Source organism: Dipteris shenzhenensis, chromosome 6 (genome assembly GCF_047967505.1).
Source record: "Dipteris shenzhenensis isolate YYH24624 ecotype China chromosome 6, Dip_SZ_1.0, whole genome shotgun sequence".
Lineage (NCBI taxonomy): Eukaryota > Viridiplantae > Streptophyta > Polypodiopsida > Gleicheniales > Dipteridaceae > Dipteris > Dipteris shenzhenensis.
The window spans coordinates 2,992,668-3,114,563 of NC_141601.1; the positions used below are offsets into that span (position 1 = coordinate 2,992,668).

Below are 121,896 nucleotides of genomic sequence, written 5' to 3' on the forward strand. Positions count from 1 at the left end.
CCGTCTGAACCTGCCCAGAGGAAGTTTCATACCAACTGTCGGAGCTGCCCAATGCATCCTCTGTGAAAGCACCAACAAGAGGCAATATACCAGGCAGTGGCAAGAAGGACCTAGTTTGCCACTAAGGTGCGACCTGCGGGGGAAAGTTTGGCCGAGCTCCAATAGAGAAGCTTGCACCGAACACTCTCAAAGATCGGGGCAATCTACTACTCTACTGTGATGTCAATACCCACTTGGCATCCGAGGTATCTCGCTGTTTGGCCCCACGGTATCAATCTAAAGCCAAAGTCACTCCCCCACTCACGGATCTCCTGTATCTCCTCAAAGCCCATGAAGAAGCCTATGGATTTCATCCAGTTGATCTATGCCCCCAAGGCCTCACAATAGATAACCAAGGTGCCTCTGACTCTCTCTAGACTCGTTGTGGTACCCTCAACATACCCAGAGCCTCCGCTACAAACAAGAAGAGGAAGGGAGCTAGTGGGCAACCCTAGCGGACTGAGCGAGAGAGAGGAAAGGCCTCGCCTGTGTGTCCTTTGATAATCATTTGACTAGAGCTCCCTGTATATGGCACTGAGACTCCTCTGACCCATAGTCTAAGAAACCCAATCTCCTCATAGTGCCCTTGAGGAAAGACCACTCCACCCTATCATAGGCCTTCTCGAAGTCCAAGAGAAGGATGGCCAGTGGCTGTGACTCCTCCCTGGACCAATCCACTACCTCCCAGAACATGAAGATGTTGTCCAGGATGCTGCGCTCCCAGTCTATGTGTCATGGATGATGTCGGTAAGATTAGGCCGTAACCGCAAACTCAAGACCTTGGCGAGGATCTTGTATGCAATATCAAGTAGAGTGATCGGCCTCCATTATCGGATATCTGACCTATCTCCCCTTTTGGGATAACAAATCCACCTTCTGCACAGGGACTGAGGGAGAAGGCCTGTGTCGAAAATCTCCTAGCAAGCTAAACAGAAAGGGGTGGAGATAATCTCTCAGAAGTTTCGGAAGAAGGCCAGAGTTAAGCCATCCTCCCATGGGCATTTTTGGGTCGTGAGAGCCTTGAGGGCTTCCCAAAGCTCCTCATCTGTGAAAGGCTACTGTATAAGTCCTGTGAGACTACTGTCAAAATGTGATCCCAAACTAGCTCTCGAGCCACAAGACCAGTTGTGGTCATCCTCTCTGTCTGAAAGAGCTGGCTATAAAAGCTGATGGTGATGTTAAGAATCTCCCACGGTCAATGTGCATGATGACATGCGAGTCTCGGAGATGCTCTAGTTGTGTGCCAATGATCGGGGCCCAATGGTATGAAAGAGCTGCTTCGTCATCCCTCTCTCCCTCTACTGTACCCATCGGGTGTGGGAGGAATGGTAGGAGAACTCAACCCGCCACAGCTCTGTGTCTTGAAGCTTGAGATGAGCGCTCTCCAATCTATCACTAAGCCACTGAGACACTAGGTCCTGCTCCCTGAGCCTCTCGATGGAGGTGAGGTCTCTCCTCAAAGCCCACTCATGCTCCTGAAGGGTCCTCCTCCACCTGAGGGCATGAGCCTGCAGCTCCACACTGCTCCTCTGAATTGCATCGGCAACTGACGCAGCCCATCGGTGCCATCTCTGAGTGCTCCCAGATCTCTACCATAACCTGCTGAATCTGCTCGTCCTGTAAGAGTTCCTTTAGAATGCGACCCCCCTTTGGGGGAGACCTCGGCGGGGCTGATCCAAGTGAAGTACCACTGGAGATTGGTCAGACATCATGGTGCCTGTCAGAATCCTGGTAGCGCCGCCTCTCAATGCCCAATCCCCAACATAGAATTGATATAATCTCTCGAGTAATCCATTGTGTCTCCTCTGTCCAAAGGAGAAGAGAAGGCCGCCAGGAGTCTTGCTGAACTCTAGCTCTCTCCATGGGTCTCTGCCCCACTGATCATGAAAATGAACTACTCCCAGGTACTACGCTCTGCTGCTGGCATCTCAAAGAACGAAGCACCACCTTGCTTGTCTTCCCCAAACTCCAGGTTGTTGGAAGTGTCCAACAACAATCTAGGAGTCAACATCTGGAAGACACTCTGACAGCCTCCTCCAAAAGGCCGGGCGGCGATGTCTACACGCTAGGGCATACACATTCAAGATTCCAATCCTGGACTCTCTCGTCTGAACTCCCATCCAAATTGCTCGTCCTGGAATGAACTCGCCCTGATCGTAGACCTCTCGAGCCAAGCTCTATGAGATTGAGATGCATACCCCTCCGCTTCGTCCTACTGTGGGAGACCACACCTTTGGACCTCTCCCTGGAAGAAGGTGATGGTGTCGTCTATGTCTACTCTGCTGAAAACATGTACTCCTAAATCATAAGGATGTCCACTACTCGCCCTACCACTATCCTCTGCAACTCTTGTCAGAGCATCAAGTACTTCGGTTGGCTACAAACACGATCGTGGAGCCCGTGTATGTTCCAACTCACCATGGTCCAACTCATAAGGACGGGGGAGTCCAGACAAGGCTCTCCTGTGGGTGGGTACTTGTTTTAGAAATATTGACGTGTGATTTCGCCGGGGGTTTGGAGGGCGAGTAGTTAGTTTGACCTGCTCACAGAGGTAGTGGCCAGCATCATGCAACGCAAGGGGAAGGTGACACCGGTCAAGAAAATCAAGAGACTTTTAGAGGACGCGCTAATAAAATGTAAGATTCATGAGGTGACAACAGACACCGCCACAAATTTAGATGTGCCACCGAAGAAACACCAAGGAGCGGACGACTTGAGCCCGATTCATGATATGAAGGTAACCCTTAACACTTTGGCACATATGAAATGGTTGGATAAATGTGAATTTATTTGGATTTGCATGTCTGCCATGGCAATGGTGGAAGGAAAACTCAATGGCATCTGTCGAGTTCGATTTACTTAGGAAGATAGGGGGTGAAATCACTATGGGGGTGAGAGTTACACCTGAATTGGTTGGGAAAGTGTTTGATCTATCATTCTACAATGGAGAGATACCGACTGAGAAGTGCTCCAAGGAGATTATGATTGCTGAATTTGGTCAACCATATTCATCTAAGAATTGTTACATGATCAACAAGGTCAAGGAGCTAGCTCTTTTTCTTCTTGTCAAATTTTTTGAAATGCATTTCCATTGCATTATTTGCATCACAAGCACATTCAAATGAAGTGATTAAATCCTTTTTGGTAGGAAGAATGACCATTCACATCAATAATCATGAGAAACCTAAAGTAACATGTAAGGTTGCAAATAAATACCAAAATTTTATTTTGACACATCTTTTTACAAAATTGTATTTCATTGATTCCAAAATTTTGGTAACATTGGTTATAATAATATACAACTCAGGATTTTCTCAACTATGAATCACTTCTGATTCGCAGCAGCAAGAGCAATATCTTTGTCCATAATGGTCACTCTCTTTGCATGTGTGCAACACAAGTTAGCATCTTCCATAACTGTGATTAGATATACCTTTGCATCCTCTTGCAATGCCACCAATGTAATAGTTTGAATTGCATCATCCATATATTCTTGCAAAATCTCCTTCACCAAATGGTTAAAAGGAGCTCTAGGCATAAGCAATTCTAGATTCTTCTAATACTTCTTTATTTTCCAAGAATTCCCTCCTCCCTGGTTTCATTCAATAGTATCTTTTGCCACCTTCACTGTCGGCACGTCCACCACCACCAACGCCGTGACCACTAGGACGACAACCACCTCTTCGAGTCATTTTCTCTTGTGAGTTCTTTGGCTAGAGCTACTCCTATGGGCAAGCTTGAACCTATTGTGGGTCGTTGGGTTGGTGGACCTACTTGTAGGGGTCTCCTCCAGAGTGTATTTCCTCCCACCACATGCCTCTCATATAGAATGTCATTAACAAGTCCATGCTATGGTCATTCTCAGGGTGGTTGGGGTTTGAGTTTCCTCTACTCCACTCTTTGGAATCTTTTCTATTCTTGTTCCTATTTTCATTGCTCCATTTCTAAATCATCAGCAAACCTCATCTTTGATTGCATAGCATACTCCCGCTTGTGCTAAACTTCGCACATCATAGCCTCTCTGGAGCAAGAAGGCTACCACAATTAGTAAGCATCACATAGCTTGCCCCTGGAATAATTCTATTAGGAAGTCTAGACATTTTAGTTGATCTTCTCAAGGGAATTTTAGCTTGCTGTCTCGCCTACATATCAGCTACATTTGGCTCATCGTTTTGGTGCATGGACAGCTTGCTATCTATCAACGTATGCTGGTGGATTCACATCTTGGAAAGTGATTCTCCTCATTTCCACACCCCTCATGAGTGTGTTATGCATCTTCTTCTTATTGAACACCACATCATGGCTTCATATGCTCTTCTTTGCTTTTGGATCCCAAAGATGATAGCCCATACCTCTTCTTTCCCCTAGACAACTTGAGTTGGATTCCATTGGCCTTATTCACAAACTTTGGGCATGGGATCTCTCCACCTTAATGGAGTAAAATAATGCACACACTATTTTGCAACAGGAGGGAAACACTAACTAGTATAGTGCCCACACTTATATACAATTATGAATAGGACATTAGATTATATAAGGTATGACACTTTGTATTTATCTCCTTTGGCCTCGAGTTTATTTGAGAAATTAAAGCATTGTGTAAGGGGATGGAGACTGTATGCACTCAAATATCATAAAGTCTTGGGCATCAATCCCAAGTGTGCATATTAGTAACAGAACCTAATCACCTCTAATAACTCATTACCATACACTAGCACTCTACTAAGCATGCAAGCCCGATGAGACTGGTAATTTACTGCACTCATGGTAATCGTGCATGCAAGCCCGGTGGTGGTAACTAGCAGGTGAGTAATTGTGGGCCACTGCAGTGGTTGGTAATTAATTGCCATCCTGGTAGAATCTTAGCTGCCACCACATACATGGCTGGTAATCTTAGATGCTGCCATCTCTAATCACTCATTACCATGCAAGGTAGTACTGCCACCTTGAATTAATCAAAATTTGAGCCAACCACTGTGGTGGCTCTCACCTTGACAGTTCCTTGTAGTCAGGCTACAAACTTAGGCCTCAACTATTCCATTCCCTTCACTATTTTGTCTTCTATCTGTCCCGACCATTTCTTTCTCCCTTACACTCAGACTACAAATTTAAGCCTCCACTATTCAATTTCCTTCACTATTTCATCTTCTATCCCTCTTGACTATTTCTATCTCCCTTGCACTCTTCCTACAACATCTATCCCCTCTTGTAATGGACCCTGCATAGTCCGAGCTCCTCACACAATCTTTCCTCCCCCTTTGCAACATAGTGCAAGAGCCACTCCTCCCCTGATCTTGAAATCATGACATCTGGGAGCTCCTCACTCGCTCTTCAAAAGCCCAATTTAGATGCTCTCAACAACTTTGCTACGTTGCTACAGGATGTGAAAGTGAAGGAGGGACAAATAGTCTATCAAGGTCAAAAGATTACCATCATTGAAAGCATGATTGAAAATGCACTAGGCATTTCTGGAGGCAATTTGCAAGCACACATCTTTGAGAATCAGTAGAAGAGATAGGAATTTGTAGATGTATACCTTAACGCTCAAATTAGTAAAGATGGTGGAGTTAAGAATTCTAGCTTGCCAACAGACCTCCAAGATGTGATGAAGAAGACAATGCACTTCTTTCCTGATACGAGAGGAACCGTGTAAGTTTTGGCAGGTTCAAGCAGTAGTAGAGCAACTGAAAGGACGTGTTTTATTTTTCTCAAGGGTGATCTCCAAGAGCGTGATAACCAACCTAAAGAATTGCATGGATGGCAAATCCCAATTGTCATCTCAGTCTGCTGGATTTGCAATGCACCTGATGGCATCTAGCCTCAAAGGGAATTTTTTAGCAATATGATAAGAAGATGTCTCAAAAGTTGACTTTTCTACAAGAGAAAACCATCGATGCAGAAAAGGCAGTGCAACTTGAGAAAATTCTCAAGGAGGGTGAAGAAGCCAAGGTATAGGAGGCAGAAGCAAGGGCCTTATAGGCATGAGAGCAAGCTGAGGTCGTTGCAAAAATGGTCGACATGAAAAGGCATAGAAGAGAAGAAGCAGAGAAGCTCATCAAGGAGATCTGAGATAGGCTTTGAAGAAGTTAGAAGTGATGGGGACATTGTGGACCAAGAGCTAGCAATGATGCAAAAGGAGCTTAAAGATCAGAGAGCCGAAAAAGAGGGGCTTTACAAATGGCTTTGCAACATGCAAAATGCATTGAACCTTAAAAAAGACCAAATGATGGAGGAGCTAAAAAGAATGAATGTAGAAACCAAAGCGGTGATACAGGATCTATGAGAGAGCTTCAAGGCCAAGAAGGATGGGGTAGAGAGCAGTCGAGGTGAAGAAGACAATGAGGCAGCTCTCCAAGCCAAGAAGGATGCAGAGAGGAGCCACGATGGAGCAAGTTGCAATAGTCACAGTGGGGGTTGTTTTTTCAAAACACTGTTGGAAGTTCAAAGAGTAAGCTACAAGACCCTGCAATAAGATTACCATAGGGTTGTGCACGTGCTTGCAAATAAATGTTGGTTGAAGTAAGCATTTCGGGAAAAAATTGATGCACTTGAAGATGGAGCAAAATTCTGGATCGCAAAGCTACTAGATTAAAGTTTGAAAAAGTTATCATGGCTCGATGATTGTTGATTGCATCTTTTAAGATTTTCATATAGTGACAAACACATTCCTTGAAAATGATTGTCTCAAGGTGGGGTAACTGAGTAGAGCAAATGGGTCAGATTGAACAAATCTTTGTAGAACACCTCAATAGCATACTATGCAAAAACACTAGCATAACCTTTGCAAAAAGCATTGGAAAGGAGAGTCTTTGTTTTTTGAAGCATGAATTGAATATAGCCATGTCCCAATTTGCATTCACGAAAGCATTGGAAAGGAGAGTCTTTGTTTTGTTTAGCACAATTGATACGAGCAGTGAATCCAAGATCGAAGAATTTATTGCCGAGCAGCTAAGTAGATGTATGTATTAAAGATATTGGCCCCAACAATGTCATTCAATTGATTACTAATAATGCCAAGAATTTTCAAAAGGTTGAAAAATTAATAAATCATAGATATTGGTGTATTCGGGCACTGCCATGCTCATACCACTGCCTTGACCTTGTCTTGGAGGATTGGTACAAAACAATTGAGCCCCAGTTTTTCAAAGTCACTGTGGATGAGGCTCGAAAGGTGGTGTTATACTTTCTCAACCTTCATGGTGTTTTGGAAAGGAGAATCTATGTTTTGTTTACCTTCAATAGATAGCCATGTCTCGATTTGCATTCATGGTGTTCTCATTCATCATCATTGTGTTTCTTTGGCTAAAGTCCAACCATGCTCTATGGCTAGCACAAGCTTTCCACTAGTATACCTAATGGACAATCATTTTACAAATAATGAATACATCATTGTTACATAACAAAAGTACAAAATTGTGGCCAACTATACCAGGCTAACTACCTGTAGCCTACAACGATTATGCCCAAACAAGATAGTAGTACCAACTATATAACACTGAGTTACTCTAATAGACATAGACCCACTAGGGAGTCTTTCTTCTCAACCACTTTCCTCATGTCAGCGAGGACCACTTTAATAATCCCCAATAGTGCAAGAATAGCGCACTCTCCTAGAACACCAATGCCATGCCGCACTTGAAGACCATGTGGAGATTTAAGAAAAGCCACTTAACAGGTGGAAAAAATGCTAAGGTCATTCATATAGGCAATCGCCTTGCTTGGCAAATGGATTCCTAAGATGTTTCTCTGTAGTGCTCCATGGGGGGAGGAGTGCTATAAGTGGTTTCTTCATAATGCAAAAGGCAAAAAAGTTGGCACTTAGAAAGAAATATCTTGGTATGAGCGCTTATGCTCTTGGTTTTGGGTTAAAATTGGGATCATAGTTTGTAATATCATACGTACGTGCAAGGTCAGCTGTGTCACTTTGATCGCCTAGTTTGCTTCACTTATTCACTATGGGATTCACACTACCTACCAAGAATATATAATTTAAACGTTAATTACTTTTTAGGTGGCCAAGTAAATATGTCAACTACATATTGATCGAGAACCATGCACAGAATAACAAGAGCCATTCATCATTTTAACACAGACATTAATTTGCAGGACAAGGGAGATAAATAGCCTAGAGCTTAGTAAAAAGCTTCCCCCGGTTAGTTTATTGTGTGATGTAGTATGAAGCTTTCTTTGGATATAAGTCACTATTAGGCATCTATGAAATTTTGGGACTATTTCATATGAACATATCTATGAAAACTAGAGAAGGAAGAACATGTGAAATCATGAAAATGCATTAGAGCATGTAGATTTTTGGCCCAAATTACATATGCTTATTGCTTTAAGAAGTGTGGTATTTGATGAATAAAAATAGGGGAAGTCACATTAAAACTGACAGAGAACATTGTTATCACAAGACGTGATGCTTGTTACGAGGTTACGAGGGGCGAAACTTTTCACCATAGCCCAGAAAGATGCATTTCCTAGACTTAGGATCTAGCTTCTTTCGAAGCTCTTTTGGCACATGTGCACATGCCTCACACTTAAATATACGTAAATGAGAGTAAGAGGGCTTCTTGCCACCACTCAATGCCTCTTTACGAATACCACCATCCAAACTCTTACTGGGTGATCTATTGATCACATGCACTACAATCTTCATTGCCTCGGTCTAAAAACCACCAAAAAGACTTGCATTGGAAAGCATACATTGCAACCTTTCCTCAATGGTGCGATTCATTAGTTTTGCAGTTGGATTTTGCTCTCGAATACGAAGGGACATGAGCTCCCTTTGGATTCCATGTGTATCATACAAATGCTGAAAGTCATGAGAGAGATACTCTCCACCATTGTCAGTCCGTAGGCCATTAAGCATTCTACCTTATGGATTTTCAACCAAATCCCACCATCAGTGAAATACATGGAACACATTGCTCTTCTACGAGCTATAGCATCAGCCCATACTTTCCTAGTTGCATCATCAATGAATTTCACATAGTATTAGCCCTACCTAATGACCGTATAGGCATGGGACCACATACATCTGAATGCACTAGATCAAGCTTTTCAAGATCTTTCTTTCCCCTTCTTTTATGATCTGATTTAGTCTACTTCCCATAGAGACAGTGCTCACAAAATTCAAAGTCAAAAAAACTCAAATGCGGTATGTAATCCAAATGGCATAAGAGTTTCATTCCATTCTGGCTCACGTGTCCCAACCTACAATGCCACAAAGAAGTACTTGGCTACTTGGTTATTGTAACAACATGATCAGACACCCCTAATACATGTAAGGGATACACAAAGTCCCATGCTTGGCACCCTTGGCCAAAACCATAGAGCCCTTCTGAATTTTCCAACTTTGGAAACCAAATGTGGTTTGAAAACTAGTATTATCTAGCTGCCCCACTAAAATAAGACTCTTGGTCAACTTAGGCACATGTCTCACATTTATTGTATACGACCCAAACAATAAAAACAACCTAGGATATATCAAAATAGAGCTCCCATGGGCAACCCACAGGCAGTAGGAGACTCCACGCAACAAGTACATGCAAAGATAACCCTTCCTAGGCTAGATGGAAACAAGCAAGAAATAAGCTATGGGAAGCAGGCAACGGGCTAAAAATCATTGCTGCAGTAAGAAAAATGCGATTCCTTCCTCCCTTTTGAAGCCACAAGCAAGTGGAAGCTCTCCCACAAGCTTCCACAGTAGTAGGGAAGCAAAGGGTGGCAAGAAGGCAAGGAACGATAGCTTTGATACCAATTGAGAGTGCTCTCAATGGAAGCAGAATGGAAGAGGTGAGAGAGAGGGAGAGCCACACAAGGTTTTGGTGGATGCAAAACACCCTAATCTTCTATTTCATCCATATATATATGTGTTTGAGTATTGTACATACCTGTGTTAAGGTACAATGGCCTTTAACCCCCACAGTTGACCCAAAATATTGTGCACAATGAGCTTCAATATACACATACAACCTTAAGACCAAATGGATACTATCATACAAGAGTAATTCTCAAGTGTAGTGCTATCACCCAAGCATCAAAGGGACCTAGCCATCACCAAGACCAATGGAGGAGTGTTTGGTCATGGTCTATTTCTCACCATACTTGCCTTTTACGAAGAGAAACTAGGAAAGGAGAGGACACATGTGAGGAAGAGTGATATCACCACCACATTCAATCCTTAATATATAGTGAATTAAATTATATGGATTTTTCATGGCTCACAATATCATAATTTTAATGTATATTATTTTATGTCTAAACACTGTCAATCTATTCAAGGATAAACTAACAAAGGCATATTGGCTAGTTTATTGATGGTAGTAGACATAGTAAAAGCCTTAGAAATTGGACTCAAATGTTTAGTGCATCATCAAAGTCCATCATAGCCTTGTTAGTATTGGAAACATCAAATTTTTTCAAAGAAAATAATTGATTTTGCAAAGTTTACTAAGTTTACACAATTTTTGGAAGTTGTATTTAAGGAGGATTGCCAAGAGTAGGGGGGTCGAGTTGAGTGAAATGGGGCATGCGACTATACATGTACTAACCTATCTTTGACTTTACTTTTGTAGATCCTATTCCATTGGATGATATAAGGGTCAATCGTCCATGTATCTTATGTGAGCCATAGGATGTAGGGGAGGTGAATGTAGCTCCAACTAAAGGATTGTGACTGACAACCCCTTCTTCAAATGATTATCAAGGTGAAGCAATGACTATAGGGTGACATGATACCTCAGGATTTGAAAGAGCCTCATATTTCATATGCTAAAAAAATCTAGAGATTACTAGATGGTAGTTTTTTTGAGGTCTTAGATGAAGTGGGCTTGAACTGCTTCAAGTTGATATCTAATGTAAGGCTCACATTATAGGTCATAGGAGGTGGAAGGACATATGTAAGAAGCATGTAGTTGTTTGTGAGGTTACTTTGGAAAAGTCCAATCAAATTGGCAAGAGTGAACACATTCTTTAGAGGATAGATCCCCTCTTATGAGGATATTGCAAAGTTCTTGGAATTCTGAGTGCAAACTTCTTATTCAAGCATATGATACTATAGTCAAGCCTGAGTGAGCTAGACTAGCAAAAGGAGGGGTGTATCTATTCTTCACAGGACTGCTATCACTTGTGGTTTCATTTTCATGTTTTGATGTTTTAGTCACCCAGATTTATGTTGTTGCTCATTGTAGCATAGGTTTTAAAGTGTAGCACAGGTTGTGTATAGTCATATTCTAGTGAGAGGTATAGGTTAATTAGGTTTGATGGAGGTTCTTAGATCCATATGGTTTAGCAAGATTTTTGGGGTGGAGAAAGGGTTCCAAGGTTGAGGAGTGGAGAGCTAGTATCCATCATGAATTGATGGGGTTAAGGGTTGGGGAGGAGTAAACAAGCCTTAGCCTCAAGGGTGAAAAGGAGGAGGATGGGATATTGCAAGGTTGTAGCATGCTATCACACGTTGATGGTGTTTAGGGAGCATGGACACAAGGAGATTAAGCACATTAACAAAAAAGTGAACTAAACATTATAAATCAAATAGTGAGAGTTTCTTTGCATTTACAGATACTATAAAGGACCCATGTGATACTAGGATAGTCCAAGAGCTAATAATATTCCAAGAGTCCAAGGGTGGTAGTCAAAGAGCCCATGGTAGTTTGAGCATCCAAGGATGGTAGTCAAAGACCTTGTGATAGTTCTTGAGTTAGCAAAATCTAAGCATCCAAGGGTGGTAAGTGCTATGGCATAATATTGATCAAATAATTATGTGATCGAATAAATAGCCAAAGAAGTATTTACATCACAAATTTGCTATGTACTACACATATTTAGAAAGAGGGAGAGGGTGATTTCTCATGCATTGTTGTGTCTATAGGTGCACTTTATGTGTGTGCATGCTTGCCTTCATGTGTTTTTGTGCATCTATGTGCACAATCGTGTGTGTTTTTGCACATGCTTGCTTATATAAGGGGACACCCCTTGCCTATGTGTATGTGGGGTGGTACACAGATGCATGTGCATTTGTGTGCTTGTATATGTCCATGTTTGTGCACATGCACATGCACCCTATGCCTATGTATGCATGTGTATGTGCATGTCCGTGAGTGCATATGCACATGCATTTGTGTGCATGTGTGTGCATTCACACTTGCATATGTGTTTATGTCTATGCATCTATCTACATGTGCGACAATGTGCATGTTTGTGCACACATTCATGTATGTGTACGGGTATATGTGTGTGTGTATGTTTGATTTAATAATCCCATTAGTAAATGAACTAGACAATTAATTGGATCATTTGGATAATTACAAAAATTTGCATATGAGAAAGGGATTGACATATTTGAGAAAACCAAATTGAAGTAAATTTTTGACTATATTGCAACCAACAAATTAGTAGGGACCCTAGCTAAAGGCATCATAACTCTACCACCATTGGCCAAAGGGTGAGAAACTATGGCTAATAGATAAGAATTGAGCTTGCAAAGCTCAGCACAAAATTGGTTACAAAAGTGTTGAATATGTCGGGTAGTCCAGGCTCCGAGGTTAGAGTCCACTTACCTACCACCATCCAAATAAATCATATGTTAAAGCAATATAGCTTAATTTGGGTAGACAGCACAAACTTTGAGATCTTAGAGATAAAAGAGTTACAATTTCACAGTTAAAAGAGTGTAATGATTAAACCACCTTTTCATATCAAAATCTACAAAGGGGGTTAGTCCACACCCTTAAATGAGAAATTAGGATCATTTCTTTAAATCCCAAGGAGGGTAGTCCACACCTTAAGAGAGGTAAAAAAGGAAGGGTAGTACTACCACACCCCTAACAGAGAGGTTAAAAAGCATCCAAGGAGGGTAGTCCACACCCTTTAAAAACTAACTTTTTTTGGAAAAATAAATCACTGGGACAAAATAAGATGATTAAATGAATCATGCAACTGATATGCATAGGGGAAAATATAAGTTAGTTAAATGTATACTAAGAAAATCTAATCTCCTAAGAAAATTTAAGAGGAATTAAAAAAGAAAGAAAAGTGCTCTTTTGGCCATAGAGTGAGAGAGAATCAAATAAATTGAAAGTATAAATTCCTTAAATATGGGACTAAAGAGAGAAAGAGGAAATTGAATATATAAATAAATAAATAAGTGTGTATGTGCATGTGCATGTGCGTGTTGGGTGTGTGTGTGTGTGTGTGTGTGTGTGTGGGTGTGTATCCAAATGTAGCATAGAAAAAACAAATACCTAAAGAAAAGAGGAAAAAGTTACAATGGTTAGGAATAAGTTTTAACTATGAGTAGTATCTACAATAGATTTCAAAATATGAATAAATTATGAAAAGATATAAGAAGGTATAAGGCTCGTATAAGGATACATAACTTCTTAAAGAACACAAATACTAGCCACATATGTATAAACACACAACCCCATTAAACATGAGCTACATAAAAGTATAAATAAAAACACAACATCAATAATCAAGGGCGAGACAAAATTCCTGTTAACAATGAACCAAATTTAAAATTGTATTTATTAGTATAACCAAATGTAAATATAAACATTTCTAAGTGGTAAGGAAGGAGTGGAGTATAAGAGTGCATGCAAGGAATAGGTGAAAGGTTGAAGTAACCGTGGCATAACATAGTGCTAGTCATTGAGGAGTGAGACTTAGTCTATGCCATGCAAAAGCAATATCTATTAGAAAGATGACAACATCTCATAGCCACAAAGGAATCAGGTGGTGAACAAAGAGGTAGAGGTAAAAGGAAGGGTGGTTGAGTCTAAAAGAAGTGCTGGCCATCGAGCAACAAATCAAGATGGCCAAGAGCAAGCTTGTAATGTCAAGTCAAGGACCTCTGGTGTTGACTATAGGGTTTGTGAGAAGGGATAAAGATGCAGCTTCTCCTCTCCCCTCTTCTTATTTTGTCATGTTACACATGGCCACCTTACCTTTTGCATGGCATTCTTGTTATTTTCTTATCTTATGGGTTCGTCAATATGAAGGCTCTTCACCTCGACCCCTTCCTATTGGCTATCGATCTTCCATTGGTTGTATATGTGCAACTTCTTTTGTCACCTTCATCTTTCTCGCCTTTGTCCCTCTCCATAGGCTTGCCTCCCTTCTCCTCTTGGCAAGTATGCCTCTTGGTCATGCTTCTCTTAGGGTCATACCTACTTATTTCCTCTAGTGATTCCTTGTCTAACTTCATTACTCTACCTCGGAGCTTCCTCCACCACTGTCTCAACTCCTACATAAGCTCTCTCTTACCTACAAGCAGCCTTTCCTTTGGAGTATCTGCCCCAATATTGGGTCCCAAATGTATTTAGACATATTCCCCTCAAATTTTTTAGAAGATAGGAAAGAGCAAGGATTGATCATTCCATGGGAACCTTAGTTGAGTACTCTCTCATCCTACAGTGGACGGTTTCTTCTCTCAGTGTGGATGGAACTCAATAGTTGAGAGTCTGAGCATGGGGGTGTCGATGCTACCACAACTTTTTTGCCAAGGTCTCTTGCTCACTCTTTGCTTGGACCTATTGTGCAGCTTCTCACTCTTTATTGGTGTACCTCCTCCCCCTCCTTCATGTCATCTTAGAGCCTCCCTTATGGGTGCTTCAACCTCTCAAGTTTGGCTCCCCACCTGCCTATTCTCTCTTGCAACATTTCCCTTCATCCTTGTGGGTTTTGTTCATCTTTACCTCCATGCTTATGTACCTTACTTGCTTACCTTTGTGTTTTCCCACCTTCTCCTTGGTGGCTCCACATTTATAGGTCACATCGCCTTCCCTCTCAGGATTTCTTCTCGTACATCCACTCTTGGCTTAGACTTGTTACATAGTCTACACCCATATTCCATGGTGGCTCACTTCATCAATTCTACCTTACACTCAACAGCTGAAGATAAAGGCTAATGAGAACTTCAAAAAGTACGAGAAGCTCAAAAGAATGGCAAATGGGCATATATCATAAAGGCATTGCAATTATTAAATATTTCAAATTGGCCAAGACGTAGATGTGGAGACACTTAGTCCATAACTAATGTAATACATAAGTTTCCTTAGACACTAGGATGAACTCTTAGTCCTTAGCTTACACTTTGGTTTTGGTGGATTTTTAGTCCTTAACTGATGTGGTTTCTTGAGACTCATAGACCTTTTGGTCTTCTGTTTACTTTAACATTCTTTCTTTCTTTCTTTCTTTCTTTCTATCTAAGCTCTCTTACCTCCTCCTCCATTGCAAGAAGCAATAGCCATCTCCTCCCTCCTTTTCTGAGTCTCTTACCTCCTCTCTCTCACTCACACACACTGTACACACACACACACACACACACACACACACTCATGCCATGGATTGAGTACAAGAACAAAGTATGGAGATAGTTATAGCACTGCTCAACAAGGAGGGGATTGTGAGCTAAGACAAGGCAGTGATTGCAGGATACACATATGCAGGCATTGTGCAAATTAGTGGAACCAAGCTAAACTTGATTGTTGTGCAATTGGGTATGCCTTGGAAATAGGCCTGCTTGTTGAAGACCAATTGCCTGTCTATTGCATGGCTAGTGGAGGCGTGTTGAGAGAGAGATTCTAAATTTATTGCATAATGGATAGCAGAGTTATGAGAAATTGATGGGGAATTAGCAACCTTGCATAGCTCCATAGTCAACACCATCTATACAAGATTATCATCTACCATGTGGAGGCACCGTGCAGTATATGAGAGGCTCACGAAGGGGAGCCTCATGGGATTCTTTACCAAAGAACCCCGTTGGACTGGCCATCTATGGGGGTGAAGGTTGCCATGGGAGTAGGTCAAGGTCTTGCATCTTTATATGATAAAGATTTGAAGCATGCTCCAAACGTGCATTGTAAACCTGTACTTAAATCTTGGCAGATGATGAGGTTCAAGATTACCTAGTGAAAAAGAGACCATGATGAAGAATCAATATAGTCTTGTTGTAAGGGGATTCCGTGGCAAATTTGGATTGCTAGGTAGCCCCCCTCTAAGAACAGCATCATTGCTCTATTAGTCCTACTGACCTAATGATTACTGTAGAGTGTAGAGAAGCATTTGCTCTAAACCCAATCACAGAAGGTAATGTGTGTGCTGCTAGAGGGAAAGCAAGAGAGAAAAGCAAAAAGATGATGAATTGCTACACCACTAAACTTGGTTGGAAGGTACTGAATTGCTACACCACTAAACTTGGAAGGTACTAAAATTGAAAATGCCAATAGCACCCCCATACTCGATAATCAAGATAGAATCTTGAGCTACCCTGGGGGCTTGAACTCAAGATTGAGCACATATACACCCACACATTTTAGCCCCAAAAAAAATCACATGGTTTGAATTAGTAGGTGGCATTGACCTAGAGCAAACTACTTCGTGTCTATTTGAATTAGTACTTGAGATCCATTTAAATTAGTTGTTCACATCCATGCAATTGTAAAATTCATTGATAGAACAATACCTTTTTAATGTTCCCAAAACAAAAAACAATGCAATTTTATAGATTTTGAAAGAATGAGTAAAATTATGAACATGAGACATGACACAAGGTCCATTAGTACTTGATCCTCCCTCCAAATGTTAAGGGTATTGTTTTATTATAGATTTTGTGATGCCAAGCTAGATTTGTGGTAGGCAGCCTTTCTATCATCGACACGTAACTACTAACTCAAAATTGAATATGAATCCTAGCATTTTATCAAAATTTTAAAGGAAAAAAGCAAACGAGTAAAAATGTGGACATGAGACATGACAAAAGGTTCATTCGAATCCGATCCTCTCTTCAAATGTCAGGGTGGTGATTTATTATTGACTTGGTGATGTCCATATTATTTGTGCATTTTGGGAGTTAAAGCCCAACAAACGTAGAATCAAGCAACACTTTACAAGAGCTCATTTGCAGTCCATACAATATTATCACATGAACTATAACCATATGAATAAAGGTGTTATCATCCTTCAATATTGCATTCAGTTTGGCTTTCCTTGCTCCCTCAGATCGAGAACATGCATCAAAGAGATGAATGTTGTAAGAATTCAAACAAAAAACAAGAAATTTTGAATGGGTGAGCAATCAGAAATATTTGTATTATAATATATAATATATAACTATTATGACCACACATAGTGTGGGGTGACAAGCTTCCCCAAAGATTTATAATATGAGGGAATGGGCCCTTCCCTAGGTGTCGAGAATATTAGCGCCAAGAATAAGTCTCACGAATGGATAAGATACTAGCATATTACCTGGATGCCAATAGCCATAATCATATTTCTACATATTGGTTGTGTAAAGCTTATATCTTTCTAATGACTCCCATGTTAACTTGTGCCCATAAATAGAAAACAAGCAAAGCACATGAGGATGCTAAAATTCAAATTTGGTAGAGGACTTGCAAAAGCTAGCTTTTGTTAATACTTTAGACATAAATTAGTAGATGGGTCAATGGATTCAAAGCCAAAACTTAGACGATACGTTTGCTATTAAATTTAAAAAAAGACCTTGCTAGAAGGAACCCATTTTGGGGCCAATTTACTCTTGACTTTTGGAGCTATTGTTGTTGACACCCAATCTCCTAGCGCTGGTTTGTAGAGTTTACTCTTCTAGCTTGTCATAGTCAATCTTGTAAGATGTTATGTCACTCATGGAGGCATCAAGATCCAAGATTACTACTACCATGCCAGATCCAAATTGAACGCATTGCTCCATTCGCTATACCAACTTGTAGATCTAGGCTCTTCTCCAAGTATTTGTGCTTCTTAGCATTGTTGGTGCATTTCAATGCTAAAATCCTCATCCCACCTTCTTTGAGCTGATGGACTTGATAACCTCTCCTAGAGGCTTCCAACACCGTCGCCTACAACTTGCCACTAACAAGCCAGTTGCCACCTACATAATTAGTGGTGTCCATAACGCCAAGCCTCCTTGTCACCTCAATTTGACCAAACACGTTGTCTCATTGTGACCCTAATGAAATCCCCTTCTCACACTATTGTGCCCCAAACCTTCATTGTCACACCCTTGTGATCTTAAGTCTTTATGTTGACCAAGATCCTAGTTACCACGCTCATGTGACCACATGTCTATGTAACCAAACTTGCCCTTTATGGCTATGCCAATGTGGGTGAGATCAAGCGTAGGTTATCCTTAAAGGGCAGTGCTAAGATGGGTGTAATAAGACAAAATTTGACACCTTGGCAATTAAGTTTTCACCAAGTAGAATGTTCTTCTTTTATACATCTCAGTGAATGATACTTGTGAGAGGACTCACTATTGTCAATGTGTTGGGTGGATGTGGAATGCATAGTGGCATCGAGGGGGGATTGTAGACAAGGAAAGGATGGAGAGAGGGGGGGGAAATGCTAGGTCTTTTGCATTGTCAGCAATGAGGGCTTGGAGCTAGAGCAAAGTCTTTGGGAGTCCTAATCTTCTCTGTTACTAGGCATTATTTTGAGAATGAGGGGATGCAAAGGGACTTGGGGTTTATCCACATGATGATTGCTCTGAGCGCTTTGGTGAGAATTTTGGTGACTATAGTGAAGGCACTGCAAGACATTTGCTTATAGGGTTTCTTAGTGCAGAGTGAGTTTGTCTAGAACTCAATAATGCCAAGGCTTTATGCAAAGAAGGGTGATGGTAGGCTTCCTGGTGTGTTTATTGTTCATCCTATGCTTTACACTAAGTACAGTAGCTAAGGGTTTATATGAGCTTCATGCACATTTTGGGGCTATATTAAAGGGTTAAAAGATTGTAGTCGCTCCCATAGATATCAAAGTAGAATGGGTACATGGAGGTAGATCAGCTTCAATCACAACTAGGGAAGATGTATACAATTTTGTGCATTCTATCGACTTGTCAAGCTGCAAGCCTAGTCAACACATAGAAGTTTTTCAAAAGTTGATGCACTTTGGATTCCTTTATAGACCTTTTTATTATATTATGCATTTATGCTATTAAGGTTTAGAAATACAGCTACATCAAAGCATTGGCTGAGTGCATGGTAGGCAATGCATTACCTTCAAAAAACAAGTTAAACTACACTTTCTTATGATGTATCTACTACAGGCATGCAAAAGTGCATGGTGGTGTATCTTAGTTAGGAGATTCATTTTCATGTACCTCACTATTTGGTAGCCGTTGCACATTGGCTAGTGGCACTTTTGATTGGTAATTAAATTTAATAAATTAGAGTACCAGTTGCATGGCTACAATAAATATTTATTGGATTATAGAAGTGCTAAAGTTCATGGAGATTCAAGGGATAGTCTTGATACTACTGCATGGTACCAATTTTGAATCAATAAATATTACAAGAAGCTTGGTCAGAAAAAGTGTGAAAGGATGATGATCGTGAACAAGAAAAGTGCAATCAGAAAAAAGTGTCGATGATTTCATGCTAGGTATTGTTATTTACATAGACAATGAGCAAGGCAGGGAGCTACGCAAAAGACTTGGTTTAAGGAATTTGTAGCTATAATTGGGTTTTCTTATTATAAGCATAGACACACTTTCGGGGGTGAGTTTATGTTTAGGATAAACTATTAATGTAGGCTCTATTCCACAACTTCCATGGGATGAGAAAGGTCTGTAGGGTGTGCATGGTTCTAAGGCTTTTTCTCACCTATAGATATATCGATGTCATCATTTGTAGTGTAAGTGTAACTTAGGACCTCGGGTTGTATTCCAGTGAGAGACGTAGGCTTGAGTGTGGGGAGCAAACATCGCACATGCTTGTGTGAAAGGAACATTCATCAACATGGTCGAGGTAATGAAGGCTTTTGCCTCCATTGGGGGTTTGAATGTTAGAAAGAGTTTCAAGGTTCAAAAGGAGGATCTAGGATTTTGAAGGGGCTTCAAGGTTCAGCAGGAGTTTCAAGGTTAGAAGGAGGATCTAGAGTTTAGAAGGAGGCTTCAAGCTTTAGAAGGGTGTTCAAGGTTAGAAGGATAATCGAAGTTTCAAATTAGAGTCCATGGTGGAGAACTCGTCTCCCTCATAGATCATGGATGTCAAGGGTTGAGGAACTAAGTTAAGAGGGTAAGGGTGTAGGGGAAGCATAGGAGTGGGAGATAAGGAAGGTGTAAGAGCATGGGGGTGAGGGGGAGAGAGGAGGAGTTGCAAGGTTGGAGGAGAGGGGAGAAGGAGGCAAGATTAGTACATGCTTTGGCAAGTAAAGTGCAAGGGAGCATGGACACTTAGAGACAATTGCATAGAACACCAAAATAGACCTTGGTATGGGCTTAATTCCATTACAGGATATTTATACAAGTTGGAGACCTTCCGCCGCATGTAGGAAATATAAGACTCTCTCTCTCTCTCTCTCTCTACATGTAGAAGTTGCATGTAGGAGTTGCATGTAGGAACTGTATATAGAAACTGCATGTAGGAATCATATGTAGAACTTGCATGTAGAACATGTATGTAGGAGAACCGCATGCTGAAACTACATGTAGGAATCATATGTAGAACTTGCATGTAGAACATGCATTTAGGAGTTGCATGTAAGAACCGCATGCAAAAATAATCGTATGTAGAACTTGCATGTAGAACATGCATGTAAAAGTTGCATGTAGGAGTTGCATGTAGAAGGAGAGATATTTTATTCCTAAGAGAAAATGCAAGTACAAGCAAGCTTTGCCGCTACTCCACACACATGTTCTATGCTACTTGAGTCCATGGTGTGCAAGGTTCTAAGGCTTTTTGTCACCTATAGATATCTCAGTATCGTCATTTATAGTATAAGTGTAGCTTAGAACCTTGGGTCATATTCCGATGAGAGACGTAGGCTCAAGTGTGGGGAGAAAACCTCATGCATGCTTCTATGAAAGGAACATTCATCAACATGGTCAAAGTAATGAACGTTTTTGCCTCCATTGGGGGGCTTAAGGTTAGAACGAGTTTCAAGGTTCAAGAGGAGGATCCATGGTTTAGAAGAGGCTTAAGGGTTTAGAAGGAGGATCAATGGTTTAGAAGGGGCTTCAGGGTTCAGAAGGAGGATCCATGGCCCCTTTAGAAGGAGGATCCATGGTTTAAAAGGGGCTTCAGGGTTCATAAGGAGGTTCAAGGTTAGAAGGAGGATCGGAAGGATGTTTCAGGGTTCAAAAGGGGGTTCAAGGTTAGAAGGAAGATCTATGCTTTAGAGTAGAGTACATGGTGGATAACTTATCTCCCTCATAGATCATGGAGGTCAAGGGTTGTTGAGGAACTAATCTAAGAGGGTAAGGGTTTAGGGGAAGCAAAGGAGTGGGAGAGAAGGAATGTGTAAGAGCATGGGGGTGAGGGAGAGAGAGGAGTTGCAAGGTTGGAGGAGAGGGGTGAATGACACAAGGCTAGGACATGCTTTTGGACGTGGAGTGCAAAGGAGTATGGACACTTGGTGTTCTATGCAATTGTCTCCAAGTGTCCATACTCCATGTCCAAAACCATGTCCTAACCTTGTCTCCTACTCCCCTCTCCTCCAACCTTGCAACTCCCCCTTGCCCTCTCCTCCTCCCTTCTCCTCTCTCTCCCCCAACCCCATGCTCTTAAACCTCCTTTCTCTCCCACTCCAATGCTTCCCCTAAACCCTTACCTTCTTAGATTATTTTCTTAACCCTTTACCTCCATGATCTATGAGGGAGATGAGTTCATCACCATGTACTATACTCTAAACCCTAGATCCTTCTTCTAACCTTGAACCTTGTTATGAATGAAAAAACTTGTTCTGAACTAGAAACCTCATTTTGAACCCTGGAACCTTCTTTTGAACCCTGAAACCTACTTCTAACACTAAAGCTCCTCATGAACCCTGGATCCTCCTAATCTTGTACCTCCTTCTGAACCTTGAAACTCTTTCTAAACCTTATAACCCAATGGAGGCAAAAACCTTCATTACCCCAACCATGTTGATGAATGTTCCTTTCACACAAGCATGTGCGATGTTTTCTCCCCACACTTGAGCCTACATCTCTCACCGGAATACAACATGAGGTCCTAAGCTACACTTATACTACAAATGATGACACCGAGGTACATGTATGTGACAAATAGCCTCAGTCACCTACATAAATATCGGTGTCATCGTTTATAGCATAAGTGTAGTTTAGGACATCGGGTCGTATTTTGGTGAGAGACGTAGGCTCAAGCGTGGGAATCAAACATTGCGTATGCTTGTGTGAAAGGAACATTCATTGATATGGTCGGGGTAATGAAGGCTTTCGTCTCCATTGGGGGTTTTAAAGTTAGGATGACTTTTAGGGTTTAGAAAGAGGATCCAAGTTTCAGAAGGGGTTTCAGGGTTTAGAAGGAGGTTCAAGGTTAGAAGAAGGATCCAAAGTTTAGAAGGAGGCTTCAGGGTTCAAAAAGGGGTTCAAGCGTCAACGTTAGAGGGAGGATCTAGAGTTTAGAGCAGAGTACATGGTGAAGAACTCGTCTCCCTTGTAGATCATGGAGGTAAAGGGTTGAGCAACTAATCCAAGAGGGTAAGGGTTTAGGGGAAGCGTAGGAGTGGGAGAGAAGGAAGGTGTAACAGCATGGGGGTGGGGGAGAGAGAGGAGGAGAGGGAGAGGAGGAGTTGCAAGGTTGGAGGAGAGGGGAGAAGGATGCAAGGATAGGACATGCTTTCGGACGTGGAGTGCAAGGAAGCATGGACACTTGGAGACAATTGCATGGAACACCAAAACAGAAGTCAACACAATGACTAAAAGAGTGTGGGCTTCATTCCATTATGGGATATCTATACAAGTTTGAGAGCTTCTCTCTCTGCATGTAGGAATTATAAAACTTTCTCTCTCTACATGTAGAACTTACATCTAGGATGCACATGTAGAACTTGCATGTAGGAGTTGCATGTTGCATGTGGAAAGTACATGTAGGAATTGTATGTAGAACTTGCATGTAGAACATGCATGTAGGAACCACATGTAGAAATAACATGTATGAACTACATGTAGGAATCGTATGTAGAACTTGCATGTAGAAGTTACATGTAAAACTTACATGAAGAACATGCACGTTGAAGGAGAGAGAGATTATTCCTAGCCTAATGCAAGTATAAGCAAAGCTTTGCTGCTGCACATACACGTTCTGTGCTACTTGAGTCCATGTTGATACATAATTAATAATTAATGTATCCCTTTTTCCCTCACTGGCAAGAGATGGCAATAGTTCCAACATAGAGACTTGTTTCAATTTCTTGTTTTGTGGTCTTGGATTTGGAAATGGCATTGCCTTTTATCTTGCAAATTCATTCATTAATTCTTTATGTGGATATTATCTTTCCTATGCTTCTGTTGCCCTCTATAGCATGCATTGTCAATTTGTAGGCTTTTCCATAGGTCCATCTATAGCATGCATCATCAATTTCTAAGCCTTTTCTAAGCTTTTCCATGGTGCAAGTAAGGTCCTTTTTTAAATAGGAAAACAATGTCTACTTTTGAGAAAGGAGTGTTAAGTGGCTTAGAAAAATATCGGTAGAGCTATTGTTGAGAAGGAAGGTTCACACATATCAACCATCGAGGGAGCGAGTGCAAAGGCAAAGAGTGGGCACATAGTAACAAGCACCTAATCCCAAACATGCAATGAGTCATATTCGAGGGATTAATTTTAAATCATTATGGTACATATGATAGGAATAAAAACTCAACATATATCAACATAAGAGTTGATTTGATAGCTAGGTATGGTCTTGCAACAATTGCATTACAAATTGAAAAATACCTTATTGCTAAGCACGATAAAATAATTAGGCCGGGTAACTATGTGAGAATTGAAAATTTTTAGATTGCTACTAAAAAGCCTGAATGGAGAAAGGAGATTCAATGTTGACATTGAAGGTGACGGGGAGCACGGTCATCACATTGTTGCCAACATGCAAAATTGAATTGACATTATTTGAAAATAAATCAATTGCCAACATATTGCACATTCAGTGAACTATATCCAATTGCCTCAATTGCTGTGGTAGTATTGGAGGATGTTGGAACACATAAATATGAGAAATTCACAAGATATTATCTGAAAGTTGTAGATGGCATGGGAATAAATGATTGCTCAATTGTGAGTACTTTTTGCAATGCTGGTGTTAATGTTTTGCAATTGAATGCATCGACCATCTTTCTTTTTCTTTTTTCTTTTTTGGTCCCTTGTTCTTTATTTATTTACATAGTTAATGTTTTACAGAGATCATGAGCATGTGAAAGATATGCAAAATCTCCCAAAAAACTATATGCCGAGAAAAAGAAGCACAACTTTACAAATTATGCAATGAAAAAATAATGATTTGGCCAATCCAAGAAATGATTTCTTAAAGTTGCAATGTCTTAGATCAAAGATATATCACAAATCTATACACAATGAAAAAGACTATTCATAGAGCTATTTTCTGGAAGACCATGCATTGTAGAATGAAAAGATAACTTGCAAGTCTATATGCAATGGAGGGAGTTGTTGTTTGGCTAATCTTGGAAAGATTTTTATTGAAATTGCAATTTTGGGAGCAATGCTATGTGTTGTATATGTCCAAGAGCTCAAAAGATTGCATTTTTTGAAGTGAGATTAATTTTGTATGCTTTGGATTTTGATGAAGATAATCTTAATGCGGTCTTGGGATTTAGATGGATGATACGATGAGCTGCTTAGCATAGAATAAAGTTGCTTCAATTGGGACAAAGAGAAGAGGCAAGAAAATTAAAAGCTTGAAGTTGAATTGTTTGTTGTTGCTGTGGTTGGATGCATAGGAATTGGAGTGCAAACCGAGAGGGGGGTATAAGCTAGGAGCTTGGTTTTATAATTAATTTGCAATGGCTACAAGCAAAACAATTGATACTGTGTTGCAAAATTAGCGGCTATGCCATATGGCCGATTATGAATATATAGTTAGAGCTTGAATAAAATTTATAATGCAAGGAAGTGTAGATTTTGATGAGCTTCATCATGCATCAATCCAAAAATTCAGCGTGTTTGCATGATAATAATGAGCAATAAATTGTCTCAAAACATGCCCATCTTTAGAATTTATATTTTTGTTGCATGGGGTTCAGTCTTATGGAGAGTATCTTGAATGAATGGCTATTCCAACAATGCATGGCAGTCTTTGAGGTGATCAGTTTGCTATTTTGTAAATTCCTAAATTTCTTCAAAGACCTATATATGTGTGGTCTTTAATTAATAAAATATTTTGATTTTTTGCAATGTGGGCAAAAATATTCTTCTAAACATTTGCAAATTTTGTATGAGGGTAGAACTATGAATTGCGCTCACTTTGAACCAATTGTTGAGATATCTACAACATCTAACTCTAAAATGTCATATGGTATAAAGCCACCACTTTGCAAAGAACAAGATTCAAAATTTGTTGCTTGCTACACCAACAAATGTTTTTGGTTGTGCTGATGCTACATTTCAAGAAGATGTTGTTATGGGGACATCAGTCCAAAGGGACATCCAACGGGACCATTTAATTGGCATTGTCTTGCATAGGTAGCAACAATGCCATGATTAAAATTCCAAATATAGCTCGGAGGATTGCTTGTTTGATACAATACAGTATTTGACAAACACGAACTTGGCATGGGAGGAAATCCACACTATTGCAGTGAAAGACAAATAAGCAATAGATTTCCTAAAAACATACTATGCAAAGGTCTTTTGCATAGCATACATGGTGTGTGAAATTGTGATGAGTATCTTGCACATATGAGCATTTTTGCATCATGAGGTGGCTTGTGGGGAGATCACTTTGCTATTCTATGGGCATCACCTTACTTGCAAAGGCCAATCTATGTGTGGTCTTTGGTAAACAATAAAATTTATACAAAGTATGGTGGCATTTTTCCCACAAATCCTTTATAAACCTTCACCCCATGCATTCGGGCCATTTTGAGTCAATTGTGGATATTTAAAAAGCAGATGAGGAAAAGGAGTCCTCTAATGTGATATACTTTTCTAATGTTTTATCTTTAAGGAAAGCAAAGCAAATTTCAAGATCAAAAGCCATGCATAAAATTTATTCTTTGACAGAGCACTTGAGAGCAATTGATTCTTTATTGCAACAACACCACTTGAAGCAAGTGGAGAGTTATGACTATACTCATGGTGGTTGCTTGTTTGATACTCTGAGGTATTTGTTGAATTCAAAACTATCAATTGAGGAATTGTGGATTGCAATAGTAAAACCATTTAAGATGCATCGCACTGAAATGTCAAAAAGCAATAGAATGTTTAAGACATTTTTGGCTCTGTGGCAATGCTATACGTTCCTACTATAAGCACCAGCTTTGACGACGGCCAGGTCCCCACTTTGGCATCGCCAAAGCACATGAAAATGAAAGAGCCAATCTAGCAAGTGCAGGCAATTTCAGAGCTCAAAGAAAGGCTAATTACACCACGTGTCACATTTGCCCAAATATGTCAGCACTTGTCTTTTGGCTAATATTTGTTACAAGGAAATATTACAAATGATGCCACTAATCTAGACAATGTCCGAACTGTGCTACCACATCAATTAGATGACAACATGACCATTGGTGTGGAATTGGAATCAAGAGAAAATTAAAATATCAAAGTCCATATACAAGTGGTAATGTCAGACCAAATTTGGTGATGAAAGCATTGCACATACTCATTGGAATACCTTTCTACACGCAAGAACATCTCTCGATTCACATATGTGGCTTTCGCATTTTTAGCTCCAAATTAAAACTCAGCAATATAAAGAAGACTTCCATTTCTAGCCAAACAAGGAATACAAGATCTTGGAAGAGCAACAAGAAAATGATGATCCATTTACATATACACTAGTCCATGGATATATTGATGCAAATAAATTTTTGGATGCAACTTCATCTTTGGTTGAAATATGGACTTTGATATTACCACTTGTATATGGATGGACTTTGATATTATCATATGTGATGGACTTTGGTAATATCAAAGTTCGATATATGCATAGCACTAACCCAATAGAGTCTAAGTGTTAGAAACCCTAACCCTAACCCTAAAGGCATTTGTATATATTCTACATTTTCAACTAAATATAGTGTACAGTTTGTCATTCGTGGTGTGCTCTCTAGCTATGCCCTGTCTCCTCTCCTCTCTGAATATTTGTTCATGGTATCAGAGCTTCCTTGCCTTTTGTTGAGCCATTGTGATGCTAGTGCAAGAGAGATTAAGAGATCGAGAGTTCTTGAGTGCTCTTTTCCATGAGAGACTTCCGTACATTCTCTTTTGTTTGAGAGAATTTCTGTTTGTTCAAATAAATTTCATCCATTCATTTTCTTGAGGATTCATTGTGAAAGATCCATAGAGAAAGAGAGAGATTTTCCTTTTGCCTACTTTGTGAGATCTCTATTCTGATATGAGAGAGAGAGAGAGAGAGAGAGAGAGAGAAACGAGTAGAAGGGGCGGCTTCTACACCAAGACCTATCAACACTAAGGCACTAAGAGCTTTGACAACAAGTTCATCAACACGCTCTCCTTCGATGCCCATTGATCATCAGCCTCCTGCTTTGAATATCGAGGGTCTCACCAACAAACGGCCGACTACAAAGCCTACGGCCTCAACAATACACATGACCAAGCAACCTCTACAACCCGAACCCGAATGATTGCCTCCAACCCAATCAACAGACTCATAAAATGCCTTTGCAGGACTAAGGCCAATGGACCTTCATGCTATGGGCAGCTCTCCAAGGTGCCTGCAAAGCTCCTGCAACATGGCCTTCCAAAGCTATTGGCTCATGCATTCCCTACACCTTGCACACCTCAATGAACGACCACACAATACTCACCAATAAAATCACCGATAGTGACAACTAAAAGCCTCATTGATGGAGCTCCAACAAAGCATAACTCTAGGCTCTATGCTGACCAGCTCCAATGCCACCATTAGCCACGCCACCCGTCAAATGATTTCGACATAGTCAGGATCTTTAAGATTCCAACGAGAATCCTCGTGGGATTCCTTATCACCAAGGATTCCCTCCCTTGTGATATGTGGCTGATAACTCTACTACATCACCAATCTCATCCACAACGTGGTTCTGGTTAGGGTTTTGCCATGTGGATTATCTGCCATGTCAGCTGGGCATACCCACAATGCCACATCATACTTATCCTCCGCGTCAGCAAAACCTCTAACTTGCCCCATCATCCTCTGGTAGCCACATCATCTACTACATCACCAGAGTGCCACATCAGCAATGGGTCCATTATCCACATCATTAGTGATACCTCAGTCCCACCTTAGCATTGCCACGTGACAGTCACCCCCTGCTTGGCACCCTTAGCTCTCCACAGGCACATTGTGCATATTGCATATGATCGCTGCTACCACCTAAGCACAATGCCTCACAAGAATAGCTCTTCACAAGCACACACTCTGCATGTGAACATAGTGGCCACATCACTATCACATAATCATTTTTCACCTTTTTGCCCCTCCACCTTGATCAAGCAATATCTCTTGATCCAAGAAGAATTTCGGGCACTCCAAAAAGAAAAATGCTTGAATTTTTGTGCTCTACATGCTCGTCACATTATGTGCACATTTTGGCACAAGTATCACACGGCAACAATGAATCCACTTCTTGTATGCGCATCAGCCTCTACATCAATGCATATCAAGGTCCTTGAGATTAGGGGGCCCAAGAACTGCATCAAGCATCTACCCTATTGAGAACTGTGTCCTTTAAAATATGACACCAAAGAGTGATCGCACCATCAACACGTATAATCATAGGAAATGGCCTTGCTAGCCATGAAGCTTGGAGATCCAAAACAACATAGATAAGAGCTGAGGTGTGTTTAGGAAAAAAGAAACGTTGCTTTCATTCAAGAATGTAACAAAGCACGATTGATATTAGAGCTCATAATATCATCACGCAAGCAAGGAAAGCATAGAGGGAGGGAGAGATGTAACTTGGAGCCGTACACTAGTGTCTTCCCACTCCTTTTGAATTCCACAGTAGCAACATATAGTAGGTTGCACCTAGGAGGAACATATGTGGGATAATCTATGGTAGGTTGCACAAAAGGTTACTCTATGTTGACTATCAAAGTTAGATTGGCTGCATTGCAAACCTAACAAAGCTTCCACAATGTCTCCTTAGCCACCAGCAAGTCCCTCTCTTTGCATTGTGAATACCTACCAGCTCAGGCAAACTTTGCACGTGTGATAAGCAAGGTTTTTATTTGCAAGAAAAGGTAGTGCCTCTTGCCTCAAGGGGAGTTTTGACTTAGCTTTCTTGTACTGCCCTACCAAAAGATTGTCAATGCATTCAAGAAGAGGAAGCAAGCATAGAGCCATTATGTTGTTGTGAGGAGAAGCTTACCCGTAGCGTTGGATGGGGATTCATTGGCACATACGATGGCCAAAAAGGTGGCAAATTTAAATTCAACCCCATACTCCAAAACAATTAGCCTCTTGCCATGTGGAGCCCAAGCATCTAAAGCTTGGGTGGAAAGGCATCAAGGTAGCATTGGGAGAAGGCTTGAAGGCACCACATTGAGAGACGGAGAAGGCACCGCATGGCACCTCTCTCAACTCTCCTCCACTCTACCTCCTTTTGCTACATGCAACAAAGTCCTCAAGAAATAGAAGATAGAAGAGAAGAAGAAGATGGCTGCAACTTCTCCTTCTAATCATCGATTGTGGATGACAATTTAAACCACATGAACTATCAAGGACTCCCCCCATTCATCATGTTTTTGGAAAGAAGTATTATACACTTATGTTCTATAGATCGTGTACTTTGGACAAACTTCACAAAATGACTTCCTCAAGAACCAAGGCATCCATGCCACTGAGGCAAGAAGCTCAGTGGCCTCCAGAGCTTGGGTGAAAGCTGCTAACACTAATCTTTTCTTCTACGACTTTCTAGAGTGCACCTCTTTGCTGTGTTTGGCTTCCTTTTCTCTTCAACTACATTTAAGTCCAGCTGCCATAAATCTCTTTCTAACTTGCTTAGTTCCCTTGGGCTTCTTATATCACTTGTCTATTGCAAGGAGAGTATTTGCAAGCCCCAAAATTCCTATGCAACTTCTATTTCTATCCTTTTGCATGGCTTATAAGCTTTTAAATTTGTGCATGCCAGACGTTGAGCCACTTTGTTGAATGTGTGGTAAGGGTAATGGGATAGTACTTTTTAATTCATAGCCATCCCATACGCTACCAACTAAGCCAGCAACAGAGATACGAGTTGGAACAACAATCGCCATCGCCACCCTTGAATCGCAATCACCATAGCTCCACACATTCGTCATGGATCCTTTCATGGTCTCCTTCAGCTACTTTGCATTGCCTTTTTCCAAGCTCGCCTCCCCTTTTCCAAGCTCACCACCACCCCTAAATAGGATAGAGCCACTAGTCTCGCCAGATGAGAGAGTGTATCTCTATCCTTATAGGCCAAGTCGGTAATGCTTGTAGGGAACTCCAATGCCTCGTTTAGGGCATCCAAGTCCAACACCCTCCATTATGCCTTGCCTTTGTCTGTCACCTACAACAATGCAGGTAGCCAAGAGGAAGAGAAAAGACTCCTCATCTTTGGAGCGTTTTCAAAGGACATTTCACTTTGTACAATAAACGCCTTGTGAAATAGAGTTGGAATGGAAGCTTCTTCATAGTAGATGTGTGCAATTGTTAGCAATCTGGAAGCTGAAGGCATTTATGCTTTGGTCCCTCTCAGTGAGGGAGTCCTCTCAAAGACATGGCATTTTGTTTGAATCATTAATGGATTCAAATTCATCTCTACAACACATTGGATCAACACTTTAATTAGAGAGAGCTAAAGAAAAAGAGAGACATATAGAGGGAGCGCACTGATTCTGCCTACATCGGGAGACAATCGAAAAAAAAAAAAAGCTCACTTTTGGTGGCTTTGCTTGGATGGCACTTTGGTCACATGAAGGGAGAGGGTGGATGAAGTGATTGGGGAGAAGTATGCCTCAACAAAAATTTGAATAGGAGGAGTGATGTATATTGCGATGGAAGTGAAAAGGCTAGTCTATTACAATCAAACATAAAACCTGGTAATGCAAGGTGCTTGAATTCACTCGATGCTTGCTTGGATTCCTTCGTGAAGACAGACACTCTTTGATTAAACAAAGGTCTGCACACAAAGAAGACTAATCTTCTAGAGTGTAATCCTTGAATTGGTTCTTTCTTTTGCCACCTTTGTGCAGGAAAACTTCTCACCCGCAAAACCTGGTGATGCAAAGGTCCTAGGAGCTCAACGTGCTTGCGAGGTGATGTCGAGGAGGGAAACTCGGGTGATGAGTGATTTTCATGGTTAATGTGAAATTCAAATTCATGGAGTAGGCAACTTTTTTAGCAATTGGGGAGGTGGCTTACTACGCGGATTGATAGCATACTTGCTTTGTTTGTGGTTGTCTTCCAATCCCATAGTGCCCCTTTGAACTTGTACTATCTCTGATTGCACTTTGTGATCCTACAATGCAAAAGATTACTCTGTCCCCTCTTGTGCAAAAGATCAGTCTGTCCCCTCTTGCCACATGTACTCTCCTTTATACTTGCTCTAAGCTCTCCTTCAGCCATGAGCTAAGTGCTCTCCTCTCACTCCACGTGGAAGCCTTCTCGTGTCCTTCTCTCCCTCCATGTTGAAGCCTTCTCGTATCCTTCTCTCCCTCCACTCTAGCTTCTCTTCTTTCTCCACACGGTTTCTCCTCTCCCTTCACGTGGCAAAAAGAAGTAGTAAGATAAGATAAGACGAGTATTGAACTCGTGCACGGGCATGACCATCCTCAACAACTCCCCATCTGAAGGTGGATCTTTGATTCTTAAATTGTTAATCAATTCACCTTGCTTACTTGGATTGGATTTTGAAAATTTGGCTAAGTCTTAACCCTTGGCTCTAAGACCTTCCATCTCCTATTAACCTTCCATCTCCTCCTCCCTCCCGAAGGTGACCTTCCATCTCCTCCATTCCGCTGACCTTCTATCTCCTCCTTGTCCCTAAAGCTGCCTCTTGTCTTTCCACCTCCTCCCCAAAGCTTGCCTCTTGTCTTTCCACCTCCTCCCTCCTCCAAGCCTCCATCCAAGAGTTCCTTCTTTGTGACACGTGTCAGACTCTTCTCCTCCAAGCTACCACTTGTCCTTTCTTTTTGGCCTGACATCGGAGGCCTTAGTGAAGGTTCGTTCCTTTCAAAAGTAGCATTTTTCAGATGTGTTTTTCTTTCAAATTCTTTGATTGGTTGGTGTGTTGACTTTAGAGAATCTCTTTCAAATTTGGGTTTGCTTTTTTGGAAGTGCATTCATTCGCTCTCTCTCAGTTTTTGTTAAAATTTGGACGGGCATTCATTGAACATTCCCTCTCTCTCCTCTTCCATTTCTCTGCATCTCTCACATTGGGCAAGATTCACCTCTCTCTCTCTCTTCTCCTTCTTCTCTCTCTCTTCTTTTTCTCTCTCTCTTGGCAAGGCCACATGAATAAAATTCATCTTGTTTTTTGGGTGTCCGTAGTTAATAGGTTAAAGATATATATCCGTACACACACATGCACTGAAAGACTATACTAGTGAGATGGTAGATTGAGCGCGTTTCATCCCATTTTAGAGGAGTAGCGCTCACGAGTGCTAACGTGACGGATGTTTAATAGATAGATATTGCGATCACATTCATCCCTGTTATACTTTGGTTATCCATTGCTGTATAGGCTCCTCGCTTCCTTTTAGCTTCTTCCATGGCCAAGCCTAGAGTTCTTTACGCTCTCCTTTCATTCGTTATGATGGGAATGTCCATAGGTAAGATCCTTGCGCCAACCGATTTCTTATTGCTGGGCTGTGGTTGGCCACTGCTTTGGTACTTTTTCAGGAATTCTGTTTATATCGCCTTCCGATAGAATTGCAGTATTTTTCCTTAGCGGACAATTTGAACTTATGGAATAGATTCCTACGTTGATTCATTTTATTTTGTTTGGAGCTCTGTCGGCTTTACAAAATGCTGCCTTGAAGTCGTTTGATTTGTTTACCAGATATATCATGTTGAAGTTGAAAAAGCCTTGTCTACTGCGCTGCAGGGGCTGTCTTTCAATTTTTACTCTTCCGACGACTGGAAGACTCAAACGGTAACACCCTATCTTACTTTGAGGCTGTAAACTTGCGTTAAGGAATCTTTAATGTCCATCTCAGCACAAGTTCCAGTGTGTGCTTTTCATGTGTGGTGGTTTTGCCGTGAGTTCCGTGTTAAAAGAACATAACTTCCAGGTGTGTAAAAGGAGAAGGCTTCCCCCCTTCCCTGTTCAGTGATTTATCGACCTGCCCTGAAGTGACACGAGCGAGTCGTGCCTCAAAAGGTCTTACACACCCGTGGAATTTGGCCATTTCTGCTTACATGGCGTTCATTTGCTGAGTGTGGGCGAATAGGTTGAAGATGAAACCAGGACTATACTTCTAGAAGCCTCTGTCATGCATTTTTAAGAGGAAGGTTCTAAGCAATGGGGACCTTTCCGTCTCGATGTAGAGATAAAACTTGAGACCACAGTTATATATGATTATTTGACTAATGATGCAGGGGGTGGGCATCCCACGACCTGAATGGTATTCTCCTTGTAATTGCAGGTGTGTTTTCATGGGAAAATGATGCAGACGCTCGAGTGCTGAGGTTGGGATTTGTGAGTTGAAATCAATACCAGCCAACCCTGTATATTGATAATTTCTATTAGCATATTCTGTATTTCAATGCTATGGTAGGTTTAAGTGCTCGAACAGATGTGGAGGTTGAGGTTACAAACTGCTTTGTTACCAAACCACCACCTTCAGGTATCTGCTCCGCTATCTGCCACTTGCACTTGCCTATGTGCATCCTTGTACACACCCACAGGCACACATGCACACGCACACGCACACATGCACATGGGTGCTTAAAGGCCAGGAGTTGCTCTCAAGTTTCATTAGTCTTTCCCATAGTCTCTTTGAGTAGCTGAAGAGTGGTGTTCTTAAGAAAGATCTCAAAGGATTCCATCCCATTGTAGATTGATTCACGCTGATAAAAGAGAAATCTGCAGTAGAGCTGCTAACCACAGTAGCATCGTCTCCATCTTTGTGAAAATTTTAGGGCAAATCATTCCGTAAGGTTATGCTCCTTCATGCACACAAGTCTTTGGTCAACACCAAAAGTATTTACAATCTATATGCGCCTCCTCTCCCTGGTGGGCTAGGACTCATAATAATTTCCTTATCAAATGGGGCCTATAATTGCTGCTTGCATCCAGTTTACCATCTCTCTCATAGCCATGAAAAAATTCAAAAAAGGTGATCCATTGGGTTTAAAACAAGTCCAAAAAAACTTCTACCTATGCAGCTGTGTTTGAGCAATTTTGAAGGTGTTTGGAGTGTATTCGTAGCCCATGCGACACGAACAGTTCCTGCTACAACACTATTAGGTCAATTGGCATAATGTGTGTGTGTGTGTGTCGGAAAGTCAACGAAAATCAAACCATCAATTTATGTGCGTGTGAAGCCTTGGCATATGCCACTTGATGATAGCAAAGCCACTAGATAGCAAGTATTTGTAACGTTCAGGAAGTAAAGACTGTGGCGTGAGTCGCCCAACTCTTTGGCTAGCTACAGCGCATGCGCACACACACAGATATAGATATAGATATAGATATAGATATAGAGATAGAGATAGAGATAGTACCTCCCATTTCGCACACAAAAGAAAAGATCTTTGAAGCAGATCGGTACGTGGAGAGTTTGGATGCAGCCTATAAGAAGGTGAAGGAAGCCCTCTAGAACAGCCATGAAAAGCATTAGCGAGCAGCCGATCGTCACCGGTGCGAGTTAATTTTGAAAGAAGATGATTGGGTGCTGCTGTGCTTTCAAAAAGCAAGCTTTAAGCGTATGAAAGACAAGGATAAGCTGTATGCCAAACTGAAAATGCGGTACTATGGACCGTTTCAAGTTTTGAAGAAGATAAATGATGTAGCTTACAGGTTGAAGCTACTGCAACGTTGGACAATTCACGACGCCTTTCATGTGAGTTTGTTGGAACCTTTCTAGGAACATGTGCCTGAAGGGATGCTTGATGAGAAACAGTCTAAAGTGGAGGAACTGGATGAGATCTTGGTTCCAGAACATATATTGGCACATCGTGAAAGGAAAGTCAGAGATAGAGTTTTCTGACAGTATCTGGTGAAGTTTCAAATTTATTCAGCACTGGATGCGAAGTGGATGGAGGAAATTGAACTGGCAGATTCACCTAAGGCATTACAGCTCTACCTTGACGCATTTCAGCTTGAGCCCATTGCGGTGCAAGCTCATTCATGGTTTGTCACAGGGACGTGAATTTCTGTAACCGTGACTATTTTGGCTTGTGGGACTAGCCTAGGGGAGCGTCAATTCCCAGAAGTCCCTAGTAATGGGTTCAATCCCTAGGTGCACTCACGAGGCCCAAGTGCTAGGCCAAGGCAAGGACAAGAGGGGTGTAAATGTTGGGCCCAAGGAAGGCAAAAGTGTGTCATTGGTGAGTGGGTTAGAGCTCTTAAGTGTGTCATTGGTATAGTGGGTTACGACTTTAATGAAGGGGAGGCAAATGTGCCACGTGGCACAAACCCATGCACCCTTCTCTCCACCCCCCCTACGTTGCTACTTTCTCTCTCTAGCATGCTTCCCAAGGTGGAGATTCTTCTTTGATGTATGGACTGCATGGCCTGCTGTACGGACAGATTCACGTTTACCAAGACCTCACATGCTGCTAAATGGGCTGTTCTCTCTCTCTAGCTGGCTTATTTTCCTTGCTGTCCTCTCCCTTGTGCATTTGCTGCCCTCTGGAGGTATTCCAGCTTGGAACAAAGCACTTGGGAGCTGGTTGAAGGCATTTGGAGGTGGTTCGGGTCCATTTGCTGCAATTTTTCGACTCAATTGCGATTGAAGGTCATCTGTGCTTGTTGGGAGCCTGAACAGAGGATAGATGAGGGTAGAGATCGCCCTCGCCCCTCTTCCAAGTACAGCGGGTATGGTCGTTTTGACCTTCCTTTTGACTTCATTTGTCATTTTTTAGCTTGTTGTTGCTCTTTTGGTTGTTCAAAGTTTCTCCCCTGGCCACTTAGGCTTGACAGACATCCATTCACAGGGGCTGTGCCTAGATTGGTGCCAGAGGGGTAGTGTTTTGATTTCATTCATGCGTTGGGGTCATTTGAGCATTTCAGGGACATGTGGGATGCATGGTCACACACAGTTGGACACAGAGAGTGGTGAATGCCTCAGCCTTGCCTTGGTAGATAGGTTCTAGTGTGCTCTAGGGATTGGATGCATTTTGAAGCTAGTGGATTTGCCAGTGAGGCAGAGTATTTTTCCACTGTAAGAGGAATTAAATAAATACCGAAAGGGGCGTCAAAGCATTTGGGGCCAATCTGCATCTCTTGCATTGTTAGCTCAGAGCTTAATTTTAAACCTACATGCAACAAACTGCAACTTAGAGATAGATACATGTATATATATATATATATATATATCTATATATATCTTTATATACATATATAGCTTTATTATGCAAAATCTAACTACTACAAGAAGCTGCAAACAATAAGAAAAGTCCATAGAGATCCTCCGCATCCCTACTGGTCTTGTAGGAGGATCGATATGTTTACATGGCGCCTATCAAGGACTTCTACACAACTTCTACTACTCCACCTCAACGAGCCATAGAGTTATATGCACACAATCAAGGTTTGGATAGCAGATGACAGCCGTGATTTCAGCAGAGATTCGAGTTGATTTGCAGCAACAATCGTAGAGAAGATAGTGCCATGTGAGCAAGCAAGAATAGTGGGAGTGAACAGGAATAATGCTGGTCACCAACTGCCAAGATGGAGTCAGCTACCACAAAGAACCGCCATGCATGCAAATGCCAAATGTCGTTACCATGTGAGGATTGTCATCAACAACACCCCCCTCAAGCCGAATAGGGGTGAGAGCAAGAGGTTCTCCATACAGTGTAAAAAATGGCTCGACAAATTGGAGCACAAAGCAAAGCACCCTCAAAAGACGATCCAAACGAAAGATGCAAAACTGCCACGCCTTCCAAAACAAAGAGAGGCATGCAAAACGGCATCGAGATTCCACTGGTCTGATAAACCTCAAAAGACAACTACCTCTAAACAAGGATACTGACTAAAACTAGCAAGGCTCGCTCTTATTTTGCAAATTATCTTCGATTACTCAAAAGGCCAAGCTATCATCGTAGGAAGTACTCGTATCAGCAACACACAGATCTGCAGAATTCTCCACAACATGAGCCGTTTCTTTCTGCACCTTTTCTTTTGAAGCTGTGCCATCTCGCAGATTGTAACAATACTCCTTCATATGGCTCGCCTTCTTGCAGTAGTCACACTGGAGTTGCTTCCATCCTTTCTTTGGATGTTTCTTCTTGTTGTTTTCAGCAACAAAGGCCCGTTCTTCAATTGCATCTGGAGTCTGGCAACGCTTCTCGTCAACCAAAGTGGCCACCATTTCTTCAAGACTCATGTTGGCATTGACACGTAATATTTTGACCAGATCATCGTATGCAGGAGGTACATTGGTGAGCAGAACGGATTTTGAATCGTCATCCTCAACGCGAAGCCTGTAAACTACTCGGTGCTTTCTATCAATTCAGACAACGGATTTTGCAGAGGCGTTTGAATGAGATGATTGCGAGTTGCCAAACACATATACTTGAACTTAAGAGTTTGCAATTACGCTGGAATTAAGACTTATACAGCTTAAACACAGAGTGACATCATTGGAAAATGCAATATGATTGAGGGGCCAAGACGGGCCCCCCCCCTTATCCAGGCTCACTTTATTCTTGAAAATGGAGATACAAGACCAAGGTGCAATGCACCTTCCAAACTGATGAACTCAGTGAAAACCTAGGACCTAGATACAAGACTCAAGAGCATATGTGCAAGGTAGACAACAAAAAGGAGGACTTCAAGCTCAGGTTTCAACTCTTGGCTTGCCCAACCCACAAGGAAGAAGCTTGCAACAATCACCAGTTACATCCAACATTAGAGACAAGCACTAGTTTCTAGAAAGATAGTAGAAACAACATGAAATAGTGCTGTAAATGAGATAAACTTGACAATACAGGCTCCCTTCGTGACTTGACCCTTTTGTAGATGAAGTCCTTGATGCCTTTGAAGCTACCTTGGGTGAGGAGAGTGTGGAAATGGGGCTGGAATGAGAACAGCTTAGAAAAACAACCTGTAGGCTAGAGAGAGAAAGCTTTTATGGAGTGATAGCTGTAGAGAGAGAGTGCCAATGCTGATCCCAAGGGAGGGGATGTAAGAGAGGAGCTGCTGCTGTTCCAGAGGTGCACAGAAAGGCAGATTTCTGCAAGGGAAAATGGGCTGGAACAGTAGAGAGAGAAATTTTGCAATAGAGAGAGAAAGACTGCAGCAGGAGAGAGAAAGGGGCTGTGGTTGCTCCAGGCTAGGAGAAGGAGAGAGGATGCTGCTGCTGTTCCAGAAGAGCTGAGAAGGGGCAGATTTCTGGAGAAGAGGGGCTGGAACTGTAGAGAGAGAATGTGCTATTGTAGAGAGAGAGAGTGCTGCTTAGGTGAGAGAATGGCCTGGGGAGAAGCTGGCTGTACCCAAGGAGCTGGAGAGGTTCTGCTGCATCATCCAAAAGGAGGTAGAAGAAAAGTGACGAATTTTTCATGTGAGGAATGAAGGGGAGAGGCCTTCTTTTATAGGCTCAGCCCCCCCCCCCCCGGCCTAGAGTGGAAGGTGGACACTTGTCCCAGCTTTTTGGTGGGCTGCAGTCCCAAAGAGGACAGCCCACATCCTGCCCCAGCCAAACACGTGGCCTGCATGCCCTGCCACTTGCCATGCATGCTGCCACATGTGTGGGACAGGTGGACTGACCTGCCAGCTCAGATTCCATGTGTCAGTCTGCCACGTGTCACTCCAAAAAATCCTAAAATTTCAAAGTTGTCAGAATTCAATTCTGATCGCACCCACGGGAAGGAGGCTGGCTGGCTGACTTTTTCTCTTTTGGTGCGTCCTTTGCTGTCTCCTTATCCTTTTGTTCCTTGGAAGAGGTTCCCTGGGACTTTCGCTTGTTGCTGCTGCCATTCCGCTTGTTGGAGAAAGATTGTTTCTTCTCCACCTTCAAGGCGATGTTGATGGTGTCTTCGAGAGAAGTAGGAGTGGCAATGTCCACCTCATGCTGAACGATATACTGTAGGCCAACAAAGGACTTCCTTTGCCGCTCTTTTTTATCCTTCCTATTGAATGCTTGAACTTTTAACAAACGATCAACATACTCACTGACTTTCTCTTCTTGGCGTTGGCTGAGGATGTCCCACTGCACCATTGTATCTCTCTTAAACGCCTTAGGCAGGAAGTGCCTCATCAAGTTCTTCTTGAAGTGCTTCCAGGTGTGGGCTTGCTGTCCAGTGTTGACCATAGCTGCCCACCAAAGTGAAGCACGGTCTTGCATGTGCAGGACGGCAAACCGGATCTTCGCCTTGTCTTCGTACTCGTCCCCCTCAAAGAAATACTCGAGGTCTCGGATCCAGGCCAGCAAGACCTCGGGCTTGTCCTCTCCCTTGTACTTGGTAAATTTGAAGAGCTTATCTTAAAGAGGTACCTTATGCTTTGCGTACCTTCGTCTCCGTGGACGTCTCGAAGGAGATGGACTTCGATGACGCCGTCTACCTTGAGGAGGGGAAGAAGAGGATGATCTTCCCTCCTTGTTGGAGTTGGTGTTGTCCGCACGGCCTCTTCCTTGGGATTGGGGCCCTATGTCATGAGTTTCTGCTTGGCTGCTTTCCAGCACTTGAACCTGTTGAGCAATGTTTGCCAAGAGAGCACTCAACTCATGCAGGTTAGGAGGAGGGTCAGGTCCATTGGCTGCCATGATGACAAGATGACTCAATGAAGGAGAGACTCAACAAGAGAAAGCACAGAGTACAAGACCACTGCCTAAGCTCTGATACCAATGTAAACTACTCGGTGCTTTCTATCAATTCAGACAATGGATTTTGCAGAGGCGTTTGAATGAGATGATTGCGAGTTGCCAAACACATATACTTGAACTTAAGAGTTTGCAATTAAGCTGGAATTAAGACTTCTATAGCTTAAACACAGAGTGACATCATTGGAAAATGCAATATGATTGAGGGGCCAAGACGGCCCCCCCCCCCTTATCCAGGCTCACTTTATTCTTGAAAATGGAGATACAAGACCAAGGTGCAATGCACCTTCCAAACTGATGAACTCAGTGAAAACCTAGGACCTAGATACAAGACTCGAGCATATGTGCAAGGTAGACAACAAAAAGGAGGACTCCAAGCTCAGGTTTCAACTCTTGGCTTGCCCAATCCACAAGGAAGAAGCCTGCAACAATCACCACTTACATCCAACATTAGAGACAAGCACTAGTTTCTAGAAAGATAGTAGAAACAACATGAAATAGTGCTGTAAATGAGATAAACTTGACAATACAGGCTCCCTTCGTGACTTGACCCTTTTGTAGATGAAGTCCTTGATGCCTCTGAAGCTACCTTGGGTGAGGAGAGTGTGGAAATGGGGCTGGAATGAGAACAGCTTAGAAAAACAACCTGTAGGCTAGAGAGAGAAAGCTTTTATGGAGTGATAGCTGTAGAGAGAGAGTGCCAATGCTGATCCCAAGGGAGGGGATGTAAGAGAGGAGCTGCTGCTGTTCCAGAGGTGCACAGAAAGGCAGATTTCTGCAAGGGAAAATGGGCTGGAACAGTAGAGAGAGAAATTCTGCAATAGAGAGAGAAAGACTGCAGCAGGAGAGAGAAAGGGGCTGTGGCTGCTCCAGGCTAGGAGAAGGAGAGAGGATGCTGCTGCTGTTCCAGAAGAGCTGAGAGGGGGCAGATTTCTGGAGAGGAGGGGCTGGAACTGTAGAGAGAGAATGTGCTGTTGTAGAGAGAGAAAGTGCTGTTGAGGTGAGAGAATGGCCTGGGGAGAAGCTGGCTGTACCCAAGGAGCTGGAGAGGTTCTGCTGCATCATCCAAAAGGAGGGAGAAGAAAAGTGACGAATTTTTCATGTGAGGAATGAAGGGGAGAGGCCTTCTTTTATAGGCTCAGCCCCCCCCCCAGGCCTAGAGTGGAAGGTGGACACTTGTCCCAGATTTTTGGTGGGCTGCAGCCCACAACCTGGCCCAAATCTACCAGATTTGGGGCCAAACACTTGGCCTGCATGCCCTGCCACTTGCCATGCATGCTGCCACATGTGTGGGACAGGTGGACTGACCTGCCAGCTCAGATTCCATGTGGCAGTCTGCCACGTGTCACTCCCAAAAACCCTAAAATTCCAAAGTTGTAAGAATTCAATTCCGATCGCACCCACGGGTTCCTAAGAGCTTAGACTAATCTTTTTGAATCCCGGGGAGAAGAGCCCCCTCTGAAGCAGGAACACTATGTTTTTGGTGGACTTGAGAGTAAAGACGAGCTAACGCAAAAGTTGACATTCGAACTCATAAAAAGTAGGAAGAGAGGGTTGAGAAATGATTTGCTGCATAAAACTAAAATACTTGGGCGGGAGTTTGTTCAAAAAGAAAGTAACTTGGTCATCCTCGGATTTGGGAGGACCAGTTGTGGCAAATTCAGCAACTAATCGCCGGTACTCTGCCAGTTTGACCTTGAGATCATCGTCAGCAGTGATCTGGAATTGCTGGAGATCGTGGTCAAGATTGATGCGACGAGTACGATCTTGGGCTGGGGTGAAAGGCTGCATCAGGAGCAGCTCATGTGCAGGAAGATGGCGGGGACACATTGTCTTGGATCAGGCCTGGCATGAGGCACTCAGAGGACAGCTTCAGGATAACACAGGGCGTGGAGTCATGGCTGGACTGTGGGCAGGATTGCGACCTGCAACAGACACCAGCAGATGGTGTCAGCATGGCGAGCCATATAGCGAGGGTAGTGGGCAGGCGAAGGGCCTGCAACAGACCCTGATGATGGTGGATAGGTTGGCGCAGCAGAAGCAGGGTGAACAGGCGCTGACATGGCAGGGGATGAGGCAGCACATGGCAGCCCATATGGAGGGCTGGTTGGGCTGGGCAAAGCCAGCCAACCAGGCCCTATCTAGGGCTGGCCAAGGGCTCAGCCCTTGCATGGAAGTGTGGGCAAAAGGCCCTAGAAAAGAGGGCCCCAAAGGGGCATTTATAGGCAGACCAGGTCAGGGCCTGGTCGGCCTGTTTGGGTCGGCCATAGGCAGCCTGACTGGTCGGTTTTTTGCCAGCCTCTTAGGGCCTATAAAAGCAGAGGCTCTGGGCCTCATAAATCATCCAACAGCTCAGCAGAAAGAGGAGCAGACAGGAGCAGCCTGAAGACATTCCCTTGGGCCTCATCTTGGAGGTGAAGGAGAGTTGAAGGTGTGCTGCAGACTGAGTTCCCTAGAGGCTGGACCTTGGCTGTCTTCTAGGGCAGCAAGGTGTTGTGATCATACCTTCTGGAGCAGCCATTCACAAGCAGGTTGGAGTAGTGGAACAGCTATCTTGGGGCCTACATTCAGGAGGACCAAGGGGACCCGTGTGCTGCAGACAAAGCTTGGCAGGGGCTGCCCACCTAGGCTGATTCACAGGCAGTAAGGTGGAGAAGAACACACTACACGGAAAGTCTACAGACGCTCGAGGTGGAGCATGCGGGCTCAAGTCTAGAGATAACTGGCAGATAGGAGAAGGACCTTGTGGTAAGATCAGAGGACCACACCATTGGTGGGACTTTGGATCTATCTCTTTTGTATTGTGTCCATAGTTTTGGACGGAAATATATTATTTTGGTGTCTTCTATATCTGGCTGGTTCATTGTCTATTGATGAGTCTGCATATTTATTTAATGCACATAAGTTGAAGAAGTTTGTGATTCCACATCCCACAGGCACATTGTGTGAGCTCCTGGGCATTACTATAAGTCTTCCGCTGTGCGTACCCTCTGTTGGTTAATTTCTAACACTAGGAAGGAAGAAGGGAATTTTACCTCCTTCCTTGTGTGATAATATTCTCTAGATTTATTGTACCTATACCACGTCTCTACAGTAATCCAAAGCCTTGTAATAAAGCTTGTTACTGATAAAGCTTTTCCTAGTTTAATCGCCTGATGTTATTGCAATACTCATACCTCTGTATTGAGGGAGTGTTGAGATTATTACATCAAGGTGTCTAGAGGGGTAGAAGTCTCCATCAGCTTGATTGGTCGGTGAAGATCTTGGATAGTATTTTGGATTGGATGATAGAGGCTTGGGTGCCTATATGATAGGTGGTATCTTGTGGTTCTACGTGTCGATCACAAGGAGCTTTGTATGTAAGGCTGATAGCTAATGCAAATGCTTTAGGCTTTAGCTCTTATCTTGTGGTTCTCCATTTGTGTTCTTATCCCTCATCCCACGTTTGGTTCAAGCTCTCTCCTTCTTCATTCCATTTCTTGACAGAGGCCAGGCCTGGGCAAGAGGGGCCTTCATAGAAGGCCTTATGTAGGCCAAGAGTTGAGCTGGTTGGCCTGGTTAGGTCGGTCCGCAGCAGCAAGGGTGGCTCTACGGCTGTACGGCTGACTCAGACTGGTTGGGCAGCGCAGAGGGCCAATTGGCCCTTTCTTGGTCAGCCTGATTAGGAGCTGGTCGGCCCTATTACAGGGCTGGTGGGCCAGCAGACTGAGGAGGACAGACTGAGGTCCCCATGCCTACAGGCAGGGCCCATTTGGGGCCTTGTAGTACACTTGCAGAAGGTCACTGAAGCACATTGAGGAGCACCCAAGTTGAGGAGGGTCAGGGCAGAGTTGGGAGCAGAACTTGTGCTCACCACAGAGGATCCAGGGAGGCACACTGCTGCATGGTAAGGTTTATGCAATACGTCTTGTGATATTTTGGTTGTTCTACTTGCTTCCATTACTGCAGATGTAAATGCTTGTGAGTTGTTTCTTGTGCACATATATTGTCTGACGTTGGATCACAGTGTTTCCTTTGGTTTTTGAGATTCTTTCATTGCATACATAATACATTTCCTTTGGCACTTGAGATTCTTTTGTTGCATACACAATACAATTCCTCTGCGTGGAGTCACTAGGTAGGTATTTAATCTGAAGGTCAACAGTGTGGAGACTAAAGATCATATATTTGAAGTGCTTTAGGCAAATTTTTTAATAATGAATTACGTAATTAAGTTATTTTACATGGTTTTTAGTGACAAGGATGAAAGTATGCAAATCTCAGAAGGGAAACATCCATTTTGACAAAACTGTGGTCATTTGCTTTTAATAAGGTCTTTCTAACGGTTTTGCATTTATTTTGTGAAGGTGAAACAAGAGGTGATCAGCTGGTCACCAAGAATTATACGGCTTCAGAACTTTCTAAGCTCAGAGGTAGTGGTGGTCTGTCCGTTAAATTTAATTACTTTTCACAAGGATTGTTTTCCCAAACTAGGGTCTCAAGGCTACTTTTACCTTTCTTAATTGGCTGGCATGTGTAGTACTTGCAACCTCAGATTATCAATTTATCTATTTTGTTAATGTGTCCTTACCATAGTTTTTACCAATTTGTTGAAGGAGTGTGATTATCTTATTGCAATTGCTCGGCCAAGATTAGGCAAGTCTACGGTGGTTGATGTAAATACAGGCAAGGCACGTATACCATGCTTTCTATCCTTTTCTGAACGTTCATCAATCTCTCGGCTGTGCCAAAGGTCTTTCGTTTCCATCAATCTACGAGGATCTGCAATTTTCATTTTACTTGAGTCTATTCAAAATTTGAAATTGAACTTTTGTAGATTACATGGGAAATTGAATGAATTCCGATTCTATTGGTGACTTTCAATTATGGTGGGCTCAATGCCCCATGCTCGACACATTTTCTAAGCTCTAGTTGGAGTTACTAAATTTCTAACCACAGGGATGATGGTAAAGTCATAGGCATAGGGATGTTGTTATCTTTAATGTTTCAATTGGCGTGGCTGACTTCCTAACCACGGGATTGCTGCTATTTTTAATTCTCAGGTTTATGAAAGTATGAGCATGTCATCTTACCTTGTAGCATTTTGTTGTGGTCTCTTCCTTTCCCTTTATTGTATGTTAAAGAGCTTTCAAGCGTTAGGAATATTCTCAAGGGTAAATTTCCACATGCCATATTTGCTTTTGTGAACTTTGGTGCTCTATAAAGAATATTAACAGATCTCAGTCATTTTTTGTACCGAATGTACTACAAAGGCTAATGATTCATGTGTTTTCTCACTAGGTTTGCAGTTCAATCAACTGCAAGAAACACAAACGCAAATGATAAAATGCCTTTCTAAATGTAAGCATAACTGCAACATGTACCAAATCAATGAGGTAAGGAATGTTAATGTTCTCCCTGGCTCCTGCAATGGCTCCCAACACAAGTGCGGTCTTCGGTAAGTATGGGGGGTATGCTTAATACAGCGGAAGAGCCATCAATGACAAGGCAAATAGTGCAGAGGATTTTGTGCTCTTCACAACCTCTCACCAGTGGTTATGGGTTATTATGGTTATTTGAAGACCAGAGTAAATAATTTTATGTACTTTTTGCTGGCTCCAAGATGTGATGTGGAATGCAAGAGTTTTCAAGCCAGGCTGCTCCAATCTCCAACTAGTCTTTGCGTGTTGCCGCAAACAGTACAATTTCCTGCAGTGATTGTGTGTCTGAATCCTCAACTCAATGGAAACAGACTCTATTGAGTCTGTAATACAACCGTTCTTTTCTTTTGTGTAGATTTTTGCTACAGAGTCGTCAGCTGCTAGTGTTCTGCAGATTTGTCTTTGTGTCTCCTCACTCTGCATTGATGCTGTTTGTGGATCCTTAGTTTACATGTTGGGTGGACTTGTACAACAAGACAAAGTGATACTGCTCTCCTCCACCTCTATGCTTTAGGTTGTAGCAGGTCTTCGCTCCTGCAGACCTACCCCTCTGTGTCGTTTTGTAGGTCGGGGCTGCTTTTGTTGATTTTGTTGTTGAAAGCATCACTGTCCCGCTTTTGGGCAAATACAATTGATTTGCTCGTTGCTGTTCTTGTTGATGCCCATCGCTTTCTTTTTTGCAGTTTGCTTTCTTGCAGATCGAACTGCTGCTGCTTTTGTGTTAGCCTTTTTGATACAGGTCATGGGAATGCAAATTTTCTGGTGCTTGACTTTGTTGATAAAGTGAGTTTTTGTTGTTATGGGATTGCCAATGGGCTGTTCTTTGTGGTGGGTATTGCTATGGATTTTACCAGCTTTGGAGCGGGCCGAAGAACATTGTCAATAGAGCATGCTTGTACGGTCATTGTACCATAGCCAACCGTGGCTGGCTGTATGAAGAGCAGCTAACTGAGTTCATAGAAGCCCAAGTTGTGTGGAAGTCTTTCAACTGATGATCAACTTCCCAAGTTAACTAAGCTAGTCTTGCAAGTATGTCACATAGTGATGAGGATTGGGATAGTGGACAGGAGTCCTCCCAAGACGGCAATCTTTGTTTGAGGAAGCCTATTGAACATGATCAGAATGCTGATAGGCAGCCATATGGGTCTATGCCATTGAATGGACAGCTAATAGCTATGCCAAATGGACAGGATGCTCATTTGCAACAGTTTATTCATGGTTCTGGTGTTGATATGCATGGCCATGGCAATGGTTTTCAGCATGCAAATCATGGACAGCAAGTCATTCCGCATCCCTTAGTGCATCCAGGATATTTTGGTGGTGGTTCTGTGTTTCAAGTAGTTGCTGGCCAAGTTGGGAATGGTCAAGGAATGCTTGGAAATCACCCTGTTGGTTTTCAGCCTGGAATGCAAGGTATGCAAGGCACTATGCTTGGGGCTATGCAAGTCGGAAATGTAGAGAGTTATGAATGGAAACACTGGCATGCAGCCAGGGATGCAAAGTGAAATGCATGGCATTTTGTGAGCTCCTGTAAGCATGCTTGGTATGTAGGGCACTGGGGCTGGCACTGATATGGGTAATGGCAATGTTGCTCAGGCTTATGCTGTCTACTATGATGTATGTGGGAATAGCATTGGCGCAATCCTCATGCAGAATGCACAGGTTGTTGCCTCCGAGAGTAGAATGTTGCAAGATGCTGAAAGAAATTTGCAAGTATAGCTGCTGGCTGTGGCTCTTGCTCTTTTTGCGTTGGAGCATTACTTGCTAGGGGCTGATTTCACTGTGCAGACAGATTATTAGACCTTGAAATATTTTCCTCACTCAGACTAGGTTGTCTAAGAAGCATATGCGTTGAGTCCTGCGTTGGATGCAATGAAGGACTAGTATGCAGAGGATGGAGAGTCCGCAGGGTTCTAGGATCAGTTGTCGGATGGACAGCAGCATTTGCATTATACTTTCAGAGATAGATTCCTTCATATGCATGGTCGTCTCTGGTGTTACAAGCGAAAGTAGTGGAGACTTTCTTTGGCCAGCTTTGTGACAAGAGATGGATGCTTGTGTAGGGATTTGCATCGTATGTTCGTAGATCAGTGACTGCTCAAGAGAGGGGTAGCACCTCTGTTATAGACAGGCTCAGATATGTGGAGGTCGCTTGGCGACATTGTATGACCCGAGGTACTGCTTGCTGACAGTATATATGCCTTGGGACTTCTATGATCAGTGTACTAGTCACTATGAGGTTTTTGCAGTGTATATGGATTGCTACCCTAGGCTCTAAACAATCATATATGCTATGCCAGTTTGAGATACATGCTTTAATGATGGTATATTCACATGCATTTCATAATGCAATCGAGGACGCTTGCAATGTTTCAAGAGAGGGGTATGTCATGAGGGCGTGATTTCTGGCACATGCATGTTAACCTGCGTGTGGGCAAGTGTCATGTGCACGGATTGGTATCTGACGTGTACTAGGTACACAGAACTAGCTCAGGTTAGCCTGGGGAGGCTTAGAGCTAGGCAGGCTTGATTCTCGGGTTGAGTGGCAAGGGTACGAACTATTTATAGGTCTTCGCTATTTTTGGCGTCGAGGCCCGAGTCTATAAAAGAGGCCCAGGGGGTTCAGTTCTCAGTGTGCAGTTGGAAGCAAGTCTCGTTCCCAGGTGCTAGGTCTGATCCTGGATTGAGTCGCGGACGCGCGCCTGCATCTTAGTGTAGCCCAAGGCCCAGTGACAGATCCGGGGCTTCACAGCGCCACCTGGTGGTATGGGACACCAGGCTGGTTTGGATCTGATTGGGAGTTCGTGCTAGTAGCTTAGCTCGTGGCTCGGAGGGGACATCTTCTGATTCGGGATCACATCCCGTAGATGTCATGGTTGGGTGGTGAGCAGCCTGCTCAGATCTGACGTTGTGTGTGGTTTGCTTGCAGATCAGGGGTTTCAGGAGTGCTGGGGCGTGTCAGTTGGTAGGAACTTTGAACCATACAAGTAGTGTCTCCAAACCTTGAGAGCATACACTACAGCATAAAGTTCCTTCTCAAGTGTGAGCCAACGATACTGAGTGTCGTCTAGCTTCTTACTCTCGAAAGCTACAGGTCTGCCCTCTTGGAATAGAGCTGCCCCAATCGCATAATCACTCGCATCGGCCTCTAAAACATAAGGCCGGGTAGGATCGGGTAATGCAAGAACGGGTGCTTCCTTGATAGAAAACTTCAAGGTTTCAAAAGCCTTGTTCATTGCATCATTCCAAGAGATCGGCTGGGTAGACCTGCGTCCACGACCTTTCAATATGTTGGTCAAGGGTGCCGTGATATGTGAATAATCACGCATTGACTTTCGAAGAAATACCGTAAATCTTAGGAAAGAACGAAGTTGTTTCACAGTCTGAGGGATAGGCCATTCTAAAACCTTCTGGATACGGTCTAGATCAATGCTAATACCTTCAGAAGAAATCTTGTGTCCTAAGTAAATGATCTCCTTCATAAAGAAGTCACATTTACTCATCTTGGCATAAAGCTTATGCTGTCTTAGAACAACTAAGACAACCCGGAGGTGTCCTATGTGATCCTCAAGCGTTTTACTATATACCAAGATATCATCTAAGAACACTCCAACAAATTTGCCCAGATAATCTCTGAACAAATCGTTCATCATCTGCTGAAAAGTAGCAGGAGCATTGGTCAAACCAAAAGGTAATACGAGGAACTCGTAATGACCATACCTAGTCCGGAATGCGGTCCTATCTATGTGTTTAGCATAGATACGGATTTGATGATAACCCGTACGCAAATCAATCTTAGTGAAATACTTCGCTCCGGCCAAACGGTCTATCAAATCATCGGAACGAGGTAAAGGATAGCGGTTCTTAATTGTAACTTTATTTAATCGTTTATAATCTATACACATTCTCCAGGAAGAATCTTTCTTCTTTCTTAAGAGGACAGGTGCACCCCAAGGTGATTTACTTGGGCGGATATAGCCCATATTCAGGTAATCCTGAAGCTGGATAGCTAACTCATCCTCCTCTACCTGGCTCATCCTATAAGGTGGTACACTGATAGGTTGAGCCCCTGGGACTAAGTCTATGCGATGATCTACTGCCCGTTTTGGAGGTAAACCTTCCGGCAGTTGAGCTGGGAATACGTCCTTAAAATTATCTAACAACATTCTCAATTCACGGTGTTCAAACACACTTAATTCATTTTTGTTAACTACCGAAATAACAAACGAAGAAAGTGGAATCAAAACACACTGATAGACATCATAATGAGAATTGTTTAATATATTCCGAAGCTGCATCGCAGATACAATAGGCCCCTGAGAAGGGGGAATTTTATCACACTGAATACAAAATTGGGTGTCCTTATCTACAAAAGAAAGCGTGTGCTCCGTCCATCCGATCTGAATATTGTGGGTTTTAAACCACTCTATCCCGATCAACAAGTCTAGATGCTCTAGATGCATAACATAACATGTGAGAGCTCCCGTGTAGGCCTGAATCCGGGTAGGAAGCGCTTCAACCTTGCGATCCCAAAACTGCTTCCCAGCTGGAAGCTGCACGTCATAGGTGTTGTTGCTAGGTACTGTGGACAGCCCCATCTTCTGCACAAATTTGTAATTAACAAAATTGTGAGAGCTGCCCGGATCAAAGAGAATGTGAACCTGTTGGTCCCTAACTTCTCCATAAACTCGGAAAAGGTCATGGGAACCAAACAACGAAGTATTGAAAGTACAATTACAAGAGAGTGGGCAGGTAATGACATTTACTGAAATACCTGTTATCGCGACTTGGTTTGCTCTCTTGGCTGCGGTACGTGGACCCGCTTGGAGCTTCGGTCCTAGCACCAACTTTTGGTTCTTCCGCTTAGGACACTCATTCTTTGTGTGGCCCCGCTCCTCGCAATAGAAACATCGGCCTTCTTTCTTGAGCCTGAGAGTGCGAAGGAAACGGGCCTTACCATTCTTTGCTGGAGTTAAGCTTTTCCTTGAGGCGTTGTCTATAGACTTCGTCTCCGCAATACCAGTCGTATGCTGAAAGAACTTTTGTTTGTTCTTTCCACTCGTATCGGTAATTGTGGTTGCCTTGGTACCGGCCATGGTATCATCATATATGTGTGCATATGTCATGGCCTCCTGCAACGTTGTGCACTTGTTGTTCTTTATCTGCAACTTATAGGAGTCTGGCAAACCATCCACGAAGAAACCTAACAAGGTTACTGGATCCATTTTGGTGGCCCTGGTTTGCAGATCCCTAAATCTTTGAAGATAAACTTCAAAGGTCAAGTTCAATTTTGACATATCGAGGGCCTTGAGCTTGCCAACGATATCGTAGTCATCCTCCTTCTTCAGGAACTCCTTCCTGAAGATGCCCTCAAAATCTCCAAGTATCAGGCTTAGGCTGGAGTTCTTTCCACCATAGCAAGGCTTTACCTGACATAAACCCTGCTGCAAGCTGAATCTTTTTCTCATCTGGATAGGGGTGGAATTGGAAGTGTACCTGCCACTTGTGCAACCAAGTGTCAACTACCTCCTTAGTTCTTGACTTTTGGTCACCTAGAAAAGGATCTGGAGTTATATTCGGGCCTAGCACCGAAGCCATGGCATCCACATGCGTGAGTGCCTGTATAGTGCTAGCCAGAAGAGTGAGAGTTGCTTGTATCCCCTGCAGTTGCTGTGTCAACCCCGATTGATTAGCATTGACCTGCTCGAATTTGCCATCAAGAGCAGTCGTAAATTCACTGAAGGCTTTTTTAGTTATCAGGTCGTCATAGAGACCCTGATCGTCCTCTCCCACAGGAGTGTAATCCAAGTCCTGCTCTCCCATGGTGAACTCGGGATTTTGAGCATCAGACATGGCTGATATCTGATTTGAATACAAACTGAGAGAAATAACTGACTGCAACAAAGCACAGAGGAGGATGGAGCAGAAGAAAACCGTCCCGAATGATGCAGACGGAAGGAGATGCTGAAACCCGGCGAATCAGAAGCCCACGAATCTCGGGACCTCTCCGAACCTGCAACCGGATGCGCGTGCTGCTGGAGTAGCTGTACGGTCTGCTAACGCAGGCCGTACGGTCGCTGACGTGGCTGTACGGCTTCTGACGCAGTTCGTACAGGTGCTGTCGGAGTCCTTACAGTGCTGACGCAGCCTGTACGGGCTGATGCAGGGCCTTCGATGGCTGCACAGGCTGACGCAAGCAGGGGGCGGATGCAGAAGATTGCATGAGGCAGGGCGGTACTGGCGCAGGCAAGGTACGGATGGGGCTGGCTGGTTGGCGCAGAAATCGAGGTGAAGGCTCGAAGTTCTGGGCTGTTTGTGGGTAGGCCAGTACCCTGCCCCCACCTATATAGGGTGCAGGGAGCTCCATGGCTGACCAGGACTCAGGGATTGTGCCACCTAGGATACAGGCGGCGGGAGGTCAGTGGATGATTAGGGACGGCTTGCTGTTCTGGAATGAAAAGATTTGTGTACCTGATGTTCTGGACCTTAAATCCAAGATTCTCTGGGAGTGTCATGATGCTCCTAGTGCAGGACATCCAGGTATACATAGGACTCTGTCTCTTGTGAAGCATACCTTTTATTGGCCTAAGATGCGTGCATTTATCGAAAACTATGTAGTAGGTTGCCGGGTTTGTCAAGTTACTAAGGCTGAACGCCTTAGAAGCGCGGGCTTATTACAGCCTTTACAGGTTCCAGGTAATAAATGGGAAAGTATTTCCATGGATTTTATTACTGGTTTACCTCGAACGCGCAAGGGTCATGACTCTATTTGGGTCATAGTCGACCGTTTGACAAAAATGGCTAGATTCTTACCTACAAGAACAACTATTTCAGCTGTTCAGTTGGCTCACGAGTTTGTGGACCACTTGTTCAAGCTGTATGGTTTGCCATCTGACATAGTCAGTGACAGGGACTCAAAGTTTACAAGTAACTTTTGGACACTTGTATTTGAGAAGTTAGAAACTACTCTAAGTATGAGTTCCTCGGATCATGCACAATCTGATGGCAGTACAGAAAAGGTGAACCAGTTGGTTGAAGACATGCTTCGGGCATATGTATCTAAGAGACAGTCTTCATGGGAAGATTATCTACCTATGATTGAATTTGCTTACAACAGTGCAAAGCATTCTAGTACAGGTTATAGTCCTTTTATGCTTATGTACGGGTTTCAACCTAAGTCACCAGTTATGGTTGGATTAAAAGGGATTCAAAATGATGCTGCTAAGAATTTCTTGCTAGATATGCATGACATGTTGCAGTTTGCCAAGGAGTCTATTAGAAGTGCCCAAGATCAGGACAGATTTTATGCTAATAGACATCGTTCACCTAGAGAGTTCTCTGAAGGAACGATGGTATATTTGAGAATTCCTAAGGAATCCAAGAGCCTAAGTACTGGTTTGGTTCCGAAATTATCCGTCAGATACTGTGGTCCTTTCAAGGTCATTAAAAGAATTGGACCAGTTGCATATCGACTCGAATTGCCTCCTGATGTTAAAGTACATCCAGTCTTTCATGTCAGTAGACTGAAATAAGTATTGGGTGCAGATGAACAACTTGTTTCTCCTCATGAGATTATAGAAGTTACAGATTTGACTTTTATTCCTCACGAATCTGAGTGTATTCTTGAATTTCGTGAAAGACAGATTCGAAATCGTACTATCACGGAATACAAGATTAAGTGGAAGGATCGTGTTGAGGAGGATGCAACATGGGAGACATTACAAAACCTCCAAAGAACATTTCCGGATTTCTTAGCGAACTCAGGAGTGAGTTCTTAGAGGAGGGGGAGTATGTCATGTGCACGGATTGGTATCTGACGTATACTAGGTACACAGAACTAGCTCAGGTTAGCCTGGGGAGGCTTAGAGCTAGGCAGGCTTGATTCTCGGGTTGAGTGGCAAGGGTACGAACTATTTATAGGTCTTCGCTATTTTTGGCGCCGGGCCCCGAGTCTATAAAAGAGGCCCAGGGGGTTCAGTTCTCAGTGTGCAGTTGGGAGCAAGTCTCGTTCCCAGGTGCTAGGTCTGATCCTGGATTGAGTCGTGGACGCGCGCCTGCATCTTAGTGTAGCCCAAGGCCCAGTGACAGATCCGGGGCTTCATAGCGCCACCTGGTGGTATGGGACACCAGGCTGGTTTGGATCTGATTGGGAGTTCGTGCCAGTAGCTTAGCTCGTGGCTCGGAGGGGACATCTTCTGATTCGGGATCACATCCCGTAGATGTCATGGTTGGGTGGTGAGCAGCCTGCTCAGATCTGACGTTGTGTGTGGTTTGCTTGCAGATCAGGGGTTTCAGGAGTGCTGGGGCGTGTCAGCAAGACCCTGGGAAAGCAAGGGGCGAGGTCAAGGGTTACCTGATGTGCTAGAACCCCTAGCAAATGAAAGGTCGAGGGCCAAGAGGGGCCCAAAGAACCTTAGGCTTTTAGGTTGGTCATTGGTGGGCTTTTGAAAAGGTCCCACTAGAGGGGGCCTAGGGGCAATTGAAGGCCCTTAGGGGAAACCCAAGGCATGGGCTGCCCCGTGGCAAGCCCATGCAGCTCCCTTTTGGAAAGGAAGGCCTTTGGCAAAAACTTGGACGGAAAAAAGGAGCGCGCGGCAAAATCACGAAAGAAAGGAGGTTGACGCCGAAAATGAACGCGGGGGCTGGAATTCGGAGAAGGGACGGAAGCCTTCAGGGAGCCTGGTGCAGCCCAGAGCACAGAAGAGCCTTGAAGGGGGTTGGCAGGATTGTACGGAGCGGTAATGGCAGCTGCTGATGTACGTATGTGGTTATTGAAGGTAGCTGTACGGAGTGGGTGAACAGTACGGACTATGGGCTGCCCAGTGCCCACATTAATGACTGCATGGATTACCGTACATGGTTGTATGATGAGTGTAGCTGCTGGTGTACGTACAATTGTACGGCTGGTTGTACGGTGAGCATCCTTGCTGGCTATACGGATGGATTCCGAACAGTTTGTCTGCCAGGCTGGGTATCGAGTTGCTGATGTACGGGCTACACATACATCAATAGAGCATGCTTGTACGGTTATTGTACCGTAGCCAACCGTGGCTGGCTGTATGAAGAGCAGCTAACTGAGTTCATAGAAGCCCAAGTTGTGTGGAAGTCTTTCAACTGATGATCCTTTCCCTTTTTCTAAGTTCTTGATGGCGTTGGCTGTGTATAAATGCCTTTTCTTTTTGCATGGAGTAGATAAGTCGTCAAGCAGGTACTGTGGCAGCTGTGGGGGATTGTGTGACCAAGTACTGGTTGCTAGGAATAGTCCTAAGCTGAGTACAAGTGTTTTTAGAGAAGCCCAGTTGGCAGGATGGTTCTCAATGAATGCTTGCGGAGGTTGTTCGTGCTTTTGAGCATCGTGGGCAGTTCACTTATGCTTTCACCCATTGTTTGGGTATTCTAGTGCGTCAGTGGACACTTGTGGTTGGTTGGAGAGTGTGTGGTCCTATAAGGGCTGCTGGTAACAGCTCGTGAGTTCTAATGCAGGTGTTTGCACTGTGGATGGATGCCTATGGTTACATGGGTGTGAGAGCAAAGCCCTGCAGGGCTAATGTTTGTGATACTGATGCCTACTGAGACTGGAAAGAGCACTGAATGCAAGCGGGTTTGAATTCATTGTATATCTTATTTGCTGGCTTTGGCTGGTAACATGTTCCGTGTGGGAATATGTTTTTGGTTTCTTTAAGAGATGGGTCACATGCAGGCAGTGGTTGCTAGGCAGACGGCACATCTTTGGTACAATCTCGTTGCTGAGCAGGCAAGGGTCGAGAAACCCATTCTTGGAATGGGAAGTATCCTTGGAACCCCGAGAGGGATGGTACGGGTGTGACTGCCATAGTGTTTGCTGTATTGTGATGCTAGATCTCTTTTGGGAAACAAGTTATTGTATCAAGATATGTGCGACCCATAGGGTGAGAGACTATTGGTCATGGCAGTCTTGGACAGTGGAGAAAGCTTTGGTATGCTTTCTTTCTCTGCTTCGAGCAGATGGATGACTATTTGGGCACTGGTGACAGCTATGGGGAACTGAGTGGCTGAGTGGGCTGCTAGTAACAGTTCTGGGCTGTGTGCAAACTTCTTGGACTAGGGATGGAGACCTACTGCGAAGGGTAGTGAGAGCAATGAATAGTAAGGGCTATGCAAGGTATGTGGTTGCTCACTGGGACGTGGAATGCCCCAGTTGTTGTAAGGAGTGTATCCTTTATGTAGCCTGGATTTCAGGGCCTCTCACTTAATTAAAGAAATACCAAAAGGGGCGCCAAGGTTTGGGGCCAATCTGAGTCTTTGTCTTGGTGCAGGGGCACTCTAGCTCCCAATCTGCTGGTTATACTTTTGCTGAATTGTTAATGTAACAGTGTTGACTGGTTACTTGTTAGTTTTACTGCCCTTTGAAATAATTGAAGGCCGGTTTCAACAACAGCTCTAGTATATGTACTATGTTCCAAGAGACATTGTGGGTCTTTAGAAACCCAATATAGCTGCTTATGCTTGGGCACTGATGATGACATAAGCATTGCATTGCTTGCTAGATATGTCTACTTTTTTTTTTCAAAGAAAAATTTTAAGCTTATTTTTCTTCTCTTTCGTTTTCTCTTGTATGTTCAATGTAGAATTTCAGCCTTTAGGACAACAAAAATCTGAATTTGTACGATTGGATATATTCTTGTCTTCTAAAGGTATATGTACTCTGTTTCAACCCCGAATGAATGGTTGCTCGAACAACCAGAAGCCATTCCCATACTTACTCCATCGCGCATTGGGCCAGCTTTTGCCTTCACCTATGAAGATTTTTTCCTTGAAAGGAAGATGTTTTGCTGAAGTAGGACGTAGGGGAGCACGGCTCTTATGCCAAATGTTGGGTCTGGTGACGCGAGAACCAAAATGAGGATTATATCCTCTACATAGGAGAGTAATCATAATACTAACCCTAGAGGGGGAAACCTCTTAATTGGAGGGAAAAGTGTCCCTAGAGTGTGGTCACACCACAATACTCATAATATAAGAGCACAACCAAAGACAATTACTTTATGATCATGTTTTTTTGCCTTCAGCACCATTCTTGTGCAGCCTACACACAAGACAGCAGCGAGAAGAGAAAGAACCACAATGGCCTATTGGGGATCACTAGGATGCAAGTATGCAGAACTTGAGATATTGGGGATGGTAAAGGCAAGGCTGGAAGGGATCAAGCAATGCAAGGAGAGTACAGTTTTGTCATGCACAAAATGGTACAAGGAATTTAGTTGGTCTTTTCACATGGCAAAAGATTAATACCTTTCAAATGGGACAATTGAAAGGACAAATCTTGTCTTGTGGTCAAGGTGTATGCTCAAGAATATAGTGATGACTATGAGGAGACCTTTGCTCACTTATCTTATGCTCTAAGTAGCACAAAGGGCTTGGTCTCACCAGAGTTGCTGCTGGTCTGCTAACCTGCATCTTGAATTTCTGCAATAGTCCCATTGCCTACTTGGTTTGGTTTATCTACTTGGTTTGAAGATGCCATTTGTACCATGAGAATATTGAATGGCCAAACAACAATAACGCAGTCCCAATTTTTGTCCTATCAGATGAAGTGCACAGGCGGCCTCAACTTCTACAAATTTTCTCTTATTTGCACGTGAGAGAGAGATTATTTCTATGGAACTTGTATGAAAGACTTTGGTGTGCAATATGAAGCTTGACATTGCCTACGTGTTGGTTTGCTTTGCCAATTCATGCATTGTCCTACAATTACTCAAGTGCATCCAAGGTACGCTTACCCATGAGTTGCATCACAATAGAGTGTGATTTTGTGCTACATGGTTTCATTGACTCAAATTGTGGGCTGATTTTGATTCTTCTTCTCACTATGTTTTCTCAATGAATCTACTTTAATTTCGTGGCCTTGTCATCAGTATCTCCTTATAATAGTGAATAGGAATACAAAGTTGCTATTACAACTGCTCAAGAATGCATGTGCATAGCTCACTCATAAAAGTTTAGTTGATTCCCATCTTTTGTGATAGCTAGAGTTGCATTGCCATTATCAAGGTTTCGACCTTCCATGCTTGCACGAATCATCTTGAAAATCATTATCAAATTGTATGGGAGCATATAGAGTATCACATTTTTGACCTCATCTGTCGTCCAATTGTGGATAATTTGGCACATTTCTTCACCAAAATCTTTTCAGATCATCATGGCATCCATATTTTTCATGAAGTCATTATTCCATATTTTTCATGAAGTCATTATTTTCTAATACCAAGAATTAGGGGCACAATAGGCTTGCTAGGCTGATAACTTGCCCTAGGCAATACATAGTTAACCCAAATTGAAACCAATGGTTAGCCCTTGATATGCTTTATCTTTTGTGCACCTGAGTGATCATGGCACTATTAAATAAATTACTAGGATCCACTTCCTCATTTGATCTCCATCCTTTCTTGCATGCAGATATATACATGTCAATCCCTTGGGTACCCTAGAGAGCTGAATCATGCAAGCTCCTCCTATGTCTTCCCTCCACCTCGAAAATGCTAATCTAGTAACGGAGCTTGATGTGTCTTAGCCACAAATAACTGCATTTCCATGAACAATATCTGTTTGGACGAGTGTTGACATCATTGCAATGTAATGCCCATAGCTCACTCTCCTTCTTTGGCATCCTTGAAGATTGAAGTCTAAATGCCTAAAAGTTCAATTTATCTACAATTTGCACTTGCCACGAATGGATTATGGTGATGCCTCCTCAATCTAGATCAGCTACAAAATTTGTGTAAGCAAAAGAGGCAATTAGACTACAAGGCTTGGTGCAGAGCTTCCTAGATGCTTTTTCTAAGAGGTTGGTTCGTTGCAGCACAGGATAGACTGGAGGAGCTGCAAGGTAGGATAGCTCAGCTCCGATATAACTCCCAGTAGAGTTTTTAGATATAGAAGGGTGACACATGCTCTAGAGAGTTTTTTAGGGTAGTTGGACATAGCTTGCGGGGACTTATGAATGATGTGGAGTTTTGCAGCGAATCCAAAAGACTAGAGGCTGATATTATTCTCACTAGGCTTTTTCGGTACAAAAGGGTGACACATGCTCGAGAGAGTTTTCATGGCAGTTGGACAGGAAGATTCCTTTGATAGCCTGCAGAGACTTACAGATGATGTGAGAGGACTGCAAGCAGATCCTCACCGTCTCATGGAGATTACTTTTGATTTCTACTCCAGTCTTTATACAGCAGATCCACTTATTGTTGAGATAGCCAGTGCGAGAGAGGAGCTTTGGAGGCATGTTTTGCAGATGGTCTCGGGATAGGATGTGCCACATGCTTGAACGTCAACTCATGCTTTAGGAAATCATAGATGCATTATGTGGGCTTCCCATAGATGGAAGCCTAGGCAAGGCATCATTGACCCTCATCTCTTATCCGCCTTCTCAAAGGCTCTTCAGCTAGGATCTATGGGTGAGCGTTCGTATACATGGTCTCATTTGTCTCATCGCAAAAGGAGGAGACAAGACGATTCTCAGGAATCGAGACCCATTAGTCTTCTTGGGACTATCTATAAGATTTTAGCGAAGACTTTGGCTTTGTGCTTTAGACCCCTACTTCTCAATATCATCAGAGCTACATAGATAGACTTTGTTCAAGATCAGAGTATCGTGGACAACGTGTTTACTTTTTAGGAGGCTACACATTGGGCACGGGAAAGTCAATAGGATATAATAATTTTACTTTTTGATTTTGAGAAGACTTATGATAGAGTTGAATGGAGCTTCTTGGAGGGTACCATGAGGAGATTGGGCTTTAATGACAGATGGATTTCATGGGCATCTTTGCTATGTCCTCACTCGGCCAACACGGTGGTGTTGTATGGAGGCAAAGGACCTGCATTTCAGCTAGCTCGTCAGAGCTGGTTTCTTGCACCATATTTTTTTTGTTTTGTGGATGAGGCTGTTGGTTACTTTTTGCAGGCTACTAGTTAGGGCACTCTAGGGATTTCTCTCCCGATCAGGCAAGAGCAAGGGTGATCCAAACAGTTTGATTGCTGCTGCTTCTTCTATTGACAAGTTTTGTCTAGCATGAGGAGGGTTGTCAATTGGAACAAATCTTAAGGTATTTGGGCTACTGTTGAGCAAGATACTTCAGTGTGGGAAGTTGACAATGGTTTTGTGTGGGTGCCCAGAGCCATCTCTCCAAATATGTGGGCTCTAGGGTTGGTATTGATGTGTCTCCTGCTCAGTATTTTGCTCCTGTGTTAGAGAGTATACGAAGGAAGCTAGCCTTTCTTTGCTGGTAGAGCAATTGTGCTCAACTAGGCTTCCATGGTGACCATGTGGTATGTAGCTTCTTGCTAGTGTTTTCATGCTGCTAGTATTAGATTGGTGAGGAGATTGCTTAGGAATTTCTTGTGGAGTGGGGTGGGACACTAGAGCCAGGGTATCTTGGGATGCTATCACCCTTTACACAACACAAGGAGGTATAAGGATTCTTGATCCTAAGCTTCCGAGCGGAGTGCTCCTGATCAAGCTTCTAGTGAGAGGCTTGACTCCAGGGATCAACCATGGAAGCAATTTCTGCTACATGGTATTCTTCAGTATACTCCCAGGGCAGTTGGTCAGCGGTTAGAAAGGTCAACTGGATTTTCTTGGTGGATCATCGTACTTGGCCCACTTCTCTATTCATGAGAAGGCTCATTTAGATTTGACATTATTTTCGTCCATCACTCATCCATGCCGTTCCTTCCACCAGAGAGGAGATAGCTAGACAACCACTTTTCCATAACAACTTGGTACAATATCAAGGTGTTTCCCTTGGGAGAGTGAGATCAAATCCAAACTATTTGATTAGTATTGGAGATTGGTTCAGGGGAGGTTGGGAGACTATTATGCATACTCATGGACTGAAACCGGCCTTCGGTTTCCTAAAGGGCAGTAGACCATAACTTGCATTGCACTTTCATTATTCACAACCACATTGCATCATTTCCAACCACTTAACTTTAAACAATACCACTTAGAAACAACTTGAGAAATAACTGGATGGAGGCTAGAGTGCCCCTGCTCAATGAACCAAGTACAAGACACCACACTGGCCCCAAACACTTGGCGCCCCTTCCGGTATTTATTTATTTCTTTAGGAATGAAATTGGTACATACAACAAGGGCTCTCCCTTGTGCTTTGCCCCACGGGCAATTCCACTGTCCAAGCCAAACCTTGGCTATAAACTGCATTCCATCCTAGTGCACACACTAGCACCCAAGTGCCAAGGCAAAGCTAAGGCATTCACCATTTGTCCATGACCAACTGTAAAAGTATCCAAGCATTCCACAAAGACTGTAACCAACTGTGAATGACTAGGCATCCAGACACTTCCCAAAAATTTCCAAATGCAATCACATGACAAGGATAGCGACAAGAGAACTCAAACCAGCTTCAATTGACTTCAATCCAGCTCCAAAACACCTCCAGCAGCGACACATCCAGCAAGAGGAACTGGCAGCTAGGAGAGGGGAAGGCAGAGAGGGATTACAAGATGGAATCAGAAAGAGAGAGAAAGAGCAAGAGGATCACGGGTAGGAAAGGGAAGCTGAGCAGGCCGTACAGCAGCCTTTGGAATCCGTGCAGCAGCAGCAGCAGCATTAATGACGTCCGTACAGCCAGCAAATAAACGCCCGTACAGCCAGCAAAATCACTCGTACTAGCAGGAAAATCACCCGTACAGTTTGCCTTGGATCCCGTACAACAGCACGTGAAACGTGCATACAATCAGCCTAGAAAAGTGTGCATCTGTCTGTACAGCCAGCAGATTAACATCCGTACAACCTGCCTTGGGAGTCGTGAAACAGCCCGTACAGCAGCGATGGAAACTCCGTACAATCAGCCTTGGGATTCGTGCAACTTGAAAGATCCCGTACAGCATGTGTTGAAAGGCCATACAATCTGCCTAGGATCCCGTACAGCAGCACCAATGGGCCGTACAGTCCGTACGAGGCCTTTGATGAAGCACATGCAGTCCGTACAGCTGCCTCGAAATGCGTGACAAACCCCAAGAAATGCGAGTGGGGGAGCTTTGGAAAGCGTGCCAAAACCTTTTTCCTTCCAAAAACGTAGGAAGAACCTCCCGTAACGTTGAGGAGAGGAGTAAGGAAAGGAGAGGTGGTAGGTAGTGCATGAGGGAATGCCACGTGGCCCCCTCATTAAAGCTCTAACCCTTGCAAACCAATGGAACATTGGTTTGCCCCTCACATTAAAATCCTAACCCCTTCTAACCAATGAAACATTGGTTTCCTTGGGCCTAACTTTAAGACCCCTCTAAACCTTGCCTTGCCCTTAGCAAGTAGGCCTAGTGTGTGCACCTAGGGACTTCTGGGAAGTGTCTCTTCCCCTGGGCTAGCCCCCTAAGCCAAAGTTAGTCACTGTTCATAACTTCACGTCCGCGTGACATGAACCCTTCCCACATGTCGCCACCAATAGCCTTTAGAATATAAGAGCCATCCCTCAACTGTGGAGAGAGCTTTTCATTGAGCCTCAAGAGGATCCTCGGCATATTTTCAGTTGTTTGGATGTTTCAGTGAGCTTGGCATATGTGTAGGTGTGAGAGTTGGGCTAGAACCTTTTTTAATACTTCTCACAATTTTACGTGTACGCAGCTGATGGACCATCAGGATCTATGTTGGGAGAGGATCATAGTTATAGGCTGCTTGGGGAAGCAATGTCACTAGTTCTCTCCCGATCTATTGTCAGAGAGGAGCCTAGATGTAGACGTTGGATATTTCAGGGGAGACCTTTAGCAGAGCTAGGCTATAATCCAGGGGAGTGGTTTTGGCCAGCTCCCACTGCTTCAGATCCTTTGTCCTTTTTTTAGTATTTGACGAGGGACAGATATAGGATTCAAGAGAGATATATTCACCATATACCCACAGCCGTTCAGCACTGGCAAGCATAGGGGATTTATGAGTAGCTCCTGGGGAGGTTCTGGATCCACTTTTGGGGGATTAGTAGAGCTAAGTAGGTTTCATGCTTTCTTTGGGTTACCATTCACAGGGGCATTCCAGTGGGCTCATGGTTACAACAGATGGTAGACATTTTGTTTGTATGAGGTGCTAGCTTGGAGAGGAATCCTGCAAGCATTGCTTGTTGGAGTGGTCACATTGTCATGGGGTTTGGACTGGTGTTTTCAGATTATTCTCTTATATCACTTCCAAGTCTTTCCTTATGACATGGGGAGTAACAATTTGGGGAGGGTCTGGTGCCTTTGCTTTTATGAGTCTTAGGCCTGTGACAGTGCTGTCTTCATGCAGCCTCGGCTGAGACATGGTCCTATAGATCTTAGCATCATGGATCCATAGGATTTGTTTTGATTCCTATTCCAGCACAGGAGTCCTTGCCTTCTTCACCGGCTGGTTCTAGCTTCGGAGGTGGTATCCAGCATTACTTTGTGGTGGATTTGGTGTTTGAGAGATATACACTTTAGGCGGTGAGCCATCCATTGCGGTTGATACAGTGGCTTGTATATGGGCGGACCTTATTTTCATGATTAGGAGTCAATGGGAGAGATGTATCGGGCCCTTTGCAGCGGTGCGAGAGAGATTTATCTCATTCATGAGGACCTGTTATTGTTCCCTTTTTTTTTCATTTGACACCACTTGCGATCTTGTGGCAGTAAAGACTACCCCCTTAGCTTTTCTGTCATATTGAAGAGATGAGTGATAGAGTTCTTACCCTCCCACCTCTTGTATAAATTTTTTTGAATACGATAGATTACCACATTTTGAAAAAAGTCAGTGTACAGCAAAAAGATGCAAGCAATATTTTGAAAAAAGTCAGTGAGAAGGCTTAATGCTCAGTGCTCAGTGAATAATAGGGCCCCCCCCGTTAGTGTAAAATGCGCATTAGTTTGAGGGGGCTGCGGGGGCTTAGGGGGTAGATGCATGTGCTGCCACGTGGTGCCAGTTTGCATGTCTTGCCACGTGGCTTTTGGAGCCTTCCTGGTTCACTAAAGGGAAGCTGATCATTTCGTGAACCTCCCACGATGTTGCCGGGTGGAGGATGGAGGATAAAGCGAAGCCCATGGAAGAGGGCGAGGTGGAAGGTGACCATGAGAGGAAAAATCATGGCTAGGTGACGTGCTGCAGTGGATGAGTGCGAGATTGTTGATGAAGACTAAGATGCGGATGGCGACGACAGAGCTGGTGACCTGCAGACGAATGATTTGGTGCCGCAGTGAGTTTGCTGTTCCGTATGTTGGCGTGCGTGTTGTAGCTAGGATTGAGTGTTGGGTATGGGATTAGTGTTGTAGTTGCATGCGTGTTGTAGGGTGAAGTGTGGAAGAGGAAGGCCTCCGAAGGCAAAGACTTAGAAAAGTGGTCATAGAGTATTTGAGCTGATTGTGACAGTGGGTGTGGGAGGTAGTGATGTGGATTTAGGCATATTTACAAAAGTTGAGAGTTTTTTGAAAGAAGCTTACATCTCAGGTTTCTGCGCTGTGGAAAGAGGAGGTGCATTGTCCCACTTGCATCTCCAGATGGTGATTTGGATCTACGCTCGAAGCATGGTGACGGTGAATAGGTTGATCAAAAAATTCATGGGCTGGGATGTGAGTAAACCGGAAGGAGCAGTAATAATGTGCTGTGCTTTAAAGCAGGCAACATGCACACGTTTCACGGCATGTTGGGCTACTGCTTAATGGACTATGGGCAGCCTCACTTCAAGAGCGTGTCTAAGAATGTGAGCTCGGAGGACTTGCAAGCTGGGATGGAGCTGTATGTAAGGTATGGCGCCGATGAAATAAAAATTGAGTCTGTCAAGTAGTGCAAATATATTTGATAGTTCCTTCATGTTCTGGAAGTTCAAGCTCGGGGTGCAGAATTGGCATGACGTTTAGTAGGTGCCTGCTCAAAATGTTTCGAACCGGTCAATGTTACCCCTTTGCCGCCATCAAAATGATGCAACCAATAATAAATTGTGAGGTAGGAGTGTAATTTCTTTCCCCTCTCCTTCTTCCTTAGCTTTGTTCCCCTTGCTATAAAATTTTAAACCGAACATGTTATGATGTGGCTCATGACAATGGTCATTCCTAGTGTAGAAATATTTTTGGGGTCCATCTCTCATATCACTATTTCTTTCTCAACTTCGTGAACGTATCTAGAATCATAGGGCAAGATCTAGTGGGCATACTTGAGCATATGAACTTCAAGAATGGCAATGGAGTGAGCGATTTCCATTTTCTGAATGGATTATGGTGAGCTTGCCAACGTGTTTGCTAAGAAATACAAACACATATGAAGACAAACATGTAAACACTGTGTTTTTGTATGTTCTACACTCTGTATTATAGCTCCTTTTGATTATTATCGTGAATCTCCATGGAATGCTTTTGTGCCTTTTCTCGGCATCTAAACATATGCAAAGCAACAGCATTGGTAGATGTCATAACCTTCTTTTCCTGTTTGTCTTGTGAAACAGGGGATTGAGAGCAAGGTTCGAACAAGTACAAGCATGTTCTTGACACCAACTGAGAGAAAGTATCCCATGATTGAGGTCTTCTATCAAATTTTCATATTGAAATTGTTTTTTGTCTTATTGAATTGGCTTAGAGAAGACACAGTTTCTGTCGTGTTGGCATGCACTTCATCACTATGTGTGTGCAGCCCCGTTCCCCCTCTGGATGAGCATGCACTTCATCCTTGTGTGTGCAGCTCCCCTCTCCCTCTAAAAAGTTTAGAAACCTTTTTCCTTTTCTTTGACATTCTCCTCATCTTTTCAAACTGTAAACTCATTTCCCCAAAGACCAACGCATGCATAGTCTTAAACTGATGTATGGCCTTTTTAGACTACAAGGTAGGTACTTTATAATAACTCGGAGTCTGTTTATGCACTCCTTAGGATCTGCTTTGCACCCTCCTTGAACTTATGCCTAGACATTGCTGAGTTGAAGGAAGTAGGTAAAGTCATAATACTGGGTGATCTCAATGTAAGAACTGGACAAATGCAATTTCAGCCGATCATGCATGATGAAATGGATAAAGAGGATGCAATCGAAGTGGATGACAGATGGTACAGGATCTCAGACGATAACACCATTAATGCACAAGGCAGAGCACTCTGAAGCATGATGAATGGTCTACATATGCCAATACTAAATGGAATGCAACTATTTCCCGGGACCAATGGGACTACATGTTTTTCGGCTAGTGGAGGGCACAATGTATTAGATTATGCTTTGGCACATGTAGATGCATTACCTAACATTCAGAGCCTCAAAATAGGAGCAAAACAGCCAGAATCAGACCATCTCTCCCTGTGGCTCACCCTTAGTGTGCAGGCTGAAATCCACACACAGAAAATTACAGCACATCCAGGAGGCTTCCGGGTGGATCAAGAGAAACAGAAAGAATATGCCATCACACTGGATGCAAAGCTGAATGCAATGGCAGTTACACCCACATGGGGAGCCCTCAAAGAGGCTATCTTGGACACCGCCACAAAGGTGTTTGGAGTAGCCCCCCAAGCAAGACAGAAATTGGTCAAAGGTCTACCATGTAAGAAATGGTACGATGAAGAGTGCAAGCAAATGCGCAAAGCATTGAAACACATTCCAAACACAGACTTGTACAGACAGAAGGAGAAACAATATAATGCTCTCACACGGAAAAAGAAGAGGCATTACATTCTAGAAAAGGAAAAATCTGATTTACTTACATTCATAAAAAATCCCAAGAAAGGTTGGAGGCATGTCAAGAGTCCGAAGAAAAAGATCATGAGGAATATATCAGATGAAGATATGATGGAATACGTCATTAAACTCTACAATCATGTCAATGCGACAAAAATGGGGACTGAAGAGATACCACTTGCTTCTCCCAATCCTTTTGCATTTGAAGACATAGAAACAGGGCTGAAAAAGATGGCCAATGGAAAAGCATCTAACCACATGTCTATGTGCGCTGAATTTCTAAAATGGACAGGAGACAAAGCAAGAGAGTGGCTATCACAGGTGTTAACACACGCTTTACAACGTGGTTTCCCGCTTGATTGGCAGGAAAATTGGGTTCAGCCCCTTTTCAAGGGAGGCGACAGAAATTCAGTTACCAATTATCAAACTATAATGGTCAGCTCCACCCCAGCCAAACTTTTTAGTACAATACTTGAAGCAAAAATCAGCAGCTGGGCAGAAGAAGCCAAGAAAAGGGCTATTGGGCAAGCAGGCTTCCACAAAGAACACAGAACTGTAGACCACCTCGTTACACTGAGGTTCCTCATGGATGAAAGCAGATTACACAGAAACACTCTACTCTGTTGCTTTGTTGATTTCAGAAAAGCATTTGATACAGTATCACGAGGAGGTTTATGGGATAGAATGCACATCCTGGAGGTCCCTCTGACACTCAGAGTGGGCATCTCCCGGATATATGAAAAAGTTCTATGCCGATTGAAGCAATCTCAGGGACTATCGACTGCATTTCAAAGCAACATGGGAGTCAAGCAAGGCTGCCCACTCTCACCCACTTTATTTGGGATATGCATTGACAGGCTAGAAGAACTTGTAAAAGAAGCTATGTCAACAGAAGACATACAAGGCCCCAAAATAGGAGTGTGGGTAATATTGTTACTGCTATATGCAGATGATATAGTTCTTTTCGCATATGATCCTGACCACATGCACAAACTATTACAGATATTGAAGACCTTTTGTCTAGAGAGCGGGCTGCAAGTAAATGCCAACAAAACCAAAATGATGGCAGTGTGCACCATTCAGCCTTTACATCCCCCAAACATTATATTCGATGGACAGCCCCTCGAATATGTCAATACTTTTAAATACCTAGGAATTGATATTCCAGCAGATCATAGATGATGGCAATGTGTCCAAAGAAGACTAGACACAGGCTGGGGCAAATACTATCACTTTGAAAATGACTGCAGGCACACCGACACTCGCAATTGGAAGATTTGGAACATTTTGTTTGATGCATATGTGGTTCAAACAGTACTCTATGGAGTGGAAGTATGGGGAGGCAGCATTCCCCCATCGACATGGAATGAGATCGAAAAAATGCAGAAGGCTTTCTTACGCCGCCACTTAGGTGTAAAGGCAACTACTCCATACTTGGTGCTACTTTTAGAAACAGGCAGGAGACCTATCGAGTTCCATGCTTTGGTTAGAGTACTGCAATACTTAGTGGAGGTACAACAAATGCAAACATATAGATTACCTTACAGGGCATGGATGGCCAGCATGAAACTTCAAAAGAACCATAAGAGCAAGATCATTTGCACAGGATGGGGGACAGATATAAGGAAGTGGTTCAGCAGATGGAATGTAGACTCATACCTGACTATGCCACCCGCAAGAATTGATATCCAAGAGTTTCAGATGTCCCTACTGAGCACTGTACAGACTCAATGGCTAACAACAAAGTAACAACAAAGAAGAGGGTGAAGCTGGAGTATTACCAAGATCACATCAACCCCACATGTTGGTCCACATATATGACAAAAGAGGCCCCTACTCACGCATACATCAGCACTTCCATCCCCTTGCTCTATCGCAGAAATATTGCTAGATTCCGGACTAGATCTCACATGCTTGCAATTGAGAAGGGAGCGTGGTTGAATCTTCCGCGACATGCCAGAATATGCATATTTTGTGACTCTCAAACAGTGGAGACAGAGGCACATATAGCTCTGCAGTGTCCCAGTTATGCACACATTAGGGAGGACTACCGGAAGTTACTGGGAGACTCCACACAGTTAACATCAGTCCTTTCCACTGCCTCGCCGGCAGCATTAGGTTCTTTTGTTACCCACCTCTTTTTGTAACGTCAAGAACTTGAAAATTCTTGACCCCTCCACAGCGAAGGAGACTTTTCTTGTACACTGTTCGGGTCCCATGGGTCGTTTTCGGCCCCCTGTGGACGATTATAGTTTCTACTTCTACTTCTACTTCTCTCTCCACACCCCCCGCTCCGCCCTGCTGCTCTACTCCTGCGCAGCTGCTTACCCTCCACTAGTGCTGCCCCCCGCGCTGCCCTCCGCAACTGCAGCCCCTCCGCCCCTGCAGCTCCCCCGCCCGCCATCCTTCCTCTCCGCCCCTGCAGCCCCTCCGTTCCTGCAGCTCCTCCGCCTCAGCAGCTCCCCCGTCCGCCATCCTTCCTCTCCGCCCCTGCAGCCCCTCCGCCCCTGCAGCTCCGCCGCCTCGGCAGCTCCCCCATCCGCCATCCTTCCTCTCCACCCCTGCAACTCCTCCGCCTTTGCAGCTCCCTCCCTCCCCCGCCTGCCATCCTTCCTCCTGCTGCAGCACCCTCCGCCAGCCTGCCTCTTCGCCCCCGCCTAGGCCTCCCATTCACTCCCGCCTACCTCCTGCACCGCCTCACAGACCCTCACTCCCGCCACGCCTCAGCCCCCTCATGGGCAGCTCCCTCCTTCGCCTCTCCACCTCCGGCTGCCCTCCACATTGCAGCTTCTCCTCTACAACTCCTCCCTCCCGCTGCTCTCTCCCACCTTCCTCCGACTACCCTTCCTTTCTCGCCCTAGGTGTGCTTCCCGCCATGGGGGGGGGAGCCTGTGCTCCCGCTCCCGATCGCGCACTAAAACCTGCATCAAGGGGACACGAATCAGTCCAAGGCAATGGGAAAAGCTGAGAAAGAGACGGATAAAGCCAAGAAATACGACAACAACAAAAAAAACATCAGACACAACTGAAACTTGAGGATGTGAACACGCGCGTCAACCGAAGTGGACTTGGGGTTGACAGCAAAGCAAAGGCGGGGCCCACCTCAGCCTCAGCTTTAGACTCTATCCCTACTCGAACTTCAGCCCCCGCTTCAGTTTCAGTTCTAGCTTGAGCTCCCTCTATCTCTACTTCGACTTCAGCCCCCGCTTCAGTCTCCGTTCCAGTTCTAGTCTCAGCTCCCTCTACATCCTCACTTTCGACTTCAGCTTCCACTTCAGCACTAGTTTCAGCTACAGCCTCTACATCCCCTGCCATAGCTACAACCACTATCAGTCTCATGCCCGTGGCATTGGTTGTTTCCTTCCCTTCCTCTCCTGTTACAGCTCTCGCACCACTTATGACACCTACTTTGGAGGTGTCATACACTGCTCCGCATTACGCTTCACTCTCCCCTCTCCCTCTCAGTCAACCCACGCTCCCACATCCCATTGGGACTGCCTCATCCATTCCACTGTCATCTCCGTACCTCACCTAGTTCACCCAGTCACCGCCCAGCTTCCGGACTCATCCCCATACTTTCATGTCACAGCCATCATAGTTTCAGCAAGGACACGGGTGGGTTGATACAACAGAGGCCTGGGATACCTTGCTCATGGAGGTACATAATGTCCGTGAGCGCGAGATGGAGCTGACACGCTTCGCATAGGAGTAGGTCCGCTTCAACCAGGTGCAGAGCCGCATTATACACGAGCAGGATCGGGCCATTCGGGAGCAAGCTGGTCTCATTTAAGGACTTAGACAAGATGTCTTGCAGCTTCGGCAGGAGGTCACAGCCGTACACACAGTCTCAGGGAGTATTCCAATTATCGAGGCACATATTGCGAGCATGCAATCTGCTATTGAGGAGACATCCAGATGGGTTGACGTGGCCAAACAAGAACTTGCTAGGGTAACCATTTTGGCTACCCTCATGGAGCAGCAGTAGAGGGCCAGTAAGACTCCCAACATTAGAGTACGCGGGATCCCACGCACTGAGGCTACACCGATGGCAGATGCGACTGCTTTTGTGGCCGCTACTCTAGGTGTGGCTAGAGAGGGCATGACAGGTGGCGAGAGAACTCAACTGAGAGCAACCTCTGATCATACGGTTCCATGACACTCAAGCACGGCTTTAAGCTCTACGACACAGGTCAGTCCTTCGAGATCAACTAGTGATCTCCATGGATGAGGACCTCACCTCTCTACAGGGGTTGAGCAGAGACGCGCTTTACTGCAGTAGTGGGATCATGCTCGGAAGGAGGGCAAGTGGGCAGTGGTACAAGAGGGACGACTTCTGACAGGCTCGCGTAGGGCACCAGTCCTCTTCCCTACATAGGGAAGTGGGGTCTATGAGACTTAGATATCCGAGATCCTATCTTGCACCATTTGAAACTGTAATGGTACCTCATGGTCAGAACCAGGGAACTTCTCGAAATCCTATACAGGTCATGACATGGTCTATTATACAGAGACACATCAGAGTCCAGAGCACCCACTTCCAGTAGTCAACGGATATACATGGGAGTCTACCTACAGAGATGAGATGAGGAATACAGGGGGGGTTCGAGGTCAGGTGGAGTTGCAGTCCTTTTCAGATCCACGCTTTTGGGGATCATTTCAGTAGAGCAGAGAGACCATTACAGTAGAGTAGAGAGATGCATATTCCAGGTTTCTTTGGATTTGGATTCGGCACACGGACAGCCGGGATCTGTTTGTTACTTTCCCCTGAGACTTTCCACTTTGCCAGAGATATCCGAGGTGAGGATGAGACATCTCCATCTGTTGCTCTTTATCAGTCCATTGTTAGGTACCACTCCTTGACTGCTGCGAGACATTGACCTTGAGAAGGCAAGTATGCTACGGGTTTCGGTTGACAGACGAGGTCCATTCACATCTTATGGGCATGCCATATTAGACCTCGGTAGGATGCATGTTCTCATTATCTATAATGGTCTTAACAGATGGCCCGGCTCAGGTGGTTTCATGTGCTTTCCATATGGGGGAGGCTCCAGCGTTGTTGATTACATCATGGGATCCCCTGACTTCACATCTTGCATCACTGACTTCACTATAGCACCTCTCCCTAGGGACTGATCACACCTATCTTTTCTTTAGCATCTCCACTCCACGTGACATAGCACCCCACCGAGTTCTTACTCCACCTACCATGATATATGCTTTGACAGCGATCACTCGCCTACTTACTTTGGCCGTCTATATATACTTCTCGCTTATATTAACTTAATAACCCTTTTAGAGGATCGTGCTGCCCTGATCACCCGCTCACTACACGAGGCTGTCCTTGGAACCGTACCCTGTAATAGCTGGTACGATGATGAGTAAAAGGCTTTACGCCGTCAGCTCAGATTCGAAACAAAAAACAGTCTTTCGAGCAAACCAGATACGGTACGCGAGTACCATAGACAGGTACACAAAAAGAAACTAGACTTTGTTTGTTGCAACGAGGAGGATCTACTAAACATTTTTTTTAGTAACAACTCTAAGGACTTTTGGCGGAGATTTTTAGGACGGTCCCCCTCACCACTCACTGACACTCACGTCTAGTTTGATTATGCATGCACACTTTATGACATCCCAAATCAGTCAGTCCCTAATCTCTCACGTATGCCATGCCCCACATCTTGCACCCTCTTCACTAGGGGAGGGGTAAAGGATGCCATAATGAAACTTCATAATGGCCGAGCGAAGGATCATGAGGAGCTATGCACTAAGTTCATTGCATATGGGATTAACCTCCTAGCATCGATCTTAGCAAAGCTCTTTAATGAAGCTGTTTGTTTGGGGTTCCCACGCACCTGGACCATTAACACCATCTCACCCATCCACAAGACAGAGGATCCCATGAGCTCGAAGAACTACATGACCATTATGATTGGACATGTCATTTCCAAGGTTTATGCATCAGTACTTGATTCCGAGGTCAGTAGATTTACGGAGTGTCGAGGACTCAGAGCAGCAGGATAGGCTGGATTCCGGCGTGATCATGGAATCATGGACCACATTCTCACGCTCAGATGTATCATCGAGAAGGCGAGGGTACGGAAGTAGAGGGCTTATTGTTGCTTTGTGGATTTCCGCAAGGCATTTGACACAGTTTCGAGAGGCCACCTCATACGATGCCTACAGGACTTGGGTTATGACTAGGAGATCATTTGGGCTGTCATGGCACTTTTCGAGAGAGTTTTAGGCAGAGTCGGATCTGGGTGGACAGATGAGATCACGAGCACTATTGGGATCAATTGAGGATGTCCATTATCGCCTATCTTGTTTGGCCTCTACATTGACGAGCTTGAGACAGTGATGCAGACACAGGGGGGTAGGTTGTTGTCTTGCGGGCACGTTGATCCGGATATTGATTTATGCAAATGACGTGGCTCTCTTGTCTTACGAGCAGAGGGGCTCCAAAGACACCTTGACGCACTATAGTCCTTTCGTGAGTCTCATGATTTGAAGGTCAACCTAGGTAAAACCAATGTCATGATCTTCAATACATCTCGAGCCGTCGTGCGTCATGAGCAGTTTACATTTGATGGGTCACCCGTTGAGATAGTTTCATCATACACCTATCTTGGGGTTGTCTTTTCCGGACCTATCTTCACTATGAGACCCGCGATGCAGGCACGCTTGAGCAGAGGATATGCTTCATTAGCCAGACTAGAGAGGTAGTGCTCCGCTCGCACTTTCAGGATCCACAGACCAAGGGGTTGCTTTTTGACTCCTTGGTCCGCCCAACGGGGATGAACGGCAGCCCATGTTGAGGGCCAGACTTGTCGGATACAGAGTGGGCCCGTGTGGAGCGGCTACTGGTTCTCATGTTATCAGGGATGATTCCTGGTAAGCCATCCGTTTCTCACCAGATCACTCAGATTGAGTTTGGGTCACCCCCTTTATATCTAGATGCTGCATTTCAGGTCATCATGTATCTGTACCGAGTTAGGGAGTATGGGGATTATGCCTCGGGGTGTAGCAGGCTACCATGGCTAGCTCTGTCCTCTTCTATGGCACTTGCAACAAGTGGGGACCAGAGATGCTGGTATGCACGCACAGAGAGATGGTTTGAGCGACTGGGGCTCCACATGGATAGACTACCTCCCTTCCAGTACAGCATGGATGCTCCGTTTTCTCCCCTCCTCTCACACGAGGTCAACCAGGTTATCCGTGAGGATCTGTTACAGCTACACACATTTTGGACCTAGTTGGGACCGAGTGAACTCCTAGTGAAGCTTAGCTTCTACAGAGATCACTTCTTACATATCACAGTGGAGGGTTTCATTGACCCACCAGGATACACGCAGATTTACCTACCCTACTTACTGAGGATCTCTCTTGGGCAGTTCCGGGTCTCTTTGCACAGACTTCGTATCGAGAGCGGCAGAGCAGAGCGACTACCTGGGGAGAGGCGCATATGCACATTGTTTGACATGCAGGAGGTTGAGACAGAGGAGCACTTCATCTTTCGGTGTCCTGTTTACTATGAGATCCGAGGGTATTTCTACTATCTCTTCAAAGATAGCTATGGGATTTTATAAGCCATGGTGAGAGGTGAAGGCAATAACTAAACAAAGTGAGACGGGAAGTGCATAAGAAGAAGGTGAGAGCACTAAGTCCAATGCTTCGATAGAGAGGTCCATAGAAACAACAATGCTAATCTACATGCAAGAGTAAAAAAGGCAAAACATGGGAGGGAACATGTAAAAAAGAGGAGATAGGGACAAGCTTGAAATCTGTGAACTGAAACGAGCTTGTTGGTATCCTTCTAGTGATTTTGCTGTATCTGGAACTTCATGTATTTCTAGCGAACCAAAAGGAGCTTGCTGGTATCCTTCTAGTGACTTTGCTGTATCTGGAACTTCATCTATTTTTAGCGATTTGACATATTCCATGTAAGCTATGTACTAATGCTGCACATAATTTCTTTTGACATAGGCCATTGAAAAACGGATCTCAGTCTACTCAATGATCCCAGTTGCAAATGGGGAGCTTCTTCAAATTTTGCGGTTATTGCCATCTATCCATTCTTGTTTTTTAAATGCTGTTGTTATATTGTTTGAAAATAGTTTGAGATATTTTTAGCTCTTAGAATGTTTGAAAGTACACACATATATATATTGACAAGGACATTGACTGGTTTGGCAGTTATGAACCTGGCCAATTCTATAAGCCTCACCACGACTATTTTTCAGATGAAGTAAGACCTGTTTGTCTGATGTGATCGGTCCATTACTGTCTCTTACGCACTGTATTTTGAAATATCACTATGTATTTTGAAATATCACTACCTTGATTGTCTTGGCCCAAGTGTGATGTTTGTATTTACAGATGATGTTGAAATGGCTCACCCTAGTTGCGTGCACTCATATTTTCACCATCCGTCATTGCATCAGTTTCTAGATTGATAATTTTGTAATCTCACCCAGCAAACTTTGCATGCCATGAAAACTTAAAGACACTTTGTCCTGTAATGTCCGTATACTCTATTTAAGTTTGGTTTGTTTCTTTGACTGTTTTTATTTTTGGTTGATAACTATATCTGGTTTTGCAAGAATAAAATTTTTTAATTGATACAAGAAGTATATGAGCATTCAAACCTTGTGGAAACCCACTTCTCTTGCATCTCTCACTAAGAACCTTAACAACATTTTTGAACCAAGCTGGCGCTACATTGACAATGATCCTGCCCATATTGGAGTTGTTTGGGGTCAATGGTCCAGCTCTGCCCCAAAAGGCCAACCACTATGATCCTATGCCACTCCGCTTAGTTTCAAGACTCTAGCATTCCCCGTGTCCCTATCCCCTTGCTCTGACTCCATCTAGAGTGACTCGTCACCGTGGGTAGGGCATGCTAAGTCCTCTTGTTGCAGGAAGAAATTTTGAGAGGGATTCTGATTCTTGAGAGCTGACAAAACCAGCGTTGAGGGACTGTGGCATGTGGGGTCCAACCCCACGTCTCCGGCCATGCCTCTGCGATGGCCTCATCGATGTCATGTATCTTGCTACTAGCTGTCACCATTTGGGACTTCTCCTAAGAAAGTAAAGAGTAATCTTTATTAGAATTGACTTCAGTCAAAGAATGGTGGTAAAAAGAGAACTGTGGGGACGCCCACAAGGGACTAGAAATAGTCCAAGAACTAGAATGCATGCATTAGACTAACCTCTAATGGGTTAAAGTATGGGTTAAAGTGTTGGTATTTGTTTGTGGTATTGTGTAGGACCAAGAGGAGTGCAAGAAGGCCCTAGAATTAAGGGAAAAGTGCAAAAAGCAGGTCCTACAAAGCAAAAAGCACCAAGAATGTTGGTGCCTGCTTTATGGAGGACCCCACAAGTCAAAATCAGCGAGAAAATCCAGCACACTTTTTAATAAAAGCCTCCTAAAGCCGATTTTAGGGAAAGCTGAGCTTTTTGAGAAAAGAATGCCTAATTTAGGCTTATGAAAAAGCTAAAAGCTAGCCCCATCTTATTGGAAAGCTCTTGCTTTGGGGTTGGAGGCTATGTCAATAAAAGAAAAGCCTCAAGGCTCTGATTGTACTTAGTCCATGCTTTTGTGAGAGCCAGTTGTACAAAGTCCTATTCTATTGCAATAAAGACCTTCGGCGGGGTCCAACCCTTATTTCTGGGCCCTAGTGCTGTGTATTGCTCCCTACCCTTCTCTCCGAGCACTCTATCTTGATGATGATTTGATTCCCACAGCTTCAGCACGTTTCCTAAGAAGTGTACGGAATTTCCAGCCTCCTTTCCTTGTTGCGATTTGAAGTTCCAGCCTGGATTTGTGCCTTAAGTGCCCATGAATTGCTTCCAGGAGCTGCTAATCAGGGTTAAAAGTTGTTCTTCAGGTCTGGTTTGGGCTTCAGTGGTATTAGAGCATGGTTCTGCTATTTTCCTTGGTAGCAATGGTCCAAAGACTTTACTCGGAAGAGACCTCGGTTAAGACCTTCGCTAGGACGTCCGCTAGGGGCACGATCCATAGCAAGTTTGAAGGCGCAGGTTATTTGCATGGGATAACAGAAATCACATATATTGTTTTCGAATTTTGGCCCATACCCTGGACTAGTGGTTGAACCATAAAACCAAGAGCCACACCCACCCATACTTCATCGCGCATCAGGTCGGCTCTCATCTTCACCCGTAAGCGTTTACCTCCTTGAAAGGAGTAGGGGCTTTGAAGTTGATTGCTTTAGGCCCAGTCAAGTTGATTCGGTGGGTTCAATTCTCTATCTCCCACATCATGGTTGCGGAGCAAGGGAGTTCAGCTAGTTCAGCCTCTAGACGACCAAGTAAGAAGGATTTTAAGGGATTTGAAGACAACCTTAGCGAAGGATTTGTGAAAGAAAAGATCAAGGAGTTCACTCTTTGAAGCGAAAGCCTCGATTTCAACATCTATTTGAGGAGATGATGACCAAGCAAGTTTCAATGTCGCTAAAAGAAAAGGGAGATCAGGAGCTTTCTCTCACTTCTCCATTAAAAGACCTCTCTAAGCATTCACATACTTCAAGGAAGTGTTCCTCATAATAGACAAAGCCGAAATCATGGAAGGAGATCTCCCAGTTCAAGCCATCTTCTTCTAGTTCTTCTTCCTCTTTCTCATCTTCTTCTGTATCCTGAGGACTCTCCCATCATAAGCGCAAAAGAAGGAGATCCAGATGTCGAAGCAGAGACTTCAAGGAAGGTTGTAAGTCGGTCAAGTTCACTACTTTTAATGGAAAGTATGGACCCACTAAAAATGCTTTGCAGTTTGCCACCAGTTTGGTATAGATTTCAAAATGGGGCACTATCGCAAGAAGTCCAAGTTAAAGATTGTAAGTCTTCATGTGACAAATAGCGCCATTGCTTGGTGGGGAGCTCTTCTATTTGCAGAAGAGGCTCCAAAGACATGGAAAGACTTAAAGAAGCAGTTTTATGAGCAATTTTTGCCCAAGAATTTCTATGATAATGTTCATACAGCCTGGGAAAGCCTGTGCATGGTAGCCTTTGTCACCATTGAGACATAGAATCAAAAGTTTTGGACAGCTTATCTTTAGAGCACACCCTTCAAAGAAATTTCAGAAAAGACGAAGCTTTGGAAGAGCGGGATTGCTTCCCAACATACGAACTCAAGTAAGCATTGATCCAAAGAAGATCAAGCTCCGAGATTGGATGCATTCAGCTTCCGTGGTTGAACTAATGAGGGAAGACCTCCTTCACACTATGGCAGAAAAAGGGAAGGGTTGTGACACTGATCCAAGGTTCAAAGAGATTTCAGCCTCAGAAAGCCCATTCAAGCCCTTCAAAGGGAAGTCAAAGTTTACTTCAGAACAGATTGAGGTCTTCCGAAAGGAGGGTAAGTGTTTCCATTGTGGAAAAGAAGGGCATATGGCTGTCCAGTGCCCCGAAAGGCTTGCGGGTCCAAGGGAGCAGAAAACGCCAAGAGAACGGCCAAAGCATGTGGCGGGAGGAGTCCCAGATATGTTGGGTAGAACCACAGAACCAGGATTTCAAGAGCCTTGCCTCGCATGAAGAGATCAAAATGATTTAATTATTTTTGATCTAGGAGCTACCGATTATTTCATCTTAGAAGATCTAATTTCGAGGCTAGGAATTAAGGTGGAAGAATTGGGATTATCTTTGGATGCAAAACATGTTTTTAAAGGGGATCCATTCAAAGTCACACCTTTGATTGGAAAGCTCAGAATTCATGTAGAGGAATATGTGGACCACGAAGAGTTTTATGTTTCACCTCTCAAGCATTATGATGCTATTTTGGGAATATGTGTTTCCATAGAAAGGAGGTAGTTCTTGATTCTAAAGCAAGAACTCTTAGTGTTGTGCATCGGAATAAGCAACACAAGATTTTGGCCAAACGCGAGACCATTCCAGTTGTATCAAATATTTTGGTCCTTTAGAAAAAGAAAAGTTTCAGTTTCTAGAATTTTTCAAAGATCGTTTTTCAGATTCTCTACCAGGAGAGCTTTCTCCAAAACAACCTGAAGATCATGTTTCCCAGACTGAAGAACTTATGGCATAGGTACAGGATTTGCTCTCCAAAGAACTTATCAGGCCGAGTTCCTCACCCTTTTGTTCACCAGTGCTCTTAGTTCAAAAGAAGGATGGCTCTTATGGTATGTGTGTGGATTATAGAGCTCTTAATAAAATGACAGTCAAGAACAGGTTTCCAATCCTGCGTAAAGATGATATTTTGGACAGACTTAAAGGAGCCACGATTCTCAGCCGTATAGATTTAGAAAGGATCCACCCACAAGATTTCCATAAGACAACTTTTTGTACCACTTTTGGACTTTATGAGTTTTTGGTGATGCTTTTTGGGCTTACCAATGCACCAGCCACTTTCAATCGTATGATAGACATAATTTTCAGATCTTATAGGCACTTTACAGGCTCTTTCTTTGATGATATTTTGCTCTGTCAAGAACTCAGAAATCATAAGCTTTTTATAATGCCAAAAAGAGTGAATTCTTTCTTGACAAGATTCATTACCTTGGACACATAATTTCCATGGAAGGGATTCGGATGGATCGTGCCAAGATTAAACGCAGGTTTCTTTGGTTTTGTTCCTATTACAGACGCTTCATCAGACACTTTGCTGCTATAGCAGCCCCCTTACATGACTTGACCAAGAAAAATGTAGTTCTCAGGTGGGTCGAAAGACAAAGGACAGCTTTTAATGCTCTCAAAGAAAAGCTAACGACCGAGCCTATTTCGTTGTCCAGATTTATAGAAACTGTTTTATGTGGACTGCGATGCATGTGGAGTGTGTGTGGGAGCTGCCCTCCATCAAGAAGGTCGGGATAGCTTATGAAAGCAGGAGGCTGCGTGGTGCCGAGATGTATTTGGGTCTTTATGAGAAAGAGATGCTAGCAATTATTCATGATATAAATATTTGGAACCATTATCTTCTTGGAGCTGACTTTACAGTCAAGACCAACCACCAGAGCCTCACGTATTTCTTGACTTAGACTTAGATCATTTTCAGATTGTCTTTACTCCAAGAGCTCGGAATAGAGTTGTGGATGCCTTATCTAGAAGGCCTAAAGTGGATAATGTCACCATAGCATATCAGGGACTTGGAGGCCATGAAAGAGCTTTATTTACAGGATCCAGATTTATTTACAGCTTTATTTTAGAGAGACCATGAGAAATATTCAGTAGGGAGTATCATCCTGCCAGTATTCACTGAAAGACGGATTTTTATGAAAGATGATCATCTTTGTGTGACTCAAGACATGCGAGCCAAAGTTTTGGAAGAATGTCATGCTCCTCCTTATGCAGGGCATCAAGGTATTTTGTCTACTACATAGGCCATTGAGAGAGATTTCTTTTGGCCAGGGATGCGGAAAGACATTCACAAGTTTGTAACTGAATGTCTTACGTGCCAAAAGTTAGAGTATGACAGGCACAAGACCCCAAAACTTCTCATGCCGCTGCCCATACTGTAGGGACCATGGGAAGTATTGTGATGGATTTCATCTTAGATCTTCCTAGATCCAAATACGGGAATGATGGGATGTGGACCATCATTGGCAGATTCAGCAAGCAGGCCCATTTCATTTCAGTAAGAAAAACTATAAAGGCAGACCACATGGCCAGATTGTTTTTGGCACATATCTTCAAGCACCATGGGATGTGTAAGTCGATCGTTAGTGATTGAGACCCCAGGTTGTCTAGTTTATTCTTGAGAGCATTATTTGATAATATGCGGACGAAGTTGGACTTTTCACCTTCTTATCATCCTCAGTTAGACAGACAAGGTGAGAATGCCAATTCCACGGTATTGGATCTTCTCAGGTGTTATGCATCCGAGCGGAAGGTCGAATGGGAAAAGTATCATCCTCTTCTGGAATTTGCATACAATAACACCGTTCATAGCTTCACAGGAAAAGCCCCATTCGAAGTTATTTATGGAAAGGTGATTGTGCCACCTATCCTCAAAACAAAGGACGAGATATTTGGAGCCGACGTGTATGCGCGAGACTTAGATAAAGCTTTCTCTCAAGTTCGGACAGCAATTGAAAGATCTCAACAAAAGCAAAAGAAGTTTACAGACAAGCACCGGAGGGAGATGAATCTCCAAGAAGGAGACTGGGTGTTACTAAAGCTCGAAAAAGCACGGCTCAGAAAGATGAAACATCATACAGACAAGCACCGGAGGGAGATGAATCTCCAAGAAGGAGACTGGGTGTTACTAAAGCTCGAAAAAGCATGGCTCAAAAAGATGAAACATCATACAGAGAAGAAAGAACCTAGAGGCAAGGCTACCTGTAGATACCTTGTCAAGTTAAAGAATTATTTGGCACTTGATGCCAAGTGGGTAGATGAGGAATTCTTCTCATAGTATGCTCAAGTTCTATAGTTGTACCAACAAGCTTTTCAGTTGAGGGCAACTATTTAGAAGTCGAGGGGATGTCACCATTTGGGACTTCTCCTAAGAAAATAAAGAGTAATCTTTATTAGAATGGACTCCAGTCAAAGAATGGTGAAGTTAGTTATCCAAGAAAAAGTTTTATTGTTTTTTGCTTTTGCCTTGCATTGGTAAAAAGAGAACTGTGGGGACACCCACAAGGGACTAGAAAGTCCAAGAACTAGAATGCAGGCATTAGACTAACCTCTAATGGGTTAAAGTGTGGGTATTTGTTTGTAGTATTGTGTAGAACCAAGAGGAGTGCAAAAAGGCCCTAGAATTAAGGGAAAAGTGCAAAAAGTAGGTCTTGCAAAGCAAAAAGCACCAAGAATGTGGGTGCCTACTTTATGGAGGACCCCACAAGTCAAAATCAGCAAGAAAATCAAGCACACTTTTTAAAGCTGATTTTAGGGAAAGCTTAGCTTTTTGAGAAAAGAATGCCTAATTTAGTCTTACGAAAAAGCTAAAAGCTAGCCCTAGCTTATTAGAAAGCTCTTGCTTTCAGGTTGGAGGCTAAGTCTATAAAGTAGAGCCTCAGGGCTCTAGATCACATAGATTGTACTCAGTCCATGCTCTTGTGAGAGCCAGTTGTACAAAGTCCTATTCTATTGTAATAAAGACCTTCTGGGGAGTCCAGCCCTTCCAACCCTTTTTTTAGGCCCTATTGCCGTGTATTGCTCCTTACCCTTCTCTCCTAGCACTCTATCTTGATGACGATTTGATTCTCACAACTTCAGCACGTTTCCCAGGAAGTGTACGGAATTTCCATCCTCCTTTCCCTGTTGCGATTTGAAGTTCCAGCCTAGATTTGTGGCTAAAGTGCCCAGGAGATCCTGTGTCGTTTGCAATTTGTTTTAGAGGCTATTTGTGGATTGCAATTTCATCCAGGAGGTGCTTTCTTGTTGCTAATCAGGGTTAAAAGTAGTTCGTGAGGTCTGGTTTGGGTTTCGCTAGCTCCTGTAAGGTGGGCGAGCACTTGCAGCCTCTCCTCGGGATGCTAGGGGATGTTGATACCAGACCCCTAAGAGTCTCGCTGGGCAATGTTCATGCTTTGCCTTAGCATTCTCCCTCCTAGACTTGGTTGTCTGGATGCCAGATTAGGGGCTACCAGTTGAACTGGTCGCTGCTCTTAAAGTTGGCCCTAATGACGCTGCCTAAGAGATTATACCACTCTCTCATCAAGCTCCTCATCAGTGGCTACATCTTTTTTGTTAGAGGGGCTTTTGTAAAGATCCAGAAGTGAGACTGGTGTCACAGTCGCATTCCCACTAGCCTAGCCATGCGCATTGGAGGAAATGCCCTAGTGCCTCAGCTACAATAAGAAAAGGGAAAGGGGCTAGTGGACAGCTCTGGTGCACTGACCGGGGGAGTGACCCTGTGTTCCTGTGAGTAGAGAGTGAGTGAGAGAGAGCAAGAGAGAGTGTGATAGCTGGAAGCTTGGAAGCTGAAAGCTTAGTTGCAATAGAAGAGAGTAAGAGTACAACACACTGAAGGAAAGATAAGGTTTTGTCCTAGTGACAAAACCTTAGTAGTCACTAACCATAGTTAGTGAACTAACTGCGGTTAGGGAGAAAAACCTCTTAAAGAGGGAAAAGTGCCCCTAACTAGCTTATTATATTACATTGGTCACTGCTGAATTATATCTATAATTCTAACACCCCCCTGCAGTGCCAATGTCATGTACAAGGCTGATCAATCACCAAACGGATATAAGTTCAGGGCACTGCGAAATGCCTCAAACTTTTCACGTGGTAGTGCTTTGGTGAAAATATCTGCAACGTTGTCATGTGTGGACACAAAGATCATACTGATCTCTCTTGCATGCAACTTCTCTCTGACGTAGTGATAGTGAACCTCGATGTGTTTCGTGCGAGCATGAAACACTGGATTCTTTGCCACTACAATGGCACTCTGACTATCAGTGAGAATTGGAGAGGGACCCTCCAAAGACAAATGAAGATTAGCAAATAGACGTCGCAGGCAGACACATTCAACTATTGCAGTGAAAGCTGCCCTGTACTCAGCTTCACATGATGAGGTAGCCACTGTAGATTGTTTCTTGCTCAGCCATGAAATGCAAGATTTACCCAAAAAGAAACAATTGCCACTAGTGGACTGCCTAGTGTCATAATCACCAGCCCAATCTGAATCACTGTAGGCATGCATCTGCAAGTCACCCCCCCTGGGAAATAGTAAGCCAAAAGACTTTGTGCCCTGCAAATAACGGAAGATGCGCTTAACTGCCTGCCAATGCATAGTTTTTGGGCTGTGCATGTACCTGCTCACCTGAGATACTGCAAACTGAATATCAGGTCTAGTGTTACAGAGATATATGAGGCATCCAACAGCCTGACTGTAAAGTGTGGCATCAACTGATTCTCCTGCATCATGCATTGTGAGTTTCAGCCCCGGCTCCATAGGAGTGGCTATGGGCTTACACTCTTGCATGTTAAATCTGTCCAAGAGTTTCTGAACATACTTGGACTGAGACATAACAGTGCCACGTCTCTCATGAGAGAACTGGATCCCCAAAATGAAAGTGAAGCAGCCCCAAATCTGACATGTCAAAGTTGGTCTGCAAATCAGCTTTGAAATCTGCAATTTTTCCTTCATTGGACCCTGTGAGCAGTAAGTCATCAACATAAAGAAGGATGACTAATATTTCCCCCCCATCCATCTTGATGTAGAGGGTGCTCTCAGTAGGACTATTGTGCAGCCCCTTGCTGGTCAAAAAGGCATGTATCTTGGCATACCATGCACGAGGGGCCTGTTTCAGCCCATATAAAGCTTTGTTGAGCTTGCATACTTGAAGTGCATTTGTTGTAATTTCAAAGCCCGGAGGTGGTTTGACATACACCTCTTCCAGCAAGTCCCCATTTAAGAAGGCTCTTTTTATGTCCAACTGATGAACATTCCACTCAAAATGTGCAGCCATTGCAATTACTGATCGGATGGTGGTCATCCGGGATGTGGGAGCGAATGTCTCCTCATAATCTATGCCCTTTTTCTGAGCATAGCCTTTAGCAACCAGCCTGGCCCTATATCTGTCAATGGAGCCATATGGCTTCCGTTTGACTTTGAATACCCATCGTGTGCCAATGGCATGTTTACCCTGTGGCAAGTCCACAATATCCCAAGTCTGATTTTTTGCAATGGACTGCAACTCATCGTGCATGGCATTCATCCAATGCACATTATCCTTTGCCTCTTCAAATGTGGCAGGCTCCTCCTCATCAAGGAGAGTACCTGCATATGCTGATTCCACTGAATTAGCACCTTCCAAGTGCCTTGCTGCACTGCGAGTCCTGCCAGGTAACGGAGCATCAAGTTTACTCTCCCTGAGAGTCTGTAACAGCCAGTTTGGGACTGTTTTTGCTGCATGTATGTCTGCAATTTCTTGCTGCACCACCTGTTCCAATGCCTGTGGAGGGGGCAAGACATCTTGTGGCGGAACTGAAGCATCTGGAGGTTGCTGTAAATTCTTATTTGGATCAGAAAAATCAGTAGGGGAACCCAAAGCAATGGGTAGCAACCCCTCAAAGACATCCTCTGAAGACGAAGGCATTTGAAATTCAGCCTGAGTGTGAGCTGAATTTTCAGAAAATATCACATCTCTACTTACTATGATTTTGCGTGTAGCAGGATTGTAGAGACGGTACCCCTTGCTTTCTGCACTGTATCCAACAAATATGCATTTGATGGCTTTATCTGACAATTTGTGCCTAAATTCAACTGGCACATGTGCATAGGCAAGGCATCCAAAGACTTGGAAGTGATCCACTGAAGGCTTCCTGTCATTCCAGACCTCAAAAGGAGTTTTTGTTTTTAAAGCCTTAGTGGGAGCCCTGTTAAAAATGTAATTGGCACACATCAAACCCTCTAGCCAGAATTTATGAGGCATGTGTTTGCTTTTCAGCATACATTTGTCCATCTCCATGAGGGTTCTATTTTTCCTCTCAGCTTTGCCATTTTGCTGAGGGGTCAGCCTGACTGTGAGCTGATGCCCAATACCCTTGCCCTTGAGAAAAGCATCAAATTCTGCAGATAGGTATTCCCCACCTCTATCCGTGCGCAATGTCTGTATCTTGAGAGTCCGGTTTCATTTTCAACCATGGCTGAAAAGTGTTTAAACACCGTGAACACTTCAGATTTCTTTTTCAGCCCATAAACCCAAGTAAAATTGGAGTAGTCATCAATAAATGTAACGAAGTAGAGATGACCACCCAACGACGGAGTCCTCATGGGACCACAGACATCACTGTGTATAAGCTGCAATTTGCGGACAGCTTTAATTGAACCATCCTTCTTGAAGGGGAATCTATGCATCTTACCTAAAATGCACCCTTCACAGGCATGTGGAGGAGGTATCTCAAGAGGTGGCAATGCATCAACCATTGAAAACTTCTGAAGTGTCATCAAGCTGTTGTAATGCATGTGGCCATATCTGGCATGCCATAATTCTGCATTTTGCATGGCAGCTGTAGGGGTAGAAACTGCCAGAGCATTGGCTGCTCTTTTCTCAAAAATATCAAGCTGAAAAAGCCCACGCAGCAGAGTACCAGATAACCTTAAGGCATAGTCAACTTCCCTGTCTCGGACAGCACATTTGTCATCCTCAAAGATGACCTGAAATCCCCCTCTGTCAAGAATGGACACTGAAAGGAGATTTTTGGTTATGCCAGGCACATATAAGACATCTGAAAGTCTGAAAATTGAGCCATCAATGGCAGTGAGCTCAACCTCTCCTGTGCCACGTACTGAATATGATGAGTTGTTGGCCTAAGTTACTTTCTTACCAACGGGAGGTGGATGCAAGGAAGTAAAAAGACACTTCCTAGAAGTGATGTGCTTGGATGCACCGCTGTCAAAATACCATGTGTTCAGTGTTTCATTAACACTGAAAGCGGATGCATCTGTAGAAGAGTCAAAGCTGCAAGTCAAAAATGCATATGTATCATCACTGCAAGAGGCTGTACTATCCCGAGCATCTGGAACAGCCAACCTAGAATCTGAAATGCAAGATAAAAAGGCATAATCGTGTCCAACAAAGTTGGCTGCAGCATCCCCACTGTCAGATGCATGAGGGGCTGAATCTGAAACAGCCATACCTGAGCTGTTTTTCTTTTCTTTTGCAAGCCTTTTCCTACATTCTGCTATGTGATGACCTGGCTTTTTGCAGTAGTGACAAAAACCCTTCTTTTTGGGCTTACTTGCATCATTTTTAGCCTTTTGTGAAGGCTGTCCTGACCCATTGGAAGGCGGATTTACTGATGTCTTTGCCGGTCCCTTTGTTTTTGATTTAAATTTTGAGAGCATGGCTTGTTCACCTGCACGTGAAGCCAAATTTTTCCTGGTCTGCTCTTCCTGAAGCAGAAGTTCTATCAACTCATGAAAAGTGAGGGGATTTGCACCCCCCCTCAATGATAAGTTCAGCGAAGTGTGGAAGCTGAGATAAGACTCAGGAAGAGAATTCAGAGTGGTTGTAATCATCTCTGAATCAAGAATAATTTCATCTATGTTTAACAATTGCTCTCTGAGATCCTGTAGCTTTGTGAGGTGGACTGACATGGAGTCACCCTCCTCCATATGTGTATTGCTCAACTCTCTTTTCAAGAAAGATACCCTTGCATCATTCCGTGCTGCATACATGCTTTCCAAGATATCCCCTGCCCTGGAGGTCTTACACGACCGGATATGCAGAATGATAGATCTTTTCACTGAAAGAGAGATGCATGACAAAGCTAAGGCATCCCGTGAATCCCATCTCTTCTGCTCTGGAGTATTGACTGTAGCTGCACCAACAACTTGTCCTGCAGCTGCACCCTGTGCACGACCTCTTCCACCTCCTTGCTGAGGAGGGGTAGCAGGTGCAATATCTGCTGGTCGGATCTCATCCCCATTGACATAATCCCATAAATTTCGAGTAATCAGAATATTACGTACCATGAAACTCCAGAGGGAGTAGTTGGTACCATCCAACTTGTCTTCTTGTGAAAGACCACCGAACTGGAACTCATTCTGATTTTGATGGGCCATTTCTGAGAAAAAGATTGAAGCAGATACAAAGCTGAATTCCCTTACTGGGAATGAGATGCACAACTCCCAAAAAACACAGCCAAGCAAGGGCTGTAAATGCAACTTAGATTTCTGTACTTGCATTGTCAGAAATCTGTCCAAGCATCAAAAACTCTCCAAAATCTGCCAAAAGTGCTTCAAACACTCCAAGAAAGGTAGTATGAACTGAATACTCCAAAAAATGCTTTCCCAACACAAAAGCCCCAAAATAGGCCTGAAATTGCAACCGGAACGGGGCAAATTGAACAAAAGCCCCAACTGTTGTAAGAGTTGCGCTCTGTCTGCAAAAGCCCCAAATTTTACTGCAAAATTGCAGTGTAATCACAAAATCCCCAAATTTCTTCAAGAAATTGTACTGCAGAACTGAAAGCCCCAAATTTCGTGCTTGAAATTGCAATCAGAGAGGGGCAAATTCACCAAAAGCCCCAAATTTGCAATTTCTGAACAAAAGCCCCAAATTTGCAGATCTATCTGCAATGTTTGCTTTGCAAGTAACTGTGAACCTGCAGATGAAGGAAATCCTGTACGGATCTGCAGGTACAAATATGCCACACGTGCGGATGTACGACAAAGTACTGATGACGCAGAACCGTACGGTGATGACAAGGTGTACGAAATGAGGAACCTGTACGAAAACAGGTACAACTACCTGTTGTACAGTGTGTACACGCAAGTACACCGATAGCTGCAGGTACAACTACGTACGGAAGGTGACGCAAGTACAGTTGCAACAGGTATGGAACGTAGGTACGATGACAGGTACAATACACGTTGTACTACGTTGTACGGCGAATCTGTACGGGGAGAAACGACGCAGGTACGGCGATCTGTACGGCGCTGTACGAAAACTGTACGTCAGCTGTACGGCGCTGCACGGAAACTGTACGGAGTTTTTACGGGAGCTGTACGGAGGCAGTACGGAGACTGTACGGCATTGTACGTCAGGATTCCGTACAGTCGTACGGACTGTACGGACGAGTTTATGCAGGCTGAAGCTTGAGGCAAAGGGCTGGCATTGAAGGGAGTAAGGAGCCCGAAGCTCTTGAACTGCTCTGATACCAAATGTGAGTAGAGAGTGAGTGAGAGAGAGCAAGAGAGAGTGTGAGAGCTGGAAGCTTGGAAGCTGAAAGCTTAGTTGCAATAGAAGAGAGTAAGAGTACAACACACTGAAGGAAAGATAAGGTTTTGTCCTAGTGACAAAACCTTAGTAGTCACTAACCATAGTTAGTGAACTAACTGCGGTTAGGGGGAAAAACCTCTTAAAGAGGGAAAAGTGCCCCTAACTAGCTTATTATATTACATTGGTCACTACTGAATTATATCTATAATTCTAACAGTTCCCCCTAATGAGAACCTGGATGGAGGTGGCTACATAAAGGGCGGAGATCCCTCATGCACATTGGTTTGAAAAGCCTAACCTAGCATAGTGCCCTCCAAGAAAGTCTAATCGTCCTTGCTATAAGCTTTATCGAAATCCATCAAGTGAATAGTGAGAGGTTGGGCATCCTCCCGTGCCCAATCTACAGCCTTCCCAAAAGTAAAGATGTTGTCCAGGATGTTCCTCTCTTGAACAAAAGCTATCTAAGTAGCATGGATGATGTCGAGGAGGTGGGGACGGAGCCACAAGCTCAATACCTTGGCTAAGATCTTATAGGCTGTGTCCAGTAATGCGGTTAGGGGCCACTGGCAAATGTCTACTCAGTCTCCCCTTTTAAGATCAAGAAAATCCAACCTTGGGCTAGTAATTTGGGGAGCGAACCTGAGTTGAAGATCTCATGTTGGAAAGCCACCATGGTTCAACATTGGATGACACGGAAAGGATGCTTCATGTTTTGAGATATCCTATTATACTACGCTTCCCAAGCCTCCCCAAGGAGAACAAAATAGAGGATGCATCATGTTCCAGGATATCCCATTATGCTACACTTCGCAAGCCTCTCCAAGGAGTAGAATCCTATTTTGTCGTCCATTGGGTCTTGCTTCAATGTTGTTCTAGAGACTTCGACTACATCAGCCTCGATACTCTTTGATGATGGAGTCTCAAAGGTTGGATTGATTGTGGACGACTTGAACACTCTTTCCGAGGACTTGTTACTAGACACCTTGGAAGGTGGTGTCTTCAGGTAGGCGGTCGAGGTTTCATTCTTACAAGGGCATTGCCTAGGCAGCAGACAAAACGATGGGCCACCTTGCTAGGGCTGGCCGCCCATTGCCGCGACTAAAGGCCCTTTAAGATTGCCAGTAGAATGGGAGGGGGGATTGGACACGCCATCCCCCGAGCCTTGATTCATAGCCTCCTCAATCGCAAACCCCTTGGGTTGCCCCATTAGAAAGGTTTAGGATCAGAGTGGAATGTATCTCCTCATCGTCGTAATCTAGTCAAATGTGGGAGCAAATGTGATTCCCATTACTTGTTCCCATTCCCCTAATAGAAATGTTGCATCTACTTCTAAAATGATGCATCATGTTCAATTAGAAACATTGCATCTACTTGTAGACCGATAGATCATGTTTCTTGTGATTCTCCTTACTCCTCAAACATTATATTTTTTGCATATAGAGACTATAAGAGAAGGTTACGGTGCTTGGATCAACTTATGCTTTTGGGTTGAAGGTTTTTTATTCTTGAAAGATATAATATTAAGGTCCTTTTTAAACTCCTATATACTTTAGAAAGCTTCTCTTGTCAAGATCTTCATTTAAGGAATCAACATTAGCTTTCACTTGAAATTATGGCTATAGAAATTTCTAAAGTCTCAAGTTCCTACCTTGAAAAGCGTTCCCATCCTAGGAAAAGAGCTTATGATCACTATATTTACTTCTCCTTGCCTTGATGAGGTGGGTTGAAGTTCTAAATTAAAGTCATCTGTCACCAAGTTTTAAATATTCCAAGTCAATATACAAGTTAACCTCTTATTTGACCATAGTCAAAAGGTTCTTTATTTATTTCAATTATGGTCAAAAAGTTCTTTTAATTAGTCAAAGATACTTGACTTCGATCAAGTATGCTTGACTTCGGTCTAGGAGACTTGGTTTAGGCCAAGAGGGCTGACTATGGTCAACCAGAGTATTTGTGTTGACTACGGCTAGAGAGATTTGACTAGGGCAAAGTATTTTGACCTTGGTCAAGGTTCTTAACCATGGTCAAAGAGGATGGACCTCGACCAACTAGAGTACTTTTATTTGATGTGCACCGGTTGCTTGGTGGGGATGTCCACAGAGACTAGGATTAGTCTACCACGTTGGGATTTCCATCTTTCATGTACTCGGAAACTGTCATGTAATGGTATCGGCCTTCAGGCTGCAGAAGCTTTGTACTCTCATTTTTTCATCTGAAATAACGAATCCTACGGGGGGAGGTCCAGCCCATGTTGTTTCTGGGCCCTTTTATTGTGTAGAGAGAGAGAAGAGAGAGGGAGATATTTTTCACTTATGAAGAAGTTCGTTTGAAATGCTTTGTGAAGAAATGGTCTTTCGGTTGCACGCTGAAGCTAATGCAGGAACGCTTTGCATCACCTCATGTTATGAGTGCTCTTTCTCATTGAGAGTGAGGAGTTTGGAAGCATCCTGTGGTTGCTTGGAAAAACATGAAATTGTTAGGACAAAAGGCCTTTGATTAGGCTTGACATTGGTAGAAACCTTGCAACGTATGGAAAGCTAGCCATTCTTAGTAGCCCTTGTTGGTGTACTAGTAAAAAATTTGCTCCTTTCCTTGATTTGCTTTAGGACATGTTGATACTGCCTGATACTTCTGTCCTGCCTACTGCCTTTGAAAGGGATTATTTCTTAAAAGGCACAAAATCTTCTTCTTCTTCTTTGGATTCATGCCTAGCAAAAGACATAAAGAACAGAGTCTCAAATTTTACTATTCAAGTAGAAGAGCTTTGGGGGTCCGGTCTCGTATCACATTGGAAATCTATACTCTGATACTAAAGAAAGTTTATTTGGTTCGCAGCTTTGAGGGTTGTAGCTCTCTCTCTTCAGTATCTTTGCATAAATTCCAGCAAAAGTTTAGTGATTTCTTATGTAGACAGATGCTTTAAGTAATTTTGTCTTCACTTGTAAAAAGTTTTATTTGCAATCCCTATTGGGAGAGGTTAACTGTGCAGCAAAGATGTATGCTAGTTGTACTATACCTCAGAGGGATTTGATTTTGAAACATCATAACTTTTGCAAATCTTTCGGGTTCATTTCTGTCCAAGTCTTCCTTATGTCTATGCAGCTTGGAAGTTTCATAAACATCCTAAGAAACCTAGGTTCATCGCTGCGGCTTGTAAGACTTCTCTAATTAATGTCTCAAAGTGGTTGAGTTATTGCTTCAAGGCCATTTTATCAACTGTCTCCATGAACGCTGGAGAAACTGTTGAGAGAGGCTGATGCTCCACTGGACCAATCAAAGTGGGAGTTGTACCAGTCAAAGTTTTTCAACTCCTATTGGAGTGTAGAAGAGAAGTGTACTCCAATCTTGCTTGAAACATTTGATTTTACTACACTCCATACTAAGATAGACTTGGAATGTTTGAAGTCATGAATAGGAAAGCTTGTTTCTCAAGTTTTCTATTATAGATATGAAAACGATAGATGCAAAGTTTTAAGAGTTGAAAAATCAGCCTTGCATTTTGACTTTGTTGGATGCAATCTAAAAAGCAAGATCTTGATTTAAAAAAGAAAAGGTGCATAAAAGTTGTTGTTGCTGAAGATGTCGTTTGTCGGTTAAAATACCTTCTAGATAATTTGTTCATAACTCGAGGACACTCTTTATTTCAATAAAGCTGTGCTGTCCAGTGGGCACTACTTGTGCTGTTTTTTTAGCAAACTTCTACCTTTTTACTTCTGAATTTGAGTTTATGCTGCGATTGATCTCTAGTAGTTCTTCATAACTTAGTTAGGTTAGGAGATTCATAGATGACTTATTTGTCCTAGACGTTCCAAACTTTAAAGACATTATGTACAAAGATCCATACTCTTTTGGTGGAGGAATTTATTCTCGAGAGTTTTGTGAACTTAATTGCACAACTAGTGGAAGCTATTATAGTTTCTTGGATCTTAGCATTACTCAATCACCTTTAGTTTTAGAAGTTGATATTTATGATAAACGACAACAAGCTGAGTATGATATGCCGAATATCATACAAAATGCCCCACATTGACTCAAACATCTCTGATGTGGCTAAATATGAAGTGTTTACTTTCCAATCCTATAGGTTGTCTTGTCTTTGCACAAGTAAGAGTGCATTATCTCTCACTTAATTCTATTACTTCTTAGAAAAGGCTATAATACAAGAAAAGAAATGAAGGAACTCCACTCTGTCTTCGTTGCAGTCGTTATATCTTTGGAATTTTGGTTTTGGGTATGTTTAGAATCCTTGAACATAGTATTAAAATCCAAAGTAGGAGCTTCATAGCCCATTTTCATTTTAGTTCTTAGCTTTGTTCTATACTTGTTTTGTTTAGTTTAGTTCTCTCTCTCTCTCTCTCTCTCTCTCTCTCTCTCTCTCCCCACACACACACACACACACACACATATCTATATTTATATGTATATATATGTATATATGTATATATATATATTTATATGTATATATGCATCTATATGTATACATGTGTGTGTGTGTGTGGGTTTTCCTTTGTTCAGCTTCTGTACGGTTTCCTTTCCTTTGGTTGGTACGTCTGTACGTTTTCTGTCAGGCCGTACGCCCGTCCGTTCGTTTTCTGTCAGGCCCGTCTGTTCGTTTTTAGTTAGGCCATACGTTTTCTGTCAGGCCCGCCCGTACGTTTCCTGTCAGGCCCGTCCGTACTGTTTTTTGTGCTTGTCTGTCTGTACTATACTTTGTCCTTTCTTTTCTCCATACAGTTTTTTCTTTCTAGTTATCCTCCTTTCTTCTCTTGTCCTGCTTTTTGTTCCTTCTCTCCTTGTGCTACAATGGCGGATTGCCCTTATGAGAAGACCTTTCACAAAGAAAGATCGATTTAGAGCAAAAAACAAAAGCAGGCAATGGGTCAGGATGACCCTCTACATGCCTCTACAGAGGCTCAGCTGGTTTCTGAAGTAATGCATGAGGGTTTTGAGGATACAATGAAAAGTTGGAATGGTCCGATTCCTACCTCAGGTATCATGATTGAGGTAGATGATATCTTCGACCTAGTGAAGGATTATGCCAAACATGCCATGATTGTTTTCTTTCCGGGACGGATGTCTGTTGCTACAGATGTTGGCAATTGGTTGACTAGAACCTTGGGTGGTTGCTATGTAAAGAAAGTGCATTATGCAGCGAGGGGTTTTTTTGAAGTGATAACGGTTGATGAAGAGCACAGACAGATTTTGCTGGAGTACTCCCCGCTCTTCTATGGCCAACAGATGGTCCATGTATTGCCCTAGTCTCCTATCAGGGATTATCAGGCATTGATTTGGCATCGCTGCCTTGTATGGGTAGAAGTTGTGGATTTTCCTCAGTGTATGGCACCGAAAATTCCAGCTTCTCTTGGTAAGGTGATCTGTCCACCAAGACCAAATGTCGATTCGAATCGCTTTTGCATTTTGTGGGACACAGACAATCCCACACTGGCTTCTTATTCAGTTATCGTGAATAATGTTTCCATGGGCAGTGCTTTTTACAAGCTGAAATGGGGGCTGTTTGCAGGTGCTTGCTTTGAATGCAAGGAATTTGGGCATATGGCTTCACAATGCCCTTCCCAAGCTCCCAGAATGCGAGTACAAACTGAAATGGTTCCGCCTCAGAATCGGAATGCCAATGCCCCTTCGGTAGTCCAAAACAAAGGGGTAAAACAATTATTTGTTGTTCAAGACAAAGGTAAAGCTCCGGCTGTCTTGAATGCTATTGCTCCTCTTCCTATGCCCTTGGCCTCTCCGTCTTAGGTAAAGGGTAAAAATTTGGATGACGGATGGCAAACTCCTCGCAAAGTTCTCTCTCCTAGGAGACCTCTGCCATCTAGGATGTGGAATGGTGCATCTTCACAGGCCAAGACACCAGCTGAAAACTCTGGCATTGGTTTGACTTGGGCTGTAGTCACTGCCAATCGTACCCTCTTTCCAGAAGAGGAATTTGCTGCTCTATTGTCTTCCCCTTAGGCTGATTCCTCTTCTCAGGGTAGAGGTCCAGATATTGAGGTGGAGATGCAGACATAGTCATGGCTGAGTTTGCCCTTCACCTCCGAAGTGCCGACAGGAACTCAGTACAAAGACTTTGTATAAATGGATGCTCAAGTATGTGTGGGTGTGTGGATTTATATGTGTGAGAGCATACTTTTATACTATGGTCTATACCCATTTTTGGGCACTGATGACGTCAGTGGGGATGTCATAGTAGCTAGTCCTTGCTACGCGTGATGGAGTTTATGGTTTTCAATCTTATGAGTGACTCTCGTGAGATTGAAACTGCACTATGTTGTGTTTTTAGAGGATGAGTTTGGGAATGTTCCTGGATTCATCTAGGTATATGCAGACATAGTCAGTTTGTTTATTGCTGTGTATGACTATCCCATAGCTGTAAATATGTTTGACCACATCAAATGTGTTACACTCAATGTATAGGGTTTGTGTGATCGTAGAAAGTGGAAACTTGTGTGGATTTATATCAGACAATTGTAGCTAGACATAGTGGCTTTGCAGGAACATAATCAGCACATGTATGCTGGTCACACAGGACATTTTGCTGGTTATGACATTTTCTATGCTGGAGAGTACTCTCTCTCTGGAGTGGCTTTTTTGGTGAGGCATGATCTTTAGTCCGTTGTGGCTTTCGATGATCGCCATGGTAGATGGATTATTATGCAATGCCTGTCTCAAGGAGAAATATTTGAATTTGCATGAGTTTTTCCCCCGTAATCTTCCAATGGTCAAGCTTTCGATTTGGCATGCCATGCATAATTATCCGGGGAGACACTTTGCATTCATCTGTGGTGATTTCAACAATGCTCCGCAACTGAGAGATAATACTTCGGGCCACTCATATGTTAACTTCTGAATAGCAGGCATGGTTTGACTTTTTGGTTCAGCTGCGTTTGGTGGATCTATGGAAGAAATTACAGCCCACACTCCCGGGCTATACAACACAATGCTCAATCTTCCTATCAGGCACGCCTGGATAGATGGTATCAGGTTGATCCGCAGCATTGTGGTGCCTTTACTTGTCAACTTTGGGTTGATCATGCCTTCACGTATTCTGCTCATGCCCCTCTTTGGTTGAGGCTCTCCATGCATGACTTTCCAGAGGACAGAGTGCCTTGCAGAAGGCTTATGTTGGTGAATAACAGTTATCTCGAACATGCTGATTTTCAAGCTATGGTTTCTGATGCCATTCAGCCTCTCTCTTCTCAGATGCTCTTTGATCTGGATTATGCATGGCAAGCTTTTGTTGCTAGAATGCAAGTTGTAATTGGGGACTATGGTAAATCATTTATGCGCCACACGGGAGACTGTTGTGCATGCTAAACTCACTTGCCAGAGTCTGACTAAGCTTAGTCACCTTCGGCCTTTGTCTTCTGATGAAAGCATGCAATTATGTCAGGCCAAATTCTGTCTCTAATCAAATGATCGAAGAAAGCTTGCTAAATGGGAAACCCAATCTTGACAAAGGGCTTTTTTGGATAAAGGCTGCTCTTCGAAGCAATTTCTCAAAAGTTTGCATTACAAATGACAGGCTGCAAACATTTGTTGGGCCCGGATGCCTCATGGTTCTTGGTTATCATCTCGCTCTGAACTTGCTGATTTTTGCGTGCAGCACTTCTCTTCCCATTTTGGGCATGTGAACTTTCCTTCTCCTAAGATTTTATGTGCACGTCAGCTTCTTTTACAGCATGTCCATCCAATTCTTTCTCAAGCTCAGGCCTTGGAGTTGGAACTCTCCTTCACTGAACGGGAATTGTCAGATGCAGTTAAATCCTATGGTAGATGGAAATCTCCAGGATGGGATGGCCTCACTGTTGAATTCTTTCTTGCTTTTTGGGATAGCCTCAAATCCCCTCTCCTGCAAATGGCTAATTCAGCTTGGGAAAATCAGCAAATGCCCTTGTCATGGAAAAAGGGACTAGTAAAGCTTCTTCCTAAGAAGCAGATTTCTGAATTTATCACTGATTGAAGACCAATCACGCTTATGCCAGTCATTTATAAGGTCATAGCTAAAATGCTTGTTGACCGTATCAAAGGCTATGTGCATGATGGGCTGCATCCTTCTCAATATGGTTTTGTTCTTCGTAGGCACATCATGGAAAATATTGCCAATGCTTATGTTGGGATTGAATATGCCAAGTACACACAATAGGATGTTTTATCCTTACAGATTGACATTGCCAAAGCTTTTGACACAGCTTAATGGGAGTTCATCTCGCAAACAATGCGATCCTTGGGCTTTGGAATAAAAATGCAACAGGTTATTTATTGGCTCTACAGGGATAGCAATGCTGCTTGTATTCTTTTTGGAGACATCTCGAAAGAATGGACTCTTCGTAGTTCGGTTCGTCAGGGCTGTCCCCTTAGTGCCTTACTGTATGCTATTGCTAGTCATCCTATGCAGCAATACATGATCATCTAGTGGCTACAGATTCTGAAACCAGTCTCAACAACGTTAGAGCGCTCCTACTCAGAAACAAGACACTGATTGGCCCCAAACGTTGGCGCCCCTTGCGGTATTTATTTAACATTCATGTGAAGCCAAGCGGCTGATTACAAAGGTTTGTGGGAAGTTGCACCATAGGCAAAACCAACGCCCGCATACTCCGCGTCCAGCCCACCCTGTAATTTCCCTGCTCAACTTCAAACGGTGAATGGCATCCAATCACTAGACAATCCTGTATCCTCAGCCAACCAAAGTATGCAACAGAGACCCCAATAACATCCACTGTCTGAGCCACACCTGCGATCGCACAACCAAGTGCCCAACCAGCCAAACACGGCTGAACAACTGCAAGACAAAGCCCTCAACAGCTAAACTCTGGTGCAATCAAACAACCAAACTCTTCCCAGCGGGTTGCCTCAATCTATAGCCTCCCTGGCCACTACCAAACATCATAAATCAACCCTTCTTCGCGAGGAAAGAAACCCAAATGCAATAACTAGCCAGCAACCAATCAGGGAACAGCAAAGGCAGGCAAAGACAAGCCTTCTTCTACCCGGAATCCATAGAAGAAAGGTCACCTAGGCTGAAAAACCCTAGATCCTCCGGAGATCAGCTGATTCTGCCCTGGCACAAGCCTAAGAGCAGCTTAGAAATGAGCACCCACGCCTGGAAAGTTACCAAAACCAATCACAATACCCAGAAAGCTCCAGAAAATCAGGTCGAAATCTCTTGCAGAGCCTGAAAGCCTGAAAAAGCAAGTCGCATTTCACTTGGAGCAACTTGGTCAAGTCAAGAACTCTTGGAACAGCCCTAGAACGAATCGCAGGTATCTGGAACAGCCCAAAAGCAAATCGCAAACTGGAACAGACACCCTGGCAGAAATCGCCACCTGCAACAGGCTCTTGGATCAATTGCAATTTGCTCTGACAGGCCTTGGATCACCTGGAACTGGCCCCTGTGTAAAAACGAATTTCCTCGCAGGCCCTGGATCACCTGAAACTGGCCCCTAGGTAAAAACGAATTTCCCTGGTAGGCTCTGGATCACCTGAAACTGGCCCCTAGGTAAAAACGAGTTTCCCTAGCAGGCTGTGGATCACTTGAAACTGGACCCTGGGTAAAAACGAATTTTCCTGGCAGACTCTGGATCACTTGAAACTGGCCCTTGGGTAAAAACGAATTTCCTGGCAGGGTCTGGATCACCTAAATCTTTTGGGCTGGGGACTTACTCGTCGACAACAAATGGATTGGGTTCTGATCAAGCTTCGAAAAAAGCTTGAATGTTGGAAATTGGCAACTTGGCCTTTACATGTTCGCCTCCGAATAGTGCAGTCCATACTTGTTGCATATATTCAATTCTATTTGCCTATGATCATGTTCACCAAGGCAGATCTTGATTCCTTTATGTCTGTCATTATGGAGATCTTTTGGTGTTCTAAACATGGCAGAAAAAGTCTCAGACTGCTTTCGGTGCATTGAATTTGTTCCCCTAAGATGCATTGTGGTTTGAATATCACTAATATCCAGGTGCACATCCTTGCTCATAGGGGGAAAATGTTGCTGCAATTTCTGAAAGGTGATCAGCCCTGGGCTCTCATGATTCAATCACTACTCACACATATCAGTACTCCTGCTTTTGGTCATTGCCAACCTACTCAGTAGGATTTCTTGTTTGGGTGCATTGATGGCATTTTGCATGGCTGCCCTATGGTCTCCAAATTGCTTCTTGACTGGAAGCATATTCTGTCTCACTTGGAATGGCATGGTCGACAGTCTCTGATGGGTAATTCTTTGCGAGCTGAAAGCATTCACAGGTCAAAAGTTTTTCAGCCTCCGCTTGTTTTACAGGAGCCTCGCCGTTTCTTTTAAAGGGATCAATACTGTTACTGATGTTATTCATGATGATGGCTCTATGCTTCCCGCCACACAGTATGGTTTGGGTTCTCATTATCGTACTTTGTGGCAACAAATCACTTGTATGCTTTCACCTTTGGTCCCAATTCCTCCTTTGGAACTCCAGGATCGATTAGAGGATTGGACTCTGATTTCCCTTGGGTCCTCCTCTCGTCCTTTGAGGTTATCTTAGATTACTGTGTCTGCATTATACAAAATCCTTTTGCTTCAACCGTGGGTTTTTGAAAAGGGTAATTCTATTTGGCGATTGAATCGGCCAGCTAAATGGTGGAGGAAAGGACTGCGGGAACTTTGGACATACAAGGTTCCACTTCGGCAACATGTTTTTTTATGGCGAGTGCTTCTGGGAATTTTTCCATCTGGACAGTTCCTGGCCCGTAGACACATTGCTCTTGCTTTATGTCATCGGTGTTTGACTTTTCAGGAGACCATTTCTCATTTATTCTGGCATTGCCCGTCTTCTCGGCAGTTTCTAGATTCTCTTCGACAGCGGCTACGAGCGAGATTCCCGACTCTTCTCTTCGGGAATTTTTTCTGGCTCTTTGGCTTTCATCCACCACAGTGACCGAAGTTTCATCTTTTCTTTGTTTGGACTCGCTATTGGGCACTTTGGACTTTATGGACAGACCGTAATTGTAAAGTCTTTAGTGATCCCAATTTTTGTTTGCTTTCTTTAAGCGTTCTTTGCAGCAATCTTTCTTTGATTGCTTGCAGACTCGCCAGATAGATCAGGATATATATTTGGCTTATAGTGAGATCTTCAGTTGATGTATTTTCTAGCACCTCTTTTTTGAGGTGACTATTCTTGTAATATAATCAATCGAAGTTTTCACCCAAAAAATAAATAAATAATGTGTGTATATATATGTATATGTATATGTATATATGTTAATGTGTGTGTGTGTGTGTGTGTGTGTGTGTGTAGAGAGAGAGAGAGAGAGAGAGAGAGAGAGTCTATTAACGTCCACTGGAGAGCCAAAAGGTCTATGGGACAACAAGAAACCCTCTAGTACATCTCTGCTTTAGGGAGGGCACATCCAAGGAGTGCAAAAGCAACCCACATTATTTTAGAGTACCTACATAATAGTCTGAAAGAGTAAACAGCCACACATCAGTTTAAGACTGAGAGTCTTTTGGTTTTGATTTAAACTCTCTGATTAGAGCTACGTCTTCATAGTAAACTGCCCATTTTCCATCCTTTCTGACAGCCTTGACTTTAGCTAATTCAATTGTCTTATTCTTGAGTTGAGCTTGTGTAAGCTCCTCAACTATCCGTACTTTGGTACCCTTGAGCTTGTAAGATTGTTGAAGAAGCTTGATCCTCATATCTTTTGACTTCAGTGTAAGGATTGCATGACCTTTATAGTGCGTAATAGAAGGTGGCCTGGGGTCGTCATCATCCTGCTCATCATCATCCATCCATTCGATGTTGGGCAAGCCTGCTTTGATCTTTGTCAATATTTCACTATACGAGTCCTCCTCTTTGTACCAATCTCTTGGGAGTCCCCCTATTCTAATCTCAACGCATTATCACATCTAGCTTGGTGTTCTTTAATCTCTGCTTGAATATCGAACTTACTTGCTTTGGTGTCCACTGCACAATCACTTCCTTCTTAGCAGTTTGTACTTCGATGTGTGAACAAGATCTTTGACTGTAGAGACTAGCTGCGGGGTAGGGGGGGAATCCTTACAAGATTTTACAGCCTCATCAATTACTGCCTGCTTACGAGGGCTTTCCAGAATGTGAAGTCGAGCCTCTACTTTTGCCAGTTCCAATCGTAGCTCTCTCATTGCCTGCTGCAGATAAAAAATCTGATCCTGTTGCCCAAGGATGGGTCGTTTTGAGCCTTCATGTTGGGAATTGCATGCATAAGGAGAGGGTGTCATGGCTGCAACTATAGAGTACCGAGTCCTAATGGAGGTTGAAGGAGTTGAGGGGGTCTTGGAGGAGAGGGCAGGCCAGACATAATTGGCTGTTTTTTGAACCCCTAGGTTGGGTTGGGGGTTTAGCCCAACTCGGGGTTAGGGTTGGTGTGTTTGTTGCTGGTTGAGGTAACTGCTGGCTGAGGCAAAGGGCTTACTAGAGGTGGGCTGCTGACGGGTGACGGGTTGTATGGACGAGAGAGAGAGAGAGAGAGAGAGAGAGAGAATTTGCTCCCATTGCCTTATTTTATTTTTATTATTTTAAATATAAAATAAACAAATAAAAAACAAACTTTTCTTCCTGAGAGAAAAGGGACGTGATGTGTCAAATCCATGTCATCTACTGTGAAACTGTGATACTAGGGAATGAAGTACATGCAAGTGAGGGCCAAGGAGTAGCTGGAGGAGGAAGACGCCTCTACGTAGATGATGACATCCTAGATATTGTCACCTTCTAATGCTAAGCTCGCCTGGATCCAGTCGCACACTTGGCTCCTCCTAGGAGTGAGGCCCTCGATCGTGCCTATCACTGCTTTGATTGGGTTGCTTTCTTCACCTGTTGCTTGTCTGTTGGAGAAAGAATGACCTTAATGGCATGACGAGTCGAGTGTTCTACCATTTGAGCACTTTTGGCCAATTCAAGGGTTGCCACAAGAAAGTTCTTCACCGAGTCAAGCAATAAACTCACTGCTGCGAAGAGGGAACGGGGGGGATAGAAAAGAGAGAAACTAATGAAAACTCACTGCTGCTCCAAATACTAGGAAGCCTGGCTAAAAGAGAGCAAAAGGGATCCTCTCAAAGCTGGAACCAGCAAGCTGCACGAGAAGGCCTGAAAAAAACTATCCAAGGGAACCAAGTGGGGCTGTCAGGCTCAAGGGAGAGCTGGTCACCTTTTGAACTGGAAAGGAAGCCTAGGAACACCTGATACAACCAACAAAGAGTGCACACAAAAAGCCAGCCCCACAGGCACCTAGGGCCAACGCGATGTGCCCGGGCTCTTGGGGGAGGAACGAACAGGGCGAGGGGCTCCAATGGTTTGTGCAAACTGGTGGGGAGCCCGAGGGCAGGGGGGGTTTGCAAAATGTGCCTTGGACACCTCGACCAAACCAGTGGGCTGGGTGTGCAACGGCTGGGTCAGCAATGGCGAGGCTTAGGTAAGGGGGAAGAACTGGGGGAAGAGCCGAAAGAGGGAGAAGGAAGGAGGGCAAAGGGGAAGGCGAGGGAAGCTACGACAAGAGGGAGCTTGGGGGGGGAGGAGGGCAGCAGGAGATATTACAGAAATAAACGAACTAATTAGAAAATAATGATAATAATTGTTTCCTTCTTTTGCATTGGTCTTTCATTTGTTTATATATATATATATGCTGGTTGATCTTTGTTCCCTTGAGTTAGCACATTAGTTGTTTTCTTTTCTCTTCTTCTTTTACAATTTAATTATCTTCTGGTTTAGGTTGGCTTGTGATGGAAATCTAACCTAATTTACTCTCTCTCTCTCTCTCTCTCTCTTCACTTTTTTTTTTTTTTCGGCTTTGTTTCTTTCTTTTTGCTATTAGAGTTTTTATTGTTTGGTTGCAATTTCAAAGCTTAGTAAGCACTGGACTTACTCAAGAGATTTCAAAGCTTAGTAAGCACTAGGCTTACTTAAGAGATTTCCAGAATCTTTTGAAACCCAGATGGTAATTTGTGCTTGGGTAATGATAAGAACATAAGCGTAGCTTTGCTTACTGTTATTATTCTTTTTTATTTCTCTCCTTTACAGATAAGCATTAACAAAAGGTACTCTGCGATCTGAACCCCTTCCTTGCTGTGTATTCTCATCCAATCTTCCAACTCATCGCGATAAAAAGACCCAAGAGTGTTGGTGAGAGAGGGTAGCCTTGTTTAACCTCTATGTCACTTCTTATTGCAGCCTTCGCCTTGGAGCATGACCCACCACTAGCAGCTTTTCTAACTCAGCGAGTACCTTCTCATAGAGTCGGTATGTGGCTTCTTTGAGTTCTTGAGGAACTTTGAGCTTTTCCAATCTTTCCCACGCGGCACTGTGTCAAAGGCTTCCGGACATCTATGAAATAGCAGTAGACCTAACTAAACCTAGATCTCAACTTTATATACCTATGTATTATCAATAATACTCACTACTTTGGGAGCAAGTCTAGCGTTTCTCTCTCCGCTCAACATGGTATCACGCTTGTGCTGTTTGTTCTTTTGGAGAAGGAGATCCTGATGGCTAAGGATGTCGAGGGCATTGCCATGAGTGCCCCCTTGTCCAGAACAAGTGGTCACCTATTGGATTACAAACCCCGAACAATAACCAACCTGTGCTAGCTTTGTTGAGGAACAGGAAGGCAAAGGAAAAGGTGAAAAATATACAAATCGGGAGGCTGGCTTGATGAGTTGCCGTTACAACCCAGGGCAGAACCAAGGTTAACAAAAGAGAGGCAGAACAAAGGATAGGGCGTCGATGTGAGGACAAGGTAGAAAAACCACTAGGATGTAGCAAAAAATAGCCCCAAAACAGCGTTATGAAAAAGCCCAAGGTGGGCTGAACAGCCACGCTAGAGACTATGAACAGCTTGGGTGGTAAAAGGGTGGCACAGCATGGCCTGAAAGCAAGGCGGAAGAGCCTTTGGCAGTGAGAGACAGGAAGAGGTGCCACAAATAGTGGAACAAGTCACGCTTTTGAAATGCACGTTTCGGGGGCGATAAAAAAACCATAAGTGTTGAAAACCCCAAAATTGCCCATTTTTGTTTCTTTACCTTCTCGTATCAATTTCTGCGCCTGTATCTGCTCCGCTCGTCAATCCTCAATCGTCAGTACATCCGCATTCGTACACGCGGTACAGCTTGTTTGTGCAAGCTCCAGTGGCTCAGGTCTGTACATCCCTACAGTCCGTACAGGACGTACATAGTTCATATGTACAGTTGCAACCAGCTGCATGCTCAGCCCATCTGCAGAGGGCACCAATACCTATCAGGTAACTTGTAAGAGCAATCGAGATTGCAAAAGGTGCACGAATCTTCCTGTTTGCAGGATGCTCTGATGTCATTGCTGCTTTGTTGCTTGGAAGGATCTGCTTCTGCATTGTATTTTGTAGCTGCAAACAGTATAGGAAAAAAGAGAGTCATATGCTGCATGCGTAAGACTCTTCTAAGGCTGAGGCTTTCAACATAGTGTAGTAGCAGGGCCCAAGCTAAGGCTTCGTACAGAAATGTAAGGCTTAAGCTAAGGCTGAGGCTTTTTTTTTTTTTTGGGATGATTTTGCAGGCAGCAAAGTAACTCGTGATTCGCTATGGGATAATGTTACTTTTGAGGTCAAGTATGGTAAGTCCAAGGTAACTTGAATTCCTGTCAAGGATCTCCCAAATTGAGAAGCCATTCGAGAAGATGCGGGTAATGCAGTGTCCAAGAGATCTCGCACTGTTACAGAGGACTTGGAGGGGGAAGATGCTAGTGATGTGGCTGCTTGTCGATGGTGGTGCTAGCTCAGCACCTCGAGCGAAAAGAACTAGTTTGCATATGTATAAGCAAGGGCATTTGAAGACAGGGATGCCAAAGGCTGCGATGAAGGAGGCAACTAGTCAGTTGACAAAGTTGTTCACCCAATGTGGGATGTCTTTCAACATTGCGCACACGCCTGCTTGGAAAATCTCATGCATAGGTTGAGTGAGACAGTGGAGGAGTCGTCTTTGGAGAGGGGGCTGAAACCATTAAAGATCACTTGGGAGAAGTATGGATGCACCTTGTTGTGTGATGGTTGTTCAGATGTGAGGAGGAGAAGTGTATATAATCTACTCGTATTGTCATGCAAAGGCATTGTGTTCCTTCGTGCCATTGATGTATCCTTGCCAGGAACTGTGGTTACAGGACTATAATTTGGTCTCATATTTGCTAGGGTATCATTGAAATAATTGGACGTGAAAACGTCGTGCATGCCATTACCGATAATAGCTCTTATTGTGTGTCTATGAGACACATGCTTGAGGAAGAGTTTCCTAAGATTGTTTGGTCACCTTGTGCAGCCCACAACCTTGATCTCTTGATGGAAGATATAGGGAAGCTTTATTGGGTGAGCCGTCTTTCCTCTACAGCTTCAAGCATGGTGAAATTTGTCACCAAGAGGCCAAAGGTTTTGAGCATGTTCAGGGCAAAGAGTGATTTGGAGCTCCTAAAGCCCGCCACCACATGCTTTTCATACATGTTTATTATGTTGGAGAGGTTGCTAAGAGTGCAACTTGGCCTGTCATGCACAGTGGTCTGTTGTGAGTGGTGTACATGGGATGATAGGGATGAACCCAAGTCTATTGCATTTGCTCGGGTAGTGTTGCGAGACAGTTGGTGGCGATATGTAGAGGTCTTGGTGAAGGCCCTAAACCCTCTATATAGTGTCTTGCGACTCATAGATTTGGAGGGTAGCACCATTGGGCTTCTATATGAGTTCAGGGACAAGATTGGGGAATCCTTGGATGGTTGCACTATTTTACAGCCCGAGAGGTTCTTCTCTAACTAGGAACCAAACATATTTTGCCTTGGTGCCTGCATAATATTTATTTATTTTTCCATTACGCAAATTGCAATGCTTAACCTTTGAACTCTTATCATTTATGTAGGGTTCATGACATTAAGCAGATATGGAACACGTTGGGAATGGTTTCATAGGCCAATCCTCGTAGTCAAACATTTATTGCATCCTCTGTGGAGGAGTGAGAGCTAGGCATTGTGTGAGGAGCTTGAGGAGGGTTGGACAAAGTACATTACTGCATTGGTGGATGGTAATGTAAATTTTGTGAGGAAGCTTGAGGATCAGCGTCTCATGTTTGGCAATATTATCTCCATGTTTGGAAAACCACCTGCTTTGCTTTGTGACACACAATTGCAGCCAGTTTCCTGGTGGGAGAAGTATGGCATTTCTACCCCATAATTGGTAGGATTCTTATCTCTTTTGGTAACATATTTTGTTGTTTCCATTGTACGCTTTCTATGTCTCTCTCATTGAATATTTGCACTTCTTTGAAGTTGCAGAGACACATTGCCATGAAGGTTTTGTCGCAGGACTGTAGTTCTGGCCCATGTGAGAGAAATTGGAGTACTTGGGCTCTCTTTTAGACAAAAAAGAGAAAAAGGCTCTACACTGCACAATTGGAGACACTTATTTTTTGTCATTACAATTTGAGATTGCTGGAGCAGAAGGGGAATCCCATTGAGCCATAACAATTCAATCCAGATAGAATTGACATCAACAAAACCAAGGACGTTCCAAACATTCCTGAGGAGGAGAGAGACATATACTACATGCTGTATGAGGAGATCTCAGTTCCATCTCATGCGACATGATCTTCTGAGAGGGTGAGTACCAGTGCTGGACCACCTCCAGCAAATGCAAGTCGCAGTGTTGCATCACCTCCAGCAAATGATGATACATTTGAGGAGTCATCCATTGTTAGTGAGAGTGAGGATGAGGAGGATGACTCATGATTCATGAGTCATGCCCATTGACTGAGGACTCTTTTTGTATTTAGGTACTAACACACAGCTATGGAGAGAGAGAGAGAGAGAGAGAGAGAGAGAGTCGATTAACATCCACTGGAGACCAAAAGGTCTATGGGACAGCAAGAAACCCTTTAGTACATCTGCTTTAGGGAGGGCACATTGCAGCTCCCAAGAAGTGCAAAAGCACCCCCCATTTATTTAGAGTACCTACATAATAGTCTGAAAGAGTAAACAGCCATACATCAGTTTAAGACTGAGAGTCTTTTGGTTTTGATTTAAACCCTCTGATTAGAGCTACGCCTTCACGGTAAACTGCCCATTTTCCATCCTTTTTGGCAGCCTTGACTTTAGCTAATTCAGTTGTCTTATTCTTGAGTTGAGCTTGTGTAAGCTCCTCAGCTATCGGTACTTTGGTACCCTTGAGCTTGTAAGATTGTTGAAGAAGCTTGCTCCGCATATCTTTTGACTTCAGTGTAAGGATTGCATGACCTTTATAGTGCGTAATAGAAGGTGGCCTAGAGTTGTCATCATCCTGCTCATCATCATCCATCCATTCGATGTTGGGCAAGCCTAATTTGATCTTTGTCAATATTTCACTATACGAGTCCTCCTCTTTGTACCAATCTCTTGGGAGTCCCCCTATTCTAATCTCAGCGCATTATCACATCTAGCTTGGTGTTCTTTAATCTCTGCTTGAATATCGAACTTACTTGCTTTGGTGCCCACTGCCACAATCACTTCCTTAGCAGTTTGTACTTCGATGTGTGAACAATATCTTTGACTGTAGAGACTAGTTGTAGGGTAGGGGGGAATCCTTACAAGATTTTATAGCCTCATCAATTACCAGGCCCTTCCAGAATGTGAAGTCGAGCCTTTACTTTTGCCAATTCCAATTGTAGCTCTCTCAAGGCCAGCCCATATGATCTTGTTGCCCAAGGATGGGTCGTTTTGAGCCTTCTTGTAGGCCAGTCCATAATTGGTTGTCTGTTCAACCTCCTAACTGAACCTAACCACTAGGTTGGGTTGGGGGTTTAGCCCAACTCGGGGTTAGGGTTAGTTTGCTGTTTTTGAAGAAACTATGGGTGGGTGGGTTTGTTGTTGACGATGACAGTGGGGGGTTGGTTGTCAGCTGGTGGCTGCGATTGCTGGTTGAGGCAATGAGCTGACAGGAAACGTGCTGCTAACGGGCTTACTGGCTGACGAGAGAGATAGAGATATTTTCTATCGGTTCTGCTGACGGGCTGGAGAGAGAGAGAGAGAGAGAGAGAGAGAGAGAGAGAGATTTTCTATCGGTTCTAAATGTTGCCTTCTTGCAGTTCAACATCAAGCGTGGTGGGCAGCGGGTTGCAACTGTTCTAATGTATCTCAGTGGGGGCATGCAAGGAGGAGAGACCTACTTTCCTTGGGTATGATAATGTTCTGGAGAAACTCAAGCCTTATGGTTTCAAGAAAGTAATGCTTATTGTTGCAATGCATGTTGAGGTTAGTGAGAGAAAAACTGGTTATATGGTATATCCATGTATGTGGTTGGGAGTTTAGGTCCCATACACTGTCCTTTGGAACATGCAAATGTTGATCCCATGGTTTAGGAGTTAGAATAACATGTACACTCAATAAAGTGTCTCATTGTTAAATGAGAGTTTCCTTGGTAACATTATGGGTGTTCAAACACTTTTCTCGTAGGCATGGCTTTGCTTTGTGCATGTCTCGGAAGGTTAGTAACTGTTGGCTCATGATATTTGCATGTCTCATCCTTAGGATTCAAACACACTTTTTTTATCTCAGTTTTGTTTGCTTTTCAAGGTTGGGGATAAGACATGCAGCTGTGGAGGGGAGCAAAAGAAAGGCATCTCTGTAGCTCCGAGGAAGGGAGATGCCCTCATTTTTTGGAGTCAGGTATGCATCTCTATAAAGACCATACACACAATCTTTGGTTCAACATCATATCGTACATCATGTGGGGACTTTGTTATACTAATTTCTTCTCTCTATATAGTGAGGCTTTGCAAAACACGTTTCCTTCCTTCTCCTTCTAGTGTCAAATGCAACAGTGAGTGCTACCCTTGATGGTTTATCCTAATGCAACATATCATACAAATGCTACTTTTTGTCGTGTGGTAATGAATGGTTCATCCCCTACTCCTTCAGTGTATCCTCTTAGATGGGTTTAAATATGCTAGTTTTGAATTTAGATGTTTTGCAGTGGCAAATATAAGCAATGTCAATTTGTTATTAGTGTCAATGCTCTACTAGTAGGCCTGGAAATGTGTTTTTGGCATGGATATTTTTTTAAACATTGGGGCAAGAACTGTCTTATGAAATGTTTTCTGTTCCTATAAAAAACATACGTTAAAATTTAAAAAAAAACATAATTCTACTATGCAAGTCATATATGTATTACATATGGAAAAGTTGTAATGATTTACATTCTCTATTCATACAACCGTCTTGCGTTATGAACTAAGCATGCATAATGTGCCTATACTAGTAATGGTATCCGCTCACTCTGTACAGATGCTTTTGGCCATTGATTCCTGCTATCTCTGATGTTATTTTTGGTCATTTCCATGGTCATATTCCTGGCTCTCTTTTCTAATCGCCTTATCCATGATTCAAGGGCCCATTTGTAGAGCCTTTATTGGAGCCCTGTGTTTGCTTTTCCTTTAGCCAATTTTGGTGGAAGGTGACTGAGGACAGCGTGAAAAGGTGTGTTTTTGCATCGTGTGGGTGTTTCTACAACTCTAGAACTAGCTAGGCTATTTGTGGAGCATATTTATAGATTGTATGGGCTACCAGCCGGTATTGTTAGTGACCAGGATAGCAAATTTAACTGCCATTTTTTGAGGCACGTGTTGATGAGGTTGGAAACTTCTTCATATGAGCACTGCGGATCATCAACAGAGTGATGGTCAAGCTGAAAGGGTCAATCAGGCCATTGAGGATATGCTTTGAGCATACGTAAATGAACGGCAAACTGATTGGGAACAGTATTTGCCCATATTAGAATTTGCATATAACAATGCCAAACATTCAACTAGAGATCTAGTTCATTCATGATGATGTATGGATTTCATCCTAGAGCCCTAGTGGTTGTGGGACTTGAAAAAGAGAAGGTTTAAGCAGCCAAAGTCTTTCTCAAGGATATGAATCAAATGATTAGGATAGGGCAAGAAGTTACGCAAACCGCCACCGTGGAAGGTTGGAGTTTGAAGTAAACAAGAAAGTCTATCTCATGGTACTTGAATCTTCATAATCCCTAAAGATAGGTAAATATCTAAAGTTGTCTACTAGGTATTGTGGACCATTTACAATACTTAAGAGAATTAGAGAACTTGCTCACAAATTAGCGTTACCAGAGGGATGTAGAGCGCATTCAGTTTTTCATGTAAGTAGGCGAACATGACATACGATATGGAAAGAATGCCTGGTTAAGTGGAAAGACAGACCCGAAGAGAGTCTAACATGGGAAAGGGTAAGCAATCTCCAGAGGAGTTTTTCCCATTTTGTTTTTGAGAGGAAGGGAAAGTTACGTTAGCCATAATCACAAAAGGATCACGACATGGTTATGGGGAGACAGGAAGCCAGAGGGTGTGACAATGTTTGTTAATGTGGATTAGAAGGCTAGGGTCTAGTATGTATTCGTAGGCCTAGGCATTAATTATAAGTGCTTTTGGGAATGCCCTTTAGAGGGGTCTAATGAAGGGTCCAATATGGACACATGGCACAACATGAGGAATCCACATGGTAAACATTGGGCTAGGAGGGAGGATTCTAGAAGAGGAGCTCAAATTGAAGCTCAAAGTGGAAGGAGGATTCCAGAAGAGGAGCTCAAACGTGAAGAAAAACAGCAGGAGGGGAGCTCTTTAACAGGGAATCCGTGGTTGGGTGGTAAATCAATAGCAAAGCTCTTTATGTTGTTGAGGACTAACTGCAAAGTTGAAATGCTACCAAGTGCTATGTTTTGACAAAGACATCATTAGGAAAGGATATTTACCCTGCTTGTCCTCTTCAAACTCTAGATTGTGGAAGTCTTCTTCAAGAATCCAGGAGTCCACATCCAAAAGGGTCTTGTCAAGTCGTCTTTAAAAAGGTTGTCGTTGTCAACAAGCAGATGGATACATATTCAAGTTCCCAATTCTCAAGCCAATCCACGCACGTCCTCCATTCATCTCTCCATGATCAAACACGTTTGAGACATGAGTCTAGGCTACTAAAAAACAAACTATCTTGCCCTTGCCCGTTGGTGGAGATTGATGTCAACTGATCATTCTTCCAAAGCCCTTGCTACAACTCTTGATAAAGAATCAATTGTTGCGGTTCCTAACGTGTGTGATCATGTAGACGATGCGGTTCCCAACTTGCCATGGTCGAACTCATAGGGAGGGGGAAAACAAGGCCTTCTTGTGTGTGGAAGCTATGTGAAAAACTTGGATTTCTATGATTGGGTTTGGACATGGAATAGTCCGTGTTTGTGTCCATGTGTCGACACACTAGAGGCATGATTGTGTTTGGAGGGGGAGTAGTCCATGTTGATGCCCCAATGCACCAAAGGCATGAATGGGTCAACGTTGTGGGAGTAGACAAGGGAGGACGTTGTGAAATGGGACCCAGAGAGGGGAAAGATGAAGCTGGGGGCGTGGAAGACAGGATGACTTGGGGACGGGTGATGAGGTTGATCACCAACTATGTTGGGCAGTGGAGGGAAGAGGAGTAGGAGGAAGTTGGAGGAGTGACTGAGGGTAGCGGTAGGAGTCTGGACACGGTGGAGGAGGGGAGGGATGAATGGTGGTGATGGCCAGCTTGAGAAGGGACGCCTCTCTTTTTCTTGAGCTCGGGGTAGTGTCTTGAGTCAGCTAGGAACCATGAGGTGGTTGCGGGAGATGGTTTTCGGGAAGATCGAAAAAGAGACTCACCCTCAGGTATTGGGGGGCCTATGTGGTGGAGGTTGGTGGGGGCCTCTTGCTTGCCTATTGTTAATGGCGTGCAAGGCATCTGTAGTTCTTCGTAGATCTCTTGCGAGGGTTGCTTTGGTCCACCCGAGCCTGAACCCCCTTGGATGGCTCAACCCAAGGGTTTTATGACTTATGCTAATGTTTGTGTAGACTTGCCCTTTTAATTCTCTCACTACTGACTTGGGCAAGGTTGTCTGTGGGTGGGGCCCATACTGCACTGTAAGGGCAGGCCCTCGCGTCCCATTTGTCTACAATTGAGGTACTGCTCATCCAGGCTTGAAACCTCAACCCCTTTGTCTTGTCTTATCCTCATCCAAGGTCTCGAGAGGGATCTCCTCAGCTAGGGACTCTAGGTACTCCACGATCACCTTGAGCCATGAAACCCCACCATCCGCAAGGGTGGAGGCTGCTATAGGCAGGGACTCCAACATTGAACTGAATCAAGCTCTGATGGAAGACAATATGGGTTGATACATCTTGAGAAGCTTTAGGAAATGAAGCGTGACTGGAAACCATGGCACATGGCTAGTAGGAGCAGCTTTTTGCTTCATCAACTTGGGGATTGTAATCCTAGTGGTGACCCTTGGACTGGCTAGAGGGGCTCTTATAGAATCTCCCTGGACTCCCATACTCATTCGTATTTCCTTTCCCAAGAGGACAAGCAGCAGGTGAGGAGTGCAGTTAATCTCTAGGGTCTTCAATGTTCCTTGGTCACACGAACAACTTCTGGTCGCTTGCTAAGCTCCTTAGTGCTTGGGAAATCAACCCTTCTTAGTACCTGCAACAATTAATTAAAGTGCACCACCATGGCACCCATTAATTGTTAGCACTTGCATGCAAATAATAAATTGTGGACTAATCCTAGTTACGGTGGCCATCCCCACTTAACACATGTGCACATAACAAATATACATATATATTCTCTGGTTGACTGGAGTCAACGCTCTTGATCATAATTAAGGGGGCTTTGACCAATGGTCGAGGCGCCTTAATTATGGCCAAGTCTCTCCAACCGAAGCTGGCACATCTCTTCAACCGAAGTTGGCACAACTTGGTTAACTGTAGTTAACCCTCTTGGCATGAGCCAAGTCTCGTTGACCAAAGTCAACACTCTCGGAGCGTAGTCAACTCTGTGGTTCTCTGGTTAACCGCAATTAATCCTCTTGGTGATAAACCAAGTCTTTCCGACCGAAATCAGACTTACTTGACTAGCGTCATGAATCTTTGACGGTAGGCAATTGTTTGACCATTAAAAGTACTTTGACTTAGGATATTTACATTATGGTGATATCCCCTCGGCTTCTATTCAGTTGACCTCAACTGAAAAGCTTCCTTATAAACATCCAAAAGCTGTGGATGATCGAACAACATGTCTTTATCCATCCACTTGGCATCCAATGTCGTATAATTCTTGAATTTCACAAGATACCCGTAAAATTCCTTGCCCTGAGGGCCTTTGCGTATAGTATGGTACACAATCTTCTCTGGCTGAAGGACCTCGTCCATCTCATCCACTTCTGGAACCTCTGCTATTGGCTCTGTAGGCTCTGGCCCCTGAAATTTCTTTAGAAGATTCACATGGAATGCATTGTGAATCCTCCAATGCTCTAGCAATGCCAACCTGTATGCAACCTCATTTATTTCTTCTGTGACCCTAAAAGGACCATAGTACCTGGGAGATAACTTTGCATACACGTTCTGTTTTCTTTTAAACTTGCGGAGCCTAGCTTTCTCAAATTTCAAAAGTACCCAATCCCCTTCCTTGAGATCTAACTGTCTCCTATGCTTATCTGCAGCTCTTTTATGCTTCTCTTGAGACCTTTCAATTGCTGTCCGGACTTGGCTGAAAGCTGTCTGGAGGTCTCTCACAAATTGATCAGCTGCAAATATTTCATCTTTGGTCCTTAGGATAGGTGGCAGAATCACCTTCCCATATATGACCTCAAAAGGGGCCTTCCTTGTAGAACTGTGAACTGTATTATTGTAAGCAAACTCTGCCAATGGTAGGTACTTTTCCCAGCATATCCAATGCTGTAGAATTTGCTCCTTCACTTTGACCATCTGTCTGGGGATGGAAAGAAGAAGAAAATTTCAGATTCGTCCCCCTATTATCAAATAAAGCTCTCCAGAGTAGATTGGTCATTCTGGGATCTCGATCATTGGCAATGGACTTAGGCATACCATGGTGCTTAAAGATCTGTGCCATGAAAAGCTTAGCCATATGATCTGCCTTAATGGTTTTACGAACCGGAATGAAATGAGTTTGCTTGCTAAATCTATCAATGATAGTTCGTTATCCCTTGACTTTGATCTTGGCAAATCAAAAATGAAGTCCATTGCAATACTTTTCCACAGTGCCTGAGGCACGGGAAGAGGCATAAGTAGGCCAGGTGCCTTCCTTCTATCGTACTTCACTTGCTGACATATAAGGCATTCAGTAACAAACTGATGTATATCTTTCCGTATCCCTAGCCAAAAGAGATACCTTTCAAGTGCTTGAATTGTTGCTGTAATTCCTCTATGCCCAGCATAGGAATGTGCATGGCATTCTTCCAAAATCTTTTTCCTTATCTCTTGGGTGATGTATAGGCAGTCATCTTTCATTAGATACCCATCTTGGAGGGAATAGTGACTGGTGGACTGCCCCTCTTGCATTTGCTGTAAAATTTCACCAAAATCTGCATCATTAGCCTATTGTTCCCTCATGTCTTCCAGGTCCTGATGATAAGCAATAGTCACATTGTTGACCTGGGGTCTCCTTGACAAGGCATCTGCCACTCTGTTCCGAACTACTGGAGTATGGACAATCTGAAAATGATACATTGACAGCATATTTGCCCATTTCATATGCTTCTCAGATAGTTTTGTCTGAGTTAGAAAATATCTCAGACTTTGGTGATTTGTTTTAACAGTAAAATCTGCACCCAAAAGATAATGTTTCCATGTATGGATGGCATGAATTACAGCCAGCAACTCTCTTCTCGTAGATTCCCAGATATCTCTCTGCATCCCAGAGTCTCCTGCTCTCATAGGCTACCACATGACCATTCTGATGCAATGCAACCCCAACACATTCCCTACAAGCATCACAGTCCACATCAATTGGTCGATACAAATCTGAAACTATTAAGATTGGCTTTGTGGTCAGCCTCTCTTTGAGTATGGTGAAGGCTGTCTTTTGAGGAATTCCCCATTTGAAAGCTCCATTTTTCTTAGTAAGATCATGGAGTGGAGCGGCTATATCCGCAAAATGCTTGATATATCTTCTGTAGTAAGAACATCGGCCTAGGAAACTTCGAACTTCATGCACAATTTTCAGCTGTGGCCATTCCTGAATGGCTTGGATCCTTGCCGGATCCATCCGTATCCCATCTTTGGATATTATATGCCCCAAGTAATGGATCTCTTTTAGAAAGAATTAACTTTTCTTGTTGTTTGCATAGAGCTGATGATTTCTCAGCTCTTGAAACACTGTAGCAAGATGTTCCTTGTGCTCTTCTTCGGACTTAGACAACACAATTATGTCATCGAAGAAGGTACCGGTCGGAAGATACAATCCATCATCCTATTGAAAGTAGCTGGGGCATTTGTTAATCCAAAAGGCATCACTAGATATTCATACAACCCAAAAGTAGTGTGGAACGCTATCTTGTGCACATCCTGAGACTGTATCCTCACTTGGTGATAGCAACTCTTTAAGTTTATCCTGCTGAAAACTGAAACTCCATTTAACTGATCCAGCACATCATCAATGCGCGGAATAGGGAATCTATTCTTGATGGTCATTTTATTCAGTGCGCGGTAATCGACACACATACGGAATGGGCCATCTTTCTTCTGTACTAGCAGTACATGGGAACAAAAAGGAGAAGAACTTGGCTGAATCAGCCCCTTGGACAGCAAGTCCTGCACTTGAGTCATGCCTCTTTTCTGGCTACTGCAAAAGACATTCACAGTGCATCTATTTTTCCCTTTTTCACTGCTCAAAGGCATGCATGTTCTGTTGCTTTTTTTGCTTTTGTCCTTTTTTTGCTTTTTCTATTGCTTTTCGAACAGATAAAGTACTGACACTGTACCTTTTGACAAGTGAAAGCTGACATGAAAAATTCTCTCTCTTTTTTTTTTAGTAATTGGATTTGTAACTAGTTGGTTACACTAACCAGACTAGTTGGTACTGGTCTGGTTGGACTAACTGGATTGGTCACAGTCTAGTTACATCAACCAGACTGGTTTGGTTAGGCCAGATTAACTGGGCCAAGGTTGAACTGATTGGGTACTGGTTGAACTAACCAGAGTAAACTAGCTGTAGTTAACTTGACGAGGGTTCCACTAACCACAGGTCAACTATCCAAGATTAACTGTACCAAGGTTAGCTGCCAGGTCAGCGCCAAGTCACCTGTGTGCATGTCAGCATCCACGTGTCAAGTGCCACGTCAGCAAGCTCTAGCTATCTGCCACATTTTTTTGCCACATCAACATCCACGTGTCAAGTGCCACATCAGCAAGTTCTATCTATCTGCCACGTGTCTTTTTGCCACGTCAGCATCTGCAAGAAGCTTCATTACACAAATTGTCACGCACGCACAGAATAGCCGTTCGCATATGCGGGTCCTACCACAGCGTCTTGGGATCATCGCGTTGGCTCATGATCTACACTTGCATTTGCAAGCAAGCGCCTGCGTGAGGGCTTCAACGCACGAGAAGGTGTGTGTATGCGGGGAGATCACCGTTTTCCCAAACCCATTCTTGTGAAGGTGTATCGGGTGCATTTGTGAAAGCTTGCGAGACCTGTCCCTGCGGAAGTGCACAAGACTTGATAATTCCCAAGCTCTTCCCTAACGGTTACACGATGGGGCCCCGTGCTCCCGATGCTGACTTCAGGTTCACACCCTCGGAACTCTACTTGCGACAAAGACTTCCCTTCGAATCCCAAAGCATACGAAACGATATGTGGAATTCGTCTCCTTCCGCCCACAGTTGGCGTTGACGCAACACAGGCGATACTCAAAATGTTCACGCTTGCACTCATTCACATCTCTCGCCTGACTTGATCGCTCCCACTGTAGAAGGTTGGGAGAGTGGCTCTCATACCAATGAAATCCTCCCCAAAATCTCATAGACAAATTACCGCAAAAACTCTCCTTCCTTCTCTCTCTCTCTCTCTCTCTCTCTCTCTCTCTCTCCAAAAACACTAGGGCCTAGGATAATTGTCGGGCTGGACCCCCAAGGTTTTTATATGAAGAGAGAATTTGAGTACATAGTTCAGCGTAGAGCTCTCTACCAAAAAAAAATTCAAAGCATGAATCAATTTCTACAAAGAGCTCATGGCTCAATATTTTGGCAACATGCCAAGTGTCAAAATATCTAACTAAAATTTAGTTAATGCCACAAAGGGCAATCTCTAGGGTCTTCGATGTTTCTTGGTCACACAAACATCTTTTGGTCGCTTGCTAAGCTCCTTAGCGCTTGGGAAATCAACCCTTCTTAGTACCTACAACAATTAATTAAAGTGCACCACCATGGCACCCATTAATTGTTAGCGCTTGCATGCAAATAATAAATTGTGGACTAATTCTAGTCACGGTGGGCATCCCCATTGAACACATGTGCACATGACAAATATATATATATATATATTCTCTGGTTGATTGGAGTCAACGCTCTTGATCATAATTAAGGGGACTTTGACCAATGGTCGAGGTGCCTTAATTATGGCCAAGTCTCTCCAATCGAAGCTGGCACATCTCTCCAACCGAAGTTGGCACAACTTGGTTAACTGTAGTTAACTCTCTTCGTGAGCCAAGTCTCGTTGACCAAAGTTAACACTCTCGGCGGACCATAGTCAGCTGTGTGGTTCTCTGGTTAATCGCAGTTAACCCTCTTGGTGATAAACCAAGTCTCCCCAACCGAAATCAGGCTTACTTGACCAGCGTCAAGAATCTTTGATGATTAAAAGAACTCTTTTAACCATAATTAACCTAGATGGATAACTCTTTAATTATGATCAAATAAATGGTCAACTGTACTTTGACTTAGGATATTTACATTATGGTGACAATCGAATAGTCATTTTGATGGTAGATGCAACCACTACACAGATAGGGATTTGAAGAGAATACCGCAGGACACAGGAATTGGCAAGGTCCCCTCTGGATCATAGCTAGGAAACACATGATGCTCACTTGGTGGATGTCTATGTGGTTGACGGATGGTGGTCACACCTTCTCCATCAACCCCATTCTCTCCAACTTACAGGATTCAAGGTCACTGGATCTTCTACACAGAGACACAGGACGTGACACCTTCTTTTCAACACCCAGTGCCATCACCAAAGGATACCTTATGCCCATCATCCCTTGTTGGAGTTGAGTTTTGCGATCATAGGCCGCTAGGCCCTCCTAGTTCCCCTCTGGCAAGACATTATTTACACCCTACAGAAGCATGAAACGTAAGGATCTCGGACGACATGCTGAGAGGCAATCGGGTTTCTACAGGGCTTGGCTTGTAGGTTTTTTCCAAGTATTCTCCAAGCGAGGCATTCAAAAGATGTACGGTCCCCCACCCTGGTTGTCGGTTCTTGTTGCAAAGATTCCCTTGGTAGTGAGCTGGGTTATTTGAAAACAGGCTGGTAGACAACTAGTTCTTTTTTTCTAGCTTTTCTTCCACGATCAGCGCCTCACGGATGATTGATTTGTATGGTTGGCTTTTTTAAAGCATTGATAGAAATTTCTTCTGGTGGTTTTTTTTTGGAGAGGGGAACGGGAGAAAACGGGGGGGGGGTAGTCTCGGCATCTAGCCTTAACCGTTGCTAGATTCCTTTTAGAACTTTTGCCATCTAGGATCCAAGTCCGAACTTCGAGCTACCTATCCAGCTTTCATTTTAAACCTCGCTTTATGAAATCACAACAATACCCAATCACCTTTTTAAAATTTAACTGACCTCTGTCACTTATTGATAGACGTCCTTTGTGTTCCTATGACTGAATAGGGTGTTTCTTGAAATAATTATATGTTGGTTTCTAGTCTTCAATAAGCTAATCAGCAACAACCCCTTGTCCTTTTTGCAATACAAGGAAAAATGGAAGACAAGATTAGATTTCCATCCATATATGAGGTTTTTTTATAAAAAAGTTTCCATCCATATATGAGGTGAACAACTACACATTTTGAAAGCTCTTTAAGTCAATGTTGGTGTCCTTAAACCAAATTTGAAGCAATAGTTATGGCAACCCACGATAAGGATAGCTTTAGCGTGTTAAAGTTCTCCTACGATTCGAAGAGCCTATGGCAGTTGATTGCAATCTCCCTTCAAAATGTGACACAATCTTTGCAGAAATTGAATGCATAACATTGAGCACCCCAATCTAAGAATCCCAAGGAGAAGGATAATCCACTGTGCCTTAACTGGTATCAATAGGAAGGATCGAAGCCGAAACAGAAATGCATAGCTCTCATCCCTCGTTTTAGGCAGCCCAGTTGCTGTTCAGAGCTGCTGCGGGTTTTCTGGCTGTTTTCTCCTTTGCCTGTTTCAAGCCAACTTTTGTGCTCGTTTGCAGGGCTGCAGCAAGGCCCTTTGCCTTGTTTTTTGCTCAGGGGCCAGGCTAGCAGCCTCGAGCTTCCTTAGCCCCTTTTTCTCCTTTGTTGGCTGTTTTTTGCCCAACCAAGAAGGCTTTTTTGGGGTGGATGCAGCCCGCAGACAACACCCCCCCCCCCCTTTTTTTTCTTCCCTTTTCCATCTTGCCTTTCATTCCTTTTATACATAGACCAGGAGCTCTTAAAATAGGTTATGGATATTTTGAGGGGTTGGCAGATACGCTTGCACATGCATTCCTTTACAAGTTCTCTGTAGCCTTTAAGATATGGATGTGAGATAAGTTTTTATGTATGGAGACTAGTTAGTTTGTACCACACGATTAGAATTGTTGCATGTAGAGATGGGCATTAGTACATAGGTCCTTATCCCTCTCTAGTCATGGGTAATCCATGGCGTCTTTGGCTATAGACTCATTCTCCATATTTAAAATTGTCATGGGAGAATCATAGGTAGTTTCACTGCATGGGAGAAGTGGCAATCTAGACCTACAAAGGCTATAGATGGGACTCATACCTTCGCCTCTTAGTCATTTTGTATTATGTGGCAAGACATCATTCATAACCTTATGGCCATTGGGGCAGGATCCAGGGCTCCTCATGTGCCATTGTGGCCAAGAGAGCATCCTTTACAATGGAAGTAGAACTAAGGTTATAGGGCCTTTCATTGCATTTAAACTATCCAGTTAGTTGCGAAAACCTCATTTCTTTTCTGGATGATTTTGTGTGAAGCTCTTACTGGAGTTTATCTTGGTTTCTTTGCATTTCTGTCGTACTTAAGAGAAGGTATTGATTCTGGAAAAAAATAGAAATTTTAAGAGAATTATGACGATGTTGACTGTAAGACATTCCAGCCAGATCCACAATATACATAATTGTTAGGATGTCTTATGACATGCATTTTATATTGTAGCTTCAATTGTAACGATATTTTCTGCTCCCCTGGAATTTGATCTAATGCTGTCGGAGGTAACCATATGAAAAGGCTGTAAACATCTCAATGGTTGGAACCTTTTGAAAATGTATAGTGCTCTGGAATTAAAAGACGTGTAATTGTGTGTGCAGAAGCTTGATGGAGCTGTAGATCCTGACACATCTCATGGAAGCTGTACAGTGCTGGAAGGAGAAAAATGGTCAGCAACGAAGTGGCTGAGACAAAGGGCATTTACATGACAAGCAAACCATTGCTACAGAAGATATGGTATATGAAATTGAGATGGACAGTCAGCTCCATGGTTGTGGACTGGAGAGGGTTAGAATGTTTTCCAGGAGTTGACTTTGTCCTTGATTCAGGCCTAACAGCAGCTGCAAGAAGATCAAGAAGACCAGCAAAACCGTTAATATCAAAATCTGCAGTATTTAGTGATCTCGTTTTGGTCAAGGAACTGTTTTCCATTTTCAGATCTGAGTACATGCTAGCATATGAGAGGCATAATTCTCCATTCTATTTGGGTTTTTTGATTCGTTTTGTTTATCTTAATTTTGGGGAGCCATTGAAATTTAATATTCCTGTTTCATCAAAAGTTTGTCTAGTTCTTTAAAGTTGCTCTGTTTGTAGCACTCTTCAAATTTAATTAAGAAACCTTCCGTTCCATTTCAGCCTCCAGAATGAGATGAGAGAGATGTGGCAGGAATTGAGACATGGGGGCTTGGCATAACTGCAAAACCACCTTTTGTTTTGCTGAAATCTGTATATTGAGATGGTTTTGATCTTTGATGGGCTGCAAAACCAAATCTTTCCTGTTGCTTGAACCTGTTATACTTAGATGGTTTCAAACTACAATGTTTAATGGTTTCAGCTTTCAGATGGCAAGCTTACCACAAACTTAGTGGAGTCCTGGAAAATAGGATGGCAAGCTTACAACAAATTTAGTGGTGTCTTGGAAAATAGATTATACCTGTGGTTGGTTTTCTAAGGTCAGTTCTCTGCCCTGTAGATTTTTTATCTTTAGAACAACAAAAAATCTAAATTTGTATGATTGGACTTATTCTAGTCTTACAAAGGTATATGATTTTATGCGTTCATATTTGTGATCAGTGAGATTTTTTCATTTTCAGGACTGTCACACAGTCTATCAGATGTCTTGACATTGTATTTGAGAATATTTTTCTTCATGTTGCTCTCCACAACTCGTTTCTGCTAATTGTATACACCCGTATTGCAACTTTGTTCTTTCCCTTCTCTTCTCTTTGTCACTTCGTTATGCTCTCTTTTTTCTCCTTTGTTCACTCTCCTTCCCTCCCTTCCCCCTCTCCGTTTTTTCTCTAGCAATGAGTTAACGAGATGTTAGGTCATGGCCTTGATGCTTAGGTTTCGATTTACCCTTGGGGTCAAAATAAAGGTGGTTCTGGGTCATTATGCCATTGTTCACTAACAGTACTTAGGTTAGTGCAGTGTAAAGGACACTTCCTTTTTATTGTTGCTAATTTTGAGCATCAAAAATTTCTAGTGGTTTTTCAGTATCATATGCTGAAAGTTTTATGGAAAAAGGTAAAAAAGCAATGTGCCATGTTTCTAGCAAGGGAGTATAGAAAAGCAATGTTTGTTGGTTGATTCCTCTATCACTAGAGTTTTTAAAAAACAGTCTTGGAATTGTTTCATAATTCCCCATCTTCAGGTTTCTGTGAATAAGTGGATGCATTTGGGTGCAGCATCTTAATGTTCTTTTCTATGACTTGTGGAACGATTGTCGTTTGGTAACAGTTGGTTTTGGAATTTTGAACGTACCATTCATACAAATACTTGGGATTTTGTTGAATGTCATAAATGGGTACCAAGCCCTCCCCCTCCTAAGTGTACCATAAAGGCCAAGGGAAAGATAAGAGGAAGAGAGTCTGCTGCTGATGGCAGTTATTAGTGAATCCTGAAGAGCCTACCCTCTGGTCAGATTGTGGAGAGTGGGTGGTACATTCTTGGGTTTCATTATCTTCTTGGGTTTCATTATCAATTCTACAGGAACTCCAGCATGTGGAAGACCACCCTAGAGATAACCCAATGCTTGCTTTCCAACCTGAGAGAATCGCAAGTGAACACCCTGCACTGAACCGGTAACACATGTCGGACTTTGAGGGTTCCTCTCTCTGAGGTGGGAGAACTCTAAGCATTGCTCAAGGGTTGTCACTCAACCGAAGGGAACAGGTTAGCTGTTCTCCCGAGCTTTGCTACATAACAAGGACCAATAAAGAGCTTTGAAAGCTTTGAGTTTGTGATATGTACAACTCAGTCATGCCTGGTTGCTTTTTGGCAAACTGGGCAGAGACATGTAACAAGCCACTTCGTAAAGGCAAGTACAAGAATTGATTCGGCATTCAGAGAACCATCATGGCTAGCCAAACTGTTTGGGATAGTCATGGAGGCAAGAGTCAACTCTACGCATCCTCCTGTATCCTCACTTTCCAACTTTTGAGTTGGACTTATGATCTGGGGTTGTTAACACTAGGAAATACATACTTAAAGGTGGATTGTACGAAAGTGGATGCCTTGGTAGGAGATATGGTCAAGAGTTTGTTTGGTGAATGATGGCACATTGCTTAATGTTGGGATGCAACAGCTCAATAATCTGGGTCTGGTATGCTGGAGGGACATTTATGACCCAGGTGTAGCAGATCAGTGCAAGCTAAGTTCAGGAGGCTAAAGGAGGATTTGCAGGGATTTTTATGAATACTTATCAGGGGAGCAGGCAACATACAGTCGCTTGTTGAGGTTTGGACATGAATGGACTGTCACATGAATGAAGAGTCTTAAATGGAAGAATTGGTTGACAGGGATGTTTTTGGTAATTGCATAGGTAGGATACCATACACTAGTTTTGGGTGTAACCCTTAACATTATCATTATGGAAGAGATTGCTTCTTGGAGGCATAATGCATGACTCTTGTATAAGATATATTGGAGGCATGCACCTGTTTGTTTTTATGCC

General features: G+C 43.4%; 1 protein-coding gene across 1 annotated transcript; it reads left to right on the plus strand.

Annotated features, from left to right (window-relative positions):
* Positions 1-32,524: 32,524 nt before the first annotated feature.
* On the plus strand, positions 32,525-119,689 carry LOC147900645 (prolyl 4-hydroxylase 1). Its single transcript, XM_087375863.1, has 11 exons — positions 32,525-32,786; positions 33,062-33,109; positions 33,603-33,655; positions 44,294-44,359; positions 44,543-44,617; positions 64,804-64,878; positions 74,000-74,070; positions 74,210-74,261; positions 106,751-106,840; positions 107,238-107,330; positions 119,042-119,689. Exons 1-11 carry the CDS (start codon positions 32,726-32,728, stop codon positions 119,147-119,149), a joined length of 792 nt encoding a protein of 263 aa, XP_087231989.1. The 5' UTR covers positions 32,525-32,725; the 3' UTR covers positions 119,150-119,689.
* The last annotated feature ends 2,207 nt before the right edge of the window (positions 119,690-121,896 follow it).

Excerpts from the sequence above, each read along its gene's own strand:
- LOC147900645 (XM_087375863.1), top strand. The coding sequence starts at position 32,726 with ATGGCCAAGCCTAGAGTTCTTTACGCTCTCCTTTCATTCGTTATGATG. Across the intron at positions 44,618-64,803 it reads TTGATGTAAATACAGGCAAG|GGGATTGAGAGCAAGGTTCG; the intron begins GCACGTATACCA and ends CTTGTGAAACAG. Across the intron at positions 64,879-73,999 it reads GAAAGTATCCCATGATTGAG|GCCATTGAAAAACGGATCTC; the intron begins GTCTTCTATCAA and ends CTTTTGACATAG.